This window comes from Halichoeres trimaculatus, unplaced genomic scaffold (genome assembly GCF_033239565.1).
Source record: "Halichoeres trimaculatus isolate MK-OKI-2021-1 unplaced genomic scaffold, fHalTri1.1 fHalTri1_scaffold_12, whole genome shotgun sequence".
Lineage (NCBI taxonomy): Eukaryota > Metazoa > Chordata > Actinopteri > Labriformes > Labridae > Halichoeres > Halichoeres trimaculatus.
In genome coordinates this window covers 3,836,053-3,980,231 of record NW_027437190.1, presented here as the reverse complement: position 1 = coordinate 3,980,231, position 144,179 = coordinate 3,836,053, and the positions used below count along the sequence as shown (strand labels likewise).

At 41.6% G+C, this 144,179-nt stretch overlaps 2 protein-coding genes across 2 annotated transcripts; one reads left to right on the top strand and one right to left on the bottom strand.

The window, feature by feature from the left end:
* Window positions 1-42,123: 42,123 nt before the first annotated feature.
* Window positions 42,124-77,267, bottom strand: pomgnt2 (protein O-linked mannose N-acetylglucosaminyltransferase 2 (beta 1,4-)). The gene is made up of 2 exons (XM_074684160.1): window positions 76,966-77,267; window positions 42,124-49,382 (listed from the first exon to the last, which is right to left on the bottom strand). The coding sequence occupies exon 2, from the start codon at window positions 49,292-49,294 to the stop codon at window positions 47,492-47,494; it is 1,803 nt and encodes a 600-aa protein (XP_074540261.1). The 5' UTR covers window positions 49,295-49,382; window positions 76,966-77,267; the 3' UTR covers window positions 42,124-47,491.
* Window positions 77,268-81,875: 4,608 nt separating this feature from the next.
* snrka (SNF related kinase a) lies at window positions 81,876-142,153 on the top strand. The gene is given in 9 exon segments (XM_074683521.1): window positions 81,876-82,108; window positions 82,919-83,632; window positions 114,214-114,355; window positions 128,973-129,185; window positions 133,685-133,819; window positions 136,770-136,968; window positions 137,440-137,549; window positions 138,549-139,059; window positions 139,061-142,153. Coding segments are annotated over 8 exon segments (2,550 nt in total). The 5' UTR covers window positions 81,876-82,108; window positions 82,919-83,043; the 3' UTR covers window positions 139,712-142,153.
* Window positions 142,154-144,179: the final 2,026 nt, after the last annotated feature.

Below are 144,179 nucleotides of genomic sequence, written 5' to 3'. Positions count from 1 at the left end.
AATGTTTTTGGCTTTCTCAGGTAAGTTTTGGCAAACTCCAGCCTGGCTTTTTTATGTCTCTGGGTCAGAAGTGGGGTCTTCCTGGGTATCCTTCCATAGAGTCCCTTTTCATTCAAACGCCGACGTATAGTACGGGTTGACACTGTTGTACCCTCGGATTGCAGGACAGCTTGAACTTGTTTGGATGTTAGTCGAGGTTCTTTATCCACCATCCGCACAATCTTTCGTTGAAATCTCTCATCAATTTGTCTTTTCCGTCCACATCTAGGGAGGTTAGCCACAGTGCCATGGGCTTTAAATTTATTGATGATGCTGCGCACGGTAGACACAGGAACATTCAGGTCTTTGGAGATGGACTTGTAGCCTTGAGATTGCCCATGCTTCCTCACAATTTCGCTTCTCAAATCCTCAGACAGTTCTTTGGTCTTCTTTCTTTTCTCCATGCTCAATGTGGTACACACAAGGACACATTACAGAGGTTTAGTCAACTTTAACCCATTTTAACTGGCTGCAAGTGTGATTTAGTTATTGCCACCACCTGTTATGTGCCACAGGTAAGTATCAGGTGCTGTTAATTACACAAATTAGAGACGCATCACATGATTTTTCAAAGGGTGCCAATACCTTTGTCCACCCCCTTTTTTATGTTTTTTTGTGGAATTATATCCAATTACGCTTTTTGACAATTCTTTTTGTAGTTTTCCATTGAAGACAAAAGAAATGAACATTTTAATATCAAAGCATTTGTAATTGCGATCACTTTCTGGGAGAAATTGAGCATTATCTGACCGAATTGCAGGGGTGCCGATACTTTTGGCCAGCACTGTATATATATATATATATATATATATATATATATATATATATATATATATATATATAGTATAGTTTCCTCTGCACTCAGACGGGGCCATAATTTACTTGATGAAAAACACAAATAAACTGACACCCACCAAAAAACGCTGATATCGGTCTGCATTCACACTTTATTCAGAGAATTTTCAGCACGTGACTTTCACACAAAAACACCGCTAAATAAGGCTCTAGTTCTCATCGTGTCTCTTCGTCCTGGCAGACCACCTGCGTTTGTTTATATCTGGCACGCCGTGCGCGCAGACTGATACACATATACATTTTGGTTACTCATTGTGTTTTTCCGCCAATTTCACTTCCGGTTCCACCGCGGTCAGCAACAGACATTTACAAAATAAAAGCACGTGAGCAACATGCACTAATGCGCGATAAAATATTCAACTGCGTTAATAGATTGACGGGTTAACGTGAAAATAACGCGTTAACTTGCCCAGCATTAGTATATATATATATATATGAAAGCATAAAAAAGCAAAAAAACAAAAAAAAACAAAGCTTCCCTTGTGACCGTTACCTTGTTACGGTAAGGGAGCTTGTGTACTCTGATGAACTCTGTGAGCTATGCCGTTAGGAGGCAGTTCTGGCAGGTTTAACCAATTCGGACAGGTCAAGGGTAAGGAGTTAGACAAAACACTGTCAAATAAACACTCTTGGCTTACAGTTTTGAAGTTTCCAGTGGCTGTGAATGGTTCCTTGTAAAGGGACCTCACGAGCACTCTTAACACCAGTTTGAGTACGGTGGTGGTTATCCTGAAAAATGACTACCATTTTTAATATTCAAGTGTCAAATGTCCTTGTTCAAATGAGTGGCTCAGAAGGAGTATTTGTGCCATCTTTTAAGCTTGCATCACCATTAGAACCATTGAAAAAAGGAGCATGCAATAAAAATGGCGTCCATCTAGGAAAATGGCAGCCATCTTGAAATTGTGTCGTGTCTAACGTTTTGTTTCAAAAGAGTGTCTCTTAGAGAGTACCTGTACCAAATTTCATGCTTGCATCACCATTTGAACTTTTGAAATAAGAATCGTCTGATAGAAATGGCGTCCATCTGAAAAAATGGCCGCCATCTTGAATTTTGGCGTTTCTAACATTTTATTTCAAAAGAGTGTCCCTTAGAGAGTATCTGTACCAAATTTCATGCTTGCATCACCATTTGAACGATTCTCTTGAAATTTTACAGTTATCTGCTCCACTATTCTGAAATACTTTAAAATGTCGCTTGCTGTTCTGTCAGTGTATGTTGCCCTGCAACCAGTCCCACTGCTGCGCTGTGATTGGTCAAGATGAGGCTTTGGGAGCGCCTGGTTGCAGGCATGTCGGGTGTACTGAAGGCTAGCTAGCAGTGCAGTTAAGTCAATAAAGCAAACGTTTCAAAGCTGAACATGTGAGGCTGCGTTCAGGAATACCACCGGCCACAACTTCCATCGTATTCAACACAAGATAAAAATTGTTTTGAACGGTCATTTTTCATAGTTGCACGGGTGCTACCAAACAAAAATCACAACTCGCACTGTAATACTTTTAGTAGCAAATGCGGGTACCTCCTTGCACTGTTGAGCTTTGGTTAGAGCCGATGTAACAACAACCCAAACTGTAACATAAAAAATAATAAGGCCAAAAAGATTTACGTTTGGGCCCAGCATCATTACATTCAAAGGTGTTTGGTGTTCAAATTAGAATTTTAGCGACATTGAACTTTCAGATTTTAGAATGAGCCCATCTTGACAGAAAAACTGGCAGGGGAGCGCCAGATGCACAACTTCCAAAGGAAACAGCTCTTTATTTTTGCAGGCAACAAAATTAACAAAGAATTACGACACAGCTGGCAAAATCTGAAAAAAAAAAAAAAAAAAAAAAAAAAACTAGAAAACACTAAATCTCAGTTTGGCTGGCAAAACAGAAAAAAAAAAAAACTAAAACTCACAGCACAGCTTGAAAGAAGAAAAGGCAAAAACACTGAAACGACTGGAGTAGCTCAGTCTGCAGTAAAACGAGACTCGAACATGGTGACAAGACAAGTCAATCTGGCACAGGACAGGGGACAGACGCAGACTTTAACACATGAGGTAAAGGGACACTGGTGGAAACGCTAAGGAGCAGGGATGACGATCACAACAGTGGGAAAACACCAGGGCAGGGCATGTGGTGACATAAAACAGAAGGAGATGAGGTGACTACAAAATGAAACCAGACAAGATAAACATGAAAGACAAGACTGATGAAAAAAAAAGGTGAACTTAGGCTCCGTTTACACGGAGACTCCCGCAACGATTCTTCCTTTGCGTTTTCAAAGGCCACCCGCGTTTACTTGAGGACGGCGTGAAAACGATCCGCGTTCATACGACTCCAGCATAGACTGTAGGAGGAGAAGTCTCCTCTTCTGTTCTTTCTTTTTCTGACGTTTTGTTGTGTGAGACGGTCGGGAATCCAACCATAACGCGCATTACCACCAACTACTGGCTCAACTGGAAATGTGGCTGAGCGCGGAGCCTTCACCTAAAGCTGCGAGTGCGCATGCTGTGACGTCATCGTTTCACCCTGAGACGCTCCGCTCTGTGTTTACACGAAGCTGGATGGAGGAGCGGATTCAGATCTTTCCACTCTGGGGAGCGTTTTCAAAAGTTTGCGTTTTCACTGAAAACGCAACGTGGTCTCGTCTAAACGGAAGGCCAAAACGCAACGAAATGTTTGCGGAATCGACCGTTTTCGGCGTCGTGTAAACAGGGCCTTAATGTAACTGACATGACAGGACCTGACACGTGATACAAAAACATCCCATCACTAAGAGACTCTCAGCCTTTGCAGGTCAAAGAGGAACCTGAAGATAGCCTCATTTATTCTGATCATCATGTTGATGGGTGTTGATGCTGAGGGACATGTCTCATAGCTGGAGAAACAACAGGCAGAAAGCTCCAAGACAGACACATCACCCTCTGATAGCTCATGTTCTGTTTGACAGTCAGAGGTGGATTTGTGCTTCACTGTTGAAGGCTAGCTCTGTCAGAGGGAAAAGAAAACTCTCAGACAGAGAAACGCTGACATTTGTTAGACTACACCATAAATTATAAACAAAGATGTTTGCAACCAATATGGAAACGTTCTGCAACGGTAGGTTGCACCTTTACCTGTGGAGCAGAACACAGACAACTTCAGCGTCATCCCTCAGACCAAAGTTTTTCATTGATGACTTCCAGCTCTGAAACTGTACACCCATGTTCACTGGGTAACCATCCACATTGCAGTGTCCAAATTAATGCTTTGCTTTTTTCAGAAATTACTTTTCTAACTAGTATTGCAATATAAGCCGAGGCCTGATAGCAATAAGACCAAATGAATGAAGGGATGTTTGTTTAAGTTAAAAAATAAAGTCTGAATGATGTGGAACCCCTTAGATTCAAATGGAAAGTCATCACTTTGTCAAACAAAATGATCTATCAGTTTAATTAAGTTTAGACCAAGTTTTGGTCTAAGGCAGTGGTTCCCAACCTTTTTTGGGTTGTGACCCCATTTTTACATCACAAGTTTCTGGCGACCCCAGACACCTAATAAACCCTAATTTTTACCAACACTAAGGCTATTTAATGTATACTATTATGGATGAGGCAGGAAAGTTAGGTTGAGAATTTTAATGTCGCGAGTCAGGATATGTATATTCAGTGGAACCTATATGTACAAGGCTGCAAATTAATACTGAACAAATAACTCAAACAATTAATCATGAAAAAGCTGCAGCATCTTAAACCAGCAACAATGAACATTTTACAGATAAACCACAGTGCTTCAGTTTCAGCTTCAGAGTTTTTCGTGTCTTTTATGTATTGTGACTGTCCCTCTCAACTCACCATATTTAAAGTGATACTCCGGGATGGAACAAGTTGGGTCCTATCACAAGGTTTAGGGCAGAAATGACCCCTACAGCAGTGATTTTGTGCAGCAGAAGCCCAGAGTGCATACACCAAACACCCCCTCCCTGCTCCTCTGCTGGTTTCCTCTGCACTCAGACGGGGCCATATTTTACTTGACCAAAAACACAAATAAACGGACTCCCACCAAAAAAATCTGATATCGGTCTGCATTCACGCTTTATTTAGAGAATTTTCAGCGCGTTACTTTCACACAAAAACACCACTAAATAAGGCTCTAGTTCTCATCGTGTCTCTTTGTCATGGCAGACTACCTGCGTTTGTTTATATTTGGCACGCCGCGCACGGCCTGATACACTAAGCGGTGAGTGCCTCGCAGCCAGCTGTGGCTCTGCAGCGGAGGTAGCGCCGTTTTACGACATGATGAGAACTAGAGCCTTATTTAGCGGTGTTTTTGTGTGAAAGTAACGCGCTGAAAATTCTCTAAATAAAGCGTGAATGCAGACAGATATCAGATTTTTTCGGTGGTAGTCCGTTTTTTTGTGTTTTTGTGTTTTCAAAGTCAGGTGCTGTGGTGGAGAGAGCACATCTCATCTCCAACGTAACATCCAGTCGAGAGCAGTACTTCATAGACATTATATACTGCATCTTTAAACTTGTCTTTTTCTTTTTTTTTAATTAGTATAATGATAATTTTTATTATAAAGGAAAATGTGTGGTGTTTTGATTAAATGAAATATATAGGCCTATTCAATCATCAAAAAATATATTAGTATTTTTTTTTATCTTATTATTATTATTTTTTTATCAATTGCTGGAAATTCTAGGCGACCCAATTTGAATTCCAGGCGACCCCATGTGGGGTCGCGACCCCAAGGTTGAAAAAGACCGGTCTGAGGCCTCCAGAAAGGAGAGGAAGGAAATGATGATCGAGGAGGTGGTCAGGCATGAAGAATAGCAGTATAAGATCAAGGCTCTCAGCCAGCCTCAGCAAGGGCGATTGACAACATGGGAAGGAGTGGTCAACAGGACCATCAAGTGGTCCGATTTGTGGAAGATGCCTCAAGCAAGGATCAGCTTCCTCATACGGGACACATATGACACCCTCCCCAGCCCAAACAACTTGAGCCAGTGGTACGGCTCAGAGGAAAGCTGCCAGCTCTGCAATGCCCCAAACCCAAGCCTACAACATATCGTGTCCAGTTGCAAGACAGTCCTGGCTCAGGGTAGGTATAGGTGGTGGCACGACCTGGTCTTGCGGAAGCTTGCAGAAGTCCTTGAGGTGCGAAGATCGGAAGCAGCCAAAGACCCACCTTTCAAGACACGGTCTATGATACACTTTGTTGGACAAGGTGTACAAGCTCAAAATGTCAGCCAAAGGGAGAAGCCACCACTGCTAACACCTGGATGCGTCTGGAACTTAAGGGTGGACCATGACCGGCAGCTCAAGTTCCCACCAGAGATAATCACCACCCCTCTGAGGCCAGACGTCATCCTGTGGTCCCCTGCAAGCAAGTCAGCAATCCTGCCAGAGCTAACCGTCCCCTGGGAGGGAGGAATGGAGGCTGCTTCTGAAAGGAAGAGGGAGACATACACCGAGCTGGTAGCCAACTGCAGAGAAGCTGGATGGTCAACAAGGATCTACCCTGTGGAGGTTGGCTGCAGAGGTTTCATTGGAACATCTATCCAGCGCCTCCTCAGGAAGGTTGGAGTGACTGGGCCAAAGCTGAAGAGGGCATCCAGAGACCTGGCAGAAGAGGCGGAAAGAGCCAGCTTCTGGCTGTGGCTGAGAAGGAAGGACAGGTCATGGGGGAAAGAGGGGTCCTAGGGGTAGCTGCAGATGTCCCTGCCGTTGCTCCACCACTGTGAGATGTTCCGGGATTAATGGAGCGAAACATCAGTGAAGGGTGGCTCCCGGCTGATGAGCCTGCAGCTTCCCCACCGGCACCGTCGGAGGTGCGTCCGGCGGAAACGCCATGCAGGTAGCTTTTACCTGTGCTTCCATCTAAAGTTTAAATTTTTGAGGATGATACAATTTTTTTCTCTTTTTTTTAATCACCTCATTCTAATTCGGTATGTTTTGGGGTTTTTTTTTAACATCTTTTTAGGCTACCTGTTTGAGTGAGGTTTTATGCTTTGTATCTTTCCGAGTCTTTTAATGTAGGTGTTGGACTAATAAAAGGATATAGAATAGAATAGAATTGAATTGAACTGAATAGAACTTTATTTGTCATTGCAACAAAGTACAACGAAATTGTTAAGTATGTAAATTGTCAAGCGAACCGTCTGGCTTTTTACTTTGATTGTGAAAATATTTTGTCTTTTTATATGTGATTTTTGTCTTTATGTAATCTGTGCAAATAAATAATGCTTAAAGTCAACCAGCAAATTAAATGACTACAGTTATAATATTTGGATGCAGGATGATTAAATGATGTAACATGTAGAAAAAACATGAAATAGCAGTAAACCATGGTCATTTCTTATGCCGCGGCCACACCAAACGCGAACACGCGAATTTACTCGCGCGAATGGCCTGTCACGCGCCGCGTGAACGCCCGAGTCTCGCCGCTGGACTTTTTTGACAACCTGAGGCGCGAACACACAAATGCGCGGTACTGCGCATGCGGAGTAGAGAGCTTATTCATTTAAAGACCGAAAGTCCAAAAGAGCAGCTGAAAAACAATGAGCTGTGGTTTCAAAAGCATGACAGGAGAGTGTGTGAAAGCTTTGGAGATCACAATCAATGCCTGCTGCCTCTCCCTGGTAATCCACCAGCCCTGCTTGGCTGTTCCCTGTGATCTCATCCCCGATCCCCCGAACCTCCGACACCCCGTACCCCCGACCACCCGAACCCCCGACCCATGTTCCCGGAGGTCTCCCTGGGGATAATGAAGGGGTGGAGGAAAGAGAGGAGCACAGAGAACTTTCATCTTTTCCCTGGCTCTGCCCCTGCCCCGCACTTTCCTCCTCTCTATCAGGCTTAAAACTCCGCTGAGGAAAACACAGTCGGACTCAGTGATAGCCCGTGCAGGCAGATCCAGCTGGAAACGAATGTTTTCAGAACTTACATTCAAAACCTGTCTCCTCAGAGACTTTCAACCAAGCCTGATCCTTTTTTCCCGGTCTCTGTAGAGTACACACGTCGTATCGTATAACTCTGGATGATGACACACCGCACAGATTGTTTTCTCCTCCATCCTCCGGCGGAGTTGGAGCCGGAGCAGGCGGCAGTTGCCCCCCAACGTTGTCAAAACAATGACGTCGTGGGGGAATATTTTGAACTCGAGCGAATTCGCGTCTACCGCCCAAACGCGTGAACGCTCCAAACTCGCCGCGCCAAACGCGCGAATCGCGCCGCGAGAGGCGAATCGGCGGCTAAACGCGTCTTTGCATAGACTTTGTATGTAATCGCGCCGCAAATTCGCGTTTGGTGTGGCCACACCATTACAGTATTGACAGCAGAGCCACCTCAGGATTAATGTATCAGAGTGAGGTCTAGATCACCTAGCAACACAAGACAAAAAGATAGATTTCCTCTAGGGGCCCATGACTGCTTTAATCCTTCTGTGGAAAAAAAGTTGTTTACATTTAAATGTTGCCTGGATACAGCCCTGTGAAGAAAAAAAAAAAGTTGTTTACGTTTAAATTCTGCCTCCATCTCTTAGAACCCTTGTGATGTCACAGTGGTTCTAAGAGATGAAGGGACACTCAGAGAGCAGAGGTCTACACTCTCACACAGACAGAATTCATTTCAAGTCTGAGCCAGAGAGGACAGAGTTGAGTTGTATCTTCATTGAAAGTGCAGTTTAGAGCTAGCAACAAAAAAACAAAGATGTCAAACAAGCAGACATCAAAAACAGTTAAAAAAAGAGTGCAGACCTTTCCAGTGGTCCCTGCAGAAATCCTCCGTCCGGTCGTAGACACTTTCCTGGACAAGATCTCGGTCAATCAGTGGCAGAGTCTAGAGACAGGAGCTAGCGACCCGGAAACGAGAGAGATTATCACAGATATGTCGGTAGATATCGTAAACATCATATCGGTATATATTTTAAAAGCTTTAGAGGAGAGAAACAAAACACACTCTCCTAGTAAATCCTCCTCTTCTGGCTCTGACAAAAGCGTCACAGCCAAACAAATCAGGGAGAGCCTCGGGGAGTCGATCTCAAAGACTCTGGCTAACAAGATGGGCATCCATGAGGACATGAGCTGCAGTTCCTCACAGAAAGTGACCGGCCTGGTGGTCAGAGAAGTAACTGACAGAATTAATAACCAGAGCCCCAGCCAGGGACAGGAACCACAGGCCTCCAAGTCATTTTCAAAGAGACTGAAGCAGATTGTTGACAGGATGACCAACTTTATGGCTGAAATTGCCCAGAAGATGACACTAGTCGAGGAGATCGAACTAAGTCAGAGTCCAGCACCCTACCTGGTGGGCCAGGGAACGGATGATGAGAAGGAGGAGAAATGGATGGAGGTCATTAAATTTAGTGACTGTACCGATGATGAGGAGGAGGAGGAGGATGAGAAGGAGGAGGAGGATAAAACATATGAAGTCATTAAATTTAGTGACTATCCAGAGACCTCCCTGGAGGACAAAGAGGATGACAAGAAGGAGGAATGGTTGGAGGTCATTTCATTTAGTGACTGTACGGAGGATGAGGAGGAGGAGGATGAAGAGAAGAAGGAGGATGAGGAGGAGGATAAATCGTATGAAGTCATTAAATTTAGTGACTATCCAGAGACCTCCCTGGAGGACAAAGAGGATGAGGAGGAGGATGAGGAGGAGGAGGAGGAGGAGGAGGAGGAGAAATCATATGAAGTCATTAAATTTAGTGACTGTCCAGATACCTCCGAGGAAGAGGAAGAGGATGAGAATGAGATGACAGAGGAGGAGAAATCTGACAAAAATGTTAAATTTTGTCAGGTTAAATTTGACCCCCTGTTAAAGGAAGGACTGAAGACTTGTGACGATGAGGGTCTGAAGTCAGAAACGCTAGAGGAGGTAACATCAATCTTGAAGGAGGAAGCTCAGGATGCTGCTACGTATCACACAAATACAGACTTTACCAAAGAGGAGCATGACGCCTTAAAGTCCAGCTCAGACAGGGATGCTGACAGCGCAGCTCGTGACTTAGTCGAAGCTGTCTTGAACATTCCTGAAGAGGAGCACAGCGCCATGACTGAACTACCGTTTCCAACACTGATCAAGACGAACACACCAACCTGGAGAAAAATAACCAGACGCACCAAGGAGTTCTTCATCAAGGTATTTGCAAAAGAGGCCATCATGAGTATTTTCGTGAAGTTGAGGAAAATGTTTGCCAACTTGTTCAAGAAAGACACGACACCCATGGAGTCGCTGGCTAAAGAGGTGGATGGCTTTGTAGATGAGATGCTGGTTAGATATGGACCTGAGAGGAAGAAAGTAGATGTAATGTGCCTTTACAGACAGATGGCCAGAGACATCACGTGTGGAAAGTTTGACATGACAGAGGAGACTCTGGCACAGTTTATTTTCATGCATCTGAGCCCAGAGAAGAAGCAGAAGGTGCATGTGATGGGCTTTATCAAAACAGAGGTAGACACCTTCATGAAACTGATGTGGAACTGGCTCAACCAGCAGGCCGACAGACACCGCTGGGGCACAGACCACGCCTCTATTGCTCTGACCAGGATCCATGGAGCCGTTCTTGGCCGCACACCAAGTGCAGCAGAGAGTGGAGCAGCAGAGAGTGGAGCAGCCGCTGTCGGAGATGAGGACATAGAGCAGCCGGCCCCCCAGGAGGAGACAGAGAAATGGGATAAAATGACCTGTGAGATTATGGTGATGGAGCTGGTCAACAAGATCCTTAAGACTGATAGAGTGGATCAGCGCATCAACACTCATAAAGACGCTGTTATCAAGACGCTGACAGAGTTACTCTGGACAGAGCTGGAGGACACCCCCATCACAATCAAACTCAACCCCAAGAACATGCACAAGACCCTGAAGGCAGCCAAAAATGAAATCGTCAAAGACCTGGGCAAAAACACACTCTGGAGGAAAATGATGCAGAGAGACTCCAGGGTCGTTGTACACATCACTGAGACTCTGAAAAAACATCTGACAGAGCCAAAAAAGAGTGGTGTGAAAGTTTTCTTCAACTCCCTGCTCAAGACCATCACCAAGCCGTTCACCTCCATCTTCAAACGGCCGTAGGAGCACGGGGTCGGGGCCTGAGGTTCAGCTTTACATCCAGATATGACTCTCTGTGCTACCAGCCTTACTGTGAGTGGCTGCACGGAGAGTCAGAGCTGGATGTGCAGCAGGACTTTAGCTCCTTACACCCTTGGTTAACACCGTGGTACATACTTTTGGTTTACTCCGAGAACTTCGGTTTCCCAACATTTTACAAAAAATGAAAAAAAAAACACAACAACAAAAACCACCACCAAAAACCTTCACCATCAAAAAAAAATATATAAAAAAAAAAAAAAAATGAAAAAAATAAAAACCAACAAAAAAAAAACAAACAAAAAAAACAATTTCTGATGAATTTTATTTGAATTCTGTCTCTAAATTAGCCAACTAATGTTAAACTTTACTTTTTTATGTGTGTGTCTCACTTTGTTTTTCCTTTAAAAAGTCTATTTATTGTGTCGTGTGAAAACCTTGATTCAATAAATCGGACATTAGTTTCAACAGTGGTGCAGGTAAGAGAAACTTTTGGTTACAGGCCTCTATGAAGAAACGTTTCCATTTGGAATAATTTGTGAAAGTGAAGTCTATGGATCAAAAACGAATAAAGTTTTGAAAATTTTAGAAAAAAAATGTTGTATAAAAATGCTTGTTTATCCATTTTTATCTTTATTATGGTACTGACACACTGGATGGGAATTGGCGTCAAGATTACATACGAAGTCAATGCAAAGACAGGACACAGATTCGCCCTGGACAGTGCGTTGGACGCGTGCATCGGCACATTTGATGCATCAGACACCTCTACGCTTGAGTTGAAAACATTGAACTTTCCACGCAAATTTGCGTGTGGCTGTGCCGCAGCAGCCAATCAGCGTTGACATTTCCCCACGACGTCATTGATTTGATAACTTATTTGATGATTTATTTCATGCAAGGTGGGAAAGCTTGCCAGACGTGGCAACATTAACCAAGGGGGGCGGGGCTTAGCGATGGGTTAATTGGCTGTGGGACAAATGACTGACCTCGGATTGAATAAAAACCTCTGATTGGCTGGGCGGTTTCTCTCTGACTGGCCAAAAAGTCTGTAAATCTCAGAGCAGGACAGATCATTTTGTAGTTTTGCACCAAATATCTCAGCAGAACCAGAAGTATGATTTCTGATTTGCACTTGTAGAAAACAGAGAATGTGTGACTCTCGGGGAGGGTTTGCGTGGTTGTTAGTAGCAATTTGTGTTTGTGTGTTAGAGGACAAAGCTACTTTCAAGGTAAATTATTCCATATACTTAACGCACAAGTTCACATTCAGATTTGCACACATTCTATTTAGCCTCATGTGTGTATCTTATTGATCTGTACGCATCCATTTGATCTGTATGTATACAGGGGTTTGCTATGCACTCCCTGGAAAGCTCGAGCAGGCTGCTCGGCTAACCCAGGGAGTACTCTGAAAAGCAGAGCTTTAACGCCAATTCTAACTGTATCCATTTTGTAATAAATGGTTAATCCGTGTTCCTGTCTGAAGTGTGCTTTTGTGTTGTATTTGTGAGAAGAAAAAAATAGACACATACAAGAAATTATTTTACATGTACACAACTCATAGAGTGTGGGGAATCAGATTTACTGATACACATACAAATTCAATGTACACAACAGCAAATTCGATGTTACAGGTGCTCAAACCAGGGTGTCCGCGGGGTCTTAAATAATATTAAAAGTTGATAAATCAGTTTAGGGAAAATTAAGGCCCTTAAAAAGTATTAAAAAGTCTTAAAAACTAGGCAACTGGAACACTGAGCTTGGAGATGATGCCACTCTAGGGCTGGCAATATGGGAAAAAGCTTTTCTCTATTTTTTTTTTTTTTTTTTAAATATTAGTCGATATCGATATATATCATGATCTAAAACAAATCACTTGTCACTCTTAAATGTTCCCTGTTACTCTTGAATGAGATTTGAAGATATCAGAAGCTTATTTTTTTATTTAAACATTTGTTTTCCATCAAAGTTGAACATGACATGTAATGTAACACTATAAAACAGTTTCACACAGGTACACAAACAACACCAAATAAATGATAAAAGTGTTAATTTGAAAACTAAAATCTTAAAAGTTTCAAGTTTTATAGGAGAAAAGAAACAAAATGGACATTCTTTTCAGTGTCAGATAATAAATAAAATAGGTATTAAATTATAAATAAATTCTCCAGACCTCACCTTCATATACTGTTTAAATGTTGTTTTTTGGAACAAAAAATAAAACAATAAAAACAACAACTGTTTATATGCTCAGTGCAGGCAGCTTTAAAAGAGAACAAATAAAATAGACATTGTCTTTACTGTTACAAGCCTATGCTCCGAAAAAAAGGCACAAGAAACCTTAATTGGTGCGGTACTGTCACTCAGTGCTGTCAATCTTTTTAGTCAGACAGACATAAGTCTACAGGTTGCAGACAAGGAAGACGAGTCTATCTACTGTTTCTGGTTTTAAGCTGCCCTGTGGCAGGTCACAATATTACCCCCTGTGCTAAATACCCTCTCAGAGGGGGTGCTGGCAGACAGGATGCACAAGTTGTGGTTTGCCAGGAAGTTTTTTTTCCTGGGATTTCCACCATTGCAGTGGGTCCATTTCACTGTATGACTCTGGTACCAGTAAGTAATTTTAAAGTTCCCTTTCCACTGTCTCTCTGTTAGTAAGTCCTGTTTTGGTGGGACATGATTTTCTAAAGAAACTGCCCAATGATTTTCTCTGTTTCTTCTGGGCTCGTAGCCCTGCAGCAGCTCCTTCCTCTTCTTCTCCTGGTCCCTCTTTTCTGGCTGAAGTAGACAGGTCCTGGTTTCCCTCCAACATCTCAGACACTGCTCTCATTTTGACGGCGTCAATCTTTTCTGGCTTGATGTATTGTTCCTTAAACGGGGATCCACCAAGGTTGCCATATTAAGCAGGTCATCTGTTTTCTGGTCAGCATACTTTTCATCCAGGTATGCCATGACTGCAATCTTTGTGTCCTTTGTGAGCTGTGACTCATCATCAGGAGTTTTCAGAATCTGTGTTTTGAAGAGGTGCAGCACTGGCTTGAGGTATGATACACTCATGCAACATTCACCAGAGAGTGAATCAGTGAAATCCAGTAGTGGATTAAGGGCCACGTGCATACTCTCCAGCACTTCTGGGTCTTGCCAGGAGGGAACCAAGTGCATGGTCTTCTTATCTGCACCCAGTACTTGAGAGATGGCTTTGTATTGCTCCATCACCCTCTCAACCATTTTCTGCTGTGAGCCCCACCTGGTGGGTGGCTCTGTCACCAGCTTGTGTTGAGGTAGGTGAAACTCTTCCTGAGCAGCAGACAAGGCTCTCTTCTTCTTCCACGAGAAAGTGAAGGAAGCCACCACTTTCTTGCACACACCCACAGCTCGCTCCACCCTCATGTGTTTCCCTGCTTTCTCTGTGGAAATAAGATAAACAGCAACGGCATAAATTAAACTACAGTATATATTTGAGCTGCACGATATTGGAAAAAACTGACATTGCGATTTTTTGGGGGTTTGCAATATATATTGCCTTATTAAAGAAAGAAGAATTTTCACCAGATGACTTGAAAAGCTCTGTTTGGAAAGAATTTGGTTGACTCACAATGATACCATTGTATTCCTATAATACTGTTTAATCCAGGCTAGGGGGGTTTATCTGTGAATGATGAAGATTGCTGTATATGAAAGGGATCCAGGAGGTCATGTCTCTGTACAAAATAGAATAGGTTTCAATTTCAGTTGCTTTTTTTTTTCCATTTCTCCAATAAATGGGGGAAATGTGATAGCCACATCACATGCGCGATGTGACTATTGTGTAAGCGCATATTGCGATGGCGATGTTCAAACGATATATTGTGCAGGCCTAGTATGTATTGTTGCTATTTTCTGTCTCCTTTTCCAATTGAGTTTTGTTTTTTGTACTTCTTGTTTACTGGGTTAAAATTTCCAGAAAAATTTCAATAACTAAAAAAGGTTACTTCAGGAAGCAGGTGTTGAGGATTCATTCTGAGTGGATTCATTTAGAGTGAGCTGTAGAGCAGCCTGCAGAGGTCCAGGGGCCTGCAGGAGCCAACCTTTGACCCTTTGACAAGTATAGCCTAGCTGTGTACTTGAGATGACTCTTCATTTCACCAGGATTGAAAGATTTAGTGCCTACACCTGTCTTGACCAAGGTGTCTTGCCCGGCAACTACATGTTACAGAAAAACAAGCTACAGACACAGAGTCTGTTTACCATAAATGGTTAGTTGCATGCGTTCAGAGATGCTCCAGCAGTATAAAGGGAGCTAGGACATCAGGTTAAAGAAGAGAGGAGAGGAGGGTTTTTGTCTGTGTGTCATCGTTGTGTCAACTTCAAATAAAGATGTTGGACTGAAGCTGCCATTGGATCTCCTCTTCTTCATTGAACTCCGTCTCTTCTTCATGCCAGTAGTAGGGAAGTGGCCCACAAATTTATAACGCAGTCAGATCAAGGAGACCAGGAGTGAACCTCACTCTAGGAAAGACACGTCACAGGGAAATATTTTTCCCTCTTGGCAGACACATAAGTAATGTGAAAATATGCAACAGTACAATAAGTTCAATGCTAATTCAACATGCCAGAATTTAATTCCCCCAGCTCAGAGAGTTAGTTTGCATAATGCAATGTTGTACTTAGACTTAAAAACACTTTTTTTAATGTACAGTAAACCTGCATAGCTGTACTTCTAACTGCATTAATCAGGGAGAAGCGATTTTTATACACTCAAGCCCCAAGATGCAAGTGCTTCTGACAGTCCTGCAGCAATGATTTCACCTGTATGGTCTTCAGGGAAGTATGCAGTTTGAAGACATTTGCTTTTCAAAATCCAATCTTGGTCTATATCCGACGTGGTAGCAAAGATTTTTTTGCAGTTCCTTCTCAACTGCCTCTCTACACTCCACATACAGCTGTGGAAGTGGGCCCAGGGAGTTGGTAACGAGGGTCCATTACTTGAACCATCGACTTGAATCCCTTATTCTCGACTGTGCTTATTGGTCGCATGTCTTTTGCAATACAATAAGCAACTGCATTTGTGAGGTCTCTGTGCCTCTTTGATTTTTTATCGTAAGGCGTTGCACTGGAGAAAGCAGACTGGATGGTCTGCTGTTGCGGCTGCACAGGCATTGTGGATGGCATAACTTTTGCTTGTAAACTTTTGCACTGCACATGCTCTGTTGCGTGGCACTGCTTCAGGTGGTAAAAAAGATTTGTTGTATTCCCCAACTTTGTGGGAACATGTACTCTACACAATTTGCAATGCACACTACTCTGTTTTTTGTCCGACCTCAAAAAGTCAAAATAAGTCCAGACCACCGATGTTTTTGTGCCCTTCTTATCAACAATGTAGCAGTCACCTGTTGAGCCTTGGGCTGTTTCTTCTGTAGTTTAATCGGCGGGAACACTCTTTTTCATTTTCATTTTCTTTTTGCAGGCTACATGTGATGCGACTGGCTGCGACTAGCTGCTAGCCTGCTACTCTGTTTTGTGTGCTACTTGGCTCTGTTCCGGCACGTGATTGGTACAGCGCAGCGCTGACTCGCAGTAACTCGCATTGTAGTAATTACAATGGGAGTCCCCGAATAGCCTATGGAAGCATCCAGATGGACCTATCCAAGGCCTCAGCCATCACGTACTGGCCTCTTCCAGCTTCCTGCAAACCACTGCAGCAGTTCCCAGCTTTTGACAATTTCTAACAGCAATTCATACGCAATCAAAGATCTGTTGCACCCACAGCCAGGCAGCAGCAACAAGAGGCCGACCACAGGCTCCAGCTGCTCTAAATTCAGTGGCTTGATTAGTAAAGAGGAGTGTCAGAGGGGGAGAGACAGAGCTACCTCCAGGAGCAGCACTGAGCTTTCAGTGCCACCTGCCACACAGGCATCCATCTGGAAGAGACTTTTTCAAGATCACTTTCAAACTCCTCACAGCCCCTTTAACTTAACACTTAAAGTTATATCAACCTTCTTTAGCGTGATCACTTTCAGATTCTTTTATGTCTGCTCATCTTCTCACATTTTACAGTGTTGAATAAACTTTGGTCCAAACTGGCTGTTGTGTAAGTGTGTGTCAGAAACTTGTCAAACTGAATTTGCTCTATGTTGCCATGAATGTTGGAACAGAATTACATGATGGTCCATTTTAACGTCCCTGCTGGAGCCGTAACTGCTGCGGAAATGTCAGAGTTAGACCGAGGACACGTCTTCAGGCGGGGACGTCATGGGTGAGTCCGCTCTGGAGCTTCTTACTCGTGTGATTCCTGACATTTTCTGTGCAGTCGACCAAACCATTTTCAGCACTGAGGAAGCTGAGGTAATATTCTGACGTCTGGACACCCAGAGGTGGAGGAAACAGCTTCTGATTTCCTTTCTGCTGTCCATGGAGAAAAGCAGAACTGCACTTCAAGCACGAGGACAGAACTGGGTTTAGAGTAAAACAACAGAGTGAGGTTGAATAATTTACGGTGAAATATGTGAGCAGAGCAGGTCCAACTCCAGGGGTGGTTTCAATAAGGGGAATATTCATGGCTGCCTCACAGCTGGGCCGGCGCTAAGCTCTCATAAATCCTGTATTTATTCCAATAAGACTACTCAGGCTCATTGTCCTACAATACTTCAGCACTCATTGCATGGACTAATCTGTCTTTTATTAATCATTCCATCAGCCTCAGCCAGGGTTTTAAGATTTATTAATCATCACCACGGTTTTAAAGAGCTTTGCTGCCCAGCCCGCCCGGCTGAGTTCATCCCCGGCCCCCGCAATTGTTTTCCGGGCTTCTTGGCGTCTCCACTCTTTAAGGAAAACATGAACATCGTCCCCAGGGGAACCTTTACCCTGCGCTCTCCTCCTCCTGATGGAGGAGTATGGAGATGTGGGCACTGTGTGTGTGTGAGTGTGTGTGTGTTTGTGGATGAGGTAATGGTACACCACCTCATACCTTATTAATGCTGATGTCTCTGCTCTGGCTCCCTGGGCTCAGAGGGTAAAATGTGGAGATAGATGGAGATTTCTGGGACACATTGGAGGAGACAGAAAGAAGAAAACAAGAAAGAAAAGTTGCAGCTGAAGAACGCGAGGAGGGAACAGCAGAAGAAAGGGAAGAAGAGAGGGAGAAACAGGAAGAGAGGAGGAGAGACGCGGGGCGGCTCCTCTGCAGACGTCCACCCTCATGAAGAGGTGAAGCTGGAGCTGGATGGAAACCATCTCATTAAGCACTGAACACACACATCCTCTCTCAGGTGCACTGCTCCAACAATGATGAGCACTGTTTCACCATTATAACCCTCTCTTTCTCTCTCACACACACACACACACACACAGGTGCAGGCTGTCACAGCAGTAATGAGCGTGGGGATCAGTGTGTCCTCATGTAGAGCTGTGGAGCGTGTGAGATCCACTGCTGAGAAATAAAATGACAAACTGCCTCCAGCCTGATGAGCCCCTCGCAGTCCAACACGACACACTCGTCTGTTTCCTCTTTGTGATATCACTGCAGCAGCTCTGCTGTGTGTGTGTGTGTGTGTGTGTGTGTGTGTGTGTGTGTGTGTGTGTGTGTGTGTGTGTGTGTGTGTGTTTCCATCAGCAGGAAGTCACACCAACACGTGAAGACTTCATGGAGACTCTTGCTGTGTCCCAGTTCAGGGGCTGCAGCCTATGGCCATATTCAGACCTGGACTGTTTGGTCCACTTTCGTTTCCCACGCTGGTGCGGACTTTTCATGCAGGTGTGAATAGACACACACGAACCCTGGTGCAGACCAAACAAGCGGGCCCAGACCCACTTTTTGAGGTGGTCTTGGTCCGCTTTCAAACGAACTCTGGTGCGGTTCGTGGTTCTCCGGTGCAGGTCTGAATACACTAACTACTTTACGAACTAACTACAGGATACATGCGCTTTTTGGACCTATAAAGCCACCGTAACCTAACCGTCTTTGGTTCATACCTGATCCTCTGTCTTCTGTTGCTAGCATGTTGTGGGTCAGGACACGCAGAGCATAGCGTCTCCTTGCTGCGCGCATTCGTCTTCGCTGTTCCAAAATTGTAAACGGTGTTGTTAAGCTGCTTTGAAGGAGCTGCTCTTGAAACTGAAAATGATTTTGCAGCTCTAATAAGAGCACAAACACATGTTTACCTCCATTTCCGGGTCTGTATTCTGTGTTCTGCTTTTGGTCTGGACCAAACAAGTGGACCAAAGGACTTTTCTGGTCTGAATACAGCCTATGAAGGCTGAATTTGAAGACCGATAACGTCACAGTGGTGCGTCGAAGGCTGCCCCAATTCAAAGGCTCCTCCAAAAAGTGTCCAATGTGGTCGATGAATCCGGCCTCCTTTTCCAGTGACACGAAGGATGTATTCTTTAAATCCGTCTTAGCCTCACATATCCCAAGATTTATTGCCCATAAATACCAAAGATGATGGACATGGACGAACTCCAGAAGGAGTCCTGGCAACAACTGTATCACTGTATTTCTAAAACACTGAAGATTTAGTTTTACTGTGGAAAAATGTTTGTTTTGACTCTTTCAAGGTTATATACTGAGTAAAACTCTTATTTATAAATCGTCTTGTTAAGGAAAAAATTATATGTTTATTAATGTAAATTCACTGGAAAAATAACGTACTGGATGGTTTTTTAATTTTTGTTTTTTACTTTTTTTAGTTTTTTTTTCAGGGGAATTTAAAAAATACCTTTAATCAATTCAATACTAATAAAAAGCAATTCAAACAGTAACAGCTTACATTTTATACTTTGAATTGTTTTTTTAATCTAACATCCTTCCTTGCGCTTTTTCAAATGTTGAAAACGTAAGTTGTTGCTCAACTCTTAAATGTACATTGTGGTTTTATACTCTATCAATAAAGAAAATAAATATAAAAACCAAATTCATGATAATACAAAACAAAGAGAAAAAAATGATAAACTGCTTCACTTGGTGATCATGGTATTAGCTTTGAGCCTCTAAAAAATAACTTCAGTTTCACTTTCTGTGTAACTTATGTGACTCAAATTCAAATTTCCATTTCAGCTTTTCACAGTGAGCCATTCAGAGGCCTGAATGAATAATTCAGATTCAGCTTCATGAGCCACATTTCTGCCCACAGCTGACACTCACTGCTCTGTCTCCAAACGGACAGAGGAGGAAGTGTTAGTACAGGACTACATCGGAAGTTATCCCTCACATGTTTATGATGACAAAATGGTTTGTTGTTGAGAATCTGAGAACATTTGGAGTTCCACACTAGAAAAGGGTGATGTCTAATATTGGCTGTTAGACGTCAGAGGTAAAAACAAAATGAATTTTAACTCAAACATCACCCTCTCCCAGCTTTCCTTTATTGAAACTGTACACAGCTGGTTCCTTCAGGCTTCAGCCTGAAGCTGCTGATGCTGTGATCCAGACACCTGGGAGGTCAGGATTTCTCAACCTCCAACTTGAGAAAGAGCACTGGAACGACCACTTAAGTTGGAGCTCAGAGAGAAAAAAAAAAACCATACTGACATCACTGAGCTGAGTTCATATTACGTCACACAATACTGGCAGCCCCCACAGAACTGCCACAAGTGAACCATAAAATGTCAAAAATTTATTTTCAATTGACATTTTCTAGTTCCCTTTCAGTTATATAGAAAAAAATGTCTGTATTAAGTAGAGTTCTATAAATGTAGCATGTTTGATTATCGGGTATGTCATCCACCAGTGTTGTGCCTTAAAGTGATACTCCGGGATGGAACAAGTTGGGTCCTATCACAAGGTTTAGGGCAGAAATTACCCCTACAGCAGTGTTTTTGTGTAGCAGAAGCCCAGAGCGCACGCACCAAACACCCCCTCCCTGCTCCTCTGCCGGTTTCCTCTGCACTCAGACGGGGCCATATCTTACTTGACCAAAAACACAAATAAACGGACTCCCACCGAAAAAATCTGATATCGGTCTGCATTCACGCTTTATTCAAAGTGAACGGCAGGTCATCCTCGCTCTCATAATCACTCATCTTTACGTTGTTATTGCATAATTCATCCTGGCAGACTACCTACGTTTGTTTATATTTGGCACGCCGCGCGCATGGACTGATACACTAAGCGGGGAGTGCCTCGTAGCCAGCTGTGGCTCTGCAGCGGAGGTAGCGCCGTTTTACAACATGATGAGAACTAGAGCCTTATTTAGCGGTGTTTTTGTGTGAAAGTAACGCGCTGAAAATTCTCTAAATAAAGCTTGAATGCAGACCAATATCAGATTTTTTCAGTGGGAGTCTGTTTATTTGTGTTTTTGGTCAAGTAAAATATGGCCCCGTCTGAGTGCAGAGGAAACTGGCAGAGGAGCAGGGAGGGGGTGTTTGGTGCGAGCGCTCTGGGCTTCTGCTGCACAAAAACACTGCTGTAGGGGTAATTTCTGCCCTAAACCTTGTGATAGGACCCAACTTGTTCCATCCCGGAATATCACTTTAACGAGTATAAATGAGTGTGTTTATACCTCATGAACGAGAACATGAGGGACCTTCACTCCTGGGGCAGTGAACCTCCTCTCACAATCTGAGGGGCACCAAAAGGTGCCGAAAGTTAAAGAAAAGTGTCAAGAGATGCCGAGAGCTGTGATGAACGGCAACAGACATCAGATCAACTTCAGCACTCTGTGCAGTCAGCATGGCCCATTTTGCAGACAGTTCACACAATAGTTTTTCTGTCTGTGATACTATAACAGCATACAGGGGTTCATTTGTTTGGGGAATTAGCTCGAGGGACATAGATCAAAGCACAGATGGCTATACTGACATATGATAACTTGTAGTGAAAAATTGAATGTGAACTAGTTTATTTTTTGGATCATCAAACCCCTTTCACTCTGATTGGACAGCCCTCTGAGGAGATATCAGGGGCAGACATTTGGTGTTTGAGGTCCACTCCTCCAATGTGTCATGAACCAGTTAGACAACCCTTATGTTGAGGCTAAGGATGCACCGATCCAACTTTTATGGTTCTGATGTGGGCTTTGAGTATCAACCCATAACAGTTGGATACCAGAGTTGAATAATAACCTGCATGCCCTACTGTGGGATAATACTGGCAATGTTTGGGTAAAAGGCAAAAAATGAGTAGGGATATGGAATCACTGAAGCTAATATTTATTTTATCAAAACTATAAAATATTTACATGTTTACCAGCAAAACAAAGCATCAGAATTTACTAGAATTACTTTTTAACTGTAAACTTTTATACCTGTTGACTAGAGCGCAGCAAAAAAAAAAAAAAAAGAAAAAAAGAAAGGGCATCAGAGATAACATTTCAGATCAAGTGGCCAAGAGCGCTGGTTTAAAAACATAAAAAGGCATAGACTTGAAATACACCAAATGTGTCTGCAGCCCGTCTCTGCTCCATCACAGCAACAGATTGGATAGGTTTCTATACAAGTCAATGTGTCAACTTACACTGGATCTGTTCTGTTGCAGTTTGTCTGAGTGGGAGGTCTGTCATGTTGTAGGTAATACGCAGCCATTCGATTCCGTTGGCGCTGCCCAAGTAGCTGCCTGTTGCAGCAGCTCTCTCTTCTTTGTCAGTTTCTTGTAATTTTTTTCGTCTCTTTTTCGTAATCTTTGTATTTGGAGTGGATCATTACTTTGTATGGTTCATTGTTGGTCATGGACACCAAACTTTTTGTGGCTTCAGTGATATTTTTTACTACTTTTCTCCTGTGTTTGTCTGGAGATCCTACATGTAACCATGGCTGCATTGTTTACATGTGAAATCAGCTGTTAGCAGCCTGTAGCATGTCAATGCTAAATAGTGTAGGGCTTGATAATTTCCCTCGAGCTGAGGAGGAGGAGGTGAGGACGATGTGCCAGTTCTCGGGTGTGAGCTGGGAGGTGACGACGTGGACCTGTCCTTCCATCCATCGTTGTTGGGAACGTGGGATCTAGCTCTGGTGGGATGGACGAGCTAGCCGTGCTAGCCCAGCAGCATCACATTGGAGGAGCTTCGCCTGCAGACTGGAGCAGACTGGATCCAGGAGACAGAGACTGAACAGACTGCTGGGGAGGCTCAGTCCTGGACCCTGTGGAGGTGGAGACTGGCTGGGCTGGAGAGTGGTGGACGGGATGACGTCATCTATTTTCTTGTGGACCTTTTTGCACTTTTAATACACTTTCTTACTTTTGTTTTATTGATTGCTGCTGTGACTCCTGAATTTCCCCTCGGGGATAAATAAAGTATTTTCTATTCTATTCTATTCTATTCTATTTTTGACAGATGTAGAGATGTGACACATAAATTCAGCATATGGGAGATCGAGTGGGACAGGAAGTCATGACCGGAAACTACCAAAAAACACCCAATGATTTTCAAAATAAAACAAACTGTGTCAAAATCAGTTCGTATTCAGCTTGACCAGGATCGGTATCGGTGCATCCCTTGTTAAGCCTAATGTTTCGGCTAGTCAAGTGATGATCTGGTGCTATTTTTAGATCTGAGTTTGATCAGTTTTCAGACAGATTCAGTGATTTCTACAACATATGAACATGTAGAGGTTTGAAAATCTGAACATCCATTGTTACTTTAAATCCATGTTTAAGAAATGGAATAGCAGAATACTCCCTCTTTAAAGTAAAAATGACATTAGAAAAAAGAATCACCACCTCAGTTACCCACATGGTTCCTGTTGTTCAAGCGGTTTTCAGTGATAGGGTCTTTGTTGTGGTCTGTACTGGTTCAGATTCTGTCAAACTTCAGTTCTTCACAGTCCAGTGTGAGACACGTGGAGGATGTTAGTGTTGGACTTTATTCTGCAGGTGTTTGCAGTATGATAAAAAGGAGTCCTGTTCTGAAGACAGAGCTTCTGTTTCATGTTGATGCTGTGAAAACTTTCATCGTGCGGCTCGGCTCGCAGCATCAACAGAAAGTCTTTAGCATGAACTTTACACACTCCCTGCTCTGCCCCAATCCCCCAAAGTCACCTTAACCTTTTAACACAGATCAAAGAGGGGCAACCAGAAATACAGAGCCAGACACCAGGAAGCTTAAGTCACAGTTCAAAGCACTGATGTGTGCGTGGCTGTGTGTGTGTGTGTGTGTGTGTGCAAGAGAGAAAGAGAGCCAGGGAGAGATAAAAAAGAGTGATGAGGGAAGAAATAGAGAGTCAATGAGGCACAACCCTGACTTCAAACACATACAGATTAACCTTCCACCCTCCTCACAGCGGCACAGCGCTCCTGTGAAAAGTCAGAAACACATTAATGACTCCACGTTCTCTGTTTCAGTAAAATGTGACGCGCCTCAGCATCATGGTCTGAATATAAAACTCTGAGGAGTCTTTCTAAAACTCACATACAGCAGGCCGGTGCTCAGAGCCGTTCAGACCTGATTTGTTCTGATGGGAACATTTGTACCAATGATGAGAACAAGGTAACAAAGGGTGAGATTATCAGCAGGGTCCGTCATGAGGTCAGAACAACAGCTGCTCTTCACTGACTAAACTAACTCTGATGGCAGCGAGGCTGAGACCTTCTCCTGCTCTTACTCATCATAATCAGAGGGTGTGACATCTTTTCACTCCTGAAAGAAAGGGAAAAATGATTCAGCCTGTCCGGAAACGCTGTCATGTGTCAAGCTTACTAGGAATGGTCATTTTATCCAATGCACAATCAGTACATCGATGCGAGGGTCTATGGTAAATTGCATCGGTTGGAGTGGTGTGCATCGGATTAGAAACTGTGCTGAAACCACAATGCATCGCCTTGTAAAAGCTTTGCATCGGTAAAATCTGATGTCATGTTATTTTATATATATATATATATATATATATATATATATATATATATATATATATATATATATATATATGGAGCGAGCCTGCGAGCTAGTTCTGGCAGTCAACTCGAGCTGCTCCCCTATGCACATATCACATGTCTTTCTCGTCATAACCATCTTCCAATCACATGCTCTGCCTCTCAATCTGGCGGTCTATTTAAACTGAACGTCCCATCTCTCTCTCTGCCTGTCAATGCCTCTGATGTACTGCAGTCGTGCTGTCGTGTATTCTGTCATCCCCCCACCACCCCAGCAACCACCTGCAGGCTAAAGGGTCAGCAGCGGTCCGGCTAAAGGGAAGGGTAAAGCTCCTGCTAAAAAGCGCTCTGCCTCTCTCCCTGCTGCTCCCGAACCGGAACGCGGTGCTCCCTGTAAGAAGCTGAAGCATTCGGATTCCGGCTGCTCCACCAATGAGTCCGTCCTGTCTTCACTTCTTGAGGTGAAAACCGCGCTCAATACCATGAATTTAAGGCTGATCACCTTAGAGAATAACGCATTCTCCACCACTGGCCACGTCAGCAACCCCGGCCCTTCCGCGTCCCTAGCAACGACGGCTCCTCCTGCTCCGATCCTCCCGGCCGACGTCACACCGCAAAGGTCCCTGGGAACTGCAGTTCCAGCGCCTAGTATGGGTTCCAGGTTTCTGTCTCCAGCTGCTGCCATTCCCGACAATCTGAGAAGCCAGATTTTGTCAGGTGATTTAATTTATTTATTTCCTGGGGTCCGTTGTATAGGGTGATTCAGATTTTCCTTCGTTTCACTCTCCTTCCCACCTCATTAATATGATTCTTCAATGATTTTATTCTTCATCTTCTGGCTTATTTGGTCATCACTTTGTTTAGGAAGGAATGGGATTTGAGCTAATCTTAATTTCGTTAAATTATTTATTCTCACGGTATTTTGCTCTTATTTCAACAGGCCATGACATTAATTTGGTGAAGATTCTGTTGTGCGGGTCTGAATCAGCCGATAAAAGATTTGTGGATTGCGGGGATTTTTCGGTGATACTCAAGGATAGTGACCCAAGACTCTCAAAAACTCTAACTCTCGCCGAGTTTAATGTAGCTTTTGGTGTTTTTAGAGACACCATCTGCGAAGTTAATCCTCAACGCAGAGAGGAGCTGGATACTTATCTGGCTATCATTTCGGACCTCGCCCTCTCCTACGGTGGCTCTCTGTTTTACGAGTACCACAAGTCTTTTTCTGCCAAATTGGCTATGTACATTCAGAAATTTAATCAGAGGCTGGATTGGTCTGTTGTGGACCTTTCCCTCATCAGCAGACATTTTACTGGGCATAAAACCCTGGCCTGTTCCATCTGTGGCTCGTTCTCCCACTTGACCTCCCTTTGTCCAAGGACTGCACTGAGAGAGCTGTCGGCCCCAAAATCTCAGCCTAATCCTGCGGCTAGTGCTGTAGGCCATCCTTCAAGGCGACAGGTATCGTCATTTGCAGGGCATAAGACCCCCATTTGTGTTAATTTCAATGAGAGTGTTTGCACATTTCCAAATTGTAAATTCATGCATGTGTGTAGTTGGTGTGCAGATAGTCACCCTCGTTCTTTGTGTCCCAGGAGGCTCCGTCCTGCAAAATCGGGGAAATAAATGTGAAGCACCCTTCAACGCCTGTGAATGTCCCAGCTCTTTCCAAGGCTCTGTCCAAACACCCCAACAGATGTTTCGTTAACTATCTCATAACTGGCTTAATCCAGGGATTCTTTGCAGGCTTGTGTTGGCTTCCAAAAATTACCCATGTCTGTAAAAATCTTCAGTCAGCTTTCAAAGAGCCAGAAGTAGTAGATGGGCTTCTGTCAAAAGAAGTATCAAAAGGCTACATGGTGGGTCCGTTCTTAAAATCTCCCTTCTCTATTTTTAGAGTAAGTCCCATAGGTGTCGCCACAAGGAAATATTCTATGAAAAAACGTCTCATTATAGATCTTTCAGCTCCACACGACTCCTCCGTCCCCAGTATTAACAGTTTGATTCCCCCAGACCCGTTTTCTTTGTATTACGCTTCTGTAGATAATGCCGTCCAAATGATTAAATCCGCGGGGGTGGGTGCGTGGCTGGGGAAAGCAGACATTACAGATGCCTTTAAGGTTATGCCACTTCATCCCTCTCAATGGCATCTTTTTGGTGTTAAATGGCGATCTAAGTTTTATTTCTCCGTGAAGTTAACCTTAGGTTGTCGTAGTAGTCCCCGCATCTTTGACACCTTATCTGAAGCTCTCTGTTGGATTTTGTATAACTGTTGCAAACTCCCTTTCGTTTTGCATCTTCTTGATGATTTTCTGGTGGTTGATATCCCTTCCTCGCCTCCATCTCGTTGCATTTCTGCAGTTAAAAATCTGTTCCACGAGTTAGGCGTTCCCCTGTCTGAAGAGAAAACTGTGGGGCCTACCACGCGCTTGGAGTTTCTGGGCATTACTCTCGATAGTACTCTTATGCAGGCTTCTCTACCTCAGGATAAGCTGAGTCGTTTAAGAGAAGCTATTAAGTCTTTTTCGACATCTGTCATTTTCTCTAAACGCGATCTTTTGTCCCTGTTAGGCCACCTTAATTTTGCGATGCGCATCATCCCTCATGGGCGCTCATTTATATCTCGTTTGTTGATGTTGGCAAATTCGGTCCAAAATCTCAGAGACACTGTGGTTATGGATGAAGGCTGCCGTTCGGATCTGCGCTTCTGGTCTTTGCTCTGTGATGAGTGGAACGGGATTTCTTTCTTTTATAATGATATCGCAGAATCTTCAGACTCTCTCCATTTTTATACTGATGCTGCACCGTCCGTTGGTTTTGGGGGTTTCTTTAATAATGAATGGTTTGCAGACGTTTGGCCAGTAGAAATTCAGTCACTTGAGGATTCCAAATCTACCGCTCTTCATGAGCTGTATCCTTTAGTTATTGCTTGCTCACTGTGGGGTCGTCATTGGGCCAGGAAACAAATTACAGTGTTTTGTGACAACGCAGCCACAGTTGAAATCATCAATAAAGGCCGCTCAAAAATACCAGTAATAAATAGTTTGATGCGCCGTTTGACTTGGTCCTGCGTTTTAAATAATTTCATTTTGAAAGCTGCTTTTATCCCTGGCCATGCAAATTGTATTGCTGATGCTCTCTCTCGCTTTAAATTTCAGGAGTTCAAAGCATTATGCCCCCAAGCCAAACCTTACAGCCTGCCATGCCCTCCTTTCTCCCAGATGATTCTAGATTAAGTACGTCTAAGCACCTGCAGCATCTTCTGTCCTCCGCATCCAATTATATGAGACTAGGGTTAGCCAAAAGCACCATTAAAGCTTACGATTCAGCTTGGTTTTTCTTTTCCACCTTTTGTGCTGGTCTTTCCCTTAGCCCCACACCAATAAATATTCCTGCAGTTTGTGCATTCATTGTATTTTCATTTGAATCCCGTAACCTTCAAATGCAAAGTATCAAAGCTATGCTTGCTGGAATTCAATTTCACATTCGATGCCGAGACCCAGCTTCCCAAAGCCTTCTTGGAAACCCTTCCATTCAGCTGCTTCTCAATGGCCTTAAAAAGGCACGTCCATCAAGTTCTGACAAAAGATTGCCTCTCACTATATCTCTGGTGCACAAGTTGGTGTTAAAACTAAGACAAGGCTGTTTTTCACAGTATATAGATTCTTTGTTAGAAGCAGTTATCTTAATGGCTTTTTATGGTTTTCTCAGATGTGGTGAATACACGACAAGGTCTCTCTCCTTTAATCCTCAGCATGATCTCACCTTTTCCGATTTAAACATAGAAGAGCACATGTATTCTATATTCCTTAAGCATTCTAAGACTGATAGATCCTGCCATGGTACACATGTAATCATTGCTAAAACTAATAACACCTTTTGTCCCTTTTTCTTCTATGATGAGATATCTGCATCTCCGTCCACCTACCCATCAAGCGTCCCCCCTGCTCCTCGTTGATGGTCACAAACCCATGTCAAGATCCTGGTTCTCATCAAAGCTGCGCGACCTATGCCTGAGCTGCGGCCTGCCATCCGAACTCTATTCACCTCACTCCTTAAGAATCGGCGCAGCCACAACAGCAGCTCTCCATCTGCCTACCTCTACACTCAAATCTCTGGGTCGCTGGTCTTCATCGGCTTATCAACGCTACATCAGGCTTCATAAAAAAGAAATCCTGGATGCTCAGAAGCTCATGAGTTCCTGCTTTTGATGTAAATAAATTATTGCAGCTACTTTTGCTATTTTGTCATGCATATCAGGAGGTTTGCTGGGGTACAATTATTGCTCATTAATCTGTTTAAGGAGTTCACTAGGTAGTATATTCCCCGACAGGCGCTGTACTGGCAGGGAATGGCCTCACGGCGGCTGGTGCCATGGTCACACATAGAAGAGAACACTAGATAGTTTATTCCCCGACAGGCGCTGTACTGGCGAGGAATGGCCTCACGGCGGCTGGTGCCATGGTCACACATAGAAGAGAACACTAGATAGTATATTCCCCGACAGGCGCTGTACTGGCGGGGAATGGCCTCACGGCGGCTGGTGCCATGGTCACACATAGTAGGTCTACATCAGCAGCCCAGGCTCTTAAATTGTTATGTTTTGGGGGATTGTGATTTATATGTCTTGCTCATCACTCCTAAATGCTGCTATTAAAAAAAATTATGTTCTAGGAGTGATGAGGCTGGAGCCTGGGCCCCAAACTCAAATGTATTGCTGCAATAAACAATTCAAACGTGAGTTGACTGACTGAAATGGAGCGAGCCTGCGAGCTAGTTCTGGCAGTCAACTTGAGCTGCTCCCCTATGCACATATCACATGTCTTTCTCGTCATAACCATCTTCCAATCACATGCTCTGCCTCTCAATCTGGCGGTCTATTTAAACTGAACGTCCCATCTCTCTCTCTGCCTGTCAATGCCTCTGATGTACTGCAGTCGTGCTGTCGTGTATTCTGTCATCCCCCCACCACCCCAGCAACCACCTGCAGGCTCCAGGGGGATTGTGATTTATATGTCTTGCTCATCACTCCTCAATGCTGCTATTAAAAAAAATTATGTTCTAGGAGAGATGAGGCTGGAGCCTGGGCCCCAAACTTAAATGTATTGCTGCAATAAGCAATTCAAACGTGAGTTGACTGACTGAAATATATATATATATATATATATATGTGTATATATATATGTGTATATATATATATATATATATATATATATATATATATATATATATATATATGTGTGTGTGTGTATATATGTATATATATATATATATATATATATATATATATATATATATATATATATATATATATATATATATACACATATATATATATATATATATATACTATATATATACACTCTAGTGACGCCTACGTCACCTAGTAGTGACTGTGAGTAGGTGAATCAGTCACTGAGCATCAACACCCGGGGAAGGATGCCAGAGAAGAAGAAGAAGCACATCGAGACTTCTCCAGTAAACGAACTCGTGTTAAAGTAGGCTACCGGTAAACATGGCAGACGATGACAAACAAATTCATAGTTTACCGAGCCATACATACAAGTCCAATGTTTAGCGTCACTTTGGATTTTTCAAAATGGACAGAAACCTTGACAAGTCCGCGGCAATTTGTAAGATTTGCCGTCTTGCCATAAAGTACACAGGCCGCACAACCAACCTGATAACTCACCTGAAGCGATAACACAGTGTGGCTGATGAATCCCCCTGCACCTCGCCCTCGGATCATGCATCGGATTCACCTAATGCTACTAGCTCCAGCGGCGCTAACAACACACAACAGCCAAGCATCAGTAATTTTTTCCAAACTCTGCTGGGCGGAAACTCTGCCCGCACTAAGATAATAACTAAAGTCATCGCTTTTTACATATGCAAGGATATCCAGCCGTACAGTGCTATGGAGGGTGAAGGCTTCGAGTACCTCCTGAGCGTCCTGGAGCCGAGGTATAAAAAGCCTGTTTGTGACAGAAAAGACTGTTTTATGTTTAACAAATAATCCACTGGCTCCACTGCTGAGGCAGCCTTTTGAAAGTGCTCCTGACTGTTTATATGTTTAGTCTAAATTGTTAATGACAGCTTTGAAGGCTGAGCTCCATTACTGTTAGGCCTACTTTTTTATGTTGACAAAAACACCTCCTGACTGCTTAAGTAGCCTACTGTAAGTGATCTGAAGTGGTCTTGAAGGAACAATAAAGTTGAGCTGAATTTGCACAGATTTGCATCGTTATTGCATCGTGATTGCATCGTGATTGCATCTTGGTAGGAAGACAAATCGTATCAACCTGAATTGGTAGATGCTTCATGTGAATAGTTAGTGTATTGTACCGTAGCCTACATATCCTGGGGATGGAGATCTCCATCCCTAATGCTTACAAGATATAAAGACATGACTCGTGGGTTTCACGTGCCATCCTAGAGTGCTGGCAGCACCATCTTTAGGACCAATTTGGGACCAAGTTGTAGCAATAGTTAACAGTATAAATGAGATGGATGAGACCAAATTTAAGTTAAAACAAAAACAAAAAAACATTTAATCGAAGTTTGGATCAGAGCATTGTTGTCCGAAATTATCCAACAAAGGGCCTAATCTACTAATATCCCAAATAACCAGCGCTAAATTTTGTGTGCAGACTAATAAATTGCACATGCTACTAGTGGGCATGTTGCTGGTGATCTACTGAGACTGCACGTTAACTGGGGTCGTTAACACGACAACGGTTTTAGGGTGAAATGGAAAAGTTTTGTTGCACTTCAGCCATGCGCTTACATGGAAACAGCATTTTAGCTGACCTAAAACGCAAACTTTTGCAAACAGCCTCTAGAGTGGAATTTTTCTGAAATGCTGCCAACACCGTTGCCGTGTAAACAGTAAGCCGGCGTTTTCAGTGGAAACGCTGACGTCACTCCTCTCTTCGGGGGAGCACATACAACAGCACAACAGTACCATTGTTATGATCATCGTGGACTACCATGTTGTTCTTGTGCTACTGAATCTGAGTGGATACATGATACCTCAATCGGTTTGGGGAAAGGAATATTCCAGCCCTGTGAAACTGATTAAATGTCCATTCGGATTGGCACTTTTCTTTCAGAATGAGGTGTATACAAAGGTTAAATTCTTTCCGTTTGAGCAAATAAACCGAATGTAAATGGAATATTTGGGTCCATGTATAGGTGGCTAGTGTAAACCCAAATTTTTTTCTCTGTGTTTTAGCGTTATCGGATGAAATGCTGTCATGTAAACCGGGCCCCAGTTTCAGGGTTGATAAATCACCGTGCAGGTGCTAAATGATCACATTTGCATCTCCTCCTCCCAGAATTTTGCGTGTTCAGATGATCTGCGTATATTCTGCATAATTCATGAAGGCAAACACGCTAAATGGACTGGGCATGATATCAAGTTTGAACATGTTTTTATCACGCAAACCTCCAATAGATCAGGCCCTCAGAGTTTATATACCACTGGAGCAGTTCTCCCATTTCTTGTTTTCGTCTCTTTTTCATAATCTTTATATTTGGAGTGGATCATCACTTTGTATGGTTCATTTGTTGGTCATGGACACCAAACTTTTTGTGGTTTCAGCGATATTTTTACTACTTTTCTCCTGTGTTTGTCTGGAGATCCTACATGTAACCATGGCTGCATTGTTTACATGTGAAATCAGCTGTTAGCAGCCTGTAGCATGTCAATGCTAACTGGTGTTAGGCCTGATGTCTTCCCACAAGGTGAGGAGAAGGAGGTGAGGACGACGTGCTGGTTCTCGGGTGTGAGCTAAGAGGTGACGACATGGACCTGTTGTTGGGTTTGTAAGATCTATCTTCAATAAGATGGACAAGCTAGCTGTACTAACCCAGCAATAAAGGGAATACCAGAGGGCACAGTAGCATCGTGCTATTCACAGACATGGCTAACGGAGCTAACACCAGACACCAACGCCACATTGGAGGAGCTTCACCTGCTGTGAGCAGACAGGATCCAGGAGACAGAGACTGAACAGACTGCTGAAGAAGCTCAGTCCTGGACCCTGTGGAGGTGGAGACTGGCTGAACTGGACAATGATGGACAAACTGTCATCATCTATTTTCTTGTGGACATTTTTGCACTTACTATACACTTTCTTACTTTTGTTTTCTTGATTGCTGCTGTGACTTCAATTTTGTTGTACTTGTTACAATGACAATAAAGTTCTATTCTATTCTATTTGCTTGTAAAGAAACATGATTTTGTAGTTCAAGCCTACCTTTAACATTTTTATTTTTGGGGTCAGTCGTCTACCAAACTTCAGCTAAATTGAAAAAATGCTGCCTCTTGTGTCAAATATTGATATGGAATTAAAATTTCAATTAATTACGAATCCTGTAAAAAATAGATAAGATTCACTTTTTGATCCAGTCCCTAAAATTATATAATTTATGGTGATGAGCCTGAAGTTGTGTAACATCATATTGTCAGCCATTAACAGGGTGTCACCATGTGACATGAGTGTAAGAACAGGAAAGGAGGGAAGAGTCAGCTGAGGATGATGAAGATGCAGATGTCGGTCAGTGACATGGATGGATCAAGTTAACTCCTGAATTCAAAAAACAGATGTTCCTCTTTGCTCAGGACCAAACATGGTTCAGATCAGTAAAACTTGATCCTGTTTGTGTTTCCACAGCCAATCGTGCCCTGTGTCAGCTACATAAATAAAGAAGAAGCTAATAAATCCAACGAAGAAGAAAACACGACACACATACTGAAAGGGCAACAATGGTTGACATCTAGCAACTTGTCTTCTTATGTGACTGGCATGTGGCTCTTTGTTACAAAAAACAATGAACATTTAAACATGTCAGGGTTATGTGTTGTTCTTTATTACCACTGTCACACTTCCTGTGTGACAACCAATCAACAGACTGTAGCTCCACCTTCTGGGTCAGATCTGTATGTCCGGCACCCCGACAGAAGGGAACCAAAAAGTGGGTCAGTACGAGTCGGTAATTTGGGGACCTGTCCAGGGATTAGTCAAAGTAAACACTACAATATGAGTGCCATTTAAGGACGAACGGTACTGAAGCAAGTCATAAATTAAAATCCATCAGTCACATTCGGGATTTAACAAAGCCCTAGATACATTCCTGACCTGTTAGAAGTCTTTATACCATGGTCAGTGAGAATTCCAATGTCAACTGGCGTGCCTTGGATTGGTCTAATGCCAGTTGACAGTTAGTTCGGCAAGTTAAATCACCGTTGTATCACTCCGCTGTGCGTGTTACCATAGCAACACGTCACACACATTTCAACCGGTGAGGATAAAACAAGAGCGCTGAAACATGGATTTTGAGATAAATTTCAACATTTTTGGACCAAACAAAACATATGATGAATGGAAAGAAGAGGAAACAAAAATAGAACAAGCTAGGCAACGTTACAAGCAGGTAACATCAGAAGAACTCAACAAGATTGAAAACGAAAAAGATGAAGAGAACACAAAAAAAGTTACAAAATGGGCTGTTACAATTCTAAGAGAGTATTTAATGTCGAAAGGAAGAGATGCTGAGTTGAATTTGTCAGCTGCTGAACTGAATAATATTCTAAGAGAGTTTTACGCATCAGTGCAGACACAAACTGGGAAGCACTACAGTGTGAAGAGTTTGATCGCTATGAGGGCAAGTTTTAAGCGCTTTTTCACAAGATTCAACATTATGGAAGACCCTGAATTTAAATCAAGCAACGCTGTATTTATGTCTGTGATAAAACGATTCAGAAAAGACAAAAATGATACGAGCTGCCACCATCCCAGAATTAGTGAAGCAGACATCAAAATCATATCTTCATCTGACGTTCTCTCCTGTGACTCACCCACTGGCCTGGTGCGAAAAGTTTGGTGGGACATACAGTTGTGTTTCGCCAGAAGAGGCCGAGAAGGAAATAGGGATCTGTCCAGGTCCTCGTTTGTCCTTCTACAAGATGATGACGGCGTAGAATACGTGTCTTTGGCTCATAATCCGCATACAAAAAACCACTCGAACCCAAATGAAATCCAAAAGGAAAGCCTCCGTGGGTTTATGTTTGCCATGCCAGGAGATCCTCGATGCCCCGTGGCAAGCTTCAAAAAATATTTATCCAAATGTCCAGAAGACGCCACGGCCTTTTATCTACATCCAAAGCGCTCCCAAGATGTCCAATCCCAGCCCATCTGGTACTCAAGGGAACCAATGGGAGTGAATACTTTGGGTAACATGTTGAAGAGGATTTGTGAAGAGGTGAGAATAATGTTTATTGCCATATGGATTTAGTAAAATATACAGGTTAAAATGTCCATTATTTTGGTTTAGGTCCGCGTCTCTGCACCTCTATCGAGGATCTACACGAACCACAGCCTCAGAAGCACCGCTGTGGGCAGACTTTCCGCTGCTGGGTTAGAGGCGCGCCAGATCATGGCAGTGACGGGCCATCGATGCGAGAGCAGCCTGCGCTCCTACTGGGTCCCGTCTCTAAATGACAGAAGAAATTGGAGCGAAATTCTGTCTACGGGCTCATCAAATGACTCAGCAGCATCCCTGCCACAGCAAAAATCCAGCAAGGAAAAAGCGCCAGTGTCTTTTAATAGTTGCACAATAAACGGGAACATACAACTAAATTTTGCTTGAAGCCTGCGTAATGCGTAATTAAGCATGACGCAGTTCCGCTGTATTATTATCATTATTATTATTTTTGTTATTGTTATTATTTTTATTATTATTATCATTATTATTTTATTGTTCTTTGGTTTGTTGAAGTACTGTGTAATTTGTAATTATTCTAATTCTACTTAATTTTAATTTATTAGACCTATGAATATTAAACCCAATTTTAATCAATATAAATATTGTCCCCATATAGGCCTACTACCTATTTGTGTGGTTGTTCTTTGGAGTGTGTGATGTGAATAAACATTATTTATGGCGCATGGCATTCTATTTATCTTGACACATTTGCTAAGACAAAAAAAACTTTTTTGGTTGACTAACAAAAAATAGTTCCCATATTTGAGCACATTTAGCAAGTTTACAGCAATTATTCATTATTTCCTTTAAAGTTTACAGTTTGTGGGACCATGGTATAAGCGGATTGAACAACTCGGAAGCGTGCATTAGACCGTTCTAAGGCACTCCGCGGAGTAACACCACTCCGCTGCACGACGTGGTGTTCCCACTCCACGTCGTGCCTTAGAACGGTCTAATGCACGCTTCCTCGTTGTTTAATCCTTACTTAACCCTGTGTCTGATCATTCTGTCCTTTGTTTCTTTCGTTGATTAGTTTTTCATTTCTTTCTTTGTTTCCCTTTTTCTTTCTTTTTATTTCTACCTTCATATGGATCCTGGCTAATCAGTATTGTTATTCTCCCCACAGTGCTTTGTCTCACCATCACACTTCTTTGACATTCAGTTTGAAGGTGGGATGCTGCAGGGCTGGAAATGAAATGTCGCACCTTGAAATGATAACATTAACAGGATGTTGGGTTATTATTGAACTAGAAGAGCAACAAGTTCAGTAGCATGATCGCAAAGAGGGAAAGAAAAGGCTCAGAGAGAGTGTTTGACTCAAGTATCTTATCAGTTTGAACATTTTGAACATCTGTCCAAACATCCCACAGAAATATGTGGTTTTCATTTCATCACACCACTCAGAGATTTAGTGACTGATCAAAACCCCCCTGACACAAATTTACACCAACATAAATAACAGCAGAGACAGACTGATCACACCTGGTCAAATCAGTCCACTCATCGGCCCTTATTTATCAATCTTGCGTGGGAATTGGCGCAGATCTGGGTGTAAAAACAATCCTACGGCAACGTTCACGTGTGATTTATGAAACGTGCCTACCAGAGCCAATCACAGCGTACGCCTGATCAGCTGTTGATAAATGACATGGATGGAGAGAAGCATTCCGGGAAAAAGGAAACCTCTCCATGTTGGTAATCGACAACGCCATAGCAACAGAGGTAGAGAGGAAATGACGCCGCGTTGTTTGGCAGTTGGAAAAGTAGAGCGAATCAGAAAAAAACGCACATGCAAGGAAATTACTGCAGTGATTTAGCAGCATGGATGTGACAAACCAAGATACAGTAGAGTTTTAAACATTTAATTTACACAGCCCTCGTTTATACTTTGAGTAATTCATCTGTGATATTTGACTATTAGAAGCCACAATATTATTAATTGTTTCCGTTCAGGTCCAGAAACGTGGAAAGTTTTCTTTTAAAAATGTGTTTGAGCTCTGAAAGAAGCTGCAGACTCCAGCCTGAACCTGAACCTGAACCTGTCACAGACTGAGGAGGGAGTGGAGCTGAAGTGTGTCCATCGTGAGCAATTATGCTCGGGTAGACCGTAGTTTTATGATTATTCGTACCACGAGACGAGCACATAGGTTGTGATCTCATGTAAGTGAACGTCTTCTGTTAATAACTAGTCACTTTTTCACACACAGGAGTGAAATAATCATCTTCACAGTAAATCCTGTAATCAACACAGCTCCCTTAAAAAAATCCAGGCTGAAAGTTTGATCCAGCGTTGTCTGGATGTTCTCTGCAGAGACTTTATCATCTGATAAATCAAATTGATAACCGCCTCTTTATTTCTATTATTTTTATTTCTTTTTAAGTAAATAGATGAAGGACACATTTTTTAATGGGGATAAATCAGCTGACAGCTCGCATTGCTCTTTCACAGCGACGTATTTTACAGATTGGCGGAAGAAGAGTGAAAAGTTACAAACAATCTGGTGTCATATCTAATTCAAGAATCTAAATATTAATTAAGGAACTTAAGTTTTTCTGTCTGGAAGTATTTTGTGCTCATATGATCTGATAATTCTCCTCCATAGACAGATTTCCCTCACTGCACCGTGCTCCCCACTGACATGAAACTTGCGTACACAAACTCAGACCTGGCGTGGGATTTGAGCATATCTGACGCCCACGTTCAGATTAATAAATGTCTATCTGTGTGTGGAAAGGAGCGTACACCCATTTTTCAGGCATATGCACGTTTGATAAATGAGGGCCAATGAGTTCTGGCACATATAGCTTCTGCTTGTTGACACAATAGACCATGAGCTGACCCAGAGAGCTGGTGAACCAAGGGATGCTTCCTGAGATATTAGTTTTCAGATAAAACTGATTCAGGATTTTCAGCTTGAAGTTTAACTTAAGAGCTGAACTCACAAAGGAATATACATTATTCTCTTCCACAAGAGTCGATGATTTTTGGAGACAGAAAGATCACAGATCATCTTTCAGTCACCAAAAGTCTCTAAAGTCCACATTGGAGGGAAATATGAATCATTCTATTGTTGAAGGTTGATAAAAAGCTTCAGTTACAGACTAAATTTACAGCTCCCAGAGCAAACCTGATAAACAGCATCTGGTTAGCATCAGCATCTCAGACAACAAGACAGAGGATCAGCATTGGTCAGGACAAAAATATAACCTCCTTTTTACCATCTTTACCAAGAGTGAGTCTCTGTTAGTTTGAGCTACAGGATTTACACTGAATCACCTTTGTTACATCAGCTATTAAAGATTGGCTAATGAAGCTAAGCCTCAGAAGCTAACGTTAGCTTAACTAGAGCCCTTTGGACAACAGCTAACAATGATGTACCATCACCAAAGAACAAAAACTAGAACAAAACAGGCCAATGAACTCCCAACAAACAAAGAGACATGATGAACAACACAGCTAGGAGCTAACATTAGGCTAACTTTAGCTAACGTCGGAGAAAATCCTAAAGCGTTTGTCAGACTGCAGTGGTGGTTCTAGTGTTACAGATAACTTTATATTTCTTTACAGCAAAGTCACAATCTGCTGCCTCAGATACGATGTCAGTTTACCTTAGAGCAGATGGAGACATCCTTCTTCATTTGATTCACACAGAGCTGATGTTGCTCTACTGCAAAACTTTATCCAAAGACACTTTTCTCTGTCCAGATGTGTCTTATGAAAGGATTAAAAATGCACTTTGTGTCAGAGCGGCATGTTCCCCATAAACACTTTTGGAACATTTTTGAATTCAAAATCTCAGAAAACCTCACAAAACTGAACAAAAACGACCCCCTTCAATGTATTTCAATGGACGTGCACTGTGATTGCCTCATCACGTTGTGGGCAGGACATAGTCATAGGTCAATTCTGCAGAAAAAGATGTGCTAATGTGAGATTAGAACATTTCTTTCTGTTTCTAACTGAACTGGGGGCCTGACCTGAACGTGGATGTCCTGTGGAAACACTGAATGGTAGGGTGGATGGATGTTTTCATTGTGTCTCATCCTTTTATATTCCAGGTTTGTTTCTTTTTGGCTCTATCTGTATCCTCTCGCAGCCTGCAGGACTCCTGCAGGACTCCTGCAGGACTCCTGCAGGGTCAGGTGTCTGATGTGATCTGAGAGGAAAGCTGTCTTGAATCCTCTCGTGCTCTGAGAATGAAGATAAAACGTGGTTTTGTTTGGAGCAGATGGCACACAGCGAGGCTGCATAACCATCGGCCAGACGTCAGGAGGAATTTAAGAATCTTACCAGATCAGCTGATGTGACCAGAGATCCTATTGTTTCTGTTTACAGTAATCCTGTGATGAGCTTTTTATGTTTGTTATCTGGTGGTGTGATAGAAAAGATTCACACCCCGCCAGCCGCTCTTACCAGATAATGAAACACTGAGGAGAGGAAACACGTTCATTTCATGTAATTCCAGCTCTAATGGTGATAAATAGACTCTGGAGAGTTCATCAAATATTCAGCCTCTAAGGAGACAACCAGAGAAACAGATCATTCCTGAAGCTTCAGGTGTAAAACAGGTCTACAAATCATCTGCTCTCCTCTTTAACGTCAGTCAGCGTTAACTCTTTACCCTCTGTATGATGAATGTGTCTGATTTATGCTCCTATCTCTCTCTCCTTCACACACCCTCACACACACGGTCCATTACACAGCGGTCCATCTCTGGGTGCTGCTGTGGGCCGCCTCCTCTCCTGCTCCGGGGAAGGCCACTGTCACTTAGCCTCGCGCTGCCCATCTGCACCTGTCAGGCAGCATCTCGTCTCTGCGGTTAAGCTGGCAGAAAATAGCCCTGGGAACAGAGAGCACCGTGGGAACTGAGGAGAGGAGCAGAGCGGGAGAATCTGCCCCTGGTCCTGGAGACCTGATATCTCCCTGAGCTGCTGCAGGCTGTTTCATCTGGAAGCTCTTCTCTTGTGCTCTTTGACAAAACATCCCACATTATATAAAGTGAGCTTCCTCTGACACACATTTATCAGCTCAGCGCTTCACTTTTCACAGCTTTTATCACAGAGGTTGCTCTAAAAAAGAGGCTCTGTGAAAACCTAAAGACAGCTGCAAAATAAAAAAAATAAAGGAAAGACTTTTAAAGGCTTCACACTGCCTCTCTGATAGCTCTGTACAAAAACGCTTTGCTTATCTGAACCGGTGTCTTTGAACCCTTCATAGACTGTATAACATATGAACACAGTCTCTATGACATCACCCATTAATTAGGTGTTATAAAAAATCTGACAGAGTTGACAGAAACTAAGGACCAAACTTTAACAGGCAGATTTTTACCGAAAATATTATTTGACAGTCACTTCAAACATTATACATTAAAAAATCTTTTACATTTGATGTATATTAATTTTCAATTGTTGATATTTTCATATATGTATATATATATATATATATATATATATATATATATATATATATATATATATATATATATATATATATATATATATATATATATATATATATATATATATATATATAGAAAGAGAGAGAGAGAGAGAAAGAGAGAGATTTTTAGACTAATAAAAGAACCTTAAATTCTATTCTAAATTTTTTCTCGTTACTTATGTGCCAAAATATTATCAATCTGACTTCAAAATACAAAACTATTATTGTGTTGTCTACAAAAGTCATTGCATTAGATTCTATGTTGAGCAGTTATTAACTCTATTTGTTGTATTTTGTTTGTTACACATTTGTTCATTTTCATTTCCTGGGGCTGAAGCCCCCCTGTCCCTAAATCCTAGTGAAGCCCCTGTTCTAGACCTCAACCTAGTAGAACAGGGATCTCAAACCCGTGCCATGGAGGGCCAGGAGGCTCCAGATTTTCTTTCCAACCAAAAACTCCACCAGCTGATTTCATTAATTAGTCCCTGCCTTTTGCTTGAAGGTGAGGTAATCAGTGAAATCACCTGGTAGACTTTTTGGTTGCAAAGAAAACCTGCAGCCTCTTGGCCCTCCATGGCACAAGTTTGAGATCCCTGTAGTGCAAAATCTTTGGAGGGAGCTGAAACTCTGCATGGTTTCAGGTCATCGTCATGGAGGGAAGGCAGTTTTTTCCCCCAAACTTGGGGATACATGGCCTCATCCTGTTCTCTTTGCAGAAAAGCCACCCCAGAGGGTGTTTCCTCTTAATGTTATATGGTTAGGATGGTGTTCTGGTCCACCAAACACTTGGAGTAAAGTTTAAACCAGAAAGTTGTATCTTGGTCTCATCAGACCACATGACCTTCTCTCATGGCTCTTGGATCATTTTTTTCTATTCTATCAAATCCTTATTTAATAAAATGAAAATTAATCATTTAAAAATCATACAATGTGCTTCTTTGGATTTTTAAACACATTTTTGTGGGACCCATAATAATGGTGTGAAACATGTACATAGTGTACCGTATGTACATAGTGTACATGTACATACGGATACACCCCTACTGTCATGTTTATTTTTGTAATTTTGTATTATACATTGTTCAGCTGTTAAAAGAGGAATACTCAGGCACTAATGTTATATTTTAATCATTTTTAGAGGTTAAAATAAGCAAAAGTCACAAAGGCATTTGAGGCAACTTTGGGGTCTTTAGGATGCACGGGTTCATGCGTGTCATTTTAGTAGACCAGGGTGACAGGCAGTATGCAGCCATGTTGAATCCCTGTGCTTGTGTTTCTGTATTTATAGAGAGTTCATAGTTAAAGTTAAGTCTAATAACCCATGTACGCCTGGAACGTGGTTCATTTGTCCAAGTGTGCAACATTTTTTTCTTTCCCTCATAGTTGAAGTGTACTTGCTGCAATTGCTGTAAAGAGCCCTTCTCATGCTATGAGTAGAGACCTCATCAGACTCCTTATCTTGTCTTCATGGTGGGTTTTGATAATAATATAACAGCAGCTCTACACCTGCTCTGTTCATAAAGTGTCGTCTTGGGATAACATTATTTCTGATTTGGTAATACTTAAATAAAGGCTGAGTGAATTCCTGTCACAAAATGTTCTGAAACAAGTTTTTACTGTAAGAAAAAAGCTTCTTTATTCAATCACATGTACTGAAAAAGAGACCAGCACTAATGTAGAAAACAGACTCTCAGTCCACTCAGCACAAACAGGATGACTCCTCGCAGATATCTAAACCAACAACACAAACACAGACATTTCTAAACCATCGTGCCTCGCATTAACAACAACGGCTTTAAATAATCTCTTAAACATGCATCGACAACACTGCATTTCAGAACTTCAGGAAAATGATATGAGCGCGTGAGACAAAAAAAGCAAAATATATTTGGCAAAAAATGAACGATAAGGATCTTCTGAGTCCAGAGGAAAGTAATTAAAAGGGTCAGTGGGTGCTAATGAAGCTAACATTGAAGAATAATGATGTGACTTATCTGAACACATTTAACACAACAGGTTGGTGGCAGTGTTTCCTTTCACTTCCAGAAACCGTCTCCTGCTACATCTTCTCTGCCACTGACACACCATCTCATCGTAACGAGGCTTTTAATCATTTTAAAATCAGTACTTTGAGCCAACTTCTTAATGTGCGCAGTTAGCATCCGGCTAAGACAAAGGATTATTCAAAGTGGAGTTCCAACACAACCAATACAGTTTAAGTTGTCTCTGACATGTTTGTGCTAATGAAAAGTTATATGTTTAAGAATCTGAGAACATTCCTGGGCTTGTAGAGGAAGGTGATATCTAACAGGTGGTTACATACGTAAACGTCTGAGGAAAAAGGTAAATGTATTTCACCTTAAACATCACCTTCCCTCCCTTTTTAACTTCTTCTACCCCTGTCACACTCTCTCAATGCTCCCATTATCTTTTCTTGAGGGAAAGGCTCAGACAGTGCCATTAAAGAGGGGTCATTCTTCTCTTTTCTGTCTCTCTGGTGCCCCCTTGGTAGCTTTATATGATTTACAGCTATATAAAAAAAAAAAAAGGGAAAAAAAGTTTTTTTCCTCTCTCTGGTGTTTTAGTAAACTCTTATTTCAGCCTCTGTCTGAAACACTTCATGTCAGCTGCTGTCTCTTTAAGGCTTCCCCTGCACAAACCCCCTTCCTTCTGATTGGCCAGCCTTCTGTAGACCTATCGAGGGCAGATCTAAGGCCAGGCCTTAGTGTTTGAGGCCCCATCCTTTCAACATCTTAAGATCCAAGAAAGAGATCCTTATGTCATGACTCTATTGTTTCAGCACGTCATGTGAAGATCTCGTGAACATCTCACAAAGATCACATGCACTTTTTAAGACAAAGTGTTTTGATGACTTTTCTCCAACATATGAATATGTAGAGGTCTGAAAACTTGAACAAATTTAGTCGAACCATCCATCACTGATACTTCATACAAATGTTGAAAATATGGGAAAACAGGATACCCCCTCTTTAAAGTAGAATACCCCTCTTTAAGGATCAGCCTGTCAGGAAAAGCCAGGGTGCAGCTCTTGAGGCTTTCTGTAATAATACTAATACTTTTGAATGGACTAACAGCTGGTGGACTCTGAGGAGGGCAGACCTGCATACATCCAGTGTTTTAATGAAGAATTCAGAGGTAGACTCTGCTGACCAGAAGGAAGAGAAATTAAAAGACAGTGGACCAAAGAACTTAGCTCTAACTTGGGTGAACACAGGCCTGTGGAAACATGTGATAACATTATTCACAAGACATTAAATTCCATCAGTACGGTGACATACTAGAAACCTATTTCACTCTAAATCTTCTTGAATGTACAAAAACAGAATTAATACAGAATAATTGGCTCCGCTTAAAGAAAACCTGTAAGCAGTGAAGTGTATGTGGATCATTTGAGGTTGCTAGGAAACACTTGTGATGTGTGTCTCTTTTAAAGTGCGCATTAAAGGCACTATGAGGAGTTTTTATGTGTGAATTGATTCTTTTTCAAAATACTTCTCTTTGTTGAAAGCTTCTTTTAACTGGATGCAGAGTGATGAGGCAACACAAAAGCAGCTTTATGAACTCAGATTAATAACTAGGGCTGGGACGATATGCTTTTCTCCTGATTTACTTCCTTAATGATTATAAGGGTGCCAGTTTATGATGGCATACTGCATCTATTTGAAAAGAAAACATTTTTTCTGTTTTTATGGCACACTCATAAAAACAGTAATTCAAAAAGTAAAGAATTTTCTAAAAAGGTTTAATGGTTGGTGAAGCAATGTGAGGGTGTTAACTATCAAAATGCACTTTTTACCTTTTACCTAAATAACAACATTTTGTTGAATAGTAAACAACCCCGACCCCAAACCAACTTCTGGGGTAAATTACTTAAAGCAAATATTTGATTTAGAACATCAGCAGTAAATGTTGCTTATTTGCAGTCAACCATGGTTGATTGAGGTTGGATAAAGAAGAAACATTTAGTAACAAAGCTGCAGATGTCGCTGGTGTTTCAGTGTAAAGTGTGACCCTGCTGACTGGTGACCCAGTGCTGACAATCACTGATAAGCTCCTTTGAGAGTCACCAGTTAGCACGGTCAATCTTTGCTCCAAAACACCAGTAGCTCTAACGGTCAGAACTGGACTCCATGGTATAGTATAATTTCTGACAGCTGACCACAGAACTACCAGACATTTTTATGCTGCTAACAGTTTGAATTTAGTGTTTAAAGAATGATAACTCATGAAAATTAATGGAGCTAAAAACAGGAATCTAAAAAAGAAATAATTTCCTGTTTTTATGATATAGTTTTGTCTTGAAAACAGGTAATTTTTTTATTCTTAAGTGAATGAAACACGCCACCATACAGATTAGTTTTTGATATTTCCATTTTTAGTTTGCTTCTTAAACATCAGACAATGTTAAAAGGTTAAATGATGATGATGATGATGTCTATGGACTCTATCAGAAGTCACATCATCCCAAAAAAATGCTCAACTCCTGTGAGTCAATTTTTAGAATTTATTCCGGGGATCTGACGTCATGTTACTAGATGGTCGAAGAAAAACATTTCGCCCTCTGCTAGGGAAAAGTGATAACTTTTTTCCAACCAACAAAAATGAAGGATTTTCATTGGTTGATTCTACATTTTTCTAGATGTTTGGCATTACAGTCACTGCTTGATATCATTACATCAGCTCAAGTGTCTCAATAAATGTCTACATAGCATAGATATGCACATGACTTAATACTTAATGCCTGACTTAAACCAGATCTGGGAGTTTTCCATTTCTTCTCTGTTAATATGAATACTTTAAAGACAGTTAAAACCTCCTCACAGTGCTTTTTTGAGCTCTCTGAAAACTGCAAAAACTGCAAGCTAAGCAAGCGTTCATGTCTCATCTTAAGTTACACGATTCACTCAAAATGATTGATTCACTTGACATTAATTCAGTGCTCTTCATTCAATCTAGAAGATGTCTTTTTCAAGAAATTAAAAGACTAAAATGATGCCTGACTTGCCTGTAAAGACTAAAAAGAAATCTGCCAAAAACATTAGAGAAATAAAGAAGTTCAGTTTCTTGAAATGAGAATAATGTCTTCATACAAGAAACTGAACAAGTACATTTTTCTGGACTTGTCAGGTGAATAGAGCTCATATTAAGTCTAATAAACAATTCTTACTAAGAAAAAGATAAATACTTTCTTTTCAGTTTTGCAGTGTCAGCTCCAAAGTCTCTGATACCGAAACTGATTCAAGTCAGGACAGGACAGGACATACTTTGCTGAAATTGGTAACTGTCTCAGACCAAATGGCTATGACCGGTGGGGTTCCCCAGGGGTCAATCCTGGGACCCTTGTTGTTTAATTGTACATGCTTCTATTATGAAGGCTAATACACAGCCATAATGTGTTTTTCTACTGCTATGCAGATGACACTTAGGTTTATGTGACACTGACATCAGGAGATCATAGGCCTGTAGATTCACTCTGTCACTGCATCAAACAGATCAGTGTGTAGATGTGAAACAATTTCCTCCAGCTGAACTCAGACAAAACTGAAATCACTGTCTGTGGTCCAAAGAGAAAGGCTTATCAGTCACCTTGACATTCTCTCTCCAAATATGAATTATCAGGTTAGAAATCTAGGAGTAATACTGGACTCAGAGCCGAACTTTAACAGTCACATCAAATCAGTAGCATCAGCGGCTTTTTCCCCAGTGCTCAGGTCTCTGCACTGGCATCCTGTAGCTCAGAGAATAGACTTTAAAACAGCTCTACTTTTTTACAAGTGGTTGGCATCAAAGCAGGAAAGTACATCTCTGAAATGTTAGGCGGGGTATTGTTAAGAACTTCACGATTCAATTTCAATTTTCTAGGTTTCAATTCGATTTGATATCAATTCAGTTTAATACTGATTAAAATTATTTGATGTCAATTAAATAAGAAGTAGAAATATACAAATAACACGAGTTTCTGTTAACAATTTTGCGAATTAACATTTTTAACCGCCCCTACATGTTAGAGCCATACGAATCAACTCAGACTCTAAGAACCTCAAGGAGGGGTCTCATGATGGTGCCCAGAGTCCGGACAAAACATGGGGAGGCTGAGTTTCAGTTTTATGCCCCTGAGGATGTGAGACAGGCCTCAACTCTGACAATGTTCAAATCCAGGCTGAAAACTGTTCACTTTAGATTTTCATACCACAACTAAAAGTGTTTTTATCCTCTCTTTTATTTTTATCTAACCAACAATTTTTTTTTTTTGATTTATGCAAGGTTTCTATTTTGCCTTGTGATATTTTATTTCAGCAGTAAAGCACCCTGAATTGCCTTGTGTATGAATTGTGCTCTACAAACAAACTTGCCTTGCCTTAAAGTTAATTTATATGATTTTCTACATTTGTGAGTGACAAAGGAGTACCAGGCATAGGAGTAGGAAAAAACCTCAAACAAGGTAACTTAAAGGCATGATTAATGGTTTGCTGTGGACATGTGGTGAAGTTGCTTTGGTTTTGGCTCGGTTCTGCAGAAAACAAATGTAATCAAACAAAAAGGTGGATGGATGGAGTCCCACAGGTATCACACTCACACAGCAGACAGAGGACAAGTCAAAAAAACATCAAAAATCAGCCTGTTGTAAAATCTCTCTCGCTCTCCACAGAAAAGCTATATTGCATACTGTAAAAGGTAAAGAATCAGTGTTCTGACTAATACTACAAAACATTATATATTATTCTGCACATAAATAAATCTGTTGAATTCTTGTAGACGTGGTTTAGCTCTTTCTCTTTGCAGGAACAGGAAATAGACTTTCCATTCATTAGTTCAGACCCTGTGCTTCAAGTTTTCTGCAGTTAATCCAAAAGTCTGTTTCATGTTTCCTTTGATGGCAAAACAAACGCCCCATCCTCGCCACGCAGAGGTGAGCCGCACACCTGGCTCTGGATAAACTGTGATGAAATAGATCGCCAACCAGGACTCAGCCTCTGAGTCAAACTGCTCAGAAACCCACAGAGGGGAGGTTTGTACTAGGTCCTGCACATGAGAACATCTGCAAAAGGTCCCAGGAGGTTCTTGTTGAAGATACATCTGACCCACACCAGGTAGGTGGTGAAGGGCTTGATGTTTTCTGAAAAGGTGTAGTTCTGCTGGGGAAGGATATAAGGCATATAGGTGTTCTCTCCCTGCTCCTGGATCCACACTTCGTACTTCACCTCCCTCACCTTCAGGTACTTCAGATTCCAGGGGATCTGCCAAGAGACTGTGAGTTTAGCCTCATTGGTGGTTTGTACCGAGGTCTGACAATGGGGTTCTCTGACCCGGCCCGGGTGGACCATGCTTGCTGGCTTGGACTTCTTCATGCTGGGTTTTGTCTTCATTCCCTCTGTGAGAACTTCCAAGAAAGACGGGATGTCCACCAGAGTGTCCTGGTAGATCCGGAAGAGCCACTCTGGGTTCCGGCAGCACAGGTGTCGCGGGACGTCTTTGCTGGCCAGAATGCGCTCCTGCTCCTCTTTCTCCAGGTGAGCAATGCCCCCTTGTTCCCAGCCTCTGTCTGCGTGGGTGATAGTGTTTTCCTCCTTTGTGTTTCTCCAAGCGATGTAGTGGAGGTCCATGCCTGGAAGAGAGGTCAGGGTCTTGTAGGGGGTATACTGCTCCGGATTGACAGCGAAGGGGAAGAGCTCCACCACAGTAGCTCTCCTGGGGAGGAAGAGTGAGGTGATGAGCTGAGCTCCATGCATGCTGACCAAGATGGACGCACCGCTGATCACCTGCACGATGCTGGGGAGGGACTGCTCCTCCAGGGACACGGTGACCACCCTCATCTGGAACTCCTGGGCCAGCACCATGATCAGCTCCGCTTCATTCAGGATCAGTCTTGTTGTTGATCGACTGAACACAACAATGTACTCATCCTTCTTCTCCTTCTCATCTTCAGCACTCCCTCCCTCCTTCTCCACCTCCTCCACCCCTGTGATGTTCATTTTCTCCATCAGGAACTTAGCAAACTGGCGGATCTCATTTCCTGACACCAGCATGTTGGCCCTGGGTCCCTGTGGCTGAACGAAACCGTACTGGTACCAGGTGGTCATCTTAGACAAGCCAATGTAGGATTTGGTGAAACACATAAGCTTTCCAAAGTTCCTCAGCTGCTCTTTGAGCAGAGGTTGCTTACTGCTGAGGAGTTTGTAGAGGTCAAAGTGGGGGCCTTCACCCCAGCCCTCCATAAAAACCAACCGAGCCTCATCGTCTAAGTCCGAGTACTGTTTCATGGTATAGTACGCAGGAAGCAGGTCATCGTGGAACACGTGCATCAGGTTGTCAGGATTAAACCGATTGAATATCAGAGTAACATCCGGAACAAACACAGGCTTCGGCATAAACTTCAGAGTAGCAGCTGGGAGTTCTAGGAAGTTGAAGTACTGGGTGTTGTGATCCTCTACTGAAGACAAGTCCAGCAGGGCGGGCTGGAAGCGCCTGGACCCCAGGTTGGGCAGCATGACGGAGGAGTTGGAGTGGAAGAACACAAACTCTTCAGCCTCTGAGCTGTAGCAGAGATAGTCGAACCGGCAGATGCGGTCAGTGTGCATCTTCCCAGTGCAAACCATGCGGGTGCCGTGCTCCTGGAGGGCCTGCAGGGCGACGTGGTAGTCGATCCGGGCCTGAGAGAGCTCCTGGGACTGCCGGGTCATGTGCAGCTCCTCCTCCAGCAGGGCGGCATGCTCGCTCAGCTTGGAGTACTTCCATAGGAGCGCTGCGACGACAGAGACCAGGAGCCCGTTCAGGAGCGCCCCCACGCTCATCCTGCAGCCTGCCACGCTCGCACGCATCACTACTGCTGCCCAGGATCCACCTCCCGACTCCAACCGGCCTCTGACCACAGACGTGGGCAACGAGACATCCACCACCGGTGAACAACTGTGGACGGGGAGAAAGGAAGGATGAGAGTTTAAAAAAAGATCTTACCATAAAACAAACCTCAAAACAAACATAAATGATGAGATCTGGTTTCCAGCAGAGACATAAAACACTGACATCACAACAAATCAATAACCAGGCCTCTAAAGCTACCGTGCTCTTCATGTCAGAGACACCACACAGAGGGACTCTGGGAGCAGAGCAGCTCTCACCTTTGAGAAAAGTGTCTGTTCACCTTTGGGAGCGAATGAGACGTTTGCCTAACCTTACGTCTCTTGACACCCTCCCTGGATAAGTGGAGAGAAATTACACCAGAGAGTGTGAGGAGGAGAAAAGAAGCAGAGCTCTAAACTCATCTGCATACCCAGCGAACAAGTGAGTCATTGAGGGACTCTAAATCAACCAACGGTTAGCGGCCAGCAGCTGCCTGCAAACACAAGACAACAAGCACGCTAAATACTCATCTGAGGGCTGATGTACTCACTCTGCAACTGAGGTTTCATGTAAATTAATTACTTGAGAGCAACATTAGGTTTACATAGAGTTCAGCGTGCAGCTACACTCTGCTGAGCGCAGGCAGCGGGATGGTTTTTCTCTGCTTGTGAGAAAATTGGATTTGGGGAGCCAGTCTTTGAAGCTGGCCTTGTGGCAGAAAGTAATCTAAATCAGATTTAACTCAGCCAGAACAGGCATCTTAGTGAACAATGACACAGCACTGCATAATGTTTAGAAAAGCAGACACAAACAACACCAGACAAGAGTCCAGACCACTAGCTAACATGTCAGCTGACTCCTGCTCTCCTTCTGTTTCCTTTTATTTGAAATGAGGAAAATCTTAATCGTCCCCAAAGGATAATTTAGTTTTGAGCATAGGTCCACAATGACATAAATACATACATGTAAAACATATGACCACGATATCATCATGACGGGCGTGAGAAAGATATAGGACAAAAGAACAACAGTCCATGGTCAAAGTGTGCAGGAAACAATGCCTACAGCTTATCAAAAACCCAGCAGCTAATGACACAAACCACCTCAGGTATCAGCTGAGTCACATTCCCACCCAGAGGTTCAGTTCGGTTCATCTCCGTACAGCACGCATTTTGAGGTGTTTCCACTGACTAATCCTGGGACAGGTTCCCCTAAGTACTGACCCAAACCGTCCCACTTTTTGATCCCCTTCTGTTGGGGTACCAGACATACTGATCCAGCCCCAGAAGGTGGAGCTAGAAACACTGCAGTCTGTTGATCGGTGCAAAGAATCGTCACATCCTGTGGGACAGAAGCTGTTTTTCTCCTGGTGGCACACAGCCTTCTCTGAAACAAAGTTTGATTGTTCTTTGTAACAAAGAGCCACATGCCAATCACAAAGAAGATGAGTTGCTGGATGTCTTCCAATAGTTGCTCTTTGTTTATTGTGACACATTTTTCTTCTTCATTGGATTTATTAGCAGGGTACACTGAAATCACTCACTGATTCCCTACTCACTACTCACTATATGGTGAATTAGATGTAGTTGACTATATAGTCCACTACATTAGCTAAATCAAAACAACATTTTGGACACTACTCACTCATTCGCCAGCTGCTGACAGTGGCGTAATTACTCTTGCGTCGCTCATGGTCGGCTAAGGATTTACAGTTATATCAATCAATCAATCAATCAATCAATCAAAATGTATTTATAGAGCACTTTACAACACTCAAGGTGACCAAAGTGCGTATCGTTTCACAAACACCGCAAAACAGCATTTATTTTAGTGATACCTAATATTATATGTAGCTTATTTTCTGCAGCAGCCAAATAAAATTGAAACATTTATTACATGTAATTTTTAAAATAAATAAACCATATATTTGCGCGGAACTTATGCTGTGTTGAAGAATTATAAGGTCCTGTGAATGCATCACCCGCGATCAACGGTTTAGCGGCTAACGTCTGTGTTGTTTGTTTCTCAGCTCAAAGTTGTGAGACTGGCTCGTCTGAAAGTTAAACAGAGAGCTAAGTGTTATTCACTGACAGTTTTTAATGTTGTTTCATGCTATTAGTTATCATTAATCATGTAATCAGCCATTCCTTCTGTTTGAACCGCAATGCATGATGGTATATATTGCTCATATAGTGATCCTCGCTAATACACTACTTTTCAAAATGCATTGTGGGATACATTGAGTGGACTATATAGTGAATGACCATGCTCACTCAGATTTTGGACAGCACTACAAAATGGACTATTCACTATAAAGTGCACTATATAGTGAATAGGGAGTGATTTCGGACACAGCCTGTGTTACGCTGCTATGGCGTCACGCTGTTACATAACTGATGTAGCTGTCGGCATCTGGCTTACACGTCGCCCACCAAGAGGGGGCACAGTTCGCTGTGAAAACGCAAACAGGATCAGGCGTCACTGATCCAACCAAACTGTACTGATCCATACTGGACTGCTTGTTGGAAACAGGGCTTTAGACTTTGACCGAACATAAGTAAACCTCTGCCCTGTTGGTATAAACTCTGAATACAGGAAGGGTACTGAGGATCTTCAAAGATGTCTTCGCCTTTGAGTGGCTCTTGCTTGAAAAACATGGTCAAGTCAACTCCAACTATCTTTCAGCAAAGATGAACATTTCCCAGCCTTTTCGTCAATGATGCTGAGGTAACCAAACCAGTAGATCATCACTAAGTTAAAAATGGACTCAACAAAACAATTTCAGAGGAAGTTTGTCAACATTAAAAGTCAATTATGCCAATTACCAGGGCATATCAGCATCAGTCTTTCTTTTTAATCTGACAATGAACAAGGAATCAGTGTAATACTGGGATATTCTGCCAAAAAGATTTTGCCGAGTGGAGAAGATCTGAAGAGCAGATTCATAGATAAAATAATATTTCAGTTATATTTAAATTTGGAAAACTTAATTTTAAACTTTAGGGAGCTATCCATTTTTTAAAGTTTTCATTTAACTGTAGAGACATCCTGCTGAGCCTGGGAGCTGTTTCATCAACATATGCTTAAAGGTAGAGTCTGCAGGATTTTCCATTAAAAAAAATGTCAACTTTTACAGGAATAATCCTGCTCAATCATCAAGGGCCTCTATGCATGGTGTCTGTGTCTGCCTCAACCCCCTCCTCAGCCTGTATGTTGATGTTTTGGTTGTGCCGGGATATATCTGATCCAAGAGTAAGCGTAGTTACATCAGCCAATCACAGAGTGCCCAGTGCGCAAGTGGCTTTGTGTGTTGATGATTGTTAGTGGAAGAAGCTACCCCGAGTGGCTATGATAGCAGCCAAACAGATAAAGCTTTTTTCTGAACAAGGGTGAAGCTTGACTTTCACTCGCTTTCAGGAACTTGGAGAGCAGCATGGGATGAAGAGCTACGTGAGTTAGCCTTCTGCTAACCAAGTATGTGTTAAATACCCGTGATTAGCTTGTGCTAACATGCCAAGTCAGCTGCTCTCGAGTCTCTCCCACATAGAAACGCAATGCTAAAGGTGGTTACTTGGCTAGTGGGGGCGTTCACACAGTCACAGTTGGAGGCAGTGGGTGTGTGCTGCTGCTGGCACTGAGCCAAGGAGGAAGAGCCCAGTTTAGATTTGTGTTTTCTAACAACAAAAATATTCACAGACCCTACCTTTAAACCAGAGAGGTTAAGATATTCTCTGAAAGGGTCCCTTGCTACTTTTAATGAAATCTGGAAGCCCTTTATACGTGGATGGTCTCGATGTAATACCTGCTATATATTTTTACCCCTTGAGATACTCCCACCGTTCATTTATTTACTTACTGAATTTTATCTTTTAAGCTTTGTGTGGATTTTCAATGTAATTTATCATGTCTGCTATTTACATATCTACCTCAAAATATTTGTGCACATTTTTCTAATCTATTTTTCTGTCTTTGTATGGTTGTGATCAGTGTGTGGGGAGGGGAGGGAAAGGATTGTGTGTTTTATATTACAGGTGCTTTTTTTACTATGTAAAGATGTTTTTTCTACTCCTGTTTACACTTATAAAAATGTGGATGTACATGTGTTTCTGGCCATAGAAAATCTATAAAAACGATAAAAAGATTCAAAATAAATACATCTTTATTATAGAAAAAAATAAAAGCTCATGAGAGTCACGAAAGAAAGATTTGTTCACCCATTCTCAAACTTAATCTGCAGCTCATCACGGCAGAAAGCACTCTGATGTTATTTCTCAAGACAAAATGTCACGGACAGCAGACATGAATCAAAGCAGCACAGACAGCACGCACATCGCCTTGATGCTGACGCAGCACCCAGAATAAAGTGAAATGAAGTGTGAAGAGGAAACTGTCAGCGAGGCTAACATTAAGCCTGCATCCAGCATGCTCCTTCACTCCTCAAGGACGAGGGCAGCGTGAGGCTAACCGTGCCAGCAGTGCAGCTTAAACCCTGCACGCTGGATCCCATGGGGACACGTATGAACGCCCTCTGAAATGTGCCCGAGCCCAGCCACCCAAAGCTTCTGAAATGTCAAAGCTGCTGCAAGACGCCACAGCACGCACTAAACACCCTCATTTACATCCCCGCAGTCCACGGCTCCAAACAGAGACCTGTACACAGGGAGCGGTTTCAGCTGCTGGGAAGGCTGCTTAGAAAACATGCAGGTTAAAATCAGGCTGAAGGCTTAAACATGGTCTCACTTTTCTGAATCCTGTGTGTGTGTGTGCACAAACAAACACACAGACATGTGCAGTCGTTTAGAGTGACCTTGAGGACAAGCGGCTTTTGTACGTCCCCAGCAGTGAGAGACAGAGCGAGCAGAGGCACGGCCGGAGAATGAAAATGTTCAAATTAAGAAAAGGTCACAGCAGTTCCAAAAATAATCAGACGTGAGATGAGATCTACCTCCTGAGCTCTGCGCGCACCAGGGGAACGCTCTCATATCCATATCCAATTTCCAACTGTGTGTGCTGCTAAGTGACCCACTCATACTGCGTCCACTTCTCCCCTCTCTGAACATCTTCTGCCTCCATATGATGAGAGGTTCAGGTCGGCTCTCTCTGGGTGTGACCTAGAGTCTGTGGACCAGAAGTGATAGAAGACTCCAGGCTGCATAAGTGAAGCCAGTAGGGACTGAGCAATGCATCATGCTTTGCAGACCTGCTGCTGGAGGGAGAAACGACACCACAATATGCTGCCTTGAGCATTAAAGCTAAGGAAAATGTCCATCGCTAGCAAAAATACACAGTATCAGACAGTTCATGGAGGATTTTCACAGAAGAAGAAATTTGAACAAGCATGAAGAATAAGGTATCAAAAGAGTGATCCTATAATTAAGGGAACATCTCAAGTATACAAAAGCAACGTAGCAATGTTTATTGTGCATTATTAATACGTCATTGTTAATTTTTTATGGTATAGTCTAACAAACACCTGCGTTTGTTTAAGAGTCTACCTTTCTCTCTGACAGTCAGAGGTGGATTGGTGCTTCAAGACTCCATTTCCCATGAGAGCAGATCTTAACTCGATCTTTCTTTGTTCAGAAACAACTTCTCCCAGGATTTGTTGTTAAAGATGCTATGAGGAGGATCTGTTTTCATTGGACTGCCTCGCCACCTTGAGGCCCAGAATCTCCGCACACTGCAGTAAATGACTATAAGCCAGGCATGTGTTTGATTTGAATTAGATGGAGATTGGATTGGAACAAATTTTCTTTGTTCAAGACAATTTTTTACAGGATACAATGCACTGAAGTAAGGTATTTATCAGTACAGTTACATAGCGATATGGTTTGAAACATGACATCAAGCAAACATTGAAGCTGCTGGCTATATGTAGCGCTTCCGGCAGCCTGGTGCTCCGACATATCTGAAGTCTAATGTGACAACAAGCTAACACTGTCAGTTTGTACCGTAGTTTAGTAGCTGTTTATATTTGGTGCAGCTGGCAGCCTGGTGCTCTAAGACATGTCTGTAACCTTAGACTGTAAAAAAAAATGGACATCCGCTTGCTCGGCTCAAAGTGAGGTCTCCACAAAAACTGCTCCCCCTGGTGACTGGCTGCAGTATAGGTTTAAAAATACGGCTTTCCAGCCATTCCAGATGGGCTGTGGTCAAACTTTAAAAAATAAATACACCTAGTAGAAATGTTTCTCACGTCCGATTGTTGTGGCGATTTGAAGATATAATTTAGCTGTCTTGTATCCAAGTCCTCTTTTTTTCTGAAAAGTTTTGTTTTCATTAGTTGAAGAGGTTAAAAACGAGGCTTTATGTAACATTTAACGATGATTGACAGCTGCCGTTCTCATGTATTTTTTTCGAGATCATAAAATATGTCGGGAGGTAGAGTCAAGAAGTGATTAGACTCTTGAAAGAAAAAAAAATATTATTTTTGTCACCCAGCTCCACTCAGATTCTCCCCTCATCGTCTCTACTGCACAGAATCTGGCCCTAAACTGCTACAACAGTGGCGCCTGAGACGGCGGTAGTTTGGCTTCAAAACCGTACAATGATAAATGGCGAAGCCACGCTGTCCACTCTATGTACAGTCTATGTCTGTAATGCGTAATGTAAGTAAACCCTGGTCATGTCCTGCCATTCAACTACCAAGCAGAGCTAACGTAACCTCACTCTTCGTTTTATTGACAGACTCTCAAGTTTAAACAGACCACTGCAGAATAACTGCTGACTGTGGGTTGGACTGAACATTAGCACAAACAGTTTAGCTCCTGTTTTAGCCTTTAGCTCATTCTCTATCTCTCTCCTGTTTATCTTTCTTCTGCTCTTCTGTCCTTTTTCTGTCTGACAGTTAGGCTCCAGTGTCCACCACCACTACAAAATTAATCATAGAAATCATTTTCAGCAGAGAAAAACACGGATCTCTCTTCTCTTTACTAAACTTGATCAGCTGGTGTGGTAATCAATCCGGCCCTGCCCCACCTGATCTGGAGGCTAAGAAGCAGAATTTCTAAACAACCTGTGACATGTAATATTGTCTCTGATAATCTAATTTTAAAGTGTGGATTATAATCAGACATATATCTAGAAAGGACTTTTTTAAGATCACTTAGAAACTCCTTACAGCCCCTTTAAGTAGAGCTATCGTTTGAATGGTGACAACAATCAAACTTAGTAACCTCAGTTTGTAGTTTAGTAGCTGGCTACATTTAGCGCTACTCATAGCACAGTGCTCTGAGATGTGTCGGTAATGTGTAGCATTATAGATTATGAACAGGAAAATATATATAATAGACTATTTCAAGATCACTTGTAAAGTCCCCCTTTAAGCAGCATCTAGATGACTCATAACATCAATCTGCCTTTACATGCTGCAGATCATGAAGCCTCTCACTGTGTTGGGGCTCTGTATGAACACAGTGATAACAGCCCTGTTCAACATATTTTGATCACAGCCAAAGAAAAAGGGTTGAATCATCTTTCCAGCAGGCCAAATCATCTGATACGCTGTCTGTGTTTTATGGTGAATAACATAGGGTTTTTGAGAACTGCAAACCTCTGAATTCTGTTTTTATACTTACATTGTACACAACGTTATAATAACTGTTTTTCTAACTTGGTGTGTAGTTTACGGTTGCCTTTTATAGAGTTCTCACTTTATTATTCCACCAATCTGTGCTGCATAGTAATATCTTCTTTATAGAGAGTTTTTACTCATAAAACCTGCAGTGAATTATTCCAAATATTAAAAGCAAGGGAACTATAAAACATGTCTTGTGGTCATTTAAAGGAGAACAGACACTTGCTTTAAATGGTTTCATTAAAAAACGTTTAAAGTATTCTAACGAGTGTTTCTTTTCTCAAATGATAACCCTGAAATCAGGATCCAGGTCAGCCCGACTCAGCAGCAGAAAAACAGCTGTATGCACGATCCAGTAACTACTGCACCCTCAGCCCTCTGTTAGCCCAGTTACATCACATTCTGACTTTGTACTGACGATCATCTCCTAACAGGCTAATTATTATAAGAGATTTAATAAATGCAAAGGCTTTGGCTTCTCAAAGGATGATGTCACTATGATGAAACTCGTGCACTGCTTTTGACACTAATTTTCTTGACGTTCAAGTGAAAATGAAAAGCTGAGCACCCTCACTGCAGCACGACTCAGTGACACTCACGGGTTGATCTGGACGCCATTACAGGCCAGCAAAGCACCACACCTCTTGTGGAGGTAGCACTTCTAAAAGGAGAGAGTATGCACAAACAGTATTCATACATTCATGCATACATATAATCATTTGTAGTTTCTCCTACAGCCTTAAACCTTGGCTCTTTTTGACTTTGAATTAGTTAAAACCACACAAATAACGTTCTCTTCCAGGTTTGATGTGTCAAGTATAAAAACTGGATTATGCAAATACTGGTAAAAAATGACTGTTTTTTGGATTACAGTCTATTAGTTGGTCTTAAGCTGAGTTACAAGCTGACACTACATCATTGCATCATATGAAAAAGACCGACAGAGCACTGCTGTTAACAGGCTTTTCCCTCGTCCACATAATTTAGCCAGTTCGTTTTTTTTAAGAAAGCCTCAAGAGCTGCACTAACAATCTCTCAATAGGGGTTACCCACAAGTGAGCATGATGTGTTTCCAGTTATTTCTTAGGATGGATGTGAACTTATGGTTACTGAAGAGTGCTGTGCGACCATTAAATGTCATCACAACATCCTAAACTGAACCTTTTAGTGGTTGTTGTGTTTTTTATGTTCATGTCAATGTTTTGATGATTTTAATTGTATCCTAATTCTTTACGCGCTTAACGCAATGACGTTAACATACAAAAGTGTTCTCTCAAAGAAGGGGTGACAGCTCGTCCAGTCACTGCTGTATGCTGTAGGAGAAGTATAACATGTTGAATGTATCAAAAATTCATCTCTTGTGGAAGGGTAATCTACATTTGTTTGTGAGTGATGAAAGTTAAAATTCTGTTGAAAACCAAAGTTATATCGATGTATGCTAACCTGCTGCTTGCATATCAATGTAATTTCCTATATTTGTTAGCATCAAGCTAGCACTAGACATTTTGTATGTTTTTTTGTACATAAAGAGATGTATAACATGTTAAATGTATAATGTATCAGTGAACTCACAGAGATCTCATGTGTAGCCCTGTTTCTACCTGATACTTTGATAAAAGTACAAACACATGAAGTGAGAGGTTTATAAACTTGATTAAGCTTTGAAGTATGATTAACCTGCAGGGCGGAGTCATAACTTAAATGCAGGGTTCCTGAAAAACCAGCATTGATTTGAATGTAGCATCTTGTCAGGACTCCGCCTAGCCCCTCCCCCTCCCCCTCCCCTTGGAGCCCCTCCAAAGGAACGCCCATGCTCACATGCACGAGCACCGCTGATTCGCGACTATGATTGTGAATGACTGAAAGACGGACTCAGCACATCATTTTATGTTTTGCACTATGTCGAGTCATGTCTCACACTGAGTAAGGAAACACCAAAACGTTAAAACATAAATATAAAAAACAAATAAACAAACGTGACTTTTGTCAGTACTTGCAACTGTCATGCTAGCATTATCCACTTTTACCAGTGACACCATATCAGGAGTAAGGCTATAATACAAATAGTACATGTGCATTTTCTCTAGGACTTACTAAATATCACTTTTTATTTTTTTTTTGCTTGTCAGAGCCCCTGTGCTGAGAGTTTATTAGACTCTGATCCAGACTACAGCCCAGAGCAAAGTACCTCATCGGGTCAGAGAGGACAGGCTCGATGTGGAGTGAGAGGGGCAGTTGTTAGAAGCAGGGGAACAGAAAAAGAAAAAAAAAGCCTCTGTCTTTCTGTTCTTGCTCTGTTTAGCCGGAGGAGTGGTTACCAGTAATCGGGGTATGGGAAATTTCTCTGGTATCTTCTGCTGAGTGTGAACCTGCACACAGCTAAACTCGGGAACACACATTGAGTCAGAGGCAGTGCGCGCCAGTGAAATGTACACACAGGAGGAGGGCAAAACGGCAGGATGGGATTCGATTGGTTCAACAGATTGGATCCTAATTGATGTGATTGGCTAATGTTTTCCTGGGTTTTCTCCTGCTGTAGATAGTGGATATTATTCTCTCTCATTTAAGAACCCATCATGAATGCAGACCGATATCAGATTTTTTCAGTGGGAGTCAGTTTATTTGTGTTTTGGGTCAAGTAAAATATGGCCCCGTCTGAGTCTGCACTCAGACGGGGCAGACAAGCAGACAAGCAAGGAGGGGGTGTTTGGTGCGAGCGCTCTGGGCTTCTGCTGCACAAAAAACACTGCTCTAGGGTCACGTGTGTGCTGGACCGATTACGTCGATCCGAACGGATCACGGATCAATGATGATCCGTTGCACCACTACTAATAAGGTACAGTCTGATAATGTTTCTTTTACAAAAATCAGTTTTCAAGAGTCAACTAGTAGGCTGCGCCGAGTAACTTACCATATTTTATTTGGAACGGGCGTCTATTTTTCTAAATGTGCTGCTACACCCGGCGTTTATTTGGAACCCTGTGATTAATTGGAACTCAGCGTTTATTTGGTATTTCACGGTATATATATATATTACTAAATATAAATATATTTGTATATATACTCATAAGCAAGCAAACGTGCTAGGGTATCACACCTGTATATTTACATCAATAAAAACAAAAAAAAAGGAACATTATACTGTTAAGGTCCGCGCTCTTTCACATTCACCTTCTCCTGATACTTTCTCCTCTCAAAAGGTAACGCTATGAGCGACCTCACTGTGTCACGGCTCAACCTGTCAGTCAACCGCACTGTAAAACAGACAGCTGTGACGTCGGCTCCACAGTGGGGGAATGGTAGTGGGCAAATTCAGCTGCATTCAGCTCTGGGCGCAAGAAAGGTGCGCCCCAACATGGTCCTATCTCTTGTATTGAAGAGGAGCCACTGCGCGTGTACAATTTATAAGGAGAGTCTATGGCCAAAGATTTCTGCGCCCTGGGGCGGAAACACGTCACCAATCAGATAACGCAGATGAATGAAACAACTTTACTCATCATGAAATATCTAACATTCATCGTGCAAATTTAAGTATATTTATATATATACATATAGTTCAGGACATTATGTTTTATTATTTATTTTTCTTTTCTTAATGCTTCATTCTTCAAGGTAATGTTGATGGTAATGACGGTAGGGCGGCGCCTAGCGCCCTCTATTGGCCAGCTGCCACTGGTAAGGACCCCAGGGTCATGATTCAATAAAACTCTCTTAAGTGGTAGCTCTGCTTTGGACTTCAGGAGAAAGTCCACTGACCTGTAACTGTCGTGTTCCTTCACCCGTATAATTCCTCTTCATCTTCAATAAAAATCACTTTACCACTGTCACTGTCTGCTGCTGCTCTCTCAGCGCTGCCTGCCATCTCCAGCTACCCCCAGTGTTACTGGTTAGCATATCTGTTTGCTCTGGAGATGATAAGCACCTCAATGATGTGGTGGAAGGCGGCGCAGGGCAGCACAGAGAGTCTAATGCATTTTAATGAGAATCCTGGAAAGCCAAACTGAGGGAGGAGAGGCGGCGTTTGTGCGCGCTGTGATGTGGCAGCTCATTCAGGCCACCAGTGTTCATCATTCCCTGCAAATAACCATCCCCCTCCTCAGACTTAATCTTCCCTCTTTCTCCATGTTTCTTCCCTACATGTCTACCCTTCCACATCACCTTGGAGAGCCCAGACATGCCCGGTCAATAGAGGAACCAAGCAGGGAATTAGAGACATTGTCAGTATTGCTCAGGTCCTTTTTCTCCCTCCCTGAACCTCTCTTCTCCTTTTTTTTATATTGTTGCTTGATTGTTGATCTCTGGCTGGGAAGCTGTGTCCATATTCTTTGTCATCTTTATTCCTGGCCTGAATGTGGTCTGTCAGCTTCGATCAAACTACTTCCAGCTCAGTGTGGCACTGTGGAGAATTAAAGGCCCAGCAGCCATTATCGAGCGATACAAAGACAAGTCTTGTGCCCTCTTTTTCTCTTAGCTTGCTTTCTTTAACATGTTCAGATACACACACAATAAATGAATGGAGTGCAATACCATCCAGGCTAGTGTTGAGGGAACATGTCTGCCTGCTCTGTAATGAGCGACAGTGAGTGTCAGTGTTAGACACTGCACGTCTGGCTGCTCCTCTGCTCTAAAGTGAGACTGATTACTCTCCTGATTGATAGTCCTCTGCTTAATAACATTTTCAGCCATCTCTATATCATCCTCTAACACCGGCCTGCTATGCCTCCTGAAATACAGCAGATACAAGACCAATGCTTCTCCCAACACTGAGCCATCTCTGCTGATGAACGGCCGATGTGACTGTGTGTGTATGTTTGTATGAAGGTTACCTAAAGCCTGGCTCACACTACAGGATTTTAAAAATCCTAAAAGATTCTGAAATCAGGTTGTATCTCACACATAAGGAGAATCTTCACAGATCATCTTCTCTTAAATCTTCAGCACACTCTAACAACAAGATTTGAAAATACTGACCAGCACACACTACAGGATTTCACCAAGATTATTTGACCAGAGAGAGTGATGCACCACATGTGCTCAGTTGTTTGATCTGAGGTTTTTAGCTCACTGGTGGGACAGGAGGAGAGAGAAGCGGAGCTGTCTGCAGCGGTGCCTTTCATCCATTACGCGCACGCAGAGGGACAGAGGTGAAACTGTTGCTGTATCAGCCAATAATGGCATGATCTCACACCCATCACTGATAAAACAACAGTTTGCCACTGTATGAAAATGGCGTGGTTATGTGTTATTTTTAAAGGCATTATTGAACTGTCTCGAGTGGGCCAGTGGAGCGCGCAGTCAGCTGACCCGGAGCCTTTCAGTTGCACTTTGAGCCTGCGTGTGTTGTCTGTTGTCCAGTCTCTGGGGCTCTTTCTAATTGGCTGTTGTCATCCTCAGTGAGAATGAATGTTGTAATCATCCAGATAAATATCAAACATGTTTGAAAATTATCGTGGCGGCTCCGATGAGTCTGTGAGATGATCGTGGGGCTTAAGATTCACCTGTCAACCGCTCACACTAGAAGACAATCTTTGCTGAACGTCGGGGCTGATTTAAGTCGCTGACCAGATTTCTTCCCTGATTGTTGGGAGGACAAGGTTAAATCGGGGCGAGAATCCTGTAGTGTGAGCCAAGCTTAAGGGGGACATCATCTATAAAATTCCACAACACAACACTTCAGCTCCTCTCAGAGCAACAGGTGACACACAGCTGTTTATAACCCCAGTTCCTAAAAAAATTTCATGTTGTGTAAATGTATGTACGTTTGCCCATTTTGAATTTGCTGGCAGCAGGGACAAGGGGCTAGAAAAGGCTGAAGAAGTAAGTGCTTCAAATAAAAAAAACAGCTGGAGGAGCATTTAACAGCTAATTACACTTGTAAACAAAAGGTTACTAAGATACCTTGGTATAGAAAGAACATCTTAGAGAGGGTGATTCTGTAGTCAAGATGGGAAGAAGTTCAGCTGTCTTTAAAAACTGCATCAAAAAATTGTGGAACAATTTCTAAAGAGTGTTCCTCAGAGGAAAAATTGGGAAGACTTTGAATACTCTGACATCTAAAGTTCATAATAACTCCCAAAATATCACTAAAATCTAGAGAAATCTGTGCACAAGGGACCAGGACATGACTCTGTAGTGGAGATCACTGCATTAATAGAAACAGATGTAGCTCTGTACCAGTGTTAAGTTTGCTGAAGGAGACAATGATGAAACATATTTGTCAACAAACCTTTTCACAGATGAAAACTAAACAAAGTCAGAAATGGTGGCGAAGACTGTCACGTAATATCAACGGTTGGAGCTCATTTTTTCTAATACTCAGACGCCCGTTACCTTGACAACACATCTGTGCAATACCAGTATGAAGCTGCACCATAAAACTTAACAGGTAAGCCTCTCTGTCTGTAGCCCTTCAGCAGCAGCAGCTACAGGAGGAGAACTAAGACCAGTTTGCAAATCTTCACAGCTGTCAGGACATTCCCTCAACAGTTAGGTTGTTTACCTTACATTGTGTGAATACATTTCCCTGTACCATCCATAAATGTAACTTAAAGCCCTATCAGGCAAAGAGGAAGCCATTAGTGAACAGGGTCCAGAAACCCTGTCATCTTCTCTGGACCAAAGCTCGTCTAAAATGGACTGAGGCAAAGTGGAAAACTGTTCAGAGGTTAGATGAAACAAAATTTAAAATTCTTTCAAATCATGGACACCATGTCCTTTGGACTAAAGAGGAGGGCCTGTTATCAGCTCTCAGTTCAAAGCCTGCCTCTCTGATGGTATGGGGGTGTATTAGTGCCTGTGTAATGGGCAGCTTACACATTTAGAAAGACTCCATTAGCACTAGCCACTGGTACATGAGGAGTTTTTTGTCTTTCCAAATGGAATCTTTTCGAATAACTTTTCTGAAAACAATCATAAACATGGAAAGGAATATTCCAATCTCTGGTCTACATGTGCCGCTATAATCAAACAGAATAGTCAATGGGGCATGTACAGAAAAACGTAAACATCACGTGATTTATCAAAGCTGGAGGACGACAGTTTGTTTATCACGGTGTCGTCCGTCCAGTCTTGAAATTATGTTCATTTCTTTCAAAGTTTGGATCAAAAACAAACTTTCCACAGCAGTCCAGTGCTGACGGCTCGCCACCATTTTTAAAGTTGAGGAATGCCTCTAGTTGCGTCTTACATCATATCTGAGCATGTGCTGAAAGAACGCACCCTGACAACTTTTCATTTGAGTGGATACATGAAACCTCAATCGGTTTGGGGAAAGGAATATTCCACCCCTGTGAAACCGATTGAATGTCCATTCAGATCGGCACTTTTTTCATTTGGAATGAGGTGTATACAAAGGTTAAATTCTTTCCGTTTTAGCAAATAAACCAAATGCAAGTGGAATATTTTGGTCCATGTAAACGTGGCTACTGAAAGGTATAAACAAGTTTGCAAAGAACACATACTCCCATCAGATGACATCTTTTTTTTAGGGTAGGTCTGACATATTTGATCAACTCAGTGACAAACTTCATCTATTACAGCAGCATGGCTCTGTAGTAGAAGAATCCAGGTGCTGAACTGGCTGGCCTGCAGTCCAGATCTCTCTGAAAACATTTGGCAAAGAAGACCCAAGACTATTGAGCAGTGTAAACCTTACATCAGACAAGAAGATGGAGCTGTGTAGCTGCCATCAGATTCAAAATTGCCTTGTTTTATCTCTTCAAGTGGAGCAATATTGTAGTTTAAACATCTGACATGCTATCAATGTTCTACGGTTAATAAAATCAAGGTTTATGAGATTTGCAAATCATTGTGTTCTTACATTTTAAACAACATAACTTTTCTTTGTAAATCAGTACTTTTGGTAACTCGTGGATAACAACAGTAGTTATATTTTAGCATCAAAAATATAATTTTGATGAAAGATCTTGCTCATACAGGTGGATAAACCATTTTAGAAACATTACGTATTTTGGTAATCAGAAATAACCTGTTTATTTAGGGAAGCTGTAGCTAACACCTCACACTGAGTGATGGTCTAACATATGTTAACAATACTTGGATTTTTTTACTTGTCAAAAACAATACTCAATGCATTTTTTCCTGAGTCTTTTTTTCTACAACACAGGGTATACCGCTGATTGTAAGGAAAAGCAGATTATGAAACACTGAATATCAACACGAGGAATGGGCGAATAAGAATAATCTCATATCATCATGTAGAGTGAGGCTCAAACTACTGAATGTGGATTTGCTGCAACAAGAAGAACTGAACAGAAAAATCCATCTCACAATGACTCACACAGTCCAGTTTCCTGCCTACTCACTCGTATTGTGAAAAATAAGTATGTCCGTGTGGTCTGGTGCCTGTCAGGAGCTCAGCAGGGTCTTAATCAGTCCAGCTGTAGCGGAAACGTTGCGTTGGTGTTGCTGCTCTGATGTTGCTGCTCTGATGTTGCTGCTCTAGTTCAGCTATGAGTTGGACCAGCAGAGGCTGTACAGAAAGAAACTTCTGGATGGAGTCTAAAAAGCAGTGTCTGTGTCTTGCCACCTTAGACAGGCTGAATAAAATATTGAGCCAGTTGGAAACTTGAATCTTTAGACAGAGCGTGTGCCTCAAAGCCTGCAAACCTTTGCACTGGATCATTACTTCACAAGAGTATTATTCACTACAGCTCTGGATCCTCATTTAGTAATGTTGCGTACGCACAAAACAAGGCCTGAAACTGGCGTACGCCTTTTCCCACACAAAGTTTGTCATCTATAAAAACAAACATGACGGCAAAATCTGCGCACCCCTTAGCAAACTCTGACCCAATCGTATATTTTGAGGGCACGGGGAACTGGTGACAAAGACGGCCAAGTGGTGAATTGAAGCCTTCAGATGCATTCTGCTGTATCCCCCACATTGTATCACTAAATATCAAACTTTACTGACACACCCAAGTCACCATCATTCAAACCAATGGTTTTATTTAAGTTATAATCATGCATGTGGTCTAACAAGGAGAATATGGAGCCGTTTAATAAGCCACTTTCAGTATGACAATATCGAACATAAAAAAAGAGAAATATAACAAAAGTCCATGACTTCTTCAGCTGTCTGGCTTTCACGGGACAGGACACTAATGTAGAGTTAAAAATGACACTAATACAGAGCCCCAGAGCCAACAGTTTTCATTCATATCTTTCAATATGCTGTTACCATCAAGTGTGGGGCATCTCTCGCTTGATTCAGCTTTTTTATCCTCATTACTTGTCACAGAGCAGACAGTTTAACACCAAAAGATGCTACAAATAAATGTTTTAGTTCGTCGATCGAAACTTTGATTATTACTAATACAGAGTGAGTGAATGCCGACTGACGTGTCCTCTCTGAGAATAGATGATAAGTCAGTGTGTGTCCTTTAAACATGTCAGATATCCTCGGAATGATGAACGGTGAATGTTTTGGCCCATAGGACAGGATGGATGCAGCAGGGTCGTGGTGTCATTCTCTGATTTTAGTGAAGTTTATGATCCCCTGCTGCAGTAAACTACCCATATGTCCATTTGATCTCTCACTTCATTCACAAACTCCTTAGTTTATGGGTCATATACTTCTTTTCCATGTCTAAACTTTTTTTTTTGCTGCAATTCAGCGCTGTAAACCTTTGATCTGCCCTCTTGTTTGTTTGCTTTTTCATTCATGAAGTACTTTGAATTGTCCATTTATGGTTGATTATGAGCGTACAGGGGAGGAATTTCCAGCTTCTCCAAGTGGATCCTGATTTATAAAGGGAACACAGAGTGCAGGTGTGCACATAAACAGTTTGATTAATCCACATCATTCTGAGATGCCACTTCCAGAGTTTTAGCCACACGTACATTTTTAGTGAGGATCCTACGCACTCTTTTTTGAAAGAAGCCCCTTGTCTTTACACATGCACTGGACAAAGACTGTCAAAAAAAAATGGATGTCCACTTGGCTCCAAGTGAGGTCTCCACAAAAACTGCTCCCCCTGGTGGCTGGCTGCAGTATGGGTTAAAAAATCAGGCTTTCCAGCCATTCCAGATGGGCTGTGGTCAAACTTTATAAAATGAATACATCTTGTAGAAATGTTTCTTACATCTGATTGTTGTGGTGATATGAAGATATCATTTGGTTGTCTTGTATCCAAGTCCTCTTTTTTTTTCTGAAAAGTTTTGTTTCCATTAGTTATACAAGGTTAAAAACGAGGTTTTACACCACGTTTAATGATGATTGACAGCAGCCGTTCTCGTGTATTTTTTGGGGGGATTGTAAAATATGTCGGGAGCTAGAGTCAGGAAGTGATTATACTCAAGACAGAAAAATACTAATTATTATTTTTGTCAGCCAGCTCCTCTCAGATTCTCCCAGAATCCCTCATTGTCTCTACTGCACAGACTCTGGTTCCAAACTGCTACAACGGTGGCGCCTGTGACTGGGGTATTTCGGCTTCAAAACCGTACAATGATAAATGGCGGAGCCATGCTGTCCACTATATATACAGTCTATGGCACTGAATCACTCTGAGACTTTTTAATGAAGTCTAAACTTGATGAAGGCTTTAATGCCTGCACTAAAGAAATCTGAAACAGTCACATGCACATAGATTGGTCCCAAGTTCAACAGGAAAGATCAATCATCACTATCAATAAATTAAAAAAAAAAAAAGCTACCTGAGCTGTGTTTGACAAGACAGCAGCACTGGGCCTTTATTTTGAAAACCTCCATCTGGTAAACAGTCTCTTCCCAGCCTCTGTGAAACACACAGAGCTGGAGCCATGCAGGAGTGACTCACTCAGTGGTTGAGACAGTCTCAAACTGGGCTAACCAACATCTACCAGCACAAAGCACGCAAACAGGCAGGAAGGAGCGTTTACTACAGAAAAAAAAGGAAGCATGGACACCAATCTAAAAATGATGTATATAAATAAATAAATTGAGCAGATTTGTGCACCTTCATACGACATGTTTGCAGATTCATTCCGATGCAGAAGCTGTGTTTCACATCATACTGCAGAGAGCACAGTGTCTGAGTTCATGCACAGTGACACCTTTTGAAAAGCCATGCGAGTCGGCCCTGCTCAGCAGGTAGAGGATGTGGAAATACATGAAAATCAGTTCTTTCAGAGTCACTACTGCATACATACTCTTAAAATGCAACAGTGTTCACAGAGGGTTATCCATTCTTTTCCTGCACTAGTCAGCGTTTCAGAATAGGGGAAAGTTTTGCAAAGAACTGCTTTGAATTATTCTCAAAGACACGAGCAGAAATGCAGATCAAAGGGAGAGAATAATGGGGAGAGCTCCTGATGCATAGCATGAGACCTGGTTGAACGTCTCCACACATGGCAGACATGAAAGAGGGCCTGGGAAACAAAGAAACCGACAAATGTCAGATTCTATGTGAGGAGGAAACACAGCATGAAAAATGTCACTTATTCAATTTCTATTCTTTCCTTGATCTCAGAACTTAAAAACAAGCTGAGGACAAGTTTGTCTCAGGAGGTGACTGGCAGTTTTTGCACCTTCCAAAGAGGATATTCAGGAAATTTACACTTCTGTTCATTGGTCATTGTCTCCAATCTTCACAAGACCTTTACAAGACTTGTTTAAATGATAAGACTCATCACATTAAGATTTCCAAAACATTTTATGACACATTGGAGGGGCAGGTTTCAAACACCAAGGTTTACTAAGAGCCCCAGGCCTAACAGGCCTTTGGATTTCTGGCCAATCAGAAGGATTGGATTGATTTCAGACAGAGGCTGAGGGGGCAACAGTTATAGGATGAAATGCAAAGGTATTGTTGAGTTTTGGCCTCTCGTTTAGCCGACCTAAAATGTAAACTTTTGAAAATAGCCTCCAGCAAGGAAGTCACTGTTGCCGTGTGAACAGCAAGCTAGAGTTCTTTTTCTAACTTCACTCAGTGTTTCACTATGGGCATCGCTTTAGTGTGACCTATCTGGAAGCTCCAATGACATTACGTCTGTCAGTGACAGACAGGTCAAGCTGTGTTTGGGGTACGCCCCCTCATGCTGTCACAGTCGACCCACCCACCCCAAGTCATTCTTGCTTTCTTCCCATGAGAAAGTGGAAGTTCCTCAGCTCTCTAAGCTAGCCTGGCACTGTTTAACTGTTCACTGACACCCCGTTAAGGTTTACGTCGCAGAACGCAATACCCGGTTTCAGCTCGCAATTTTGAGTAGGTCTATAGACTTTTCGTATTGCTCGGAACACTCTCCATCAAGGCGAGCTGTTCCCTGTCTACACGGTATTTGGTTACCGTATAGGCTAGTTAGAGGCTAACATGTCACGACGAGCCCGTATTTACTCGAGAAAGCCTTTTATCCGGCTAATTTGGGGTATTGAGTTTGCTAACCTGTTGTGACAAGCATTCTCCCCAGCTTATCGTTGGCGCTAACCTGGGCTAAACCCCAATAGCTAACGCTCCTAGTTGGTGAGCTAACACGTTACGGTGAGCTTAACCGGACTATATCTTCAGTTCTCCCTTTCTGATAACTATGTCTTCGGTTGCTACCCCTGCCATAGGATCTGAACGGGACTCTAAAGGGGCTGTATCCCGCCAATGCCCCGCGTCATGCGGAGCATCCATTTCAGGCAGGGACCCCCATCTGATGTGCATAGCCTGCCCCCAGTCTTGTTCTCATTGCACATCAATGTCAGAAAAGATTTTGGAACGGAGACTGAGAGTGGCAGTGGCTAACAGTCAGGACCCCTGCCTGACCACGGCCACACATCAAGCTACAACAAGCACCCATCAGCCATGAGCGAGAGTGGAAATGCTGACATTACGCTATGCTTTGGGCATGCGCATCATACTACAACCGTGGCAACTTATATCACCATGCATGAAACAAACAACAACAATGGTCAGTACATTTACATACAGCTTTAGAAATCGGACTGTGAGATTAGTCAATAGGGCTGAACAATTAATCGATTTTAAACCGACATCGCAATGTAAAAGAATGCAATTTTCAAATCCCAAAGGTTGCAATTAAGAATAAAAATAGTTTCATGCACACAGACCCGGAGGGGATATAGTAACTTATACTTGTTCTCCCTTAAAACAAGCAAAAGTCAAAATGCTGTTTTTTTTCTGGCAAAGAAACCCTGTGAGCTACAAAGATCCATCCAGTAGATCGTAGAACCATACCCTTTGATCACTTTATTCTATATGGTTTTTTTACTCTTACTAACAACTGGAGTTCAGTATAATTTCAGTGTTCCTTTTTCTTTTTCAATTATGAACTGAAAAAAAGCTCATTTAAATGTTAACAGTATCTTTTGTCGTGTTTGTCATACTATAAAATGACTTGAAACTTGTGTTAAGTGAACAATGCAGAAGATAAACTCCCCCACCAAAAAATCGTATGCTAAATCACAATCGCAATATTGGATTAAAAAAAATAGCAATTAGATTATTTTCCATAACAGTTCAGCCCTATTAGTCAGCATGAGATCAGACTATTGAAAAGCATGTAAACAGCTTAGTTGGACATGGCATAGCTTGATTGACACACCTAGATATTGCGATTGCTATCGGACTGCAGTTAGATTTAGCATGACTCGGCAGGTCTCGGTATACCTCAGCATTCAGCTGAAAGAGACCGTCTATGACCATGAGTAATTCTACATGTATACACTGACAAGACTAGACCCCTTGCTGTGGCTTTATGATCTAGCAATGACCTTAGTCAGACCGCTTTGTGCATGTTAACATACTGAGCACAACACTACCATGTTGTGCTTGTGCTGCTGAATCTGCTGACTGCCTTCAGCAAAAATAGCACCTGTTGCACCTCTTCTGCAATCAGCAAAGACTCAGCAAAGTGGTCAGATGATCAGCCCACCTCCACTTTAGCCTGTGGTTACTAAGACTCTACAGTTAAATCACTTCATGCCTGGCATGCTGACTGCATTGTTTTCAGACCCTCACCATTCCTGTTACGTTTTTTTTCACTGTGTTTTTTGCAAGTGAAACGCTGGCGTGTTAACAAGAGAAAAACAGATATTTTTTGAGCTGTGAATCACATAAAGCTACTACTGGGACACTAGAGGGACATAATAAAGATGGAAAAAAAGCACAATACCCCCCTCTTTAATTTCCATCTGATAATGGCCAATATGTTCAGTCGTGTTTGCTCTCAACACAAACCAATACTTTCAAACCCTCTTCCAGTGTGACTGGTCAGTAGTGCTTTTAGATCAACATGATCCTGAACACCTCTGACACCATGAACCATGTCTCTTGCCTGAAGATTTCTGCTTTAACTCACACATATCTGATATTAAAGCTAAATGAAAACCTAACAGCATCTTTAAAGTCATTTAGTTCCAAATTTGGGCCTTAAGGAATTGATGCAGCACGTGATAATGTACATTTTCTCTTTTCTGGGTGGGCTCAGAATCCCAGACTCAATAACAAGAATACTTGAAAAGAAACTTTGATATATCCATATGATATAGACAATTAATACTTAATGAACTGTTGAATTCTATAATAAGAAATGGTTAATTTAAAACCTCCAAAGATCACTGTTCTCTATATTGATGTGCACTTTGGATAATTAATAACTTGGGGTCTGTTTTAAATCTTTATGCTCTGCCCTGCTCTGCTCTGTAAACTCCTCTGAGTAGCAAGTCTTAAAACAAACCACCCGTTTGGACATGTTTCAAAATGTGATGAACTGTAGAGCTCAAAAGTAGAGTCTGTAGAATTTTCCTTAAAAAAATGAAATGCTCAAATGTCTCCAACGGTGTCAGTGTGTGTCTGCCTCAACCCCCTCCTCTGCCTGTATGTCGATGTTTTGGTTGTGTCCCGACATTTCTGGGTGAAGAGGAAGTGTGGCTACCTCAGCCAATCAAAGTACGACCAGTGCGCAAGTGACTTTGTGAGTTGATAATAGCAAGTAGAGGAGGCTAATCAAAGCAGCTACGATACCGGATGTAGCACAGAGGGTGAAACACACAACCAAAGTGAAACGAAGCTACAAACAAATAAAGCTTTTTCCTAAAGTCAGAGGCGTGGCTCTTAAAGGATAAGTTCAGTTTATACAGCTTTTACATTGTTTATAGAATGAAGTAGAACAAAATACTCACCCAAGAGGCTTTCCTGATCTAAGCAGTGCTTCGGGAGATATTTAGATCCAAAATCGTGCAGGGGACGTCCGTATAATGATCCATCGGGGCAGAGACAGCGCCGCTCCTAAAACTGCATTAATCGTCCAAAAACTCATGTTTTCCACCAATATTCCATCATGGTCCGCTCTGGGTTAGTCCTCTGCTGCAGTCTGTGTCACTCCAGACAGCACTGTGTGGCTGTAATGACCTCTGAACTGACGAAGACTTTGTTTACATTTGCCCCTCAGCGCAAGGGCAGTGCGGCTCATTGTTTCAGGGGAAGACGGCAGGCTACATGACGACTTTCTTCTTCCAGTTTTGTGTAAAATGGACGAATATCTATCTGATGAAGATGTTGTGGAGGACAACTTTGAATATGATGGGTGTCATTACAGTTTTGAGCCAGAGTTAACAGATGACGAGCTCAAAAAAAAGGAGGAAGTGGAGTTAGCTCTCCAGAGAGTACTGCACATGTGCGGAGGGGCAAATGTAAACAAAGTCTTCGTCAGTTCAGAGGTCAGTACAGCCACACAGCACTGTCTGGAGTGACACAGACTGCAGCAGAGGACTAACCCGGAGCGGACCATGATGGAATATTGGTGAAAAACAAGAGTTTTTGGACGATTGATGCAGTTTTAAGGATGGTGCTGTCTATGCCCCGATGGATCCCATTATACGGACGTCCGCTGCACGGTTTTGGATCTAAATATCTCCCGAAGCACTGCTTGGATCAGGAAAGCCTTCTGGGTGAGTATTTTGTTCTACTTCATTCTATAAACAATGTAAAAGCTGTATAAACTGAACTTATCCTTTAAGTCTGTCCCATGGAGAAACGCTATGCTGCAGGTGGTTGTTGGGCTAGCGAGTGTGTCCACGTAGCTTCAGTCTAGGGAAGCTGCTGACACAGATTCAAGGAGGAGGAGCCCAGTTTGAATGTTGTGTTTACCAACAAGAAACAAAAATTCCTGCACACCCAACCTTTAAAGAGGGCGTATTCTGCTTTCCCACATTTTAAACATGGATGTGAATCACCAATGCTTTTAAATCTCTACATAGTCATACATTGTTGAAATGCTCCTACTCCTCCCCCCATTCTTCTAAGTAACGACCCATCTGCTTCTTTTTCACACTGTCTCAGCTCTCCACCACCCCCATCATCACCCCCTCTCCTCTCACCCTCCACCACCACCTCTGCCACTGGTCTCTCCATAACAGCAGACCAGGTGAGGAGTAAGCTGAGAAAGATCAAGACAAGAAAGGCCACGGGACCTGACAGCATCAGCTCCACTTTTCTGAGGAACTGAGGAGCCGATTACACGTAACAGTTTTAGGGTGAAATGCAAAAGTTTTGTTGTGTTTCGGCCGCTCATTTACATGGAAACAGCGTTTTAACTGACCTAAAATGCAAACTTTTGAAAACGGCCTCCAGGGTAGGATTTTTCTGAAACGCTGCCAACACCGTTGCTGTGTAAACAGTAAGCCGGTGTTTTCAGTGGAAACGCTGACGTCACACTCTGCTTCGTGCGAGCACATACAACAGCACAACAGTAACGTTGTTGCGGCCGTCGTGGACTACCATGTTTTGCCTGTGCTGCTCAGTCTGCTGAATCTGCTGACTGTCTTTGAAAAAATGAGCATCTGTTGCTCTACTTCTGCTCTCAGCATTCACCAATACACCAGTTGATCGGCCCAACTCTACCTCGGGGGAGATCTACCAAGAGCTGCTTCTGACCAAGACAGTTATAGCGCCAACTACAGGCCTGGAATGCTCACTACAGCGTTTTCAGTCCCTTGGCATTTCCATGCAAACACAGATTTTTTTGCTGTGTTTCAGCGTTTTCAGATGAACGATTGTCGTGTGAACAGGGCCTGAGTCTGGAGAGGGTCGCAGCACTGTGGAAGACTTCCTGGGTGATTCCTGTCCCTGAGGGTGCAGTCACACTGGCCATCCAAACCGTGCTGTGCTCAAGCACGTTTGCCCCTCCACAGTGCCGTTCCCTCGCGAGAGAGTATGGCCAGCAGGCACACAACTCCACTATGAACCAGACTTTAGCACCCAGGTTCAAATATCAACACCACATTGGGGTGGACGACGCTGTCATCTACCTCCTGCAGAGATCCCTGTCTCACCTGGAGAACACCAGCAGCACTGTGAGGGTCATGATTTTTGACTTGAACAGTGCTTTAAACACAATCCAGCCATCACTGCTCAGGGGGAAGCTTGAAGGATTTTGAAGGAGCGGGGGCTGACTGTCACCTGGCTGCACAGACTGTGGACTACCTCACCAACAAACCACAGTTTGTGAGGCAGAGTGCTTTAAAGAGACAGCAGCTACACAAAGCGTTTTAGACAGAGGCTTAAAAAGACGTTTTCTGAAACACAGGTGAGAGAAAATGGGGATTTTATTGAGCTGTAAATCATGCAGAGCCACTACAGGGCACCAGAGGGACAGTGTAAAGTCTAAAAAAACACAATGCTTCCATTTTAATCATAAAAGAACAAATCTTTACAAGGCACACTGGGGCTACAGTTGTAATATAAAAGTACCTCTTTGTAAATTTGCCATAATACCATTGAGAAAGACAAATGAACCCTTGATCCTAAAGCCAAACCAATGCCAGCATCACTGTTTCCAACTACTCACTTTCAGAGCAGGCACAGAGCCAGGATTTTAATTTTGGGTGGGCCTTAAATTACAAAAGTTAGTGAAGTTACTATTGATATTTGGATACAGATATAGTTGTGTTACTATGTATGCTTTAAAGCAGATCTGGTTGCTTTGATCCTTCAATATTTGATAAAATTTGATAAAAAGTTTAGTGCATCAGATGTTTGTTTTCCTCCTCTCTTTCCACCAAAGAGGCTGAAAGAGAAGATGGCTCACTACGTCTATCTTTCCTAACATTGGGGTGCATAGGTTCTATAGCGGATTCATAGCAGAGTAAGCATCTGTCAAAAATGTGATCTTTGGGATGAAGACGGGGCTGCTCGCGCATACACACACAGAGAGCTGAAGCGAGCGTCCTGAGGGGTAAGGAGGAAACACACGCTAATATCAGTGATGGCACGAAAGATACGGTTCTTAAGCCGCCTGCCACAGTCCCAGTGTGGGAATATTTTGTTTTTTATCAGAATGAACAAAGTGTGAGCTCATGAACACCAACGAGCTGATATGTCGCATCTGTTTGAAAATAGTGGCAACGAAGAAGAAGAAGGGGAGGTGCAGCCGAGCCTTGTACTTTGACCATCCGCTCTTACTGAGGCTTTTGGTCTGCAAAGTAAATAGAAATAAAAGCGCCAAATGGTGGGCGTTCAAAGACAGCTACATTGCCAAAGAAATGCAGCCCTTCAATACGGTTGAAAGCCAGAAATGTTGAAAATGTTTGACAGACAGTACGGATTGACTGGGATAAAGTACATGTTACAAACAATTCAGGAACTGTATAAACTCCCTTTTATTTAGGCTATAGTTTTTATTGTTGGTTTATCTTTTGTTTTTTTTTTTAGAGACAGGGTCTATGTTTTAATGTTTTTGATTAGTATTTATTATTTTCATTGACATGTATTTTTTTCTAAAAGAGAGTCCATTTCATTTTCATTGTATTTTTTTTCTCTTTCTTGTTTGTTAAATTTGTTATATTTTTTGTTTAATTTATTTTATTTAAAAGATCCTGACCTTTTAATTACAGTTAAATACTCTTAAGAAATTAAAGTTTCTTGCTTTTGATATGGTGTACTCACTTAATTATCCCATTTATCATAATTACATCAATGAAAAAATGAAAAAAAAAATTGAATAATATTGACAATAAAATCGTTCATTGGCAATAATATTTTGGAAAATTATCGTCTAGCAAAATTTGTTATCGTGACAGACCTAGTATCAGCCAAAGAGTGGCGCTCTGACACACCAATGGGCTGTGCCACCTCAACTTTCCATGTCTTATAGGCTGTAAGGGCAGCAACATTAACCACAGTGAAACAAAAGACAGAAATCTATAGTCTTTCCCAAAATCATTATCCAGCCATACTGGTGTAACATGAGGCTGAATGAGTCACAACTTTCTGACCAACAGGACTCGGGTCATTCTATAAAGACAGGGCATCTAACAATAACCAGAGTTGAGCAACAAAATATTATGATATTGCTCTTTGAAACTGTTTTTTTTTTAAAAAAAAAAAAAAAAAAAAAGAAAGAAAGAAAGAAAAAGAAAGACAGAATTTTTTTTTTTTTTTTTCAAAGAGTAGTTTGAGTTGGACCAGCCAGAAACTGGGTGGGCTTGGGACCATTGAGCCCACCCATGACGCCACCCCTGGTTCATAATGATGAAACAAAACATCAAATCATTGTGTGGCTGTAATCTGAGCTATTTAAAAAGTCAACAACAGATAACTTTGAAGTGAGATCATTACTTTCTGTTCAGATTGTGCCTTTAAACTGATAGAGTAATAATAACAGCAGAAGATACATTTCTCCTTCTTGGTTATGTACATTTATGTATCCTGAATAATGCACTTGCAGCCAATTCAACACATCTTGGGACACCAGTGTAGGTTCAGGGGGCAGTATTCATTCATTCATTCATTCATGCATTAATTCATTCATTCATTCATTCACCTGTTCGCTAGATTGAAGCTGCTTCTGTTTTGAGCAACATTAAATAGTACTTCGGGAGTTTGTGTTATCAGCCTATTAAAGCATTAAAAGACATTTACTGGCATGAAGTTAAACATTTCTGGACACTGTTTGATATATTCAGAAGTGTAACACACATCTGTTCAGCTGTCTGTCAGCTGGGCACACTCATCTCTGATAGAGACCCACAACACTACAGACAGTTAGCCTGGCAGATTTCTACCGGTAAAACCTACTTCAGTTCCTCAGAACAGATCAAAACCTAGTCTACAGGACGAGTCTCACCTCGGGTCTCGGTGAAATGATGCTTTTGTCTCTGAGGACAGCTGAAAGGTTAGCTCATCTCGGCAGCATCAGTGTTCCTCAGTAATGCTCCAGCCTTTTGCAGAGACGGTCCAAAACGGGAACACAAGACATGTAGTGGGGACGACGAGCTGAACTGTGACGAAAACCGAGAGTCCGACCAAAAACAGCTCCGGGTTCAGTCATTACATTGTCCGACACACCGCCTGGGCTGTTTGGTGTTGTTTACCAGCTAGCCTAGCTCTGAGAAAGGCAGAGACAGAGAGCAGCTGCTTGGAGACCGACTCCACTCTGCTCTGCAAGTCTCCACCTACTGCCGAGGGAAATCCCGCGCTCACTTCTCGCGATAACACCCGACCTCTTTAATTGCACCGTTTGCCATTGATAATTATCACATCTTGGGCTTATAAACCGGAGCAGACTCTATAAATTAATCATTCCCTCATAAATAATTGAGGAATCACTGAATATCACCATGGTGAAAGCGCTCTTTTATTCTCTAATGCTTTAATAGAGAAGAAGTGAATATTCTTTAATTTATTCCTTTTAAGAGGAGGATTATAGGGATTTCATGTTAATGATGCAGGGTCATCGCATGACAATGCACACACACTTTCCAGTTTTTGAAGTCTCTGTGAAGACGTTGCAAGTGATCTTGAAACAGTCTCACCTTTGCCTGCTCATGAACTAAAATTTAAATTAGGTTTCTCAGCACCAAAATTATTTGTTTCTAAATGATAATTCTCTTTAGATTTTCTCTTTCTATTGTTAACCAAGTGAGAGGCATTTGTACTTTTTCTTGAAGAAAAGGACTTCTTTCAATGTATTTTTTTATATTTATTTTTTGAGTAATGTTGGACACAGGAGCTTGACTGTCAAAGCTCAGGTTGTTTGTGATAACTTTCACTCCAGCCCGCAGTCAGCAGTTATTCTGCAGTGCTCTGTTCAAACTTGAGAGTCTATCAATAAAATGAAGAGTGAGGTTATGTTAGCTCTGATTGGTAGATGACTGGCAGGACATAACCAGGATTCATTAATGTTACACTTTACATGTCTTGGAGCACCAGGCTGTGAGGGACACTAAACAGATAGTCTCCTTCTGGACACTAAATTACAAACTAAGTTAACAACGTTTTATTGTTGTCACCTTCCAAATGAAAGCTCTGCCTAACTACAAATAACCTTGTCACTTAGCGTTCTGGGAAAAGTTGTCTTGAACAAAGAGATGTAATGTTAAAACAAGATCTGCTCTCCAGAGCAAAGGCATGCCTTGGAACTAGTTACATCTTTATGACAGTAGGTGAAAGTGCTCAAGGGAAACAAAGTCTTGAAATTGGAAAAAGAGTACTGAGTGTACGGTGCTTTTAATTTTTTGTTTGTTTTGTGTTTTTCTTTACACAAAAATATGTGCATTAAATTTTTCGTTCAATCACTCAACTTTTATTTATATGGCCCTGTTCATACAAATAAAATACATGTTAGTTCAAAGTTAAAACAGCAGTGGCCAAAACTTTTAGAACACATACCATAATTAAAAACTTGTGTTTTTTTCTGTTCAATTGGCTGTTAAAACACCCCCAAATAAATACATCAATAAACAAATAAAATACCCACAAAGTCTCCTTTTCATCATTATGCTCTATATGTACCATAGAATCGAGTCATCATAAGAAGCCTCAGGTCACTTTCCTTTAAAATAAAGAACTTTGAAAATGATGGACTGGACCCCTCGGGTCCAGACCTCAACCACATTTTTCCGACTTGGTCTGGTTGTAAAATAAAGAGTGATCTATTGAAAAGGAAATCCTTTGGCTTGCTCATGTCATCTGATATTTTTTTAGCTCAGAGCAACCATCTCCATATTTCACTATCATGATTTGGAGCCAATAATAAGTACAATACATTCAAGTCTGACAGGTGTTTTAACAGTTTTAGCCACCACTGTACATGTTTTCAAACAGTTAACAGAAAGGAATAGGTTGAAGCATGACAACACCAACAGATTAAAAACAGTAAAAATGAATAAATAGATAGATAGATAGATAGATAGATAGATAGATAGATAGATAGATAGATAGATAGATAGATAGATAGATAGATAGATAGATAGATAGATAGATAGATAAAAGGTTAAGGATAAAAGTTAAAGATAACGCACCAAAAATACCAACATGCTGATTACTAAGTGATACAATAAAGCTGTAAAAATTAATAAAGAGCATTGAGACTATTGAATTATAAGCTAGACTAATACGATCAGTTTTACATTTAAAAGACTTTTTTTTTCTCTTTTCAGATCCAATATCACTGTTTTTATATAAGCTGCTAAAATTCAAGGTTATCAAATTAGGAACATGTTTTGAGTTGTCATTTTTTTCAAAAAAAATTTCAATGTTTGAATTATTATGATATTCTATTCATAATCATCATCATTTTTCTTTGTTTATTATTATTATTATTATTATTATTATTATTATTATTATTATTATTATTATTATTATTATTATTATTCCTGTTGTTGACCTTATTAGCTGTGTTAATTTGGGTTTTAATGGTTACTTCTTTTAATATCATCCATTGGTAATGAATTCAATATGACAGATGACTAATACCAGCACATCAGAAAAACATGTCTAAACAAATGTTGGTGACTGCATCTTTGTCATGGTGAACTTCTGAATGACTAGTAGGTGCAGAGTGGTGACATCAAACACAAAGCAACACTCCCATCTTCAGTCTGAAAAGCATGTAACACGACCAAGAATAGGTTTTGTTCTTTTACCACTGCGAGTACAATATCCAGATCTTGTCATTGAGTGCGCATTATTGCTTTATGTTTTGCTCACTTTTTTTTTTTTTTTTGGAACCTCTGAGGATTTTTGACAAGAAGATGTTTGTGCTGCTTCTTTGTTGTGTTTGCTTTGAGAGTCTGAAAGTTTTTCATAGAAATATGAATATATGTCACTATGTATGTTGCTAAAATATATGGTAAAGCCAGAGAGGGTAAATGTTATTAATTTGAGTCTGTGCACACATTTTCTGATGAAATCCCACAACCTTAGCTCCAGCCTCTGAGACGTGTCTCTGGTAGACAAAACATAGGTGTGCTGTTTTGAATAAAAAAATCCATTAGTAACAATAATAATAATAATAATAATAATAATAATAATAATAATAATAATAATAATAATGATAATAATAATAATAATAATAGGGCCAAGTCAATCTTCCGTCCATCACTAGATGTCGCTACACACCTTTTATTATGAACAAGATCTGAACCTGATCGTTAGTAAATTCATCGTCAGGTCAACCATGTGGTAAGGAACATGCATTTAAAATGTTTATCACCGCATCAAATAAATTAATGCTGTTGACTTGTTCAACATAATAGTGTATTCGGCTGATACTTGGACCTGGATCTTCTCAAACCCCAAGTTTAACTATTTTAAATCATCAACCGTTAAAGGCCTTCGTCCCATGAACAGTACTTGTCGTTGCTGCGCGTTCAGTGACTGAAAGTTGTTTCCTCCATCATTCCTTATCAAAAGCATTGTTTGACGTCAGAGCTGAATGCGGTCGGTGATGCTCGTTGGCTGCATTCGTGTGATCCTCGTAACTCTGAGCTCCTAAGCCATACTCAACATGATTTGATGGCTTTCAGTGCGTTGAATTTGAGAAGCTATTTTTTTTTTTTTTTTTTGTGTGTGTGTGTGTGTGTGTGTGTGTGTGTGTGTGTGTGTGTGTGTGTGTGTGTGTGTGTGTGTGTGTGTGTGTGTGTGTGTGTGTGTGTGTGTGTACAGAAAATAACAATGCAACAGAAAAATTCCTTTAGGGTCTGGACAACAAGCTATGGGGCTTACAAAACAATAAATGACATGTTGATACTATATAGCTCAGGCAATTATGCTATTGCGCTGACAATATGTCAGTTGTGTGTTTGTGATTTGTTGTCAACACTTACTGATGCAGATGTTTTGTTTATTAGAATCAAAGATTCAATTTCTCTTCCCTTGCACCATACATTTTTTGACTGTGGGATTAAGCCAGTGTAATGGAATGATTGATCAATTTTTTTTCTTGCTCCTTTGCAGGCGAGTAAAGTTTGATATTTATTTTGCAACTAACAGTGCTTGTATGAGATGACACAATCACAATGACTGACACATACGTTTCATGGTCTGTCTTTTGCAGAAAGTTGGGTTTTTTCCACTTGTTTGTTATTGTGTAAATGTGTTTTTCAATGATCAACAGGGTCACAAAGTTTGTTACAAAATGGACAAAAAGATAAATACATGAAAAATGTGAGGACACAGCACCAAGATAACAGAAGAGAACCAAACAATATAAAAAGGTTAACACCATCTCTGTATGAAATGAAATAAAACATCAGAAAAAAATAACAAAAAATAAGAAAAATCAAAGTTTAATCCTACCGTTCATACTAGTCGAGAAAGAATAAAGAAAGAATTTTGGTGGTTAAGATGTTTGGATTTCTATTACACTAAATTCCTACTTTTTCTGTCTCGTTTTGATCTGGCCCCCGAAAAGATTTCTACTCCGTAAAAATATATAAATAAACAAATAAATAAATAAGATCAAAAACATCAATTGTTGGATAAACAGAAGTCTGTGGAACTTAAACTAAGGCCAGGCCTAGATGACTAAATTCAACAGATAAGCCAGCGTAGTAAAAGTCAATATGAACCAAATTTTCCCCAAAGACTAGGTTATATATGCCCTAAAAACATATTTTTATGGACAATTCCAATCCTCTATATTTTTTTATTTAAAATTTTATTATGATATATGTCGTGTCCTAAAGTTTTTACACTGACATTGTGGTGGTCTCAGAAAATCCCGATACTGTTAAACGGTCAGTGAATGCAGCATTACAGCCCCACCGCCTCGGCTGGGAGGAGAGAGAGCGAGTCCGATTAGGACTGCCGCTGCCAACGATGCAATGCTTCGTTTTACGGATAAACTTAAGGTATAGGCACCTCCTGAGTGCCGAGTTCCCTTCCAATAGGTTATACTATCTTCATTTACTGAACTACTTGTGATAAAATTGATTGGAGATCACCTGAAGGACCCAGGTATCGGAAAAGACCGGACTCGAGGAGAGGTAAGCTGCGCGAGCCGTAGTAACTTTAGCTTGCTACATGCTAATGCTAGTTGTTGGATATTTAAACATCAGTCGATCCCCTGCACGCTTTTTTTGTGGGCTGGATCTAAAGGTTAGACCAGTACCTTTCTTTTGGCTGGGTTAGGGGGATCGTGGGCGGCGTCCCATCGTTATAACAGACGGCAAGTAGCGCTTGTGAGAGCCAGTGGGCTAACGTTGATCAATCAATGAACACCGTGCTAGCCTCTGGTAACGGCAGGCTAACAGCAGTTGTTTGTGCCGCCGCTGGGCCCTGTATGCTGGCGACTTCTGAGCCAGTCTGTGTGGTAGCAGAGTAGCTGCACACCTGTACGAAATGTAGAGTATTTTAGCTTCATTAAAGTTTTCATGGCACTCTTTTTACTGTATCAGCACGAGGCGGCACACAGGGACTGAGGCATAGAGGGAGCTAACGTTAGAGCTGCAGCCTTGCTGTCAAAACAAGCCCAACGCCTGTGAATGCTCCACATGACCGATTCATATGTGTAATGATTTCACACTTGAGCGTTCAGGAACGTGATGCTTGTTGTTTTTGCGGGGATCAGAAATAGTATCATCACAAATGATGATATTCTTAAAGCCGTAACTTGCGCTGTGCTGCACTGTGGGTGTAGGAGGGGCAGGTATAGTAGACTTTACATCTATGCGTACCTACATGGGAATTGTTTTGAAACTGATGGTAATATTTCTGCTTTTCACGTTTTATTGTGCGCTTGAAATCCAATCACTATGTAGTAAAACTTTGGTTTGTGTTTCTATTATGTCATTCAGGAAGCTGGAGCCATGGGTTTTTCTCTCAGCCTTCGATGAATTAAGCAAAGCTGGACCCACATAACTCAGACAACCTGCCCCTGCCCACAGGGGGGACCCCCCTGTCCCCATCACCCTCTCCAGCAATGGCAGGCTTCAAGCGGGGCTATGATGGCAAGATTGCAGGCCTGTATGATCTGGACAAGACACTGGGCCGTGGCCACTTTGCTGTGGTGAAGCTGGCTCGCCACGTCTTCACTGGTGAGAAAGTAGCAGTGAAGGTGATTGACAAGACGAAGCTGGACACTGTGGCCACGGGCCACCTTTTCCAGGAAGTCCGCTGCATGAAGCTGGTCCAGCATCCCAACATTGTGCGTTTGTATGAAGTTATAGACACTCAGACAAAGCTCTACCTCATCTTGGAGCTTGGTGACGGAGGGGACATGTTTGACTACATCATGAAACATGAGGAGGGTCTGAATGAAGAGCTGGCCAAAAAATATTTTGCTCAGATTGTCCACGCTATTTCCTACTGCCACCGGCTGCACGTAGTGCACAGAGACCTGAAGCCTGAGAATGTGGTTTTCTTTGAGAAACAAGGACTAGTCAAGCTCACCGACTTTGGATTCAGTAACAAGTTTCAGCCAGGGAAAAAGCTGACAACCAGTTGTGGTTCTCTGGCGTACTCTGCACCGGAAATACTGCTGGGGGATGAGTATGATGCTCCAGCTGTAGGTATGTAATGAGTTGACGCTGAGTAATGATGCTGAAATAATGAAACCAGTCATACTGTTAACAAGAAATGCCACGTATTTACAGTGAAGAACAGAGCAGACAGGATGTGGGTTAGATCTACCACGCTGCTCAGTTCCCAGAATCCTCTGCTTTTACACAGACGTGGTTTCGCTTGATTTTGTGTGATCCTTTGATAATCTAAACATTTTCTGTTCTCACCTGGTTAAAAACACAGATCTGTCATAGCACTACACGTCTCTTTTAAAGCCATGTTACAGCCTGGCTTCAGCACAGTGGGGCACTGAGGTTGTCAAAGAGACTAGCACCTGTTTCACACTTTTTTGTCTCACCTTACTGTAACACCTTTCTCTTCAGTGGGCTCATGGAGCCTGGGCACTTGTTCACTGTGGCCTGCTTTGTATTTAGATGGCCTGAATGCAGAGCAGTCATCAATTGTTTGCTGGGGCTCTGTGCAGCAGAATGTGATGGTGGAGGTCTCTCTCAGTATCAAGCTGTGTGTTACAGTAGCAGTGTACTACGGTCCATTTGACTCACTTTTCTGGCTGCCATAGGCCATGTGCTACAAGGTCAGCTCCTAGCACTGATGTCTGTGGACGTCCCATAGCACTGAATGAACTGGCTCATTGATTTTCTACGAGGGCTGACAGAGTGTAGACAGGCAGGTTGTGTGTCCATCTATACTGATATGATATCTGTCACATCAGGTGGCTCAAGTGATGGCAAAGACATGACACAAAGTAGTCATCTAAATTTATTGCTCTGTGTTATTGGTGTGTTAAAAACTTGTCCCTGATGATGGAGTATGAAGCAGTCGTTGAAGTATTATTTACTTCCTCTTTTTGTCCCCACAGTTCACACAAACTTGAGAGGTGAGGCAGATGCACTGAGGAAACTGTGGTTACTTTCTCACTGAAACTGTATGCACACAAACCATATCACACATTTCAGGAACTTTGATAAGATTCATATTATTATTTTGGTGCCTTGTTTGTTTTGAATCCCTCAAGGATCAGATATGAGAAAAATGTGATCAGAATCATTTCTGAAGCAATGATCAACCCAAACACACCTTTGATAAATTTCTCTGACAGGTTTTCTGTCATTATAGTTCATTCATAGCAGTTTTTGTCCCAGTGTTGATATTTTCAGATCAGTTATTGGATGTTAAAAACATGCTTAAAAGGTGCTATGGGGACTATCTGGAAAAGCCAGTGTTTTTCTGGGAGAAAGACTCCTTTTCCCATAAGTACTAGCACCCACTCTTGTGAAGATGTGATATTAACCAAGGAGTGCGTTTGTATGAAGCAAATGAATGGAGAGCAGATCTTTTTTTTTTTTTTAACTCGTCTTTGTTTAGTGCGTGACTATTTTTCCCAGGATGCAGTGAAGTAATGTATTTATTTGTAGTTAAGCAGAGCAAACATGACAACAGGCAAACTTTGTAAACACAGTTTGTAGTGTAGTTTAGGAGCTCAGGTGGCTTCTATTTAGTAGGCCTGTCACGATATCAAACTTTGCTAGACGATAATTTTCCAAAATATTATTGCTGATAATCGATGTTATTGTCAATATTATTTTGATTTTTTTCAATTTTTTCATTGATGTAATTATGATAAATGGGATAATAAAGTGAGTACACCATATCAAAAGCAAGAAACTTTAATTTCTTAAGAGTATTTAACTGTAATTAAAAGGTCAGGATCTTTTAAATAAAATAAATTAAACAAAAAATATAATAAATTTAACAAACAAGAGAGAAAAAAAATACAATGAAAATGAAATGGACTCTCTTTTAGGAAAAAAATACATGTCAATGAAAATAATTAATACTAATCAAAAACAATAAAACAAAGACTCTGTCTCTAAAGAAAAAAACAAAAACAATAAAAACTATAGCCTTAATAAAAGGGAGTTTATACAGTTCCTGAATTGTTTGTAACATGTACTTTTTCCCAGTCAATCCGTACTGTCTGTCAAACATTTTGAACATTTCTGGCTTTCAACCGTATTGAAGGGCTGCATTTCTTTGGCAATGTAGCTGTCTTTGAGCGCCACCATTTGGCGCTTTTATTTCTATTTACTTTGCAGACCAAAAGCCTCAGTAAGAGCGGATTGTCAAAGAACAAGGCTCCGCTGCACCTCCCCTTCTTCTGCGTCGCCACTATTTTCAAACAGATGCGACATATCAGCTCGTTGGTGTTCATGAGCTCACACTTTGTTCATTCTGATAAAAAACAAAATATTCCCACACTGGGACTGTGGCAGGCGGCTTTAGAACCGTATCTTTGGTGCCATCACTCATATTAGCGTATGTTTCCTCCTTACCCCTCAGCTCTCTGTGTGTGTACGCGCAAGCAGCCCTGTCTTCACCCCAAAGATCGTATTTTTGACAGATGCTCACTCTGCTATAAATCCGCTATAGAACCTATGCACCCCGATGTTAGGAAAGATAGACGTAGTGAGCCATCTTCTCTTTCAGCCTCTTTAGTCGAAAGAGAGGAAAACAAACATGCATGCACGTGTCAGTTTATCAAGGCTGGCAAACTTACCGAGGACGTTTTTATTTATCGTTTGGTTCATTGATTTATTGATTATCGTGACAGGCCACTGTGTTCCTCACAGCCCTGTGCTGGAAGAGAAGTGTCTGTAACGTGTAACGTTAGTGAATCTTGGTTATGTCCTACGAGAGCTCATCTACCAGCTCCAACCTCACTAAGGACAGCTGACGTAACCTCAGTCTTTATTTTATTGATAGACTCTCAAGTTTGAACAGACCACTGCAGAATAACTGCTGACTGTGGGTTGGAATGAACATTAGCGCAAACAGCCGTTGCTGCATAAGCTGTTGTTCACTACCTCTAGAGTGAGCTGCAGAATGAGCTACTCTATTTGCTGTTCACCAAAGTATGAGTGTGTTCTACAAAGGCGTTCATTTTAGCATGCACAACCCTGCAATTAACCAATCAGTCAGTTTAACCAATGAGATAACAGATGTCTGTGAGTCTGTGACCCTGATGAAAAGAAAAAACACATTTAACAAACATTTGTTTTTCTGTAAGAAAGGCTGGAGTCACACATTTGTTTTTGAATAGCACGTGGCATCATCAGTTAGGAGTTGGGATTTCTGGACTGAGAGAGTAGTACTTATTCCTACCTGCTTCGCAAAACATTATCAAATAGTCTTTGGTATTAACTTTCTAAGAACTCTACTCATTGTGTACCTGCTCAATACTGAGCAGTATTGTTTGAAACGACACAAGAATAGGCCATTCATAATCAGCCTGCATAGAAAACAAGAGATGCTCTGCAGATTCACAGACTTTTGTTGTCCACCTGAAGAGATTTCCCACTGCAGGTTGGAGCAGCTGCATGCTTCATTGACTCACTGTTTGACTGATATCCTCATAAATGTGACTTAATACTCTGTATCTGCCAGTCTAGACCCTCTGGTTCACAGGTAACATAGGATTGAGTCATATGTCAAACTTTTTGATGGGGGGTTGTTTTCCCTCTTACTATCATATTTATGTTTGCACGTGTGTTACGTGTTTTGATGCTCATGAAGTCAAAGACAACAGCTTTTTGCGTTTGTTGTTGTGATAATCAGTGTGATGAGGTGAAAGCCTTTAATTTACACTTTAGCGTCCCAGGCAGGCCTCAGAAGTGAGTGAAGCTCTCTTTTTTTGCTTGGCCTGCCTTGAGCTCCAACAGAGAAGAATTTCTGCACAACAATGGAGGTCACTTTGTCGCACGATTAAAAATTACATTACCCGACAAGTTTCATATGCATGGCAGTGAATGCACAATAAACTGTGGTGCACAGAGTGCTGATAATGGAGAGAGGAAGAAGCCTTCATTCAGAGCTTTGTTCAGTTTGTGTTTTACACTCACTTTTACAGATAGCAAGCCCTTCAAAGGTAGAGTCTGCAGGATTTTTCTAAAAATATAATTTCAGCTTTTACAGGAATAATCCTGCTGAATCATCACCTACAGGTCTCTTTACACGTGTGTCGATGTCTGTGTCTGCCTCAACCCCCTTCTCTGCCTGTATGTTAATGTTTTGATTGTGTCTGGAAGTTTCTGGGCAGAGAGAAGATGTGGTGACCTCAGCAAATCACAGTGTGCTCAGTGTGCAAGTGACTTTGTGTATTTATGATAGCCAGTGGATGAAGCAAATCAGAGCAGCTACAATAGTGGATGTAGCACAGAGGAAGAAAAATACAACCAAAGTGAAACAAAATGCCAAACGGATAAAGTTTTTTCCCAAACAAGGGCAAGGCTTGGCTCGACTTTCACTCCTTTCAGGAACTTTAAGAGCAGTTCAGGATGAAGAGCGACATGAAGTTGTGAGTTAGCTTTCTACTAACCAGGTATGTGCAGTGTTTCCCCAAGGTTTACAGCCTTGAGGTTCTATGTGGTAGTTTTCCCAGCTGTCTGTCCACTATACAGACTGTGCTTGTCTTTATGTGTGTATATCTGTGCACTTGTTTGTGTGTCTGTGAACAAGTTTAGGAAGAACTTCGCCCTGTGCAAAACAGCATGAGGAGAAATGTGAAGGCAAGAATGTACAAATGACATCCTGTCATGTACATTGGATAAACAATATAAGGCTGTTTATTCGGTTAAAAAAAATGAAAAATAGACCTTATTTAGGAGAGAGGTCATTTTTAATCACGTTTAATTTAATTTAATTATAAAGGGACTATGTACAATATTCAACATAAATGTCACCATTTGATGCATTGTACCAGAGTTAGCTTAAATCTAGTTCATAAACTTTGTTTGCTGTAATCTATGGCTATATGGAATATAAAATTAACTCAACTTCTTGGGAGCCCCCCCCCCCCCCCCCCCCCCAAAAAAAAAATAAATAAAAAAAAAAGTAGGGAAACACTGATGTGTCAAATATCCGCAATTAGCTTGTGCTAATATTCCAAGTCAAGTGCAGGGCTCTTGAGTCTCTCCACCTCCACAGGGTCCAGAACTGAGCCTCCCCAGCAGTCTGTTCAGTCTCTGTCTCCTGTATCCTGTGTGCTCACAGCAGGTGAAGCTCCTCCAATGTGGCGCTGGCGTCCGATGTCAGTTCCGTCAGCCACGTCTGTGAACAGCACGATACCACTCTGCCCTCCGGCAGCCCCTCTGCCGCTGGGTTAGCACGGCTAGCTCGTCCATCCCACCGGAGATAGATCCCACGTTCCCAACAACGATGGATGGAAGGACAGGTCCACGTCATCACCTCCCAGCTCACACCTGATAACCAGCACGTCGTCCTCACCTCCACCTCCTCACATTGAGGGAAATCATCAATCCCTACACTAGTTAGCATTGACATGCTACAGGCTGCTAACAGCTAATTTCACATGTAAACAATACAGCCATGGTTACATGTAGGATCTCTAGACAAACACAGAAGAAAAGTAGAAAAAATATCACCGAAGACACAAAAAGTTTGGTGTCCATGACCAACAATGAACCATACAAAGTAATGATCCACTCCAAATACAAAGATTACGAAAAAGAGACGAAAAAATTACAAGAAACTGACAAAGAAGAGAGAGCTGCTGCAACAGGCAGCTACTTGGGCAGCGCCTAGCAACACAAGATGCTATGCGATAGGCCTGCACAATATATCGTTTGAACATCGCCATCGCAATATGTGCATGCGCAGTAGTCACATCGCGCATGTGATGTGACCATCTCATTTCCCCCATTTATTGGAGAAATGGGAAAAAAAGCAACTGAAATTGAAACCTATTCTATTTTGTACAGAGACATGGCCTCCTGGATCCCTTTCATATACAGCAATCTTCATCATTCACAGATAAACCCCCTTAGCCTGGATTTAACAGTATTATAGGAATACAATGGTATCATTGTGAGTCAACCAAATTCTTCCCAAGAGAGAGCTTTTCAAGTCATCTGGTGAAAATTATTATTCTTTTTAATATCGCAATATATCTCTCTATATATCGCACCCCCCCCCCAAAAAATCGCAATGTCAGTTTTTTCCAATATCGTGCAGCCCTACTATGCAATGTTATATGTTATAGTTCAGTGTTTCCCACAGGATTTTAGGAGACTGTGGTGGGGGAGTCTCTGACCCTCGGCGGTTTTAATGTGTGTGTACGTTTTTAAGCGCGATGTATCGCCCTTACAGTAAGTGCAGTTTGGGACCATGGACATGAACGTACGCTGATAAATAAGAACTTACAAAGGCATATCAGAAATATTTTAAATTTGATTCAGAAACAAAACCAAAAACTCACTCTCTCACAATAATTTGAACAATTTACTGAACAACATTTCAACAACAGGTTATTTACACAATTTCCCGTGATCTGTGATCCGTTATCAGGCTACTGAGACTGTAGCCTACCGTTATTCTCTCACCTGAGTTAATGAGGTGTGTGTTTGAAGCTGATGAGAGAAAAGAGAGCACGAGGATGTGAGTAGGTGAAAGGGAAGCAAAGTGGAAACCCTTTATATTGTTTTAACATCTTAAAAATTTTTTTTTGGGGATAAAGGGTCAGATTACGATTCTTCTTCTCTCTGCTCCCTTATTTGGATATAGGAGTGTTGTATTTTCATTCTGTTTTTTTTCTACAGTGACTGCAGTGATAGTCTAAATAAATAAAGATTCCTAAATTTGCTGAGGCCCACTTCATCACAAAATGTAGCCTAAATCAATGCAAGATCATTTTCTGACTGATATTTCCTGATATTGCTGTGTATCTGGCTTTGAGAGAAATTCAGCTTTTTCCATGCTCTCTCCGTCTGTTGTGTTCACCGTCTTACGCTGACGTCACTACAAAAATCGCAGTAGCTCATGGCTACTTAATATGCACGTACTGATTTGCATTGACCATATATAGTTATGTTCGGGCGCGCTGAAGGCGGGAAAGGAGGCATGCTCACCACATTCACGCTTTTCTCGGCGCGGTGTGATTTATCACGGAGAATAGCGTGCAGCTGTGTGTACGCAGAGTTTGATAGATCTGAAAAGAGTGTTGGTCGTATGCACGTTTTGCCTTTTCGTCGTAAGTGAAACTTAAGAGGACTTCTACATGCTTTAATAAATGTAGGCCCCAGTAGAGGAGAATATGACATATTAAGCCGCGTCAGCTCATTGGTATTGTACAGGTGATTGTACTGTGTGCCTGCACTGACTCTGAATGCAGTGATAATGAAACTCTGGAACCGAGACGTGCGCGGTGCAGCCGTTCCTTTTCCCAAGAAGGGAGGCAGACAGCGCAGTGAGATACTGTGTCCACGGCCGCTGTTAGCATGGCCGCTAATGCCCAAAAAAGAAGTTGCACGTACCTCAGAGTCAGACGCCCCGCTCTAACGTCGCTGGAATCTGGTTCGCGCCAAACGTACCAAGTAAAGAGCGGCGTCTACGAGCGTGACCAGTGCGCGCGCACTCTTGTTCTCGCTTGTTTACATGCGGTAGGAAAGTACAGCTGTGCAATGGTCTGACAGAGTGACGGATCGTATTTTTGTCTCCATATGAGACTGTGGCGGAGCCAAATGAGACTGTGGCGGGCCGCCACAGTCTCATTAATTAATGGGAAACACTGTATGTTACATCGCTAATGCGATGCTACAGATGGTTGTTGGGCTAGTGAGTGTGTTCACGTAGCGTTGGTCAGAGGCAGTGGGTGTGCGCTGCCGCTGACACTGATCCAAGGAGAAGGAGCCCAGTTTGAATGTTGTGTTTACTAACAAGCAATGAGAAGTCTTGCTGACCCTACCTGTAAATGACAGAAATCTGTCCTCTGTAAGTCGCCTTGCAGAACTGTCTGGTGGTTTATGGGCTGTTCAGCCAGAGTTCATTGGAGTGTGTCTCTGCAGAGCAGTGTCCTGAATGCAGCACTGGTCAACCCTGTCTGTTGCCAGAAGAAGAGACGAACAGTTAATCTATGCTATTGTTTGGACTGGGATAGAGGTCTGTACTGCTAAGCTAGATAAATGAGTTAGCAAGGTATGCTGGGAGAAAAGCCAGAGTGACTCAGGAGGATTGCTGTTTTTCATACGATAGTGTTAAAAGGTTATGGATTAAACTGTTCTGAGAATCCGTTCATGTGTCCATAATGGGTTGAACCTCATGTTTCTAATGCTGCCAAAGGTGTGTTATTATTGCAGCACATACCACGTGTGTTACTTCCCTTTCCCAGGAAACAGCCCCTATGGCCCTGTTTACCTTTGTTTATGACAATAAGAGAGGATCCAGAGGAGACAGGAGGAGGGATGGAGCTGTTATATAATTGTACATTTGCAGCTTCAATATTTACCCTTGCTAATCTGTCTGTGATGGTTTCTGTTGTAATAAGCCTTTTCTCATCTCCATGATATGTTTCAGTGACTGCTGTTAGCAGAGCTGTGCTGAAAGTAAAGCCCTGGTGTTACACAGAGCTAACAGATGATGAGTACAACCTCTGTGTGTGGATATGGGAGCATTTTGCTCCTCTCGTGAATGCCACATAATGCTGATATCCCATTTTGTGACTGATCTGGACGGTGCACTCAAACTAACATTCCTCTACTAGGTTAGTAACACACTGACCCCCACGCCTCTACCCTTCTTATTCATCTCTCAGCTGAGTTTTCTCTGAGCCTTCAGCGTTGTTGAGGCTGAGCAGGAGGGAAACGTGCACACAGGCACACAGAAGCACACACAGTCTTAGTGCGGCTGTTATCCAGTCACTCACTCACTGTTACATAACTCAGAATCTCAGACTCACTGATTGACGGTTTGTAGGAAAGCTATTTGAACAGACAGGTTCTTCAGGTAGGCTGACATTTAGAAGCTGGAGGAAACAACACTGTGCAGATTTGTTCACCTCTTGAAATCCTAAATCAAGAACTCAGGGTGACATGTGGCTTCTGTGTTTTTTGAAATCTCTCTACTTGCACTTAAACGATATTGTGCTTTCTCAATTCAGGGGACCACACAGTGCAACAAAAGCAATATTTGATCTGATTTATGGCCTGTATTTATTCTACTACTTTTACAAAATATTGTTGTTGTAATTCCACAACAATCTGGTGCTTTAAACAGAGTTCACTCAGTTTGCCTCACATTGGCTTTCATTTATCAATTTAACAAGTTGGTGCAGATTTGGGCGTAGAAACAAGCTTACGGCAACATTCAGTTATGATTTATGAAACATGTGCAGCTTAGCCAAACACAGCCCACACCTCATCAGGAAAAGACAAATGTAAATGCACGTCCCCTAAATCTTCAGTGTTCAGCTTGCTTTACCCAATTAAAGCTGAGAGCTGAGTTTTAAACATGAAATGTTTTCACCTTATTTTATTATTTACTTTATTTGTCTGATATCCAACTTTTAGATGCCTCGATGTGATAAGTAATTAACAAACTTAGGTCCAAAATACGAAGAAACTTTAGGATTGACATTAGAAAAAGACGCTGCACTTAGACTCAAGCCTCAGCCTGTCACAGACTGGGGAGCAGGTAGCAGCACATATCAGGTGTGTGTCGAAGGTGTGAAACAGATGAACCTGCATCTTTGATAGACCTACAAATTGATTTCAGTTAACTTTATTCAACAGGCAGACCAGATTGTTGTGTTTACCTCCAGACTAGGGCTGGGATGGTTATGAAAAAAAAGTCTGAACCGTTCAGGGTGCTTGTTCTTCTGTCAATGTCTTTTTTCTTTTTTAGTGTAGGGTGTGTGTGTGTAGTTCCGGTCATACGCATGCACAACGCATGGCGAAGGAGTACAGCAGGACAATAGAGGAGTGAGGCGTGTGTGTTCTGTTCATGGCGCGTGGTAAAGACAGAGTTAGAGGATGTGTCTGTGGCGTTGTATCATTCTGCTGTATGGGAGCACCTTAGATTTACTGTGAGCCCTGATGACGGCGGGGGGGAAGTGGAGGATAAGACTGCAGCAGAGTGTTGCCAACTTAGAGCGCGGTCACACTGGCCATCCAAAACGTGCCGTGCCTAAGCACGATTGCCCCCCTGCAGCGCTGTTTCCTAGCTGGAGAGTACGGCCAGCGGTCACACTACCCCTATATGAACCAGACTTTAGTGGGTATTACACACACGCACGGCCCGCCTTTGTCATCATGAAGCGTCTGTTTACATGAAAAAAAACGCCGTATTATAGTCAGACATTAGATAATGGTTGACGTGTGAATTAACTGTAGCATTTATCTCTGTTTATCTCACAGAAAAGCTACTTTCGCGACACTAGAACGTCCTTCTATAGTCTAACATTATATAATGGTGGACAGAGGGGCCAGGCATTCTGCAGTGTGCAGCCCAAAACACAGACACACAGTAGCAGGAGCGACAGAATCTCCGCGGAGCAAAAATTTTCATATTCGGCGACATTTTGGCCGATGTTGATTGATCAGTGACAGGCATAATCGGCCTGCCCCGATTAATCGGCCTGCCCCGATTAATCGGCCTGCCCCGATTAATCGGCCTGCTCCGATTAATCGGCCTGCTCCGATTAATCGGCCTGCCCCGATTAATCGGCCTGCCCCGATTAATCGGCCTGCCCCGATTAATCGGCCTGCCCCGATTAATCGGCCTGCCCCGATTGAACATTGAACATTGAACAACACCTGTGAAAAAATAAAATCATCATGTTTTAACTTTAACAACCAATAAAGTGTCAGAGCAAATAGCAACAATGGTTGGCTGTCAGACCTTTCAGGAGGTATATAAGATCAGTTTCATATGTAAGAATTGGCCAATCACCAAGCCCCCAAAATTAAGGAAATCGTCACCAATTGATCGGTACTTGTCTAATTTACAGTGATTTTTTTTTACCCACTTCTTCTCTGCCATCTTATTGCTCTCTCTTACAGCAACCATGACAATTGTCGGGTGTCTGGTGATCTTGGGTGTTAAAAACAACAAAAATGTTCTCTGGACTGAACCAAAAACTATGACCACAAAACCCTAATAAGATCCGGAGACCCCTTCCTTCCCCAGAGGCAGTATGGTTAACTTCATCACTAAGGCCAAAGATATAAACATTTTGTCTATATCTCACCAAAATGTGCTGATCAGAACATCTCCTTTAAGTGTCCAGTAATGATTTTCCCTCCTGATATGATGCAGTCACTACGGTCTCCTGTTACTGGAACTGTGGCTGCTGTCATTTCAAGCTGCTTTCCTGCTTAATCAGAGCAAAACGCCTGAATGCAGAGTAGCAGAGGAAAAGATGCCAAGTGACAAATCCCACAGTCGCTAATTAAAGCATCATGGTGCCGCTGTAACACGGAGAGGAGGAGGACCATGTTCAGGAGGAAGCAAATGAATGTGTTTAAGTGTAAGGGACATTTTGGAAACAGGAGGATAAGAAGAATGAAACATGGTGGTCTCAAAGAACATTTAAAAAGGCAGCAAGTGGTAAAAATGAAGTGGTGGTGTGAGGCCCAGTCCTGTTACTCCACTGAGGAGATTTCCACAGAAAATCTGGAGAGATGAGAGAGCTGGTGTGAATGATAAGAGGGGGCTGGTGCAGAATGCCAGAGGAAAGCTTGTGAATAAGAAATGATGAAGAAAAGTGGACAGAGCTACGCTTCAGTGACACAGAGGGAAACCAAAGTTGTACATTTGAACATGAGTAGGGTTTAGTCAGGGAAGGGGGAGGAAAGGAGAGGAGGAAACGGCTGAGTTCCTGTTTCCTCTTACAGGATTGTTTGGTGAGACAGAGATGGGAATACAGAAGGACAGAGCTTTTTAATTCATTGTGTTATGCAATCAATGCATTTCTGCTGGCACACTTTAAGTCATTAAGTCATATAATGCTAGTTTCAGACTTCATCAGCTCTTCAAATGTACAGGTAAGACTGGACCCTCATGCCTGACTGCCAGCCTGTTTGGCATGCTGAAATATACTCTACATCCATATGCACAGCTGCCCTATTGTGTACCATTGTGTATGTGTGGATACATTTGCCAGAGGGCCTGTCAGAAGCACGTTTCAGTCTCATAGTTAAGACAGGGAGCGTTACTATAGCAACACGTGCTGCTGCGAGTCAGTCAGGTGCGAGGTAGTACGCCTGTAGTCCCTCAGGGGTCTCTGCCTCTGCTCTCTCCTCCCCTCCATTTCTGGCACACTCATCCAAATATCAGCCGGTACAGCTCACGCTGGAGACCATGTGAAACTGTACAAACTGGTTTAAGACTAAAAACAAGAGAGAAATGCAAAGTGAGCAGCTTTAACCCCCGAGGTTTTCACGCACGGACAGAAGTTGTGAGGGAGTGTATTTGTCTGAGGTCACCCCTAGGTCAAGCTCCAATGTTTTTTTTTTAATTTTTAACAACCCAGTTCTTTACTAAACTTCCCTTTCTCAGCTATACTGTGATTAAACCAAGCACATACTTTTACCATGACAAGCAGAAAACTTCTACAGGAGCATACAGTGTTTGCCAGAGTTATTTTACTGATATTTGAAAAGATCCAGTCAGAGAAAATGAAAGCAAAGGTCTGGGTCCCGTGTGTCAATAACTGACTGTTACATCAGATAAATTCATCGTGATATAAAAACAATATTTATGGACTCTTTATATCGAAGTCAATTCATGATACTGTGGAGAAGTTTGTTCTTGTCTCAGTAAGCAGAATTGTTTAAAGCCTGGAATTAGGCCTGTGCGATATATCGATAATATCGATTAATTCGAATTTTTCCTTGTGGATGATTTAAAAAATGAAAAATTCGATTTTTTTATCCCCGCTATTGCGCACCTTTTATACTGCAGTAAGCGCTGACTCTGCATGTGTGCAGCATGATTCAACAGTTAACTATCTAAACAACAGAAACTAGAACATCATAAAAATGTTTTTGTGCGTCTTTGACACCCAGCACCTTGAAGGACTCGTGTTCCTTAGAGTCCGTATTAACAGCCCAAAGAGGTTGATATAAACTAGACTGCATATCGGTAAATGTTGAAACCCCTGTGCTTAAATACTCTGTTTTCTGTCACTTTTCAGGAGTTTGTTTAGATCTTTGACTAAAACATTTACAAAGCCGGGACCCTTTCAGGTTCACCTGCAGATTATTGATGACTGACGCGCGTAAAACCTGCTGCTCTTTGAAGTTAATACTCTGATCATTTTGAGACTTAGACAGTAAAGAAATATACATTAGTTTTTTCTCAGAACACCCTCCCTGTACTGAAGAAACTCCCCTCTTATGGTGACATGGACGGATCATGATTTGTGAAAGTAGACTGCGGGGAGAGAGATGGGACGACAATGGGCGATTGAACAGAGTGGAGCGCTGCTCGGACAGACATGACTGAGAAGTTGTTAAACTTTTACCTGAGGAAAGCTGAGTTCTGTATTTTCCTGCAACTCCCTCTGTTCCACCAACTAAATCCTCCATTCAGCATAAATCCATCTGCTGACGAACAGAGCAACATAACAAACCTGCATCGAGGTGCGCTCTGTTAAGCAGGGGCGGACCAGACTTTTTAGACTGGGGTGCCCCGACCAGGGCACTGACTTATGCAGGGAGGCATGAATTTTATGAGTCCACACTAGAATGAATAGCATTTATTTTTGCTTATTTGTTTATATTAAATTACAGGATAAACAGGCTACAGCCTTAAAAAAATAAAACTAGACAGAAACAAAGTCTGTTTTTTATTATTTAAAAGCAGAATATAACTGAACAGTGCTGTACACGCTTTTCCAAGCAGAATTTTTAAATTCAAAATGTACATAATAGTGCAGCTTTCACTGTGAATGTAAATAAGTCTGCCTCCTTTAAAACTACAAAGTGAAGTTACTGAAAAATTTACTTGAAAATCCAGTTCCAAGAATCAAATAGAGGTTACTTTTATTAAGTTTTGACAAAATCAAAACAAAACTGGTTTTTAGTTATCTCTGTCATTTGTACTTATTGTTTTCTTTAAAAGGAAAAAAAAAATCGTAAATCAAATTTTTGGTGAAAAAAAATCGGAGATTTTATTTTTAGGCCATATCGCCCAGCCAGTCAGGTTGACTGAAAAGCATCACTTGGCTTAGCCTGAATCTAACTGGTCCGTACCTTTTTTGTTCAGCACAACCAATACCAGAAACACTAGAAATCTGTGTCAGTTAAGATAGACAATTTAAAAACACTTTATAATGATTGACGCTCTCTGCTGTATCCTGTCTGCTCACAGCAGGTAAAAACCTTTCTGTGTGGCATTTTTGTCCAGTGCTAGCTCAATTAGCCATGAGATAACCAAAGAGATAACCAAAACTGAGGAAAAAAGGAAAAAAAATACATAAAACCAACAACAAAGACAGAGCTACTGCAACAGGCAGCCAGCCAGGTTTTGCCTCGCAGTGGCCTATTAGGACTTAAATATTATTAACCTTCTGTAGACCATTAGTTATTAGAAGAAATAATACAACACTGAAAACGCCAACATTCTCTGAAGGAAATCTGAGAAGGACCTTGATCAAGGTTGTGCTTCTTGTGTAAGCTGTTGGAAACTTTGTCATGCTAACTTAAACACTGTACATTTGAAATGATAAAAATAATTTTAGTTTTTCAGGACATGATGAAATGTTTTGTTGGTGAAATTATCAGGGAAAAATTATTATTGAATTGTTCTATTTTTCAGCTCCGTAAAACTGACTTTGCCAAAATGTAAAGTGCATTACATACAAAATGTGTTATTATTAACCAAACAAAGAAAGCGTTTTGGTAACACAAGTGAAGGATTTTATCCTCTTTCCTATTCAGAGCAGATTAGCAGCCTGCAGCTATCCTGCTAATAGACAACGACATGAGGCCAGAGATGCCTGAGAGAGAGCCGCTCTTTATGCTGAGGATCTGGCTCATGTCCATACTCAGCAACACAACGCTCTCAGTGCTGATCATGGAAAACCAGCAGACTTCTCTCCTTCTTCACTCTGTCTCACTCACTCAGTGTCTCCTTCATTGTCTCAATCATTCAAACACTTCTATTTATACACACACACATTATATAATACTGTGCTGAAACGCATCCTTCCCTAATCAGTGACTTGCTGATGTGCTGTCTGCATCAGTGCAAACAGGCTGCTCCTGGGTGCCAGGGCTCTTTTCAGCATCTGTTGCTCTTTCTGTTGCTGGCAGGATGAGGAATAGAGATATGCCCCAGTGAAACAATTAACATTTGTAAATACACTGGAAAGAACACATCTACCATCCTTCACAAAGATGGGCTGGGGCCGTGACTGCTGCATGCTTCAAGTATCAGTTGGTCAGAGAGTGATTGGATCCCAGGTAGGATGGAGGAACTCCCACGTCTGTATCTCCAGACCATCTTTTGTTCATTCCTGTTCTCTTATTGTTTAGGTAGGTTTACTTTTCTTTAAAGTTTCTTTTGAGGTGTTATATATGCATGTTGTTACCTCCTCCAGCCGTTGAAGCAAGTATGTGGTTTTCTATTCACTACTTTGTCCACTCCTAATCACATCAGATACTTCTATGGGCAAAAAGGGAAACAGACTAGGGATGAGGGTATCGCTTTATAGTAAGGTCCTGTAATAAGCATTAATAAGACCTTTGCAAGTACTTATAAGATGCTTATTTACATTATTATTTGTTTATAAGACTATAAAACTGCTTAATAAGTGTTTAATAAGGTCATTGTAAGGGTTAGGCGTGAGGCCCCACAGGTTAGGTTTAGGCATGGGGCCCTGAATGGTTAGGTTTAGGGGAAGGGCTTGGGTAGGGCTCATGAGAGACAAAAGCAGAAGACAAAAAACAAAGAGGGTTAGGGTTAGGTTCCATACAGCTTATAGATTAAGTTGTCTTGTATTAACTATTACACTGACCGTATTGGGTACTAGATTGGTTTTTTTTTATTGGTACTAAAAAAAAGAGTAAATTGGTACTAACCAAATTCTATCTGTAGTACTGAGTACTGATTCATGTAAAATCAAACAGTACGATGGTTAGGTACCTTAACACATCCCTGTGACTGTGAGGGAGTGAAAAAGATGGTGATTTTCCATGCTGGACAGCGTTGCAAGGTGCTATATTGAAGAATAAACATGTTTAATTGGAACACTTTGAGATTTTATTAGTAAACAAATAAGGACTGAACGATTTCGGAAAATAATCTAATTGCGTTTTTTTTTAGACCAATATTGCGATTGCGACTTAACATACGTTTTTTTTGGGGGGGGGGGTTATCTTCTGCATTGTTCACTTAACGCAAGCTTTAAGTCAATTTATAGTATGACTAACCAACCAACAAAAGATACTGTTAGCATTGAAACAAGTCTTTTTTGCATTTCTTTATTGAAAAAGAAAAAGGGACACTGAAATTTTACTGACCTCCAGTTGTCAGTAAGAGTAACAAACCTTACAGAAAAAAGTGACCAAGGGGTATGGCTCTACGATCTACTGGATGGATCTTTGTAGCCTACAGGGTTTTTTTTTTTTGCTGGAAAAAAACAGCATTTTGACTTTTGCTGGTTTTAAGGGAGAACAAGTACAAGTTACTTTATTCCCTCCAGGTCTGTGTGCATGAAACTATTTATTTTTTTTAATTGCAGCCTTTGCGATTTGAAAATTGCATTCTGTTACATTGCAATGTCGGTGTAAAATCAATTAATTGTTCAGCCCTAAAACAAATTAACATTTATTACCACATGAAAACGCACACAAAAGTACGGGCACTGTTGAGTACCCAATACTGATGGCATCAGTGCCGTATCGTTTCAAATGTGAAAGGTACCCATCTCCAAAACAGACGAATAGGAAATGGCTGATGGTTCAAATAATGAAGCGGCTGCCAGTCGAAGTTGCTCCTGTTGTGCACACATAAAGCATGGGTGCCACACACTGCGCCTTACTTAGAAACCACCCTAGTCAATCATTGCATTCACACAGCACACTCTGCAATCCGCCAACGCCGCGATCACCAACGGCTGTGCGTGGCTGTTGCGAATCTCTTTTTGCCGGACTGTGCTGCAGTCACACGTCAATCTCTACGGAGTAGATCGTACCAAACAGGAAACCAGACACAAAAACGACCAGAGTATTTGGTCGTTTCAAAATAAAGCTCCATGTTCTGGCTCCTGATCGTCAGCAGGGCAGAGAGAGCGAATGTTGCATCTTCACAGAGGAGGCGCTGGGAGACGTTCCTTGTGGTGGTTTTCCCAGCTGTCTGTCCACTATACGTACGTACACAGCACACAGCAGTGGTGGCTGGAAGAGCTGTCATTCCATCTTTGAAAGGACACTTCTGTACATTTGCACACCAGTATGTTAAGTGCATAAAGAATAAGGCTACAATTACAAACATCAACATGGAAATAAACAAACAACACATATACAATGAAAATGAGCAGTTTTGGATATTTGTCGACAAGCAGTCAGTGGTAGCTTACGGTAGCACAGCACTCTGTGATACCTGTAAGTGTACATACATCATGAGAGCAGAATTATGTCTAGCTTGCCTGTGCGTAACGCCTTTTATTGATGCTGCTGCAGCTTTAGGATTTTAAAATGAAGACTACATTTTCAGTAAAGATGGAGATCCTATGTCCTCACTCTTGTATGATGCTTAGGACAAGTTTAAGATTGAAACCATTTTATTGACCCCAATCCAAAAGTTTTTGAGACATAAAAGCACCTTCCCAACATGTTTGAGTAGTTTATGTACCTAAAGTAGTAGAACTCCAATTTGCAAGTCTTTGAATTAGAGAAGAAAAGAGCCAAACATTTTATGGCCTCAGGATTACTGAAACATCAAAGGTTACAAACGCTCAAAAGTAGCAGACATCCTTGGTATTTTGAAGTGCAGACTAAGTGCTCCAAACTCCCTTTGAAAGCAGAATTGAAGCTTCAGACAAACCAGCAAAAGAAAAGAAAAGTGCTCTCCAGACACAGAACAGTCACCAGCAAAGCCTTTGGAGCTACACAAGAAGAGTGTCTGTCTTTCCAACAATCAGACAAAAGAAAAAAGAAATCAATTTAAAACACAAACTCTGTTTGATGTGTGCCCTGACTTACACTGTCTGGCATCATGCTGCCCTCCATTTCTCTCACAGCTTTCAGCCCCTCCATCAGTTCTGGGGTTTGGGTTCATTCTCAGACTCATTTTGGAAAGTCTTCCCATGCTTTTGCAGCTATATCAGTTTTTCTTTGCTATACAACAGGCCTGATTCTATGAAGGGAGGACGGGAAGTTATTGGCAGTCATAATTTTTTGACTTCTTCATTTTCTGTAAAAGTTGGTCTTCAAACAGGCTGACATGCCTAGGCGGCATCAGCTTGAGAAGGAAGTCTACCAGTACCATTCCTCATTATCTGTGCAGACCTGCTTCCTCTCTGCTCACCACGTCGTCTGTCTGTTAATGACAGGAGCCAGAAAAGGGTCCTGAAGAGGTTTGCTCTCCATTGAGCTTCTCCTCTCACCCACTCATTCTTTTTCTCCAGCTCTTCCTCTCTTCTTTCTTTACTTGCTGAGTTGTAAGTTACCTAACAGTGTTGGAAAAAAAATTAAGTTCACTAGAACTCCAAAAGGCAAAACTAGTTACATCCCCTAACTTTTACATTAGCTTTGGTGTTTTTGATAAAACACATATTGGAGTAGGGCTGCAGCTATCAAATATTTTAGTATTCGAGTATTCCACTGAAAATCCCATCGATTAATCGAGCAATCAGATAAGATATTTTTTTTTTTAGTCAAAGAGCAGTTATTTTTCAAATGAAAGTTTTTCTCTTTAAGAAATAGAATTTTCTGATACAGGATGTCAGTAAGAGCACTTGTTTTGGTAGCTCCAAAATTTGTAAACACACTTTGACACATTTTTTGTGCCTTGTACATCTTATCAAATGTTGCGGACCCAAATGGCACCGTTTCGTAGAATGACCCATTAGTCTCCAAACTCCAGAAAAGAAGCTAGATTTGTTGCTAGTTTCTATTTTGTATAAGAGGTAGCTTGAGGGGTCTGAAAACTCTTTCAATATGGCCTCAGCTCTACTTGAAATACCACTCTTTGATCTTTTTTAAAATGAAATGATTCCTCGAGGCGGAGAAAATTACTCGAGTATTTTTTGTAATCGAGTACCTCGAATCAATCAAGGAATCGTTTCAGCTATCCCTCAGAGTGGACCAGTGTTAATTTCGTTGACAAAGACTGTGGCAAAAAATACTTGTCAACAAACCTTTTTCATGGATGAAAAATAAAAACTAAATAAAAAGTCAGACACGATGATGAAGACTGTGACAAAATATAACAGACACTTTTGTCGGCGACTTAAGATGAGACAAAAATGTTTGGGTCGGACACAGGCCTGGAGTGGTACTGAGTTGAAATGTATAACAGAAGCTGATAACGCTGTCCCAGGGCCGTCTGCTCAGGCTGCTCTGTTTTTTTTCTTATAAACAGCCACCCGTTACCTTGACAACACGTCTGTGCATGCACACTCTCAGCAGTGCTTGTCAGAGGATCACGAGGACGAGTACGAACCTTTATTACTACACAGTCAATGGTACAAACACAGCAACGTGGACAGTAAGAAGAGCAAGTGTGGAGCTGAAAAAGTGAGAAATAACAGAAGAAAAACATCACAGTCAGATGCTACCACATGACAAACTTAGTAACTTTTTCATCAAGACAAGCTGCGGGGTAGAAAAGAAAGTCCAGATTGAGAGGATGAAACGGGTAAGGCAAGATGGAAGAGAAAATATAACGCTGCCTGCAAACCACCATCACAGTTCATGTATCGTTATAAGGCTGAATTATCCAAAAATAGTATCATAACGAGGGCAAGGTATTAGCAAAAATTCTTTAGGTTGCGATTCGATATCAATTCGATTATCGAATTACACACCCCATGTGAACATGTCGTATGTCACCTCACGTTTTGGAGCAATATAACAACCCAAACATCAGACTTAAAAGCCGAAGGATCAGGCTTTATGCTGCTGCTCCTTTGACTGCCATTTTTTTGTTGTTTGGTCTCTAATGGCCCTCGTCCACACAATGCAAATAACACGCACACTCCCCCTCACTTGCCAGGAGATGAATGGATTCAGAGGATTTGCTGAATCGATATTGAATTGGGCGAGGAAATTTTCGATGCATCGATTTATCGATATTTTTAACCACCTCTAATCGTAACGTTCTGACACTGAAAGGATGACATCGATTTGTAAAACACTTTACTAAAGTGGTCACTGTCGGCCGTGACCACATCAACTAACAAGTTGGAGAAAAAAAGAAAAAATGAAATGAACGGTTCCTAATAGTCTAACCTCTCTCAGCCCTCGCTCACACACCTCCGCCCCTCCCTGCTGCTGCATACTCACTCACAGCCTTTCCCATTGCCTTCACTGACTTAACACTGTGGGAACAACGAACATCCACACTAACACATAACAGATAGACTTGAGATGCCTAAAATATGACTAAACTAAATGGTGTGTTTTTCAAAGACTAAGACAAAATCAGAATTTGGTGTGAAAATGAACACTGGAGTAAATGTGAGCTCCATAAAGTGGGCAGCTGTCTCTTCCATGTGGTGTACAGGTAGAGCTGCAGCACGTCTGGATGTGACAACAAGAGATCTTACGCACATCTCCAGCTGTCACCTACAGAGCCCTCTTTGCTTAGCCTGCCCCTCTCACATCAACATGTCTGTTGTGGTCACAGGAAGATTGGAGTTGGAGGGTCTGCAGACCTGAAGAATGTGTGAGAGCTCTACTGGTTGACAAGTGTGTACATGTTGGTGACAGTCTGTTTAATAGTTGTAAGTTCTTGTGACCCAGGTGTGTATGTGTATGCGTTGTTGCTCATATAAAATGTACAAAGCTGAAATGAGCATAGCTTGAAGATGGCTGGTTGCTGTTGTAGTTGAGGGACTCGTCTTTTACAAGTTTAATCTTTAGCTTTTTGAGACGGCCACAATTAAACACACCTCCAATTAAAACTGGACCAGTCTACCACCTGGCTAACATCATCTGCTGATGTTTTTTTTTATCACAGATTTATTTGTAATAGTGCAATTAGGGCTGAAACGATTCCTCAAATAACTTAAGTACCTTGAGGAATTTCCTTCGCAGGAATCATTTGATTTATTTTGAAGCTCAAAGTATGGTCAATACCCATGCCCTTATTGATTCTGCTTATCAGTCTGATTTTTAATCAATTCCCTTATCAATTCCTGTTTTTGGTACAAAAAGTAGCTTTACAGGTTTTCTGTGTCAACAACATTTAATCAAGTTTATATTGTAAGTGAACAAAATGTAATTGGTCCCTGAGTCTGGATATTTCTGGGCATAATTATATAGAAACAGGTAAAAATTGCACATAATGCAATGATGATGTGTTGTAATATATATATTACTAATATTAAAAATAAATTAATAATTCAAGTAGGCCATCTAGTGTCTCAAAGTGGTTATAGCAATGGTTTAAGTTGTTTGGAAGCTTTCAGTAGTTATGAAGTCAGCCATGAGCCTTTTAATTTCCTGTTAGCTTTTGACATTTATGTTATTATATGTTTCTGTGATGAAAGTTGAAATACTATTCTGAAGCTGAAGTTATACTGATGTATGCTAACTGCTAGCATGTCAATGCAGTTTCTCATGTACATCCGGATCAAACTTGTGCTGTTTTGTTATTTTGGTAAATAAGGTGATTTATACCATTTTGAATGTACTGAATATGGATCTCCTGAGTGAGAGTGATGTACATTTCTTTATGAAGTCAGTTCTTCAGTAAAACTTCAAGCTGAAAATCCTGAATCAGAGTTTTCTTGGGAAACGTTGTCTAATTGCTAAGCTAAGATAGCTGCTGCGGACTTGTCGACGTAAGGCCCAGCAGCTCCGGCACAATGTAAAAAATTTATAAGGGAATGGTTAAGCACAAAGGCTAACAATATCGATGGGTTGAAACATTTCTTATCAACTCTCAACAGGAACCTGTTTTCGATTTCCATCCCCAACGCTGTGAGTGAACTTTATTTCACCATCAATATTTCTCATGTATAAATTTAGCCGTCATTTTCCATAACAGCAACACAGCGCCTCATTAATGTAAATACATAAGTTGTACTTGACTATTAGTTGCAGGACCATCCAAACTACGAAAAGAAGTGTGACTTAAGTAGTGGTCTGAAAAATACAATGCTTGTCTCTCTTGAGGTCCTTTTACTGGGCTCAAGCCCAGATATAGGAGGAGGGTTGATATTTGACATTAAATAACAAAATAAATCAAAAGAAGAATCAACCAGAGAGATTTTATTTCTAGTTTCAAAGACAGTACAGCACAAGCAATACAACAGGTATCATAATTTTAATTTGAACACTGCCACGACTCAAAATCTTATCAAGAATATGTCTTATTCTTATTCCTTTTCTCTTGTTTTAAATTTTCATTTGAAGAAGATTTGCTCTATAACTAAATAAAATGTGTCTTCTCTGATAACTCTATTTTTGAATAAAATTTTCAGCAGAATACTCAAATACTAAAATATTTGATAGCTATAGTCCAGCTGCTCTTTCACAGCTGGAGTGAGGCTGTCTAAAACTGAAATTTATTGACAGTGAATATTTGTCTATGTTACAGTTCCACTTTGCTTGACTTCAGCCTGGCTGGTGATGGAGGTTTCCCCTCTCTTGAATCACCGTAGTGTTCTCATAGCTCTATTTTGATCTGCTGTTAAGTTGCACATCTGTTGGATCCACCAAATGGCAGCTGTGTGGCATTTTATGCTTTTTTTTTCCTGTTTACACTTATGTTCTATTTTTGACAGAGCTGCTTTAGTCTGTGTGGGAATACACTGTCTTTTAGCTGTGGGTATGTTCATGCTCTCTGAGGAAGCAGAAAATAAAGTCCACTACTACTACTACTACTAATACTACTAATACTACTACTCCTACTAATACTACTACTACTACTACGACTACTAGATATAAATGTATTTCAGCATTCTGCTCATTGGTTTGCTGATCAAGTGTAATATTTGCATATTAAATGAATTAAAAATGCACTTCCTGCTTTCTGCTGCCTTTAATACTGGAGGTAAACAGGACGCAGTATAACTTCTTGCTTCTTATGTTTCCGTTCATGGTTATACATGAAAAATTCCTGAGGCACAGCCGTGCATTTGTTTCTTTCTGATTCAGCCTGAGCCAGAAAGAAAAGGAGGTTTGGTCTTTAAGACAGTGCTGTTATTTGTACTCGCAGAGATTTAAGTTTTCTGTCACTACGTCGGATTTCTGTCACTTTATTTTTCGTCAGTGACAGGCAAAAATAGTTGAGCAGACTGCTGTTTTTATGTTGATATTTATCTGAATGTGTAATTTTGTGTCAATGTGGCATTTCATTGTAGGCTACAGTTAGAACTTCAACCTTTTTTTTAACATGGTCTGGTGTTAAAAAAGCAAACTGAAAATTGCAAAAATCAAAAATATCGAAGAATCACAATCCAATTGGCACCACCAAAATTGTAAAAGAATTGAATCAGGAGAAAAGCATATCATCCCAGCCCTACTGCTCAATGATACCAGTTTGTACTGGAAGTCAACTTCATCATAGACGGAGCTGACACACAGACTGGCGTATTTCTCACACTTGTATTGACTTAAATCAGAGATGATCGTCGTCAAATGTTCAGGGTGAAACCAGTCAGAAGTTGTTGACAGAACTATTTTACTCAAGTCAACAAGATAAATTTAGAGTACCGTAAGTAGTTGTGTGTTTGGCTGACATCTGGAGTGTATAGTCCTGCATGAAGGTGGTGCAATGATGTAAAATACTGGTAAGAGCTCTGTTGATCCACCATGCTTATTTTTGGACTGTTTACAGACTGATACCTAGACTCATCCCTGGTACACGGTGCATCCGAAAATGTTTGCTCATTGTAATCTATTGTCTTCTTGTTTTCAGGAGAGAATGGCTACCTATCCATTCAAAGATGTTAGTGTTAGGGTTAGGGCCGGGAACCCATGACTGCTACTACTCAATGCTGCAGTATTGGTATCGTATCGGAAGTGAAAATGTAATATTGGGATATTCCTAGTTGCTAGCATGTTGTGGGTCAGGACACGCAGAGCATAGCGTCTCCTAGCTGCGCACATTTGTCTTTGCTGTTCCAAAATTGTAAACTGTGTTGTTAAGCCTGCTTTGAAGGAGCTACTCTTGAAACTGAAAATGATTTTGCAGCTCTAATAAGAGCACAAACATACATGTTTACCTCCATTTCTGGGTCTGTACTCTGTGTGCCGCCCTTTGTCAGTGCTGTTCAATAAGAGCACTGATCGTCACACACGAGGATGTGTTTACAGAATATAGTCCACTTGCAAAAACTACAATCTGAATACAAACCGCACCAAACGATAAAAAATAAAGTCCCCTTTTGGTCTGGACCAAACAAGTGAACCAAAGGACTTTTCTGGTCTGAACACAGCTTTAATCTTCAGCACTAGCTCAGTTAGTAATAACTCTCATTTTGTCGTCTCTTGCCACAGGCGCTATCTGGATGCCAAAAAGAAAACGGAATGATCCTGTGAACTGCTACGAAGCCTGTGCTTTGCATGTGGAAGCTGTGCTTTCATAAGACAAACTAAACCTGAAGACCACAGCTTGCCTCAGCTGCTTTTTTATGCATGCAGTGTTCATGTTGCCTTGTTATTTCACTCCCACTGAGTGAATGCAAGAAAATGCAATTGATTTAAAGCCTGCCTCAGGGACAGTGGTCTGCTGTTCCGCACCGGGCACGATGAAGCAGGGACCTTGACCCTGGTGGCAGGAGCAGAGCTGAGCCAGGATTTGTTCTAATAGCAGTGAGAACAGGCAGTGGTAGAAAGGATTCTTTTAGATGGGAGCTGTCTGTCCATGTTTACCCATCAGTCATGTTAAAAAAAAAGTCTAAGGCTGAAACAGTATTTCTTTTGCTCACTGTTAGTAAGCTGCTGGGGTGCCTCACTTCTGTCACTGTATCCTAAAAACTTCCAAACTGGTAAGAAAACTTTTTGGGGGTTCGAGAAGAGCACCTTGTTTTCATCTGTTGTCTCTCCTAACATGATTTTTCTGCTATGGTAGAAGCAACAGACCTGGGTGAAGGTGAGCTGTCAAGCTGACGACTGAATCTTCTTTTTCCTTTCCTCCTGCTTCTCCTTGTGTGTTCTCTGTTTCTCTGAGGGTGACGGCTGGCATAAAAAACCACCACATCCTGCTACTATGAACCAATTAGTTTCACTGTATTACAGTGAGCTCATTTGAAGCACAGTATCAACCTTTGTTGCTGTTGTGTATTGCTCCCCCTCCAAGACAGCTGATAGAGCCCCTTCACTCCCACTGGACATCTACACCACCACCCACAGCACGCTGTTTATCTCTACCTGATAGAAAATCAACTCAAGAAAGAGTGTCCAAGCCCTTGATCACTCAATAATCATGTCATCATTAACATCCTGGATCCTAAGTCATCTTTTCTGAATTGAATCCTTTATTCTGGGAAACTCAGCTTTTTTGCATCTGATAGTAACTGGAGACCTTGGCTCAAAGCGTTTTATAATCACGTGAAAGTCTTTAAAAGTTTTCATAGCTGAGTTTTTTTACTATCTGGCATTTTCTCTTCAGAGCTCCATTCTGCCAACCCATTAAGTATTGAGGGCATCTGAGCTTCAGAGCTTAATTAGAAAGTTACTTAAAAATCCTCATCATGGTAATTACTTCAGGGCTGCCAATATTTGACTGGAGCTGCTGTGATGTCTTTTCCTCCCAGCCAGAGTCAGCTGGCTGCTTCTAAGCCGATCCACTTGACTGTCGACAGAAATCTTCAGATTAGGGCTGCAGCTATCAAATATTTTAGTATTCGAGTATTCGACTGAAAATCCCATCCATTAATCGAGTAATCGGATAAATACATTTTTGTTTAGTTAAAGAGCAGTTATTTTTTAAATGAAAGTTTTTCTCTTTAAGATATAGAATTTTCTGATACAGCATGTCAATAAGAGCACTTGCTTTGGTAGCTCTAAAATTTGTAAACACACTTTGACACATTTTTTGTGCCTTGTACATCTCATCAAATGTTGTGGACCCAAATGGCACCCGTTTCGTAGAATGACCCATTAGTCTCCAAACTCCAGAAAAGAAGCTAGATTTGTTGCTAGTTGCTATTTTGTATAAGAGGTAGCTTGAGGGGTCTGAAAACTCTCTTAATATGGCCTCAGCTCTATTTGAAATACCACTCTTTGATCTTTTTTTAAATTAAACTATTCCTCGAGGTGGAGAAAATTACTCAAATATTTTTTGTAATCGAGTACCTCGAATCATTCAAGGAATCGTTTTAGCTCTACTTAAGATAGATACACAAATGTTTGAATGTGAAAGTCGAAGCATGCTCTAGCAAATATTTTTTAAAAGAAGTGCTTGGTTACGAGTTTAATGGATGTCCTCAAATGTATATATTTGTGTCTTTGTGTGTATGTATGTGTAAGAGATAGTTTCCTGTGACTTATCCTGGGACAGGTCCCCAAATTACCGACCTGTACTGTTCCACTTTTTGGGACCATTCTGTTGGGGAATCGTCACTTCCTGTGTGGCAGCGGCTCCTGGTGGCACAGTCTTCTCTGAAGCAAAGCTTGATTGTTCTTTGTAACAAAGAGCCACATGCCAATCACAAAGAAGATGGATTACTGGATGTCTTCCATTATTGTTTTTGGTTCATGTCGTGTTTTTCTTCTTCACTGGATTTATTAGCGGGCTTAAAACAGTGCCATGGTGCAGTGGCGCCACACTATTACGCAGCTGTCGGCATCTGGCTTACATCCCGCCTTCAAAGAAGGGCAGGGTTGGCTGTGGAAATGCTGATCCATACTGGACTGCTGGGTGGGAGCAAGGCTTTTAAAATGCTCTCCCATCCTGTTATGGTTTTTTATCGAAATAGAAAAAAAAAACCTAAAGTTAAGATTGATTGTTTTGCACCTTCACAGTTGCTGTGTAAAAAATGTATCCATACCATTACCACAGCATAAAGCAGAGACTCTGACAGGGAGTGGTGCTAGCAGCAGCAGACATGACTTTAAGCTGTACACTTGCCTTTTTTATTGGTGACTTTGATGCGCTTCTTACAAGGGAGGCAATGAGTCCAATGCAGACTCAGAAATTAAGATTGTGTATCTGCAACAAAATGCAGATCTGTTTAACTCAGTTCTATGCTGTTCTTTGTTTACAACAAACATGCACTTGTGTACAACACTGATATGCAGAGCTGAAACATCATGAAGGTAGAGAACTACAGCAGCTCAGCAGTTTGGAGGCATTTCATTCCTTTCACCAACGACTCTGATAGGAACTTGAAATATGTGTTGGTTTAATTCCTCACTTTCCCACTGCTGAGGTTTACAGTTAAACTATAACTCCTGCTAGCATTGGAGATTTACTCAACAGAGTAAAAGCTGAATCAGTGCTTCACTTTCTTTAAGCCACTACGTGATGCACATGCTGATGGATACTGACCAAATTCTGTCTGTAGCACCAAGTACCAATTAAACATTAAATCAATCGGTACCATTAGAAATGCACCGAATGCATCAGTCGGTGCTGATTTTCTTCATTTAGGGGGATTGGTGATCAGGGATCAGTGATCAATTGCAATATGCAATTTTGTTGTACTTGTTGCAATGACAAATAAAGTTCTATTCTAAACAGTGATCAGCCCATCCTTACATATGAAACTGATCTTTTATACCTCCAGGAAGGTCTGACAGTCAGCCATTGTTGCTTTTTGCTCTGAGACCTAAAACTCAGGACACTTTATTGGTTGTTAAAGTTAAAACGTAAAGATTTTATTGTTTCACAGTTATTGTTCAATGATTTCAACAAAATAAGATTGGAGCATTGAAGGTAAATGCCGTCTGTTATAAAAAAAAAATAAAAAATAAAAATCAGTATCGGCAGGTCAGGCTTTTTAAAGATTGATGATCGGTGATTGGCCCAATAACTGTGATCGCTGCACCCCTAGGTACCATGTTTTGATACCTGAACGCATCCTTGTGACTGTAAGGGAGTGGAAGAGTGGGCAATTTTCCATGCTGGACATGAACACAACATTTCAAGTTTGTATATTGATAAATAAATATGTAAAATTGACACACTTTGAGAATTTACCGTTAAACAAATTCACATTTATTACCACATTAACACACAAAAGTACCAAAAATAGGTGCTGTTGAGTATTTATACTGATTGCCAGGTCAGTACTGTATTGTTTCAGATGAAAGGTGAAAGGTATCCAATCTGAGTGATTACTAGGGATGGGTACCTAATAAGATACTTTTAAAGGTACCAACCAATTTCTGTCAAAAGTACTGGGTACCAATTCCTGAAATATCAAAAGGTACCATGTTTAGGTACTTCAATGCATCTTGATGGCTGTCGGGGAGTGGAAGAGTAGATGATTTCCCATGCTGGACATCAACACAGCATTATAAATAAAAAGAATAGAAGAATAGAAAATACTTTATTTATCCCTGAGGGGAAATTCAGGAGTCACAGCAGCATTAAAGAAATAAAAGTAAGAAAGTTTATAGAAAGTGCAAAAAGGTCCACAAGAAAATAGATGACCACAGCCCGTCCACCACTCTCCAGCCCAGCCAGTCTCCACCTCCACAGGTCCAGGACTGAGCCTCCCCAGCAGTCTGTTCAGTCTCTGTCTCCTGGATACTGTCTGCCCACAGCAGGTGAAGCTCCTCCAATGCGGCGCTGGCGTCCTATGTCAGCTCTGTCAGCCACGTCGGTTAACAGCACAGTGCCACTCTGCCGCTGGGCTAGCACGGCTAGCTCGTCCATTCCACCGGAGATAGAGCCCACGTTCCCAACAACGATGGATGGCAGGACAGGTCCACGTTGTCACCTCCCAACTCACACCCGAGAACCAGCACGTTGTTCTCACCTCCTCCTCCTCACCCTGAGGGAAACATCAGGCCTTCCACCAGTTAGCATTGACATGCTACAGGTTGCTAACAGCTAATTTCACATGTAAACAATGCAGCCATGGTTATATGTAGGATCTCCAGACAAACACAGGAGAAAAGTAGTAAAAATATCACTGAAGCCACAAAAAGTTTGGTGTCCATGACCAACAATGAACCATACAAAGTGATGATCCACTCCAAATACAGAGATGACGAAAAAGAGTCGAAAAAAATTACAAGAAACAGACAAAGAAGAGAGAGCTGCTGCAACAGGCAGCTACTTGGGCATATATATAAATATGTATATATATGTGAATATGTATATAAATATGTATATACAAATATGTTCAATTGACAAAAAAAAACATTTAATTATTGAACAAATTGATTTTTTTTTCCACCTAAACACAAAAAAAGTACCAAAAATTGGTAGTGTTGAGTACTGATACTGATTGCCAGGTACTGGATATCTGTACTGTATCGTTTGAAATGTGAAAGGTACCTGTCCCTAGTGATTACTCTTTGACAGTAAATTCCCCCGATACATTTGAAAAAAAAAAACACATTTCAACAAAAAAAAGCTCTCTGGTGTCCCCAACGAGTCTGTGTTCACAGTGACGCATAGTGGCAGCTGTCTAAATGATCTCATGGTTGTGTCCTTGGTACGTTCCAAGTGTTACAGTAAACAGACTCGTTATATTTTCATAACTGGACAGAAGGATTAAACCAGTGTTTTTCTTTTTGCTACAGTAGGTCATTTTTTCCCTTCTGCTGACAGACACCTTATGCCCAAGCCGCAGACAGCCGTTTGGTTGTTGTATTTATTTGAATAGTTGTACTTATTGTGTTTTTGTGTTAACATCATAAAACCTGAAATCAGCTTTGACACAGATATATGTCATTCTCCATTCACCTTGTTTTAGAGACCACAGGGAGAGTGAAGGCTGGTTGACAGAAGAAAAGAAAAAAAATGAAAGGAGGGAACTTTTTTTTGTTTTTAAATGCAGGGCTTTTCTCTTACTCATCACTTCTGCACTGTTAATAAACCAACTCTCTGAGTGCCTCCTGCTCCCCTCAGCTGTGGGCTTCACTCACACATCTTTTCCATCCATGTCAGCCTCTCTTTAGATGAAAGGAAAGCATAACAGGAAAGAAGCCTCGAAGGAAATCACATTTGTGAAATGAGATGTCTTTCCCGCTCAGGCATGATATGAAGTGATGTCAATTAGAAATGGCATCTACACAGTGATTAGCTGTCAGTGGGCTTTAAGTTCTCTGCAGCATTGATCACTGCTCCAGGGTTTGTGCTGGAACACATGATAACATCTACAGGCCAAAGAAGAAGAGTGTAAAGTCACCAGTGTTTTCTGATACGAGCGCCCTTTGCTGGTGCAGGGTGTGGTCACACAAGTGGTTTTCAAGGTTGGAAAAAATGGGTGAGAAAAGAGTGAGAACTCATTTTGAAGAATCTTCCCACATTACAGCGCTCTTTGCGCCCAGCAGAGTGTGTATCTTCACTTTTTCTGTCAGAGTTTTCTGGTTTTGACTCATTTGAGTAGAGTTTTGGTCATATATTTGTGATTAAAATGATGCAGCCGATGAGAGTACGTGGATTTTAAGTGCTCTGTCTTTTGTTCCCTCTGTCTCAGATATCTGGAGTCTCGGTGTGATCCTGTTCATGTTGGTTTGCGGCCAGCCCCCCTTCCAGGAGGCTAACGACAGTGAGACTCTCACCATGATCATGGACTGTAAATACACTGTACCTGCTCACGTCTCCAGCGCCTGCAAAGAGTGAGTTATGCACACACACAGCATTTAAACACAGCTCCACTTAATTGCTCTGCTTGCTCTGATAATGAAGGATACTGTTAGAAATAAATCGAGAAGATTTAAGGGATTGAACTGTGCTGGACTCTATGGCACAGAGTTAAACAGGCTTCTTCCTTCTTTTGATTTTCATCTTCATAACTAAGCTTGACTTTCCCTACCCTGACCCACACTCCATCATGTCTCTTAAGCCACATTTCCACCAAACATCTCAAGTTTGGTTGGTGATAAACAATAATAAATGAAATATGGTATAGATTTTTTGTTGTTACTCTGAAGACGCGTCACTTCCCCCTTTCAGTGTTTTCTGACCTCAGCTTTGGAACCACTGCTCTAATCCACGTGTCAGAATGTGCTGGGGCAGGAAATCAAAATATTAGAAAACAAGGTTTGCTGAGAAACATGGAAAGAGGAAAGCTGCTCCTTGTTGTGGCATTGTTACATTTTTTCTATCACCTAAAGTAAATGGTCTGAGACAAATGGAAACCTTTAAATCATTCAGTTTCCTGTGTGCGATAAGAAAATGTAATGGTCCACATTTTTTTCAAACTGTCCAGCTGCAGACCTCCACCCTCAGCCGACTCTCTTGGAGTCTTCACTCCTCTACCACCAGAAGGAAGTGAGGTCATTCATTAATTTATTTTCTGAACCGTTTATCCTGTTCAGAGTCGCGGGTGGCTGGAGCCTATCCCAGCTGTCATTGGGCGAGAGGAGGGGCACACCCTGGACTGGTCGCCAGTCAATCACAGGGCTGACACAGAGACAGACTGACGTCAGGATATAAAGTAAAAAATGTCAAAATAAAATGTTGCCTTTATAGTTACAGTGGAGAAAATAAGTATTGAACGCGTCAACTTTTTTGTCATCACATTTATTTCCAAAGATGCAGTTTAAACAAAATTTCTACCAGACATTGGTATTAACTCAAATAATCCCTACATGAAAAGAAATCATGACATTCAAGTCCATTAATAATGGTAAAGTGGAATTAAGTACGATAACACAGGAAAAAAGTATTGAACACACCATGGAAAGGCTGTATACTTTGGCAAGGAAATGCACCATACCACCTGATATCTGTCAGTAATTATTACTTGAACTTCCAATTAGTGCAAACCAACATCAGCTGGGCTAGAGCAAATTGATGGTTCTATAAAAAAGGTCGTTTTTCCACCAAACAGTTAAATACCACTCACCTCATGATGGGTCAAGGCAAAGAGCTCTCTAAAGACATTCACAACCTGATTGTTGCTCAGCATCAGAATGGAACTGGTTACAGACTTATATCAAAGCAGCTGAATATTCCAGTCAGCACTGTTGGGGCCATTATTCGCATGTGGAAGAAGCACCACCTTACCATAAACAGGCCACGCACAGGAGCTCCTGACCAGGGAGTCAGACAGATAGTCAGAAGAGTACTCAACGAGCCAAGGACCACCCTGAAAGTGCTCCAGAAAGACTTGGAGGCAGCAGGTACAATTGTTAAAGAGAAAACAATAGACAATGCACTCCACTGCCATGGCCTCTATGGATGCTCAGCCCACAAGACTCCATTCCTCAAGAAAAGGCATGTTGAAGCTGGTTTAAAGTTTGCTAAACAGCATCTTGACAAGCCTGTTGGATACTGGGAGAATGTTTTCTGGTCAGATGAGACCAAAACTGAACTTTTCTGCTGTCATACTACATGCCATGTTTGGAGAAGAAATGGCACTGCACATCACCCAAAAAACACTACACCAACAGTGAAGTTTGGAGGTGGAAGCATCATGGCATGGGCTTGTTTCTCATCTCATGGCATTGGTAAACTTCATGTAATTGACGGAGCAATGAATGGAGCCATGTATGGGGAAATTCTTGATATGAATCTGCTGCCATCCACCAGGATGATGAAGATGAGACGTGGCTGGACCTTCCAGCAGGACAATGATCCAAAGCACACGGCAAAGTTGACTCTCAAATGGTTTCAGAAAAAGAAAATCAATCTGTTAGAATGGCCTAGTCAATCACCTGACTTAAATCCAATTGGACATTTGTGGAAAAAACTAAAGAAAAGGGTTCACCAGAGGGCACCAAAGAATATTCCAGATTTAAAGACAATCTGTGCAGAGGAATGGGCCAAAATCACACCTGAGCAGTGTGGGCCATTAGTTCAAACATACAAGAAGCTTCTGGAAGCTGTCATTACAAACAAAGGCTTCTCCACTAAGTATTAGATGAGTCTCAGTTAGCGTGTTCAATACGTTTTCCTGTGTTATCGTACTTAATTCCACATAATCATTATTTATGGACCTGAATGTAACCCAGGTAAAATTAAACCTTCAGCTGCCTCTCAGCGTAATCTCGGGTGCGTCATGACGTCACGCTGTATGTCATGCGGTCAGGTGACCGGGCGTAGCAAATTAAAACGGCGCAGGCCGGGAGCGAAATACACAGTTCAATCGATCGTGGATAGAGCCCTCTCTGGAGACAATTGCTGCAGGAAGCCGACTACCAGCGCCGACGACGGACCGATCGTATTGATTTAACTCTGGAACCGGCCAGGTTTGATGGCAAGCTATGAGCCTATGATGAATCCAGTGACTTCTATGAGCCTATGATGAATCCAGTGACTTCTATGAGCCTATGATGAATCCAGTGACTTCTATGAGCCTATGATGAATCCATTGACTTCTATGAGCCTATGATGAATCCATTGACTACTGTGAGCCTGTGATGAATCCATGATCGGTTAGGTCACAAACCCCAGGCAGCTCATCCTGCTCTGCCCAATCCATCCTCCTGCTCTGGCCGGGCTGAACCCTCAATTCACGCACTCACGCCTCACACTAACACGTCCCCGAGGGAACAAAAAGGACTGAACTTTACAAGGGAAGAATTCAGTGATCGAACGCACTGCATTTATGAACTGATGTTGAGCTTCTACTGTGTGTTTATTGTGCAATTGTTGTTTTTTTTTGTCATGTGTGTCTTTATAATATATGATGATCATCAAAACATACTTGTCTCAGTCTCTCTCTCCGCTCCTTGAGTCAAACTAAGAGTCTTCTGATATCGTAGCCTTACCAATCTCTTAACTGTTCATGTGATACACATGCTACATGAACGTTGCGATTTCTTTTCATGTGTGGATTATTTGAGTTAATACCAATGTCTGGTAGAAATTTGTTTGAACTGCATCTTTGAAAATGAATGTGATGAGAAAAAAGTAGACGCGTACAATACTTATTTTGAATGGCTTGTGCTGGAATGTGTAAATATATGTAGTGCAAGTGTATTTAAAGTATGGAAAAAATACCCACCAAAACAAAACCCAACTAAATCTAAATCCTTGAATTTTCTTTCAGCTATTGCTAAATGCCTTCTGATTTATCTACAGTGTTCAGAGAAAGGCACACAGCAGTAGCCTCACTGATTTATTCCAGGCCCTGCAGACCAGTTTGCTCCAGTAGCTGGCACAGACCAAAAACCCTTGAAGCAGTTTGAGCAGCACAGTAACTGTGCAGTAGAGTCCAGCACAGAAATACATTTTTTACACAAATAACAAGTTCAGCAGTACAGAACAGAAACCAGCAGTTGCATAACTGCTTGTGTGTTAGTTAATGACATGCTTAATTTTGTGCACACTAAGATACACTAAACTCATTAATGATGCACAGTGGTATTTTCTTTTTCCGACCCTCCCTATTTTTTTTTTTTTTTTCAATTTTATCACACTGTTTAGCATTAGCTCTTTTGATTCTGCTTTTATTCAATGTCAGAGCAGGTAATGTGTAGAAATGCTAGCTTAGCTCTGAAGGTATTGCGCAGACCAGATTGAACAGAAGAATCCAAACAAATAAGGTATGAAGCACTCAGCTGAACTCAATGTGTGGTCATAACATTTGGAATCAATATGAACGTTGTATGATCTGTTGAAAAAGTTTGTATTTGTAGCTTATCTCTAAACATGTGTAATGTTGGCAGACAGATTGTTGATGACAGTATGAAACAAACAGTGAATGGGTTCCCTTAACAACAAAACAGTAACAGAACCAGAACCATGGTGCTCAACATGACGTGAAGGCCTGATCTTTGTTTCTGCTCTGACTGCGCAGGATGTATTTTTAGACACAGGAAATAAACCCTTATCTCCTCTGAGTCGAAGGAGAGATCTGACTAGATTGAAGTGTTAAGCTGAAGCAGCTGTGAGCAATCTGATGGGCTTGGACTTCAGTGCAGAGGAGCCATTTGTCACATGCTGTGTCCTGAGCTTGTATTTTTACCATGGCCGTATCCAGTGCACCATCCACCCGTTTCTTAGTTTAGAATTTAAAACCAGCATTTGCAGAGCCTCTTCTTCCCTAACAGATTTTAAGAGCTACGCCAAGTTCTCTGAGCAGTTTCAATCAGAGAAATAGCTGTGAAGACTCAGATGGAGTGGGCAAACATAAGGAACCCATGTTGGTTTAGGGGCTGAGCCTTCAGCATGACTTTTTCTCATGTCAGGGGAGCAGAGCTGGTGCTCTTCCTTTGAAATACAGGGAGTGGAGATGGATAAAGAACAGAAAAATAGATTTTAAATGTTCAACCTTGAAAATAAAATTAAACTTACACATAACACAACATTCACCTCTGATTTTCATGATGATAAATTGAATCTTTTACCTTGATTTCGGTCAATACATCTCAGCTCAGTCTATACTGTAAATATTTTAATAATTTTGAAACAAGTGACTGAAATGAACATGCACAGATGAATTGAACACTGGAATTGAAAACACATCAGCTAAAAATTAAATGTTTTGTGGAAAAAAACAACAAATTTTCTTAAAAAGGAGACAATAAAAACTTGTATTTCTTGCATTGCAACAAAATTTGTGGTTTTAATTCTGCAGCGTTATTGTAGAAAACAATTTTACCTTTTGAAAAAGATACTTCACTACTTTTGCGGTCAACATCATCCTTATCAAAGCCAAAGTTTGTCCAAACATTAACGCAGAATTCCTTTGAGTACAAGCTGCTGTCTGAGTTTTTCTCTATGATGCTTCTGAGACCTGCCAGATCCAACCACAGTCCAATAGCAATCCATCGATTGAGCTATGCTCGGTCTGTTCTCTGTCTGACTAAGCTGTTTACATGCTTTGTGATAGTCTGATGTCAGTCTGACTAAGCTCATGGTCCAATTTCATAATCTGTAAACGCACTGTGTGTAGCGGACTGGGTGGTGCCTTCTTCTTCTGCTGGTTTTCTGGCAGCCTACATGCTTTGTGACACCTGGCTGCCTGTCATGTAACTACACAACCAGTGGTGTATTTTATTAAGAGGATGATGTATTGGTAGACGGAGAATTACAAGGGGGTAAACTGAAATAACCAACACAGCAATTATAGTTGCTTAGAAGCTGTAGATGTCGGTTTAAGTTATTTTTCAATTAAACACCTAGCCCTAGGTTGAGTTACTGATGGTTTTAACCAGATGAAACTGTGTGCAAATTTCTCTTTATTAACCTGTAAACCAACTGTCTTGCTAATCGTATTGAATTTACAGCTGTATAGTATTAATGAGATGCAATGTCACTGAAGTATAATCTGAAAAAGTAAAGCCCTAATCCATGCTATCTGTATTATCTGTGTCAGATTAAAAATGCTAACTTTATTTGAAAAGTAAGTGAAGATTAAACAGTCTCTAGTTAAGTTGGCACTTGAGCAGCATCATTAGCTTTTCCTTGAGTTTAGGACTGCAACTAAAGATTATTTTTAATGTCAACTTATCTATTGGTTATTTTTTCGATAAGTCGATTAATCACGATTATTTTGTGTTTCAACCTAATTTGTCCTTTAAAATGTGCAGACCTTTAAAATTGTACCTGTGTGTTGCATTTTCACTGCATTTACTCAGTTAGGTTCTCACCTCTGATTGGTCAGCCTCATGTTTGTTTGTTTGTCTTTGCTTCATTCATGATGACATAAAAATATAAGAACAAAACAAAACACCCCAAATTAATCTCAAAATGAATGAAGGAGGTAACAAGGAAATTAAGTTTTTGTTTGCAGTGTTGGTTGGTAAGACCGCTTGTTAATAACTTTGGGCTTATTTTCTAATGTTTATTTGCTCATCTGGGCTTGCTTTGCTCTCTGTATGATCCATCCTGATTCTCTCACAGCTCTCCATAACAAGGCCTTAAAGTGATACTCTGGGATGGAACAAGTTGGGTCCTATCGCAAGGTTTAGGGCAGAAATTACCCCTACAGCAGTGTTTTTGTGCAGCAGAAGCCCAGAGTGCACGCACCAAACACCCCCTCCCTGCTCCTCTGCAGGTTTCCTCTGCACTCAGACGGGGCCATATTTTACTTGACCAAAAACACAAATAAACAGACTCCCACCGAAAAAATCTGATATCGGTCTGCATTCACGCTTTATTTGGAGAATTTTCAGCGTGTTACTTTCATACAAAAACACCGCTAAATAAGGCTCTAGTTCTCATCTTGTCGTAAAACGGCGCTACCTCCGCTGCAGAGCCACAGCTGGCTATGAGGCGCTCTCCGCTTACGTGTCTGTCTCCCGTGAGTCTCAGTTTAGCAGTTTTTCAAATTACCAACACTCCGACCGGTAGCCTATATATGAAAAATCATAAATGAAAACATAGATCAATCAATTATTTAGAAATAGCTATACCTATGTTTGCTGTGTGTGGTGTCACAACTATGTGACGATCTCCACGCTGATAGGCTGTCCTGGCGCGTCAAGACTTTTCGCTCAAAAAGTTCAATTATTTCAACTCAAGCGGTGAGCAGTGAGCAGCGAGCGTTTTTTCGCTGGAAACACATGCTGCTCAACGCTTGAACGCTTGACGCCGCTCTATGCTCGCCCCGACGCATCGTCAATTCGTGGTTTTAAATTGACTTTGTATGTAATATCAACGCGCAAAAAAATTTGCGACGCCTTCAGTGGGTACATACTGTTAGTCCGCGCGGCGTGCCAGGTATAAACAAACAAACGCAGGTAGTCTGCTAGGACGAAGAGACATGATGAGAACTAGAGCCTTATTTAGCGGTGTTTTTGTGTGAAAGTAACGTGCTGAAAATTCTCTAAATAAAGCGTGAATGCTGACTGATATCAGAGTTTTTCGGTGGGAGTCTGTTTATTTGTGTTTTTGGTCAAGTAAAATATGGCCCCGTCTGAGTGTAGAGCAGGGGTCTCAAACTCGTGCCATGGAGGGCCAAGAGGCTGCGGGTTTTCTTTCCAACCAGAACCTCCAACCAGGTGATTTCACTGATTAGTCACTGCTCTCTGCTTGAAGGTGTGGTAATTAATGAAATCACCTGGTAGAGTTTCTGGTTGGAAAGAAAACCTGCAGCCTCTTGGCCCTCCATGGCATGAGTTTAAGACCCCTGGTGTAGAGGAAACCGGCTGACGAGCAGGGAGGGGGTGTTCGGTGCGTGCGCCCTGGGCTTCTTCCATCTTCTTCCATCCTGGAGTATCACTTTAAGTTTCGTTTCTACATGCGTTACTTCCACTTTGCTCATGCACACTCCGCCCCCCCCCCCCCCCCCCCCCCCCTCGTTGAGTGTTACCGGTGCAGTGTGAGCTCGAGAGTGAGAGCTCCATCAGATAAATGTCCTCTCTTTTCAAAAGTTAGGGGAGTTTTGACACTAGATTTTGACTCAGATCCTGAAAAACTGTTTAAAACAGAGAGTGAAGGAGACTCTCTAAATCATTTTATCAGACGCTAAACACCAGGAGCTGTCAGGCTGTCTAAGCCGGAGATGCAGAGCCTCGGTCAGCGTGCATCGCTGTCAGGGTGTGGAGATTTTTCCTTATCAATATTTCTCATGTTTGAACTTAGTGATCTTTTCCCATAAAAATATCTGTTAACGTGGAGCCTCATGCTGTGAACTGAAGTTACAGATGAACATTCCCCTCTGGCATTTGATTTCACTATATGACAACAACAACAAAAACAACAATGCAATGCATCAACTATTAAAAATTACATCCATATATTTTTTATAGTCGATGAGTCGGTTATGTTGACTCATTGTTGCAGCCATACTTGAGTTTTCTCATGTGCTAATGTTTAGCCTTTGTTTATGTTTGTTGTATCCTCTTTTTTGTAAAGAGCTCAGAGAGGCAGGCTCCTGGAGTCCTCCATAAGAGTCTAAGTCACTAACCAGCGGCTGCTCTGGTTTAAAGTAGGCTCAGACAGTTGTAGTAGTAGTTGACAAAGTAGTTTCAGACAGTGGTGTGATTACGGCTAGATTTACTTTGTGTCTCCTCTTGTGTTTGCCTTTTACGCTCTCTTCCCCCAGAAAAGTCCACAAACATCTCCGCAGACTAGGTCAACACATTCTTGTCTTTCTCGTCTTGTGTTTGTATTTGTGTCTGTGTGTGTGTGTGTGCGTGTGTATCCTTCTCTCTGCTCTCTGTTCCCTGTTGACTCATCAAAAAACATTCAGACGACTCACTTCATTCATTATTCAGCAGCTTGCTCTCACAAACCCATCACCCTCTTCTCCTGGTGCTGCGTTTTTGTCAATCTTCATTTTAGTTTTGGGGGATCAGATAAGATGTAAATGTTTGTCTTACACCCACCTGTGCTCACCTTCAGTGCCAGCTGCAGTCTTATCAAAACAGAAACAGACGTTCAGTGAAACTCTTCCATTGTGTCAGTTTGACCTGTGAAAGGTGAGGAGTGCATGGAGCGCTCAGAACATCATGTTCCTACATTTGCTGTCATTACAGCTATCTCTCAGAGTGCGTTCACAAAAACACTTGACCCTCTGTTCATCGTTTGCATCATCATCATCATCACACTTTACCGATGCTGTTGTTTCACAGACGAGGCTCAGCCAGCTCATAGCCAGCTGCTTTCTGTGGTTCGTTTTAGACAACATCCGAGCGGGTTCTGTGCCTGGTTTGTGCGTTGGTGGATCCCTCTCTCACAAGAACACACTGTGTTGTGTGTAAGGACAAGCTAGTACACATTTGTATGAGTGTGTGCTGTATTGATTCCCAGAGAACAAGGGAGAGAGGGAAAGGACAAGGGAATTTGATTTGTAGAGAAGCAAGTGTTTGTTAGAGTACCACGTACCCTGGGAGCTGAAGAGGGCACGTCTTTGTGTTCACGCTGTTCCAGCAGTCGGCTGACCAACGCCTGACACTTTACAGAGGCGCCCATCATGTCGCTCTTTGTTTGCACCACTCCTACCAACATTCAATTTCAGTGCTGACAAGTGTTTGTCATTGTCACATAAGATATTTATGTGTTCATATTTTTTTTCTGCACTTGAATTCACACAGCAACAGCCTGCTGTTTCTTCGAGCGTATTCAGACCTGGACTGTTTCGTCCACTTTAAAAGGACCAGGGTTCGTTTCCCATGCTGGTGCGGACTTTCCATGCAAGTAGGAATAGACACAAACGAACCCTGGTGCGGACCAAACAACTGGACCGAGACCGTGGTTCTCCAGTGTAGGTCTGAATACAAACCAAGGTCCATCCGAACTAACTACAGGATACATGTGCCTTTTGGGCCTATAAGGCCACCATAACCTAACCATCTGTGGTTCATACCTGATCCTCCGTCTTCTGTTTAGCCACGCTGTTGCTAGCATGTTGTGGGTCAGGACACACAGAGCATAGCGTCTCCTTGCTGCGCGCATTCGTCTTCGCTGTTCCAAAATTGTAAACGGTGTTGTTAAGCTGCTTTGAAGGAGCTGCTCTTGAAAATGAAAATGATTTTGCAGCTCTAATAAGAGCACAAACACACACGTTTACCTCCATTTCCTGGTCTGTACTCTGTGTGCCGCCCTTTGTCAGTGCTGTCCAATGAGAGCACTGATCGTCACACACGTGGATGTGTTTACAGAATATAGTCCACTTGCAAAAAGTACAATCTGAATACGAACCGCACCAAACAAAAAAAATAAAGTCCACTTTTGGTCCGGACCAAACAAGTGGACCAAAGGACTTTTCTGGTCTGAATACAGCCTAACTCAACCTCCCAGGGGGTGGGTGCCTCGGTTCCCCCTGTTCATTTACACACAGTCTCCTGCGCGGTCACACTGGCCACCCAAACCGTGCTACACTTAAGCACAATGGCCTGCACAGTGAGACACAGAGAACACTGCAACAACTTGACTGACTTTTATGCTTATGTTAGGTCGTTTTGGTCCCACACAGCTAGGAATGGGTACCGAATTAGGAACTTTTATGGGTACCGACCCGAATATGTCAAAAGTACCTGACCTATTCTCGAAAAATCAAAAAGTACCATGTGCAGGTACCTGACTACATCCTTGTGACTGTGAGGGACTGAAAGAGTAGGTAACTTTCCATGCTGGACATGAACACAGCACTGCAAGGTTGTATATTGAAGAATGAACATATATGAAATTGAAAAACATATATGTTTTGTTATTAAACACATTGATATTTTTACTGCATAAACACAAAAAAGTACCGAAAATTGGCACCACTGCTGATACCGATTGCCAGGTACTGAGCATCAGTACAGTATCGTTTCAAATGTGAAAGGCACCCATCCCTACACAAAGCCCTCTAACACCCTGCTATTGTTAAAAATGATTGTCAAGAGGACACACTGGCTGAATGAACTGGACTTTGGAGTGTGTCTGAGCACGCTTCAGATGGTCAGTGTGACCGTGCTTTGAAAGACTGCTGCGAGCGGTCTTGATTTTGGGTGGGGAAGGGCCTCAGTTTTCAGCCTTGGTTTCCTCATTTTTGGTTTTCAAGAATTTTCATTTTGGTGCATCTCTATTTTAAAGAGCTTTTCAAGTTTGTGGCACAGGTACCGTCTGTTAGGCAATAACAATAGAAGCAACCATCAGTGATCCAATGGCAGCTGCCCAATTCTCTTCAACCATCTATAAATACTGTCACAAGCTGACTGTGATCTATAACAATGTCTGCATGGTTATTAACCAACAAACCTGCTCAGCTCTCAGTGTGCCGTCATTCTGCGGTGTTCCTCTCTCCTCTCCACTGCTCCCCCTCCTCCTCCTCCTGCTGCTGCTGCTGCTGCTGGTTGTGGTCCTCAGGGAGCCAGGCTAGCTCTGACTAATCCCCAGCATGACTGTCAGTCAGCAGAGCACTGTTCTGCCCAGGCTGTTAGTCTGGAGCAGTCATCCTGGAGTCTGCTCACACTTAGCTCAAACACACTTGGGGATTGGAAAGGGTTGGAAAAAATGGGAAGAGTTGAGCCAACATGAAACGTACAGGCTTGGTTCTCACTTCTGTTTTTTTTTATGTGTGTGTGAGTGAGTGGGTGGATGGGTGTGATGATATTTAGCTCTTCTATGACAGTGAAGTGAGGCTTTTATTTAGCGTGCTCATCAGTAACGTTGATCCTTTGTTATAATCATAGACAACACCATCTGCTGAAATCCTTTATTACGTAACCTTTAATGTATTTAAGTCTCCTATTCTTTGTTCCTCGTGTGTTTCTGTCCCCTTTCAGTCTACCAAGCAGTCTGCCTGTGTCACACCACACAATAATCCACATCTCTCTCTTTGTATCCAGATGGCAGGGATGTCTTGCTCCTTGATGTGTGATGCTGGTATTTATTTAGCCTTTTACTAGATTTCACATTTCCCTAATCCTGTGAAATTGCAGTCTCAGCTTTCAGCAGTGTCATTTGAATAAAAGCTGCAGGCTGACCAGCTTTCATTTACGTCCTCTACCCCGTCAGAGCAGATGTATGGCACAGTCTGTTATTGTACATTATACAAAATTTTCTTCAACGCTCTAGTTTTCTTTGTCAGAGATCAACATACCACCAAAATAGGTAAGACTTTACTCCAAAATCAAGTCCCTGTTCAGCTTTAGGGTGCCCGCATCTGATCCTTTCTTTGCCCTCCTGTGTTTTTGATATTAGATTGCTTGGTACATGGAGGAAGATCAAGACATTTTCAGAAAACAGTGAAGTCATCCACAATTTAGTGTAAAACACATGATGTTAGTGTAGGAATTGGTGAGATTTATACCACTTTAATTTAAAAAAATGTGTCTGCTTCTTGACTGACTTGTTGTTGAGAAGCAGATGCCAACTGAGCTCTGAGTAACTAGAACTAGAGGTGGATATGTTAAGCAGTGTTTGGATTCAATATTCCATGTAAACTGTTCATATTTTGAAGACCTCCAACCTCCCACATACAGCTGTAAACTTTTTTTGAAGAGTGCTGCTGTTTTAAGGGATAGTTCGGGTTTTTGAAATGAACCTGTATGGCATCCTCATCTATAGTTATGTACATCAGCGCTGACTTACCCCTGTCAGTGTCCTGTGACCCGAGATCTGATGCGCTTTTGGTCCAGACGAAAGTAGTCCGGCAACATAGCTGGGGTTCACGGAAATAAAGCGTTTTTCCTCTCAAAACAAATTGTGTTCAAAAGAGTGACAAATTTGCATCACAAAACTGCAAACCGGAAAAAAGTCAGACTCCATTATCGATTGGCACTACTTTCTGGTGCGTATCACTGCGCCGTACGGTGCATCCATTACATCATTACAACTTTAAAAAGTTAACGATAACATGACAACTTTTCTGTAAAGAATGTGGAAAACCTGTTGCCTGTGTGTTGCCACATTTGGTGCAGGATGAAACAGTACAAACCAATGATTTTGTGGAGAGTGATGGTAGCAAACTGAAAGTGCTGGCAAGAAAAAAAAAAGTTTAGTGTTTAGTGCGTAGTGTAGTTTCTTTGTTTTGTGTGTCAAAGCAATGGGGTAACTCATGACAATAGTCCTATAAAATGTTACTGTGACACCTGATGGTTTTGTCAATAGCTCTGCAAAACCACCTGGGAAATTCCTGTTTTTAATGCTATTTGTGTTTAGCTGTACCATTTGCTAAATTTGTACATTATAAACCACTTTTTTTTTTTTAGAGCAAAACCTGTACGAGTATGCTCTCTTGAGTACTTACTGATATAGGGTACCGATACTACTAGAAGTTTTGATGCATAAAATTTCACCAGTCACTCTGCCACTAAGTCCAAAAGAAAACACAAACAACTCTCTCTGTGTGTTTACGATTTGCTTGTAATGATCTAAAAAGTGCAAAATAAATCTGACAAAAGAATAAACTGAAGTGCAAAATAAAACATTTCAACACTTAACTCTCCCTGGTTCATTCACATTGTCTGAACACAACCTGATGCACATTTGCTGTGGTGTCAAACCGCAGCAGTGTAGCGCCAACTACTGGCGAGGATGACTTTTTGTATCGGCAGCCTTCATGAGTAAGATACCTTGAAAAAAGGCCAGTATTGGCTCGATACCGATACCAGTACTCGCCCATCCATACTTATTACATTTTAATGGTTAAAAAAAAATAGAAACAGAACTTTTTCCTACTTGGATTTTGTATTTTTCTTTCAATTGTAAAACCACACAGGTTAAGTGTGCTGAAAAACCCCAAGGAAAGCAAATTATACAGTATTTTAAGGTGAAATATTTAGGTAAAATCAAAAATGGTTGACAGCGGCCAGCTGACCCCTTGACCCCAGATGTTTAATTGCAACTGGCACGTGGGTTAAACTTATAACTGACTGTTTTATTTGAAGGATTTGCCTCTGGGGAAAAAAGAACCAACATGGATGCAACACTTATATGCTCTGAGGGGAACCTCAGTTATGTCACAGAAAAACATACCTAGTATTCCCATTCTGATTCACTGATATGGAAGCATCATCTCAAGGCTAAGGCAAAATATCAAGGAATATATCCTGTGTTGTGATGTGGCCTGAAAAATATCAAGCTATGAATAAAATGCCATATCTCCCAGCCCTAATGTTAACCTTTAGACACATGTATTTTTATGAAGCCTCTTTCTTTTGATGGAATTAGTTTTTACCCATGTTGCATGTTCCTCAGATATAAGATCACTGATCAGACGCAAACGTTAAAAATAAGCTAAGGCGACACTGCAGCATGTGTGGGGAGGCAGTGCTTGGAAGTGTAGGGTCACACCAGTCACTCATCAATTGTCCTGGCATCATGGTCCTGACAGCTCTGTTCTCAGGGGCTGAAGGGGTCAGGTGGTGGAGCAGGTGGAAACCTTCCAGTACCTGGGAAGCAGTCAGACCCAGCCCCTTGTCACTGAAACCCAGCTGCACTTATTAGACCTCCTGTCATTCATCTGACCTTTTCCAAATTTGAGATGGAGCTCGAGGAGTAAAATCAGAACCATACAGTGTGTGGTTCAGGAAATTACAAAACTGCTGGGGCACCAGTGTGGCCTGTATCCCTCATGGTGTCAGTCCATAAAGGAAATGTCAGTGGCATGTGCAAGCTTCTGTGGGAGTGAGTCGTTCAAAAAAAAAAAAAAAAAAAAAAAAAAAAAACAGGCTTCAAAGTCCTGTTTAGTAAAACTGAACACAGAGAAAATGAAGTGGGGAGGATATTTGACACTAGCTCGATACACTTGTTGCAACTTAACTTGGTGGCATCAACCTGCTACATGTATAAATACAAGTAAGTCAGTCAAAGTCTGAAAATGTCATGAAATATCATGAAACTTTTTTCAAAAATCACACCACAGAAGTTGGTTTGTAAAGTTTGTGTTCCTCTTTTTTTCTCCAGCCTCATAGATCGAATGCTCCAGAGGGATCCCAAGCGGCGGGCATCCCTGGAAGAGATCGAGACCCACGCCTGGCTGCAAGGAGTCGACCCGTCCCCTGCCACCAAGTACAACACTCCCCTGGTCTCCCACAAGAATCTATCAGAGGAGGAACACAACAGCATCATTCAGCGCATGGTGCTGGGAGATATTGCTGACCGAGAAGCCATTGTTGAGTAAGTTTGGCTGCTTGTATCTTTCTCTATGTGTGGAAACTGGAGGACAGAGCTCAGGCACATGAAGTTAGTGTTGGGTTTCTGATGGTTATGGTCCTGTGGTTTAGACCACCTAAAGGCAAAAATCGTTGGTTGGAACTCAAACTCTAAAAACCCCAGAATTATCATCCTTAATCAATATTGATACTGTCTGATACCATGGCAACATAAAGTCAACTCCTTGATAGCTGCAACTCACTCACTTACTTTTTTATTCTTACTACTCAGCAAATAGTGCTGGTACACATAAACAGGCATTTAATCTATGACGTTTAACAGACTGTTAATCACACAGAAGGCAAAGGAAAGAGCAGTATCCCAGAAACACTGTTTTGGTCGAAAACAGAATATACCCTTAAATGATCATTCATTAATGACTGCAGAGAGTTTGGTCTCAGTGATTTTTTTTTTTTTTTTTTTAATTTTCACTGTGTTCTGGTTTGAGGTTTACATTTGAGTATCCTCAAGTGTACTTATGGCTTTTGTATTCAGAGCTTGATAGGATTACATTTGCATCTTTAAAGGGGACATTTCATGCTGATCCCTGATTCAATACTTACGTATAATATAATTAATTTGAAAACAAGACCTTTCACCCCCTGAATTTTCAAAAATTGAGATATTGAAATTAATGAAATTTGATGCCTCTGAAAATAGGTAATTGCCATTTGGCAGCAAGATTTCGACCTTAGTAACGACACAAGGATCCTTTCTTTTTATTGGAGTGATCTGATAAAGCAGCTCCTCCTCTGTGATGTCAGTTAGTCACACAACCGCCACCGAGGGATACACCCACCACGAGCCAACTGGCTGAGTGCTGGGTGCAGGGACTCTGCTCTGCTGAGCAGCTCAGCTTTACACGGTGAATTAGCAGTTAAAACACTGTAGTTTTAGCAGATGTCGTGATACTTGTGAGACTGTGATATTTGCATGCTTGTTCTGACATGCACTGTGAACCTGGACCACAATAATGCTGCGGTAATAACATAGTGAGGAACTGACGGTAGAGGCGATCTTTAGACTACACTTTCAGCATGATGGATAAAACAGACAGGGAAAAGTGAAGGAGCAAGATAGAGCCCTGTTATAGAAATAGTTTATTGGTGAAGTCTGCCTATATTTCCACATATAAACTCTACATGTTACAGTACCGGTTTGGCTCACCACACTGAAGCGTCCTGAGATGATCTGTGTCCAGGTGGATTTTCTTCCTCCTGAGCTGCAGAACCGTCCGGGTCTGACTCGGGGTTCAATACAAAAGGACGTATCCTACACTCTGCCATTTTATTAGCGCTATCAATGCCTTACAGTGAAGTTTTGGCAAACAGCAAACTCGCTCAGTCTGCTCCATTCAATATGGCGATTTTATAAATACTGCCATGCTGCAAAAACCGCCCCCTGGCTCTACCCCCTCCGCCCCTCTGATAGAACTGACCAATCAGAGCACAAAGGGCTGTGACGTTGCGAGGTTACTGGAGGTCATTCTCCAAACGGCGCGTTTCAACGAGATCTTCAGAATGGCCTAAACTGAGGATATTGAGAACGCTATTGTGGGGCAATGAAGGAACTAAATGACTTGTACTGAGGACAGAAATGCTTTACAGGCATCCTAGTCTGGCATAGTGAAAAGGAGAAACAAGCATGATATGTCCGCTTTAATTCAAATGTTTTACAAAACAAAAAGGCAAGGTCAATTTTCTGAATTTTCCGATTTGAAAAAGTGAGAAAAGGTTTATGCTTTGAGGCAAATTGCCCAACCTCCTACAAATGAGGATACGAGCCATGTTAAAGGGAAAAAAAAAAGTAAACGTCTAAGATTACTTTTATAAAATTACTTGAATAAAGTCATACATTTATGAGAAAGAAAGTTGTAAATGTATGAGACAAAAGTCATAAATTTAAAAAATAACATCATACATTTATGGGATTAATCTCTCCAATTGGCGAGATTAACAGTGGATATCAATGGGTAGTGTAGGAAACAGGGTGAGAGTGGGTAGTGACATGCAGGAAAGGGGCCACCGGCATGAAGGTGAGCCTCTTGGAGCTCACTTTTTTGTAGTTTTAACGTGGCCCTAATCCTTTCTCCTAACCTCTTAAATCATTTGCATACATAATTAAAGATCAAATCTTTGTGGCAGAAGGTCTTTTTTGCAAAAGCTTTTTTTCTGAAGCTCAGACAGTTTAAAAGCAGTGTACACTCTCATGAATGTGTAATTATTTGCATACCTCTCCAAATCTAGCTAACACAATCACAGATTAAATGGTTCCCCTAAAGGGGTACTAGCAGAAAGTACTGTTAAAGAATCACTGAGCAGAGGTAATCTGGTTCTTCAGCTGTGAAAACGCTCCCCCACATACATTCATCAATGAGAACTCAGCCCACAGCGCTCACAGACACATGAAGGCACACTTGTTTCAGTCTGCGCCTCCATAAAATGTGAATGAACCTGTTTCTTTTTTTCTTCCCCATGCTTCTGTGTCAGGAGAATTTCAAAAGAAAAAAACACTTTCCTTGTGAAGCTGCTAACAAACGTGAACTCACAGGAACGTCTCATCTCTTCCCTGCAGCTACCAGCAGAAGCCAGAGTGCTGCTACGCGCTGAGAAAGAGCAAATAAAGATTCAGCTGTTAGATTCAGAGTCATGTTATCCAGTTCACACTTGTTCCTCCTAAACTTGTTTCACATTCACCTTTACCTTTCTTTATTAGATCGAAACACACACACACACACACACACACACACACACACACACACACACACACACACACACACACACACAGGATACTGAACAATTTGCTCCCTTTACACCCCTCTCTTGAGGAGTGATGAAACCGCAGCACATCTGCCTTTGTATGTCTGTGTGCATATTAATGACAGGTGTCTGTAGGCACAGTGACAGTTTTTAATGGATGTCTTGTCTTTGTAATTTACTTCTGGAGTGCCAGCCAAGGTCAATCCTGGTAAGAGTCAATTCTAAGAGGCCGTTTACACAACAGTGGTTTAAGGATCAAACTCTAAGGAATTGTTGCATTTTGTCTTCGCGTTTACACAAACCGGCACTTTAGCCGACCTAAAACGCAAATTTTTAAAAACGGCTAGACGATAACTTTCCAAAATATTATTGCCAATAACAGATATTATTGTCAATATTATTTTTTTTCCATTTTTTCATTGATGTAATTATGATAAATGGGATAATAAAGTGAGTACACCATATCAAAAGCAAGAAACTTAAATTTCTTAAGAGTATTTAACTGTAATTAAAAGGTCAGGACCTTTAAAATAAAATAAATTAAACTAAAAATATAATAAATTTAACAAACAAGAACGAGAAAAAAAATACAATGAAAATGAAATGGACTCTCTTTTTGAAAAAAAAAATACATGTCAATGAAAATAATTAATACTAATCAAAAACAATAAAACATAGACCCTGTCTCTAAAGAAAAAACAAAACTCCAAAAAAAACAACGATAATAAAATCTATAGCCTAAATAAAAGGGAGTTTATACAGTTCCTGAATTGTTTGTAACATGTACTTTTTCCCAGTCAATCCGTACTGTCTGTCAAACATTTTGAACATTTCTGGCTTTCAACCGTATTGAAGGGCTGCATTTCTTTGGCAATGCAGCTGTCTTTGAGCGCCCACCATTTGGTGCTTTTATTTCTATTTACTTTGCAGACCAAAAGCCTCAGTAAGAGCGGACTGTCAAAAGAACAAGGCTCCGCTGCACCTCCCCTTCTTCTTCTTCGTTGCCACTATTTTCAAACAAATGTGACATATCAGCTCGTTGGTGTTCATGAGCTCACACTTTGTTCATTCTGATAAAAAACAAAATATTCCCACACTGGGACTGTGGCAGGCTGCTTAAGAACCGTATCTTTGGTGCCATCACTCATATTAGCGTGTGTTTCCTCCTTACCCCTCAGGACGCTCGCTTTAGCTCTCTCCATGTGTACGCGCGAGCAGCCCCGTCTTCACCCCAAAGATCGTATTTTTGACAGATGCTCACTCTGCTATAAACCCGCTAAATCCGCTACAGAACCTATGCACCGCAATGTTAGGAAAGATAGACGCAGCGAGCCATCTTCTCATTCAGCCTCTTTGGTGGAAAGAGAGGAGGAAAACAAACATGCATGCACGTGTCAGTTTATCAAGGCTGGCAAACTTACAGAGGACATTTTTATTTATCGTTTGGTTCATTGATTTATTGATTATCGTGACAGGCCTAGCTGCTTAGAAAGTAGGTACCATGGAGGAGAGAGGAGACTGCAGTTTATCGCTTTGAGACACACCCCTCGACAGAAACTAGGTTGTGTCCAATGTGGAGATGATGTCCATGTATTATACAGTCTCTGGGAAAAACTCTTTTTTTAACCCCAGTTGTGTTTTTTTTATTTCCATGCCTCCATGTGCTCTCTTTTTAAATGTTTATTGTGTGACTGTGTCATTCAGAGCCCTGGAGACCAACAAGTATAACCACATCACAGCTACCTACTACCTGCTGGCTGAGAGGATCCTGAGGGAGAAGCAGGAGAAGGAAGTCCAGACCCGCTCCTCCAGCCCCAGCAACATCAAGGCCCACTTCAGGTAAAGAAAAGACACAGCCCTGCAAAAACACCCTCAGAGCAGTAATGAGATGCAGTGACACAGCAGGAGGAAATAATAGCTGTGTGCTGTGGCCTGTGCAGAATAATTTTCCTAAGCAGAGCGTGAGTAAGAAATATCACCGCTCATCATCATAATAACTGTCTGAGTCATAATGTGAGCTAAGAAGAGGGTAATTGACCTCCCTCGCTCCACTGGCTCGCACTGCTGCATGTCTTTCTCCACTGCACAGTTAGGAAACGGTGAGCCAAGACTGTGCTGCACCTCCAAACGTCTCATCTTTGAGTTTACACTGAGTTTTTCACCCTGCTTTACTCGTTTGACTCAAGAGCGTAAGTTTCTCATATGTCTTAGTTTAGTATAACCAGCAGAAACAAGGAAAAAAGTCTCATCAATGTCAGGAGGCACACACAGCCCAGTGAGTTTCTTCACCCTCACAGGAAATGTGTCCAGGTTTCATTTCAAGCTGAGCTCATTTTACCACCTTTTAGCAACGTTTCTCTGATGCACACCAACTCTCTGCTTCCAGGGGTTCCTGTCCATCTCTCTTCACTGATCATCACATTCTCTGTGTTCAGCACTTTGCCCAAAGTCTGTCTCACTACAGCAGATAAAGGCTGAGACTACGTCATTATGATGCCTCAGTGCTGTCTGCAAGAGAAGCTCTCGTTGTATATTATTAGAATGGGAGATTTAATGTACTGGACTCTGGATTTACTCTTTGTTTTAAAAAGAGCAAAGTGACAAAACTCTGACTCCAGTCACAGAACAGAAATCCTCATTTTTCCCTTTAGCTGGTGAAGTATTTCCTCTGTGATTCTTTGCCAGCGTTCTCGTCTTATAAGGAAGAGGAGCGCTGGACAGTGCAGACGTAAAAGGAGGAGTGACAGAGGAGAGGAACAAATAAGGAAGAGAGGAGGACAGCTGGCTCAGCTCCCTCTGCATTCCTCTCGCTGCTCAACAGAGGATGTTTCTGCTCCAAGAAGCCCTCTCAATTAGCCAAAACCAAGCATCACAGCAAAACATTTACTGCCAAGGTTTATTTTTATTCTCCTAACCCTTAAAGAACAGAAGGGCTTGATATTTTAATTATGCTGATATTTCAGGAAGTGAAAATACATTAGAAAAATACAAAGAGGCAAACAAACACTGTGAGGAAGCTGATAGTCTCTGTGCTGCCTGCACCAGTATGATGGTAGCTTTAGAGTCCTAAATGACTAAAATACACCAGATGTGTCTGCAGTTCGTCTCCGCTTCATCACGACCACTACCACTCTGATGCCGCAGCCACACCAAACGCGAACTCGTGAATTTATTTGCGCGAATCGCCTGTAACACGCCGCGTGAACGCCTGAGTCTGCACACTGGACTATTTTGACAAGCTGAGGGGTGAACATGCATTAGCACGGCAGATGAGAGAAGTCGGCCATCTGAGGCAAAGACACAAAACCTGATGCTGAGCTCTTCTACTGCTCTTTAGCTTGATGACTTTGATTACACGGAAATGCCCATCTACTTTAAATCCATGCACACCAGGAGAAAAAAAACAGAATACAAAAAAAGAAGGTCACAAAAAACCTGACTTGAATCTTATTTTGAAAACAGAACTTAGTTTCCAGTTTGAATAAAAATGTGCTTTCCTCCTGCTGTGAGAGCAGTTGTTCCTACTTTACAAAGCTCTAGACAGCAGGGTCGGCATCATCATTAATATTTTCTATTATTTGTCTGTTATTTTTATTCAGTATTTTCTCTTTCTGCCCAATTTGCAATATAAATACAGTGGATAAATATTGCTACAAGTTGTGTTTAAGTCACTTTTTGTGATGACAAAAGCGACTATCTAAAAGGTCTTATCATCTATTTTTTGATTGAAGCATGAACTTTTATGACCCTGTCCGTTAAAATGATGAACAAGTAAAATATCTTATGTCTGCTCCCACATTCTCTTGATGCTGCTCCTCTCTGCGCCCTCAGTGTCAGAGCAGTCACTTGTTGGTACAGAGCTCTGATGGGATCAATCTTCCTCTCCTGTGATCCACGTCCAGACGACTGTTAAAGAGAAACAAACTAGATTTTAGATTTTTTTAATCAACTCCTTAGCTGGTCACCTCAAAGCAAGCAAAGTTTGATTTTGATCGTTTCACTCAGAAAATTAAACTGTAATGTTCCCTTATTTTAGGACAAACTCCTTTCAGGGTTTTCCGTCCTCATGTGGATTTGTTCTTTGATGTTGGATCATGTATCTGGATTCAGCATGCTCTGATGCAGATGTTGGCTTGGGTCAGTGAGGCATCAGAGCATGTTTTAAGCTAACAGGAAGTCCTGTCATGTGATGAACTTGTTACTGATTCTGGAGTTGCTCGGTCTCATGGCTCGTTTCAGCTCGTCTGCTCACCCTGAGCAGCACTTGTTGTTCAGACCGATCTGATGGTGGTTTGATCACTACGTCACAAACAGGAAGATAACCTTTAGTGCTTCTTCAAGTCATAATTCACAGGATTCTCCTCTGGAAGGTATGAGACACTGGATACATGCAGCGTTATGAGACAATGACAGCTCCCTGTGCTGCACCAGTCCGCTAAAGTCCAAATATCCTGAGAGCAGAAATGAGTCCATATATTAAACTGTGAGTAAATGAGTGTTTGGATGAAAGAGTTTTGATTTATTCATGCTTAATAGGTCACAGGCACATAGTAAGACAATCCCATATTTCAGTGGAGTAACTTGTACAGCAGGGTCTTTGAAGTTGTGTGTGAGGCCCTCCCCCTCCTCCCTGCTATATCTGTCTGCATAATTCACCATGAATAAATCTGGGGCTTGATTTTACGAGCTGCGAGTTACCAGCAGAGGAGACACTGACTGAGTCTGGAGCTGGAGGCTGACAGCTTTAAAATGAGGTCATAGTGTCAAACCCTCTGTCTTACCTCCACAGGCAGTCGTGGCCGACCAGAGTGGACATGCACCAGGACATCGAGGACAGCCTGGCAGCCTCCTCCATCTCCCACGCCGGAGGCCCCCAGTCCCCGGCCCGCAGCGCAGAGAACCTGCTCAACGGACATCGCTCCAAAGGCATGCTGGAGCTGGGCAGGAGAGAGGAGACGGTGACCGACTCTCCAGGACCGCCTCCACAGGTAGCCTCACCATGTCTCACCTGGAGTCCCCCGCTCCTCAGGGGGAAAGACTAAAAGAGATCTGTCTGTGGTCCCCTGATACTGAAGTCCTTAATGTACTGGATGATTAATGTTTTACTCTGAGGACTGGAGCTGATCTTTCATGGTTCTTTTGACTCCACACAGGCAACACAGCTAGCAGGAAGTTGTTTTTAAATTGTTCACCATGTTCATGTGCAAATTAAATCTCACAGGACCAGATTTTACTCAAGTTGTGCACAATTCTAGTCACAATGGAAACACCAGCAAGGTACAGTTGTATTCAACTTTAGAAATATCACTTTTCTTGAGAAAGTGTGATGGAAACACAGATGGTCTCAGATACTCCATCCCTCTTCTAAAGGATCGTAACGTCCTCTGTTTGGTCTGTCTGATCCATTCTTCATATACTCCTGAAACATGTGTATTCAAAGTTTCTCTGTTTCATTTCAGGGAGCCTGTGCAGCTGCCTCAGGTCCTGCTCCTGGGTCCAGTTCTGGGACCATCAGGGCCTCACAGCCCCCCACCACAGCAGCAACAAAGCAGCGAACCTGCCTTTTCAGGTGAGACACTTTGAGGTTCAGTTTTAGGTGTTTTAAAGAGGGTTTGTAGTTTGATTCTGTAGAGTCACAGCTCTGATATCAGTCCATAAAAAGTGGGAACTAAAGTCACTTCATAGTCATCACATCCAGAGCCTGACAGAAAACCTGAGGGTGAAGTTTAGTTTCTTTTACAGAAAAAATCTGTTTTCCATTTATTGCTCTAACGAAAAAAAAACGTATCCAAGTTCACTTTTTATTTCTACTGGATTATGGTGATATCTTGATCCTGCAGCCTCAGACTCTGAATTTGTACGCATCACGGTGTGTTCTATGAAAAGTAGGTTTGTCTTCTTCGCAAGGCCGTACTAAATGATTTTATTTCTGTTCCTTACTGACCTCTGAAGGCATCACTGCCTCATGGCACACAGTCTTCTCCAGAACAAAGCTTGATTGCACTTTGTAACAAAGAGCCCCAAAGAGGGAGCACGGTTAGCTGTATAAACGCAAACAGGGTCAGGTTTTAACAATCCACAACCCACACCAAACTACACTGATCCAAACAGGACCACCTGGTGGAGACGGGGCTTTAGTCTGGATGATTTCAAAACCAGAATTAGGGTTTATCTGATGAGCTTGTTGACTTGTTTTACTTGTTCTCTGTGTGAAGCTATTGGTGGCGCCCTCTTGGTAAAAGAGGTTTTTGCATCTTAAAGGGAAAATAAGATTAAGTAAGATAAAACATTTCATGTAACCTTTTAATCTTTTTGACTTTTTACTAAACTACGACCTGGCAGTGTTTCTCTTGACTCTTCATTAAGTGATGCTTTCCTCTGGTTTGACATGAGACAGGTGAAACAGTTCAGCCTTCTTTGGAAAAGTGACAGGATGGTCATAAATCAGTGTCAGCGACCATGAGCAGCAGCCCAGACACCACATCAAGCATGTTTCCCATGGTTCAGTCCTTCTCTTTCTGAATGAATAAACGTTTGTGTTTCTTTTTCTGTTTTTTTTTTTTTTCAGAGTGGAGGAGGATGAGGAGGAGGAGGACGAGCAGGACCCGTCCCCACTCCCCACCCAGGTAATCCTGCGCCGCAAACCTCCATCCATCACCAACCGCCTTACCTCCAGGAAGAGCGCCCCCGTGCTCAACCAGATCTTCGAAGAGGAGGGGGAGTCGGACGACGACTTCGACATGGACGAGGGTTTGCCTCCCAAACTCTCCCGTCTTAAGATGAACATGGCCGGAAATGCCGGCAACCTGAGCTCTGGGGCCGGTACCTCTTCGTCCCCCGGGTCCACGCAGAAGCGCTACCACCGCCGCAAGAGCCAGGGGAGGGGGTCGTCATGTTCCAGCTCAGAAACAAGCGACGACGACTCAGAGAGCCATCGAAGGCGTCTGGATAAAGACTCGGGCTTCGGTTACGGCTGGAACAGAAGGGACAGCAGCGAGGGGCCACCAGGCAGCTCGGGGGGCAACGGGGGAGGCAGCAGCTCAGGCCAGGGTAAACCTCCTGGAGAGGGGGGGGGGGGCCTCTGGACCGGACATGGGGAGTCCTCCAGGTGGGGGCGAGAATGGGGGAGGGGGTGGAGGTGGTGGAGGAGGGAGTGGGGGAGGCGGAGGTGGGAACAAAGGTCAGGACAGCCCCTCTAGTTGTTGCAACAACAGTAGCACCACAAACCCCGCCCTCAACTCCATGTCCCGCTCGTCCCGCACTGCCAGCCGCAGCGCTGAGCTGGTGGAGAGCCTGAAACTCATGAGTCTGTGCCTCAGCTCGCAGCTGCAGCAGCACCGTGGAGGGCGGGGGAGCCGAGGGGGAGGAGGTGGGGGGAAGTTTATCATTGACCCAAACAGCATCTCAGGAGGGAGCATTAAAATCCAGGAGAAATCAACCTGGAGGATGTGCATCGGCTCCACCGGGAGCCTGGACACCATCACCCTCCCCACCACCAGCCTGCCTCGAACCCACTCCGCCTCACACCATCAACGCAGAACAGCCACGCACGGCCCCTCCCATCCTCCAGGGGGCAGGGACGCTCACAGCAACCTGAGCGCTTTGAAAAACGGCGTGCTTCAACTACCTCTGTGTGAGAAGACCATCTCTGTCAACATCCAGCGGGGCGGGGGCTCCCGGGACGGACTGCTCTGTACCTCCGCCCCCGCCAGCTGCTGCCAGGTCATCTGAAGCTCCCACCACGCTGGACATCGACCTCCTCACGTCACACCATCAGTCTGAGCTCTCTGTTTCTTCTTCTTGTGTTTCTCTGACATCATGTCACACCTGGCGCCCTCTGCTGCCTCAGCTCCGCCTCACGCTCACTCTGGTTCAGGTGTTCTCTGCGTCTTCTGTTCTGGTCCCTTAACCTCCTGAAACAAGAGCAGCTCATGTTTTACTGTCACAATCACAGATATTACTCTGATGAGATGCTGAACCATCGGGTAATGGGAAACGGACGGTTGCACATGAAATCTGTGAGAGTAAAAAATCCAGATGTTTCAAGATTAACTTAAAGAAATTCAGAGTTCAAAAGTTCACATGGAGGGGAAGTTAAAAATGATGGAGCATATTTAAGAAGCAAAGATGATTTGTTGCTATGGTGAAGTTATGGATTTATAACTGCAGTTTTTTTAATAAGAACTATCAAATTATCGTCAGGCTGATTTGGACCCATCATTTCTTGTAAGTTTATGACTTTTTCTTGTGAATTTAAGACCTTATTCTTTAAAATTAATGAGAATAATCTCATAAATTTACTTGAACTTTTCCGTTAATGTGGCCCTAATCCTCTGATGTAGACACTCATGGATGCTTTTGTACAACAAAGTTAAATATTTGTAAAAGTTCTTTCTGCTCAGTGAGAACAGAAATCGACCGCAGAAGAGCTCTGCTTCATCACACCTCCACACCAGAACCAGGGACTTTTAATTCCTTGATACCTAACTCTGGTGCAGGTCTCTAAAATCCAAATTGGTCCAGCTTTACTCTTGACCTCAAGTGTATGAACCATTTCTCAGTGTTACTGTAAAGTTGATTCTAAACCCTGACATTTAATCTTGAATCATCAGATCTTTCACTCTCAGAGCATGGAGCTCGGTGGTTGTCACATGTGGAGCATGGCGGCTGAAGCGTCCACAGTTTTGGACCCCTCCCCCCATCCCTCACCTCTGACCCGCACTCCCTCTGAACATCACCTGTCAGGTGGACTCTAACCCGGTTGAGAATCTTTGACCACTTATAACAAGCGTTTTGTTGTGACTCCGGTCTGAACCCCGTTTTGCACTCAGACAATCGGTTCCTCGTTGAATAATTTGTGAAGCTCATTTCTACTCTCGTGTGAATTCACTTTTTTTGTACTAACTGCAACATCTGTGTGTTCTCTGTCCAAACCCTTTAAATTTAAAGTGTCTTTTTTGAGGCAGTCGCTAGAAACGGGACAGGAGCTGATGTTTTATCAAACTGTGTGTGTGTGAGTGTGTGTGTGTGTGCGTGTGTGTGTGTGTGTGTGTGTGTGTGTGTGTGTGTGTGCACTCCTGCGGCAGCAAACAGGTGTCACTCTTTGTACTGTAGCATGTCAATGCTAACCACCCACAGGTTTGAATACGTTACTGCTGACCATGTATTTAAAGTGTTATTTTTTTACTCACCACTCGGCGTGTTACTGATCCAGACGTCGCCACACCATCATCATCATCATCATTATCCAAATGTTTTGCTCTGATTTAACCTCTGCTGGCTTCACGTCCACACGCCTGCACCCACGCGTCACCCAAAGCTCTCTGCGCGTGTGGGTGTGGCGTGGAGACTCTGTACGTAGTGAGTTTGTATATACAGTGTGTGGAAAAGTAAAGTTTATTTTTAAAACTTGTACATTAATTTGAGTGACCTGCTGTTTGAAAACATGGACGAGGGGCCTCTGGAGCTTCGACATGAAAAAAAGAAAGCTCCTGACTGGCCCAGAGGAAGATCTGAGTGAGGCGAGGAAGGAAATGTGGAAACTTTTTAAGGGCATTGGCAATAAGCTATATGTGTGTTGCAGCTATCTGTACAGAAACTTCTCTTTTTTGTTTCTTTTTTTAATGAAATCCTTTTAACGGCCATATTGGACTGAAGAGAAAAAAAGGAAAGCTATGTTTTGAATCTTCTTGGGTTGTTGTCTGAGTGTTCTTTTAAACTCTTGTACATAGTGATGTAAATATGGTGCTCTTTCTCTAGAACAGCCGAGTGAACCCTTGGTGCATAGCTGTACAGTAATAGCCTTATAATAATAATAATGATAATAGTAATACTGTATGGGTGTCTCAGCTAAAAATCAAGCCGTGTGGGAAAAACGACACGGTGCTCTTCATACTGTCGGGTCTCTTTGACTGTCGTCTTACTCAGCTGTATTCAGGTGAATGACGTGCATGTGTTTCAATGTTTGACATTCAGTGACACACAGGAGGGAGAGGGAGTCAGCCACAGATATGTTACTGGACCAAAAAAAACAACAGAAGAAGAAAAAAAAGGAGTGAAACTGACAGAAATCTTCAGTGTATTATTCTGTAGTTGATACCTGTTGTCAGAAGTTACATATAGCTATGGTAATATCCAAAAATAAAATGTGGAGTACTGTCTCACATGTGGAGTCCTGACTGTTCTCTTTTCTGACGGATTAATGTTTTCGTCTGCATCATGGATCGACTGTGAGGTCCCCACAATAACTGCTCCCCCTGGTGGCTTGCTGCAGTTAAGTCAAAAACTCTGCCTCTCCAGTCATTCCAGATGGGCTGTAATCAAACTTTGGAAAATAAATACACCAGGCAGATATGTTTCTCACATCCATATGCTGTGGTAATATAAAGATATTATTGGGCTGCATTGGGTTCAAGTCCTCTTTTTTCTGAGGACATTCATTTTCATTAGTTATTGGACATTAAAAATGGGCTGTTACTGTGGACCAAGGGTCCTTAACTTGCGGCTCTTTGACCCCTTTACAGTGGCTCCTTGTAGCTTTAAAAAAACATTGTTGAAAAAAAAGAATTTTTATTTTAGAGGGTATTGATGGTAACAGACGCTGACACTACAAAAAAAATTTGTTAACATTTAGTTGAACTAAATCTTTATCCCACCTGTCAGTAAAGCTTGCCACCGCTCTACTTCACCTCCTACAACATCAACAGTCCACCAACTTTCCATGCACCTGTGGATAACCTCAAGTTTTACAGCCCTGGGAAGATAACTACATCTACAAAAAGAATAATCTGAAAGAAAATACAGATTTTAATTCTGTGTGGATGGATTCATATAACTCACAACAAGTCAGCTTAATTTGATGCTTGATATTTGACAAAACATAAGAAAACAACAAAATATGATGAGTTTAGCGACATTATCAATACACGTTGTCAGATTTAAGTATTCTTTCCCAAAAATTCATACGTTTGTGGATGTTCAATCTCTGAAGTTTAGTGAAGAATTTTTAAGAATTTGAAAAGTTACAAAAAAAATTTAAATCTTCAAAATTTTGCAAAATTTTCAAGCTCTTTTATAATTAAAAAATAAATAAATAAATACATAGTTATAAATGCATAGTTAAAATCTAGAAAAGAAGTTTTTTAATTTATAAAATTGAACATGTATCATCTTATTTTTTTTAGTTTTTCAAAACATTGCAGTTTGGTTCCTTTCATCAAAAAAAGACACAAATTTTCAAGAATTTGAAAAGTTACAAAAAAATGAAAAACTTGATTAAAAAAAAGACATTTTTTAAAGTATCTGTGATTTCTAAAAGTTGTCTAAACTATTTTGAAAAAAAATGTGAGATTTTTTTTTTAAATGTAAAAAATAAGAAATCTGCCCAAATAGTTTGAACTTTGGGGAATTTCTTTAAAGTTTTTTAAATTTCAGAAATATTGCAAAAATTTCAAAAACTGTTAGACTTTTTTTTTTAAAACTTCATGAAATGTTTGCAAATTTGAAAAATTTAAAAAACTTTCAAGAAATTCCCAAAAATATTATTTCTTATTTTTTAATTTAAAAAAAATCTCAGACTTTTTAAAAATCGTTTAGGCAACTTCAAGAAATCAAAAATACTTGAAAAAAAAATTTTTTGCAAAATTTTCAAGTTTTTCATTTTTTTTTAAACTTTTCAAATCCTTGAAAATGTGTTTCTTTTTTTGATGAAAGGAACCAAACTGAAATGTTTTGAAAAACTTAAAAAATAAGACAATACATGTTCAATTTTATAAATTAAAAAACTTCTTTTCTAGATTTTAACTTTGCATAACATTTTATTTTTATATACACTACATTTTATAGTCTCCGTGATGTCACCTTTTGTTTGGTTTTTGGAGGTCACAGCTGAGGCTTTGTCTTATCTGACTGATAAACTTCAAAACTTATATAAGTCCAGTCTTAAAAAAAACACACTGGAAACTAAATCAAAGTCAGGAGTCATTGAATAGCTTGAGCATTTTTTTCGACAGAAACAAAAACTGAAGATGACAGACGTTGTAAAAGGTTTTGTATGGGTCAAAAACAGGTGTTATTGATCATTTAAATGACCTTCAAGACAACCCTGCTTTGACAGTTTTCTAAAAAGTACGTAAACATCGAGCCCCCAGGCAGCACGGCATTAAACAAACTTGACTCTGTAGTGGAGATCACCACACCT

What these genes read in the sequence shown, in the direction of transcription:
- pomgnt2 (XM_074684160.1), bottom strand. Translation starts at nt 49,294, where the DNA reads ATGCGTGCGAGCGTGGCAGGCTGCAGGATGAGCGTGGGGGCGCTCCTG.